The sequence below is a fragment of the Anopheles nili genome, chromosome 2 (genome assembly GCF_943737925.1).
Source record: "Anopheles nili chromosome 2, idAnoNiliSN_F5_01, whole genome shotgun sequence".
In the NCBI taxonomy this organism is placed as follows: domain Eukaryota; kingdom Metazoa; phylum Arthropoda; class Insecta; order Diptera; family Culicidae; genus Anopheles; species Anopheles nili.
The window spans coordinates 37,234,263-37,376,416 of record NC_071291.1 but is presented as its reverse complement, the minus strand read 5'-3'; the positions used below and the strand labels follow the sequence as shown (position 1 = coordinate 37,376,416).

The following is a 142,154-nucleotide window of genomic DNA, read 5'->3' as shown; positions in this document are numbered from 1 at the left end:
AATGAAACCCATTTCCCCAGCAAGCATTTGCGGCTCTTCGATTTTTTTCCCTCCTCCAGTGGGAGCGATTTCCGAACGCAATCTAATTAAAAAGTAAAAGAAAACCCCCGCAAAAAGCTCGCCTCGGCCGGCCTACGGTAGGCCAAGCAATTTTTCTCCGGAGTGAGATAAAATATTCATGCATTCATCATCGCTAACGATACAGATCGACTGTTGACATTTAATGAGATACGAGATATGAACGCGATGCGGGATTCCGTTGCGAGACAAAAAAAAACCTGAGACGATTCAATTGAGCACCAAACAATCAAGGGAACAAGCTTGTCGCCGTTCTCGGGCGGTGTACGATTAGCAATCGACGTGTACAGCCGCAAGCAGTACACGTGTCCCAGGGAGTGACGAGATTGTTAAACGAAAGAAATCCGTTTCATCTTCGCGGTTGCGTAACGTTTGCAAAGCAGAACCGTTAGCATTCTGAGACATCCGATCAAATCAGCGACATGCAGACATAACGAGGCAAAGTGCGGCTTTTTTATCATCAAGAGTCGCATCTCGGGGCACGTGCCTTCGAATAATCATTTGTAAAATCAATCACCGTTCGTCGTTCAGATAGCAAACTAGTGGAAAAGTATAATTAATCACACAGCAGAGGCAGCATGAGAAGGTCAACGCTGCTCACTGCGAAATTAACACATTCTTGCTAAGGATTAACCGAGCTGCGTACGTTTGTGGCCTCGTTAGCCAGCTTAAGCTTTTAACGAACTACTTTTAATGGACATGACGCTGTTACCCGAAAGCCGTTCAGAGTGACGAGCTATTGTTGCTTCATGCAGATGCAGCTAATGGATGATATTTTACATCAAATACGTTTTTTTTTAAATTTTTCAGCTTGTTCAACGGATCAACTTTTCGGATTAACGGATTTACTACGCACAAACACCCGAACAGACCCCCGCAAATGGTAAATGGTAGGAAAATGTAGCTTCCCGAATGTCCGCACCCACGGAACGCACCAGCCGGAAAAACCCCACTCCAGAATCCAGATGGGCAACGACTCATACAAAGGTAGCCAAACGATGTAAATTCCCGTTCACTTGTAATGCCATATGTCGATTTGACAAAGTTAGCCCGTCCCGAGTGTCGTAAACTTCCGGATGCGAACCGGTCGGTGGTCATGCGATGGATAGCTATCACTCCACAAAAATTACCATAATTAACAAACCGGTAAACGGTGCCGATTCCCCTCTGGAAAGTGTAAACTTTGTTCAGAAATTAAAAAAAAAAACAAACCACATACAAACACGCTCAAAAAGGGTGCCCTTCGTTTATACACGCGACAGTTTTAGCTTCATCATTTTCATTTCTCGAATGTCTCACAAAATGGCGCCTTAATAGCCGCGATGCCGTCAATGATCATCGTGCTGTTTTTAATCGCAAGAAACACATCTTTTACCGATGTTTCGCCGGATCGGTAAACGTTTAATGGCGCACAGCACGCGCGGTTTAACATTACGGCTGCGGCAACGGCATTGGCGAGAAATAAATTCTGCGCCCACGAACGTTTAGCTCACTTATCAGCACGTTGCGCGACACGCAGGATGAGGGCCACTGGGCGGTGGGAAATAATCTTTGGAATGCGTTTAATGCCATCTTAAATAAAAAAAGGGCAACAAAATCCACCGAATCCCCATCAGACCAGTTCGGTGTCCTCGAGCGGGCTCGCTACAAAGTGCTCGAAAAGATGTCAACCCAAACGGGTGTATAGAGACAACTGCCATCCAGAGCCGAATGGATATTTGATGGTGTATCGCGCGAAAGATGGATAGATATTTATTTTCCCACCCACACCCCTGCAAGAGGTGGATGTCAGCGCGGCGATGGTTGAAGTTTGAAATGATTTTGTAAATTTCATTTCCATCTCCGAAACCGAAAACGATTACTACTATGTCAGAGTGCCCGCAGCCGGGATTGGCCGTGTCATCGGGTGCGGAGACATAAAACGGACAACACCGGGACTCTGCCATCCCTTCGCCATTTCTGCCCTTCGGTGCACTTGCACTCCCACCTTCAACCTCGCGCTTTTGGTTCGAGTTCAAGCCCCAGGTTGCCCTTCGGCCCTGACGGCCGACACAACGCGCTCGCCGTTATTGCCTTTATTTTATTATCATTTTTTATGCGTTTTTGCTGTGTCGCCCTAATGCCGCTACAATGCTGCGGCAACGGTCTGCGTTGGGCCATTCCACCCGTGCTTGTAAACGAAGCCGCGAGTGGCGCGTTCGAGACAACGGTGGGTTTTACAAAACTGCTGGTGCAACCAGCAACGGCAAAACCCCAGGCTAGCCGGTTTTTGGAACTTTTCGCTTTACAGCCAAAAAACCTACCCCTGCGGGTGGCAGCATCGAAGTGATAAAATTTAAACGCGCTTCGCTTTCGAACGATTTGCGTTTTACGCGCGCTGCCCGCGAGCCGAGAGGGTGCTGTTTGTGTTTCGCTTGTGCGGGGTTTTATTTTGTTCTATTCCGTTGGTTTTCAAAAAAACAAACCACCGTCTTGAGAAAGCCAAACCGTGCGACAAAGATTGCACAAGCACTTCGGGCGTCGTAACGTTTCCGCAACCATGGCATGATGGTTCTTTGGTGGGCCGGCTGGGCGATTCAAAGCAATTTGGACGGATACGAAGATCGCATCACGCTCGCGATCCTTTGAAAGGAAACTTTCCTCGATGGGAAATGACACCAGAGGGAAAAAATCAAACAAAAACAGACCAAAATGAGTAAACGATTTTCTTATGAGCTGAAGTATTGAGTCCAAAACTAACGGATGGTGTAATATTCTGTAATTTCTATGATCCGTAATGATGATCTTCATTTCTCTAATGATGAGCGGGGTTATTCAATACAGAAATTATTTTCGCATGATCCGGGTTTATATGACATTAATGCACAAATAAATGGACATAAATGGACAAATGTAATATAAGAATAAAAAATTAATTCAATACCAAAGAGCTCCAACAGTGGGTTTTTTTAAGGAAACTGTTTTCGTCCCAACTATTGCTTGTCACTCAAGGTTTCTTCTTCTTCTTCTTCTTAACTGGCCCGACAACCGGTGTACGGTCAAGGCCTACCTTGCTATGCTCAGCCAAGACTTTCATAACTTGAAATTACTCGCAGCTCGTAGATAGTCAGTCTTGCGTTTCTACTCGTCACTATCACGGTGGACTTTTTGACCAGTGCTAACTTATTCGGTTGACAAATCCAACAGTTATACTTTTTACTATTCACAGATGGAGAGTGCGCTACTAATTACTAGCACATACCATTTACGATCCGGAAAAGGACGAGAGCTTTCACGTGAAAGTGAAGAACATCAAAACCAACCAGCTCGCGAACAAGACGATCATTGGTAACAGACAGAGCTAAGTCTCTTCGAACTATCGATCCTTGAGCATCGAGAAAAGTGGACGAAATTTGCCCGCACGTAAAATACACCCTGCTGCTAACAATTCTACTTTTCTTTCACTTTAAAAATCTATACAAGGTTTCTCTTTTTGGACAAGGAAGCAGCTTTTGTAAAAATTTACATTACACAACCAGAAAATCTTTTCCCATCATTTTCGTACATTAGCTGCTCATCGCTTAAATTAGCGAATCTAATATTAATTGTAACCAATCAACACTAGTTGGTAAAAAAAAATTCGAAAGGAACCCTCACCTAACGGCTTGCACCGCATCAAACGTCATCAATCGTGGCTACATGACAGTTTCATTTCGAGTCATTTATTGCACTCAGCGTTTGGATTCCGCCCACGGTGTGTTGATTTCTTAGCCCGATAAAGAAGAACGCGCCATCTCGCGGAACCCCCAAGCCACGCAGCAAAAACCCACCGAGCCCGAGTGGCATTTAATTAAAAAGTCATTTCACCAGCTGTTTCCGGAGCTCGCGCAACCAGCGGAAGCGCACCACCGAGCAAAACGCTCGGGATAAATGAGATTTTGCGCCTGCACCGCACCCTAACCTTCACCCCCTTGCGCCCCCGTTCTAATGGCCACGGACCGTTCCATTCCATTCCGTTCCTTTTCCACCACCTCAGGCACCATCTCAGGCTTTTTCCCGAGTCCGCCCCGGCATTAGATAGCGATCGTCAGGCGAAGCTCGGTGGCGCTCAGCTAAACCGAAGCTGAAGCTTCATATTTCCATCGCACGAGTTAGCCCCCGTCACGCGGGGCAAGTCCGCCGCACCCATTACACCGGTTCCGGTGGTTACGGAAATGCTGTTTCAACACCCTCCCCTTCAAGCCTTCGAAATGCTTCTGCCTCTTCTCGGGTCTGCCCGACGTCATCAGGCAGTGTTTGGCACGATTTTGCGCCCGAACCGAAATTGTAAATCAGATGCGAGATTAAGTCCACGCTCGGTTGGTGAAACTCAACGGCGCAACCAAAACCGGACACCGGCACCCGACCGGTGGCACTGGCGATGACGCGCGCGGCGGGTAATTAATAAATTCATTTCGCACAACTCGCAACTAAACAAATTTCCAACCATTTTCCATCCCACCGAACGCGCCGCACTCACCGTCCGCACGTTCGCCCAGCTGTCCCACGCTTGTCGATTCTAACCAGCCTCCCGCGTCCCATCCCTTCTGTACGCTTTCACTCAACCCACACACACACACACACACACAACCTCGCACCCACGGGGAAACGGCGCGGAAAGTTTTTCCTCGCCAATCGGCCGAAAGTTGCGCCGCGTTTCGGTGCGTTTTCCGGTGTGCAATGCAAGTTTATTTCGCCCGCCCGCTGAAAGGAAGCACGGAGTGGTGCCAACAAAAAAAACAGAGGAAAAAAAAATATATATACACCATTTCCACGAAACTCGCCTCGCCAGCTGGCAGCTGGCTCAGTTTGGGGCAGTTTTTCCGGCCGGTGACGCTAAAAAGTGTACCGCTTTTGGAGAGGATCGCGCGGGTGGGAAAAGCGCCAGGTTAGGGGAGAGAAGGGGCATAAATACGGTCCGGTAAATACGCCGACGATCGCCGCCCGTTCCGGCCGGACTGAGTTAGATTAAAGTGTTCAAGAAATATTAATTGCCTCCATCTCCGGACGCCTGCACGGCCCCCTGTGTGTGTGTGTGTGGCAAAGCAAGGCGCAGCGGGAGTTTTCTCCCAATTCTGGGAGGGCTGATGAGAGGGGGTTGCCACCCAACATGGCCGAATGCCGAGGCGAACGTGAAACAAATGATGTGACGGTGGAAGATACTTCGTTTCGTTTGCAGCCGTGGTGGGCGAGTTTGACTCGTCGTCGCAGTCGCGCATTTGTCCGCGCGATGCGCACATTTTTGCACGCTTTTGTCGCTGGATTAATTTGGCCACTTTTTTTGGGTGCGGTGGAAAACGCCCGTTCGAGTCCTTTTTCGGTGACACCGGCTGACGCCTTTCGAAACCGACGTGCTCGAGACCGATTAATTGATTAAACTGATGCTGAGTGAAGTGAGCTGTACGTGCCATCGGTTGCCAGTTGTTAGCTGGGTGTAGAGTAAGGAGTAAGCAATGGAAAAAAAAAACCTGACAGCGGATAGGCATTGCAGAATTGAATGCTGAAACTGAAAAAAATCGAGTGGTTCGTGGCTGGTATATTGGTCAAACGTTCCTTGGCAAAACCACCCAAAACGCCATGGTTGTAATCGTTTACGTGCCAGTTTGTTGTAATGCATTTGAGAAATGAATTTTATTTACATTTTTCCTGTCATTGATTGTTTTAATTGCTTATTAAGAAGCCTTACATTTCATAAACCCACGTATTGGAAAAAGGAGCTTCCATGAAACAACCTTCCTTCACTCAAAAAACAGTATTATTTGGTCAAACCATGTTCCAAAGCAATATGTTTGCATATTAATGGCTAAACATGATTCACATGACAACCGTTTTGGCTGAATGTGTGTGTTTTTTTTTTCAAATTTACCACCTTGTGAACCTTGTTTTTTTTTACATAATGAACAAAATCGATCAAAATTCAAATGGCATCTCTTTGAGCGAAAAAATGCGTCCTCGCTTGTTACCACTCTCTGTACTACATGTGGTGAAGTGTAGCCTTCTCATTTTGGTGCTAATTTCAGAGGAAATCTCAATTCCCTTCAATTGAAACAAAAAACTTATATTTTCATAAGAAAGGCTAATGATAAAGAAAACAAAATGATGGTTTAAATGGGAATAGAAATACAAGTGTAAAAAAAGGAGAGGAGTAAATAGTTACAAGGCGTCAAAAGTGATGAAATAAGCGCAAGTAAGCGCAAGAGACAAATCGAAAGCGCAAATAAAAAAAAAGAGAGAGAGAGAGAGAGAGAGAGAGAGAAGTACAAATTATGATGATGTATGATAAAAAACTAACGAAATAATTCGTTGGTAGAAAAGATATTTAAATAAAACATTTGCAGCTTTTTCGAAAAAAAGGGATAAAATGTACTAAAATTTTCCAGTTTTGTAACAGAATTGCATGACATAAAGAGGCTACCATTCATGGTTGTTCTCGGTTTGGGGGATGCATTAGTAATTTCATTAGTACTGAATGTTTGCCCATTATCTGTTGACATAAAACAACCTTTGGCTTCCACATGTGAGAGCGGAACAACTCCATCGTCGATAAGGTCGAACGCGTGCAGCCTCCTTAACTCATGCTTTCCTGTTACCACTTGTCTTTTTTGGTAGCAAATTCCAACGTCAAAAATGGTGAAAACGTGATTTTGATTTTTAGGAACCTGCGGATGAACAGAGAGGCCGGTGGCGGTTGAATGGCTTAGTTGGTTTTAGGTAACGTTAATGTTGCAGGGTAGCTTAAGTCAGGTTTGTTTTTTTTTTCAAACCAAAACCTAAAATTTGCTTTTGAAAGAGAGTCCCGATCAAAGGGAAAATCAAAAGAAGAAAAATTTCATGGAGCTAAGGACGGTTTTCTTGGAAATGTGTGCTGGAAAAGCGAGGCAATTTCCAAGACTTGGTCGGCAGAAATACTCTCTCCAAACAGATATGAGATGAAGAGAAATTTCATGGAATCATAAGCGATGTTTTTCGTTATTGTCTCAGGAAAACGAGCTGATTTTTCATGACTTGATTGCCTGAATTAAATCGGATAATCTATCTAGTTAGTTCAACGTAACCTAAACATTAAAGCAATTTTTTTGTAAAAATGCAATTAATATATTCATCAGCAGCATATCATTTGTAATTCTTTCCAGAGGTAATCCATTTCAAAAATCACGAAAAGCACATCAAAACTACTTATCTCAAGCTCAGCGACTCTCTCGACGGAAGTGTGTACTTCCGGAACACAAGCTTCAATTATGCACACCAATAATACAACAACGCAGTATGGCCCTTGACGCCCTGCACAAAAACAGCACACGCAGCTACGTACAATGACCCCAGTAACATTGACCGCACTAACGGTCGATCGGTTTATTTCACAATCAAATTAAAACACACCAAACCCGGTCTCCCTTAACCCTCGCTGCGACTAGATAGAAGAAATCCCAAGGACTCCCAAGGCACACATTCTCACCGACTAAAGCTTCGCTTTGGTACTCTTGACCTGATCCCGCAGCTCCCGGCGAAGGATTTTCCCACTCGCCGTCTTCGGGATTTCCGTTACAAACCGGACACCTCCGCGAAGCCGCTTCTGTTCCGATACCTTCCCAGCGACAAAGTCCTGCACCTCCCGTTCGGTCATCCGCTCACCGTCCTCCGTCACCACGAACGCCATCGGTAACTCGCCCGCTCGCTCATCCGGCACTCCAATCACGGCCGCATCACTAATGCGCGGATGCTCGAGCAGAATCGCTTCCAGCTCAGCCGGTGGCACCTGGAAGCCTTTGTACTTGATCAGCTCCTTGATGCGATCGACGATAAAGAACTCGTGATCCTCGTCGTAGTACGCAACGTCACCGGTGTGTAGCCAACCGTCGGCATCGATGGCTCGTTCACGACCCACGTAGCCCTTCATGATGAGAGACCCACGGAAGCACAACTCCCCACGCTGGTTCGGACCAAGGGCTCGACCCGTCTCGGGGTCAATCACCTTCACCCATTGGCCCATCCGCACACGGCCAACACTGCCCGGTTTGTTGTCGTACCCGTCCTGCATCAGCACACCGAGCGTGGTCTCGCTCATGCCATATCCTTGCCGGATGAAGGCCACACCGAGCCGTTCACGCACTTGATCCTCAACCTCACGGCTGAGTGGTGCCGCACCACATATCAGCGTCATGAGCGAGGACAGATCGAAGTCATCCACCATCGGGTGTTTGGCCAGGAACACCATCAGCGGTGGCACGAGCGTCATCAGGTTCACGCGGTACTTCTCGATACAGCTGAGAAACAGATGCGGATCGAATCGGGGCATCACCACACACCGGCAGTTGTTCGTCACCATGTTAAGCAATCCGACGCCAGCCACCACGTGGAACAGTGGTGTCACGGCCAACGCCACAAGCTGATCCGGTAGCTCGATCACCTTTGCGGCTTCCTTCGAGTGTGCGATCGTCGAGATGATGCTGTGGTGTGTCAGCTCAACACCCTTAGGTAACCCGGTTGTGCCGGATGATAACACCACTAGCGCGACATGCCGTGTCTTATCGACCGGAGCCGGTTTATAGTGGGTCGGGTTGAATGCGGCACCATCACGAAGCAGCTGTTCGAAGGGTATTACACCCGGGTATTTTCCGACGGCCGGATGCTCTCCACAGAGCACTACCCGGGGAGTCGTACCTCCCGGTAACGCGGCAAGAGCTCGCATTAGCTTCTCCAGTACATCCGGCGATATGAAGATAAGCCGCGGTCGAGCAAGCCCTATCGCGTGCGATAGCTCCCCTGCGAGAAAGCGCACGGTTAGCGTTGATTATGCATTTTAATTTTATCTATCTATCAACCACTGACCCGATAAGGGCACACGGTGGTGATAAGGGCGTACCTTCGACGTAGCCCGGGTTGAGCAGTGCTAATGGAGCCCCCACGAAGATGCTGCCAAACAGCGTGATGCAGTAGTCTAAGCTGTTTTGGCTCACGATCGCCACGTTGTCTGTCGGGCCGATGCCTAACTTGGCCAGACCCAGTGCCAGCCGTCCGGAGCGTTCCAGAATTTGCGCATAGCTGAGCTCTTCAAGCGTCACTGGATCGATCTACGGTGAAAAAGAACACACTGTAATGAAGGTTCACAACGGAGCTAGCAACCCCAGCAGTACCAGGCCAATGTTCGCAGGTCGTAACTTCAGTTCCTCCACGATCACCTCACCAAGCGAGCCATAGTGGTCCAGGTCGGTCGGGTCAGGTCCACCGTACAGCACGTACCGTTCGTCCTCCTGTGTGTGCATGTTCGCTTTTCACCAAAAAATCACTGACCCACCAGCTCGAACGTCAAACACCGGGTTGACCCGCGAGTACAAAGGTGGTGTAGAACTCGCGCAAGATAGCCGCAAAGGGCGGACACAAATAATCACACTCGAGCTGTCAGTGGCACACCGGCTTAGGGAACCGGTTTTGGACGCGTTGAGCGTTGCGTGACGAATGGCTGCGTCGGTGCTTAGGTGCGTCGTGTTAGAAGCCCATCGGGCAGCTTGACAGTGGTGGTGATAATGTCAGCCACCGCACTATGGATCCGGCGAATCGGTGCTTGTGTCCAGTTTTTAATTGCAACAACTTTTCATTGATTTATTTCCCAAAACGCTACATCGATGCTCGGGGGCGATTGTGTAGATCAGTTGCGTTACCTTGTATTCTGAAAAGAAAGGCGCATAACCATAACGATAAGCTTATCTGCAACAACGTGTAATTAAAGCATTGGTAGGTGTTTTTATCACGCTTGAAAATGCACACTCTTAGCATGAATCGACGAAATCTGCGATTATACCGTAAATGCGATCTAAGAACTCTAAGTGTAGTGGCTGTTAATAACGTATAACCGAATTGGATTGGATACAAATTAAAAACACTCAAAAGGAAGCCTTATTATTTTGTGAAACAATGTCGGAATACCGGATTAAGCGATAATTCACCACTTTCTGTTGAAAGCTCTTATTAGCAACCTATAAATAATTTCTTCGCGTTCTAGAAATGTACTTTAAAAAATTAGACAAATGGATTACTTCTGCATAGCCTGCCATTAAACCATCTCTATATATTGGCTTCGATATCCGAGCATTGCATACAGTGCAACATTATAGATAAAACCTCAGTGAGGCGCAGCATGGCTCTACATTTGAAGCTGTTATTGTTTGCCATACTTTCCACATCACATCCAGCTGCAGGAACTGAGCGGGAAACAGAAGTAGTTCAGTATGTGAAAAACGTGTCGCTATTCCTAAGTCAACGTTACTTCGGCACATTCATTTGCTGGCTGCTGCAATTCAACGAAGAACAAGCGACGGCCGATCTTCGCAATTCGGTAGCGCAGCAGCTTTCTTCGCGGGAAAATCTGTCTCTACTGCAGGCCGATATTAGCACGCCTCATCACCCATCACTTGAGGAACCGAAAATGATCGTTATTTGCTTGAGTCATTTAGACGCAAACGTAAGTGTCGAAAATATACGCACTTGGCTTGAGATGATTCCAGCCAGTAGTGTTACGATTCTACTTTTCCACGCAACTAGCTCCCATCTGGTGGCAGAAACAGCTAATGTATTAGCATCATTTTCAATCGTGTACCTAATCATGATCGCTACCAACGTTGATTCGATCTACACGTTCAATTATGCCCCATTGCGAGTTGTCCGTCACTCCGGGTTTCCCTCTCCTGAAGCTTTACTTTACGATCGGGTGAGTGAACTAAGTATTAAAAGTATTCCAGCTGCGTATGTAGCAGATCCTTTTATTTACGCTTTGAATGAATCGATAGAAGGAGAGGATATACAGCTGTTTAAGCTATTCTACGGTCGGCTTGGTATCAAGCTTAACATCGAGCTGATAAATTGTAACCAATCTGAAACGACTGTAATGCAATGCATAAGTGATCAAAACAACTCCATCATTTTAAATCGCCTTGGATTTGATTCTTATCAGCAACAATGTTTGGTAGACACGATCGAAATCCACAAAAACGCCATATTTGTTCCCCGAGGACGACTCTTGACGATCGTGGAAATCCTCATGATTCCGTTCGACACTAGCGTGTGGATATTGTTTGCAATATTGTTCGTTATCTTCGCACTGCTGCACCGATACGCTGCGAGAATGTTTCAAAACAATCTTTTCCTACTAGCGCTGTTCGGTTGGGAGAAGCGCACGCTTCACAAAACCGGACGGTGTGAAAAACTTGTTGCTATTGGCTTGATTGTGCTGTGCTTTCAGCTCATGTGCGCATACGAAACGCTACTGATCTCGGGGATGATAAATTGGCCTTCCAAACCAGACCCTCAAACTCTTGAAGATCTACGTAAAGCTAACATCCCGGTTTTTGTCGATGCAAGACATTACGACATTGATCGTACGTACTTTAATTTGGAAGGCATTAAGCTGATTTCCACATACAAATTCGTAGAATTGAAAAAAGAAGCTTTCATAAACAATTTATTTGTATTGCAACTGCTTCAAAATGATATTTTTAACATTGATCCCAATAGCGGGGGATATCTGTATGTCATCCTGGAGCAAACGATTTGGCATGATGTATATTTCTATTACTTTCGGAAGAATTCAATATTTAGAGAGCCCTTCGCTCGGTTCCGTCGGCAAGCGTTCGAGGCTGGATTGCATCAACATTGGAGACAACAGATGATACTCCAGTACGGACGAAGAAGGCATGTGTCCTATCAGAAAATACACCACAACACAATCGAGCAAAACACCATTCGTTTGGACAATTTGAGGGCATTATTTATCATTTTAGCCCTTCTATGGTGCGCTTCTGGTATAGTGTTTCTCTGCGAACTTGCGATCTGCAGACTTAAGAAACAATCAAACTAATTTCAATCACTCATTTTCTCATTGACTATATGAACTGGATAATTGATGTTAAACCCGATACATAATATAAACTTGCACTCACGTACATTTGAGACATAACGCCTAAAACATAAACACTATACATGTACAGTTATGCCTTATTTATTCCCGTAAGACAACTCTTGATAATTGTGGAAATATTCGCAACTCCGTATGATACCAGAATGTAAAGCTTGCTAACGTTTGTATGTGCAATAAATAAAGACACAAACTTTGAACGCACTTCAACAGCAAAACAAAAACTAGATAAACTTTAAATTTACAAACAATTTCGACACGTTTGCTTAATGTATGCTGATGATTGTTTACTGAATAAAATTGTTCTTAAACTATTCCAAGTTTTTCCTTGACCGTTCGTTTTCTTTTTTAATCCGCTGCTTGTCCTTCTTCTCTGCTGTGACATCTTTGATATGCATGCTCACAAAAAAACACTCCAAGCGCAACCAACCATAAAAATGAGAAGCATATTAGCACCGGTCCAAGCGTGTGAATGTGAATATCCTGATCCGCAATTTTGTCGATGATCGCCTTACGCCTGTGATCGAGAAACGCCACCAACGTCGCTCTCCAGTGCTGCTGCAGACCAGCTTCAAACACGGCACGCCGAAATTTGGCGAACCCTCGTTTCAGCACGCTCTTCTTGGGGAAATAATAAAATGCCAGCCGTTGGCCCAGCGTTTCCTCGAGCATAATGTACCGAGGCTTGCCGTTGCTGGGATCGATATTAATAGCGTCCAAAAATGCCAACTGTAACCCGTACATGTTTGCCACAAATGCCTTATCCTTCAGCTCAAACGGCTGATTGTCGGATTCCAGCATTATACCGGCAAGTGGCCCACGGAGCTCGTCCGGATCCATGACTTTTCGGTTGACCACCACCTGTAGGTTGCTCTGGCGAAGGTCCTCGATCGTACGCGGATTGGGCTCCGTTGGCCTTTCGATCATGTACGAAATGAGCTTCGTTTCGTAGGCACACTGCAGTTGGAACACCAGCATGATCAGCGCAGTGGCAAGCACTTTTTCACAGCTTCCGGTCAAGCGCAGGTTACGCCTCTCGTAGCCCACCAGTGCAAGAAGAAAGAGGTTGTTCTGGATCAGTGTCGGAGCACAGTGGTGCAGCAGAGTGAAAATCAGCCAGATGGATGCTAGCAGCACCCAAACACCTTGCTCGAACGGGCGAAGCAGAAGTTTTCCGACAGCTATCGTTGCCCCACGGGGCACAAAAATAACGTCCTTGTCCAACTCGATCACGTCAACCAACTGCGAAGAGTATCTGGTCGATGTAAACCGATTAATATGAACGCCACCGTTGCTGTGTGCAAGACAATCCACATATGTTTGCAAGTCGTCGCATGTAGGCTCTTCGAGCAGCAGCGTTATTTGGAGCTTTTCAAAGTACAGCTTGAACAGATTCATATCCTCACCACCGAGCTCTCCTTGAATGGGAGTCACATAAATATCCTTCACATAGCTTGCAGACAGCTCCTTGATCTCGAGGGTACTCAACCGATCGTACAACAGCGCGTCCAGGGAAGGTTTCCCAACGTGCAGAACTGGTCTTAATGGAGCGTACCGAAAGGTGTAAAACGAATCTTGATTAGTTGGCAACATGATCAAATTCATCACACCGTAGGAGGCAAAATTTGCGGCCACGGCTGTGATCGCTGGAAACATTGTCGTTTTAAACAAAACAAACACAACCGCTTCGTTTGGAATCGCTTCCATCCACGTTTTAACGATAGCGACATCGAGAGCCTCGTTGAATGTATCGCTAAAAATTGCGACCACGTTGGGCACTGGATACGATGAATCGTAAGCTGCTTCCATATCTGCTTGCAGTAGAGTAATCTTCCTCTCAGTAGATAACTTACGCGCCAATAAGTTGCGCATGGTCTTTGGATCGGCCTCTACGCTGAACTGCAACAACCAACAGATAAATGTTCCGGCGTAGCGCTGTTCCAAAGCATGCGTTATGTCGGCCACATAGTCGACCACTTCGTTGGCGCGTTTCATGCACAGAACGTGGCTAAACATCAGCGCCACTGCGATCCACTGCATGATGCCTTTGTCGTCCAGTGTTGTACTGAAGGGTGACAAATTTTCCGAGTTTTCCCGAGAACTGAGTTCCCATACAAAATCACATATTGCATTAATTACTCGATGTAATAGTTCTCCGAATAATTAAACATCATTGAGTGGCATTTAATTCAATGCATCGATGTGAAACAGCGTGTTGCAACGAGAATGGAATAAAAGATACACTACCTAGCTAGACGGCCTCGATGCAGCCTACTTGGATGTAAGTGCATTATTTGAAACATAATTATTTGTTTAATATATTTGATTGAAACTTTCTTAAAATATGGTTCATTAATTACAGAAACGTGGGTATGGGCATGTTTTGTTGTTTGTGTTTTATAGCAAATGAATTATTACGCTCTAGAATGCATTTTGCCCACTATGCACCGTGTGATCATAAAGAACTATGGGCAAAATATGTTGCAAATTACATAAACATAAAAACAAATTTGTACAATATTTTACAACATTCACCCACAGACACGGGTTTCATTTTACTGTTGCTTCGGTACGAAAAGAAAAAATTAAACATCGTTTCGAGAACCATTTTCCTACCGTTACCCCATCTATGGTCGCCATCCACGGGTCGATCGCGACATAGGGGTGCGTTAAAAATACTCACCACCACGCACCACGTTCGCTCACGCACACACGGGGTGCGCTGTTTATTATCAGCAACGGCGAGACAAGAAAACATCACGACGCAACACCACCACTGAAGGGTGTGCAGTGTTTAATTGACCGTGGCTGCGGGCATCAGCATAAGGCAGCAAGAGAAACATGGGCACCAACGACGAAAAGTACGTCTTCTACGGCGGATCACTCGAAGAACCCATCGAGGCCGGTTGTCGATCGCTCGGAGAGCTGATCATCAAGCGCCTGAAGGAAAACGGCGATGGGGTGGCATTCGTGAGTATAGCGATCGAAGATGAACTGCACCCGTTCAGTTAACTGAGCTACAAAACCCTCCTTCCAGATCGATGGCGTTTCGGACGAACGATTCACGTACGCTGACGTGCTGGAGCGATCGGTACGCCTTGCGAACCGGTTCCATCGACTTGGCATCAAGAAAAACACCGTCGTAGCGGTGATGTGCGAGAACCGCATCGAAATGCCGATCGTGACGTTCGCAGCGACGTACCTACGCGCAATCCCGATCCTTCTGAATCCAGGTTACACCGCGACCGAGCTGGCTCATATCCTAAAGCAGACACAACCACGTGCCATTTTCGCGTCACCATTGGCTATGGCCACACTGCAACCGCTTCTACGAACGGTTCCATCCGTGAAGCTGGCGGTGCAATTTGGTGACCAAAAGCCCCATCCTCGGGTGACGCTGTTCCGCGAGCTGTTTGATCGAAACCGCGTCCAGTTCGTCACCTTTACGCCACAACCGGTCGAGCTGGGTGATCAGGTTGGCCTGATGGTGCTGTCCTCGGGCACTACGGGTCTACCGAAGGCGGTTCAGCTGACGCACCATAACGTGATGTGTGTGTTGGCGTATATGCGCGAAAACGCGCGCCTTTTCCCGTTCGAACAGATCGCTCTCGGGTTGCTGCCGTTTTTCCACGTGTACGGTTACATGGTGCTGATGCACTCGCTGTTAAACGGTCGCCAGCTGGTGGCGTTGCCACGCTTCGAACCGACGTTGTTCCTTGCGACAGTGCAGAAGTACCGCGTGACGGTGGCCTCACTAGCTCCACCGTTGATGGTGTTTCTCGCGAAACACCCGCTCGTGGAAAAGTACGATCTAAGCTCGCTCGTGGTGCTCGGTTGTGGTGCGGCTCCACTCAGCAAGGAGCTTGAACTGGCCGTCCTTCGGAGGCTCCCGAGCGTGCAGATGATCCTCGTCGGGTATGGGCTCAGCGAAACCTCGCTGGGTGTGATGACGCGCGCGTCCGATCTTCACGGAAGCGTCGGTAAGGTGAACAAGCTCAGCTGGGTAAAGGTGGTCGACGTCGAGACCGGCCGCACACTGGGTCCTGGCCAGACAGGCGAGATCTGCGTAAAAGGCCCACTGATCATGAAGGGCTACCTTGGCAACGAACGTGCGACTCGTGAGATGATCAGCCGGGACGGTTGGTTGCGTACCGGTGACACGGGATACTTCGATGAGGACGCCAACTTCTACATCGTCGATCGGCTTAAGGACCTCATCAAGTACAAAGGCTTCCAGGTGCCACCGGCTGAGCTAGAGGCGGTTCTCCTCGAGCATCCGGCCATCAAGGATTGTGCGGTGGTTGGACGACCGGATCAGGCCGCTGGTCAGCTTCCAGCGGCGTTCGTTGTCCTGCAACCAGGTGCCAGCCTCACGGAGAGTGAAGTGCAGCAGTACGTGGCCGAACGGTTGTCAAAGCAGAAGCACCTGCGAGGAGGTGTTCGCTTTCTCCACGAAATCCCCAAGACACCGAGCGGTAAGATACTACGCCGCGAGCTGGTCGCCTTATTCCCTCGGGCGAAGCTTTAAATCAGACGGTGGAAAAAACGGGCTACGTCATGCTGATAAACGCGCACCCGCAAACAAGGCGCGATTGTTGGGGCCGGTTGTATCTGGCACCGATCGCGATAAGGCAGCATCAGCAGGGTCCGCTAAAGCGATAGTGCCGGGTCATCGTTTTGTGAGGTGCGGAATTCTGCAAACGCGACTCAGTGAAACGAGCTACAGACGTGAGGGTTGCCCGTAGAGAAGATTAGAAACCACGAAGGCTGATTCGGTATTCTTTCATAGCACACGCATGTATTAAGTGAAACATTTGTGGAGGTTGAATAAATTAAATTCTGTTGTTAAAATCTGCTCAAATCTGAGTCTATTTTTACGCTTGAGTATTGGACATTTATTAACATCGAACTTTTGGCGTCTTTGCCCATCTCTACGCTTGGTCCGTTTGCTCACCGACGAAGGTTTGTTCTGTTTCAGACGTGATCTTCGTGCGAGATGGACAAGACATCTTCCGACCGGTTCGTGTTGTACGGTGGCGACCTACGCAACAGCATTGAAGACGGATGCCGTTCGCTAGGTGAACTCATCCTAAAGCGCTTGCACCGCAATGGCGACGAAGTGGCCCTGATCGATGGAGTATCCGGTGAAACGCTCACGTACCACCAGATCCTTGCTCGTGTCCTTAAACTCGCCAACCGCTTCCATCGGCTCGGTATCAAGCGTGGTTCCGTGGTGGGTATCTGCAGCGAGAACACCGTCAACTATCCGGTCATCACGTTCGCTACGATCCTGCTCGGTGGAACGGTCCTTCCGATTAACTCCGGCTATAGCGCTTCCGAGCTAACGCACGTGCTTCGTCTGACCCAACCACGGGCTTTATTCGTGTCCGAACCGGCACTTCAACGCGTACTCGCCCTACGCAATCAATTACCTTCCATTAAGCTGCTTGTGGCCCTCGGTAACTCGGTATCTCGCCAGCGTGGAGTCGCCCTATGGAAGGACTTCTTCGATAGTGGACCCGTACCGGGGCTGACTGGCTTCACGCCGCAACCGGTTCAACTCCAGCAGCAAGTCGCCGTCCTTGTGATGTCCTCAGGTACCACGGGTTTACCAAAGGCAGTCCAGCTGACACACCACAACCTGATGACCGTAATAGCGTACCAGGCTGAAGATCCACGCTACACCCAGCTGCCCGTACCGGTACGCCTTCTTGGACTGCTTCCATTCTACCACGTGTTCGGGTTCATGCTGTCGCTCAACAGCTGCCTGAACCGAGCACCGATGGTGGTCCTGCCACGGTTCGAACCGCATCTGTTTCTGCGCACGATCCAAGATCATCGGGTGACCATGATGAGCCTGGTGCCACCGTTGGTGCTGTTCCTAGCGAAGAGTCCGCTTGTGGCTGAGTACGATCTGAGTTCGCTGCATGCCGTCTTGTGTGGAGCTGCTCCGTTGAGTCGTGAGGTGGAGGAACTAGCTCTAACCCGACTGCCAAATGTGCGTGGCATCCGCAACGGGTACGGCATGAGTGAGACTTCGTTGGGCGTGATTTCACGCACGGACGACAAGGTAGGCTCCTGTGGGAAAGTGCACCAAACCACATTCGCGAAGGTGGTTGATCTCGAGACCGGAGACGCACTCGGACCGAACCAAACAGGCGAGATCTGTGTGAAAGGTCCGCTCGTGATGAAGGGCTATCTCGGGAATGATCAAGCGACGCGTGACATTATCGACAGCGATGGCTGGCTGCACACCGGAGATGTCGGGTATTACGACGAAGATCGGGACTTTTTCATCGTAGATCGCATCAAGGATCTGATCAAGTACAAGGGCTTTCAGGTGCCACCGGCCGAACTGGAGGACGTTCTGTTGGCGCATCCGGCCGTACGGGATTGTGCCGTAATTGGACTGCCGGATGATGAAGCCGGTGAACTGCCGGCGGCGTTCGTCGTGACGCAACCGAATGTTCCGGTCGTTGGGGAGACGGAACTGGCACAGTTTGTCGCCGCAAGGCTTTCGCCCCAGAAGCGATTGCGTGGGGGTGTGTATTTTGTGGACGAAATTCCGAAAACGGGTAGCGGCAAGATCCTGCGGCGAGAGTTGAGAGCCACGCTGCAACGAAAGGCGAAGCTATAGTTGCGGCAGAGACACGACAGACATTCGCCGTGGTAGTACGATTTTAACGATAGTCCAATAAAGCAAAAGCTCGAACGCACTCTGCTGGATTGAGTTAATGTAACACGCGTTGAGAACTGTGCACACGAAAGATGCCAAGGGAAATGGGCCAGATAGAAGACGGTTTGTAGCTGATTGTCTTCTATTTCTTATCAAAACGATGATCACAGCACCATACTGATGCATCAGTTCGTGCGACGCTTGATTTATTGTCGAAAGTTTGCCATCCAGTGCTTGAATTTTTATACGCTCCGCTTGCGTTTAAATACCTTCTTTAAATGTGTTTTCACTGAAATATTCACCCAAAAGACGTTGCGCTCCAAATGGCATCGAATAACGCTTTACTATGGTGTCATTATAACCATCTTATCACCCGATATCACCGAAACCACTCGATTGCTCGATTTAAGTTTAATTTCGAACGCGAGATTGATCTGCAAGGCGATGGTGCGCGACAAGCACGACCTGGGGGTTTCTTTTCAGAAAAGCCGGGAGAAAAAATCCCTAAATAACCCAAAAAAAGGGCTAATACAAAAAAAAGGAGAAAATTAATTCAACGTCGCTCGCTTAAATAAGCTGCACGCACGCAAACAGCCGCCACCGGAATGGCGGAACCGTTGGTGTCCTTTTTCAATCCGAATCCGTGCTGAGGGCCACGTGCGCGTTTCTTTCGAAGCATTCGTCCGATTACTTCCACCCACGTTCCTGAGGGTTTACCAGCACCACCCTGCCTCCCAAGAGAAAGGAATTTTAATTTTGAAGGATAATGAATCCCCACTGCAATAATCCTTCCAGCTCGAGGACCTCGATGGAGCGGTATCGCGATGTCGAACGAAAAAGCGACATTTGCGGTGCTCCATTTCGCTCCGTTAGTTGATCCGTTTTTTTTCTCTACTTTCTTCTTCTTCTTTTTGCAACCCCATAATGGCCCATTCAACCGAAAGCCAGACCGGACCTGACCGCCGTGGTTTTGGTGGTTTTCTTTCAGCTCGGACCACTTCCTGGGGCTAGGGCACGTCAATGCCGCACGCCCATCACTGCCAAGGAATCAATTTCACTAATTAACTGCAAAAGCGTCCAACCACGGTGTCACGGTGGCGTTCACCGATCCGGAACGGGAAAGCACCCGCCGGAAATCGAATCGAAAGCAACCGAGCAGCATAATTTTAAACACGAAAGTCGAGGTCCGGCTGCAGTTCACACTCCCAACCGATCGGTGACCACGTGCCGGGTTTGTGCCCTGGTTTTGCCGGCACTTCCGGTGGCTATTGCTTAGAAAATAATTACCACATCCACAGAATCCCTCGCAAAGGGCCGGGGAACCTTTCAGCTAAATTAGCCTCGCTCTGGGTGTTTGTAAAGCACTTGTGCTCGTTTCTGAGGTTAGCCGAGACTCTCATCTCGTGATGTAGTTCCGCTGCCGGTTGAGAGAGCTGATCAAATGTAGCTTAAAAAGTAATCGTATTAAGCGCGCTATTAATATAAATCTGGGGAACCGGCTCTTCAGTGCTTCGAGAGCGGTTATGATGGCATTAAGTAGAGGCGTCGTGAGGGTTTCGAAGAAACATAAAAAAAGACGCATGCTGAACTTGATGTCTACGGGCGCCTCCGGTTGCATTTATCTGAGGTTTAACCGATAAGAGCGTGTTTATCAACGCCAAGAACCTAATCTATAGGACAATACAGTGCACAAACACTCGCACACACACGCACACACATACTCACAGCAACTTTGATAAGAAAGTTATTTATTTGGATGCCTCTTCGTGTCAAGTCTCTAATAAAGACTAATGAACGCCTTTGTACTTATCCGATGCTTTTAACAAATGTTTTTCAAAGTATGCTCCCAACATCCAACACCAGTGAACCCGTGATAAAAAGGAAAAGCAGTCGTGTTCGTCGAAAAAGTAAACTCGAAAATGCGCCACAATAACGCGCGAATGAGTTCGCTTTCTCATTCCTTGGAAGCCACGGGAAGCATCTTCGAGCCTTATCACTCAGACCTGGAGATAACGATTCAGACCAAGCACTGAGAACCATCCAACAAGTCATCCCACTCGAACAGTATCAACTTAAACGGGCCACCAAGATGAAGCAACCCGACGAAGAGCACATCGTTTGTGGTGATCCGGCACCACCGGACCAGGCACTGGGAACGCATTCCCTTGGCGAGCTGTTCCTGACGGTGTTACAGCGTGCCGGTCCGGGTACAGTAGCTCTGGTAGATGGCACTTCCGGTACCGAGCACACGTACGCCGAACTGCTCGACCGATCGATTCGATTGGCGGGTTATCTGCAGGATCACGGCGTTCGTCGAGGTGATGTGGTCGCGATTGTGGCCGAGAATCGCAGCGAGTATCCGGTTACGATCGTGGCTTTGCAGCTGATTGGTGCCACCGCGGCGCTTCTTAACCCCAGCTATACTGCACGTAAGTCTTGGAGATCGATAAGGAGCCAGAATGGGATATTCGCAAGAAGAAAAAACCATCGCCAGAGAGTTACTTTGACCCTTGTGTTGAAAGCCTTGTCGAAGAAATCAGATCAATCGGTCACGCGATCGCTCGATAGTATAGGTAGCTATGAACCTTTAGTCATTTTCCTCGTTTAGGACTTCTACTTGTCTACCTTGTCACTCTTGAAGACACCATGGTCAAGGGACTTTTGACAACTCTTTCGTTTAATTCCCATAGCTTCATGGTCCAACCAAGAGAACTCGTCAGGATATTCGCGTTTAAAAGCAACATTCTTTAAAGACACGCGACCTCCGCAGATCCCTCCAGACACAATAATGCGATCATCGATCCTCCACAGGTGAACTTGCCCACGCCCTGAATGTCACCCGCCCGAAGCTGGTGTTTGTTTCGTCAGTTGCCAGACCGGCTTTAGTTCGAGCAAATCGTTCCACCAAACAACCCATGAGCGTCATCTCGTACGACCCACTCGATCCGGCCATCGGCACTACCTTCAACACCTGCTTGACCCGCTCGAACACGAGACCCACACGACCTGCTCCAGTAGACGTAACCCACGAAGTGGCCATCGTTGTGATGTCCTCCGGAACGACTGGCCTTCCCAAAGGTGTACAGATAACGCATCGCAACGTTATGGCAACGATGGCGAACGTCCGAGGTGCGATCGAACGTGGACTCCCATTAGGCTGTAGTCTGGACGTTCTGCCCTGGTTCCATGTAGCCGGAGGCATCGCGATGTTAAGCTGGCTTGGTGCCAACCTACAGGTAGTGTATCTGCCCCGGTTCGAGCCGCACATCTATCTGCGCTGTATAGAGCGGTATCGGCCCACTTTCCTGAATATAGTGCCTCCGATTGCGGTGTTCCTGGCCAAGCATCCTGCCGTACCTTCGTACGATCTGTCCTCAGTGCAAACGATCGCATGTGGAGCTGCTCCACTCAGCCGCGAGGTAGAGGAGTTGATCTACGCCCGGTTGCCAGTGTCGGGACTTCGCATCCGCCAGGGATACGGCATGAGTGAGACGACGCAGGCGATCACGTTCTACGACGGTGAACAGGTGAAACCGGGCAGTATCGGAAAAGTTCGCGCCGGTCAGCAAGCGAAGGTCATTGATCCTGAGACGGGGCGAGTCCTTGGACCAAACCAGCACGGGGAGTTGTGCTTCCGAGGATCGCTCATTATGAAGGGTTACCTCGGAGGACCCGAAGACGCCATCGATGCTGACGGTTGGCTGCATACCGGAGATGTCGGGTATTACGACGAAGATCGAGACTTCTTCATCGTGGATCGGCTGAAGGAGCTGATCAAGTACAACGGCTTTCAGGTGCCACCGGCTGAGCTAGAAGCCCTTTTGTTGGCTCATCCTGCTGTGAAGGATTGCGCGGTGGTTGGTCTGAAGGATGAGCGTGTGGGTGAGTTGCCGGCCGCATTTGTCGTCCTGGCGGAGGATCAGACCAACGTCCGGCCTGGTTTCGAGCAACAGCTGATCCAGCACGTTGCCGAACGGGTTTCGAACGAAAAGCGACTGCGTGGTGGTGTGCGATTTGTGGCGGAAATTCCCAAAACAGCCAGCGGTAAGATCCTGCGACGATCGTTGCGCGAGCTGGCAAACGAGGGCCCAAAGTCAAAATTGTAATTTAAGTCATGGCTGACTCGATAAAGGGAAACCTTAAACTGATATTTTGTTTTGTTTACGCGCCTAGCGCTTAGTGTCTATACCCTAATGTCGAAGTGCTATTGGAAGGGGTTAATTTCAACGCGCATTCGGCAGCACTAATTCGCTGTTGGTTTAACAGATTATAGAAGCAAACTTACACAGTGCATACGTGCGAAAGTAATGGATATTTTGATATAGTTTTTAAGAAGCAAATATGTTTAAACAGGGTCTGCAGGAGCAGATGAACACTTGCAACACTAGGTTACCGGGTCACTACTACGTATCTATGCGCATCATTTAGCAGCGTTCGCTTGAGTTTTACTCATCCTATAAATTGCATCTGTAATTAAATTGCATACAAAATAAATAAACACACGAGCTAAAGAAAAATGAACTCTCTGTTCGGAACGCACGCTGCCCTCGTTCAATCTTCGAAGTGGCCAAAAAGAGCAAAACCATTCGCTTCCAGCGATACAGTCCGGTTGGTTGATGAAAAGTGAATCGTACCCACATTGACCCAATTGCAGCGTGGATGGCACGTTACGTGCCACCAATCAAAAGATGCATTACACTAATACTGGCCCACGTACGGACACCGGTGTACTCGGCGTGGGTATGCAACCAGGGAAGCCCACAACACCGACCGACCGAGAAGACCGGCAGCGAGCCAGCAAATATCTCATCCACCGGTCGTGGCCCAACCAACCGTAGCCGAAGGGCTGTGTACAAATAATCATTCAATTAGTCTGATTGGGTTTCAGGCGATCGATCGATCGATCAGCTCCAGCTGTGGAAGCTTTTCTTGGGGATGCTGTTAGTACGCCGGAGGATGTCCTAGCCCAAAGAAAAAGAGGCCATTTCACATCGTTATGCCGAACAGAAGGACGTTCTAGTCAAATGCTGGGGTACTCCTTCACGACACCGATGGTGTTTGAAAAATAAGGTTAGCCAACAGCTTAGCTGCCCTGTCTGTACTGCTTTCTTCTCACTCTCACTCTCTCTCTCTCTCTCCTGCTCTCTCGCTTTTGCAAATGCACGGATTCGGTACTATCATAAAGTGAAACGAAAAATTACCTTATCCTATAAATGCATCAAACACTTCGTCCTGCGTCCTATCCGTCTTCGACATCACCGAGTGTATACCGAGTGTATCGGGCAGCATAAAGGTCACGAGCGTTGCAAAAAAGGGTAGCCAATAGTTTCCGCATCGATGCGGCAGGGATAAGGCGCCTCCATTGCTGTACGTCCCAAAGCCTGCGAGTAAGGATATCGGAGATTCGGTTCGATACTCACCGAAAGGCCGCTTCCACCCACCGACGGAAGGTGCCAAGATTGACGGACCCCCTTTCTCTCCCAGTTGCCTCTCAGCCCCAGGCCGTGTCCCTGCGTTTAATGAACAGATCGACCGCCATTGAGGGTGCCCTTCTGAAGCGAACGAAACGCCGGTGGTAAGGCGGCGCGCGGTAATACATCTATAATCCTGCTCATAAATATTCAAAACATTTGTAGCAAAACCACCACCACGGACGATGATGGGTGTTGGGGGGTTGGGGTGCATAGTAGGGGTGGCGTAAGCGTACTACCTGCCGAACACCTGGTCACCAACCGACGACCGTGAGAGAACGAGAACGAATCCGCCACCAGTGGGAGCTTTCCTGGTGCGGAAAACCGAACCCGAACGAGACCGGCAATCGGACAGAGTTTGTTTCGCCGGCCGAAAAACCCGACCGAAAGCTTTCGTCGACGAACGAACGCCATCAGCTGGAGCACCGAGAGTGTGGAGCTTTTCCGCAGGTACCACGCGCATGAGCACACGGCGCCTGGTTGGGGTTTTTAGAACAACGACGACGAAAGTTAGGATGATGGTGAGTCCTTTCTCGCAAACAGTCCGTGTGAGTGGGGGCCAGGAAATCAGCCATCGTTTCAGCCACGTGCGAATGACGTTGTGTGGGGTGGTTTGTGACGTCCTTGTTCGGTGCCGTTCCTGACCTAGCGGAAGGCTTCTCGCCGGTTACCGCGACAGCGACAGCGCAACCCCATATCCATATTCGTCTCGTAACGCCTGCATATGGCTTGGGGAGCGGAGAGAGAGAGAAAAAAAAGAAGAAACTACAAACGACCACCGGCAGCGTGACCCCCTCGCCCTTTCCACCTCATCCTTTGCAGAATGGGGTGCTTTTGATCTTCCAACCGGAAGGCATCCGTGTTTACCCATGATGCCCTTTTTCATGCGACTGTTTTTCCTTTCCATCACCCGGTTTTTTTGTTGTCCTTTTTTTTTAGCAGCACTTTTCCGCCGAGCAGACCGAGGGTGGAACCGAGCCGCTTTGGTCAGGCGTTCAATCTTTCCCTCGGTCCGTTCCGGAAGTCAGCGGCCACGTACGAAAAGTGATGTCATTTTTCACACCCATCTCACAACCATCGTAGTAGCCATTGCGTTCGTCGTCAACGTAACGTCTACTGGCCACGCTGCCACTAGTAGCATGGGAAACGAGTGAAAGAGATAGAGCGAGAAAGCGAGAGAGAGAGAGAGCAATCGTCGAGAAAAGCAATGGAAACTACGAGGAGGGAAAATAAAACACCAAACGCCTCGAGTCGTCGCCTATTTATTTTCCGTTGGTCGTGCGTCTCCTTCCATGAGCGAGTTTTCGTTGGAACCAGGTAAACCTCGACGGTTTCAAGGACCTCGAATGCGTGCGGAATCGTTACGCCACTGCGGCCTACTCCAACGACTATCCGAAGCGCCAGTATACGGTCTTATCCCTCAGCTGGTTTGCGGTTTTTGTCTCCTCGTCGCAGCGTACCTAAGTACTCAACTCATCGTCATAGACGGCTGCCCATCCGTGTGCCAACTGGTGCCTCGTAACCGAGCGCAATAATTGTGTTGCCGAAAACTCGGCAGCAAACAAAGTTTGGTTCCGATTTGCGTTTGAATTGTTAGCTTTCGGTCGGGGACATGTGGCACCGCCCGCGGGGTTCGCTTCCGGATGTGCCTCGGTCCGGACCGGAAGCTGGGTCAAAAGATGAAAGAATGGACGTGCAGCGCGTGGGAAGGAACAAACACGTGTCTCTCGGACGATGTTTGCGCCTCACATGCACAGTGGTACGGATGCTTCTCAGGACCTGGCTTACTGAAGCGGAGGGTCACATTTAAGAAGCGCACGGTTAAAGCTTCGAGATGAGTTTCAATTCTGTTCGCTTGGTTTTAAAATGAGCTTTTCTCTGCAGCACTGTTTACATGGCATCAGCCAACGACATATTTTGAAGTCTTCGTTTATATCGCTTTGTATGCATCCTATTTGGATTCTATTGCTACGTTATACGTCATCCTAGAGCTCAGGGCATTTTGTGAAATAAGAACTTTCTTTCATACTTTCCTGCAATATTCCTAAAATACATTATGCTATGAGCAAATTAGCATGTTGTTATTATGGTTTAAACACGTGTTTAAACTTTATTTTTTGGGTGTGAAAGTAAGGATATGTTTTTAAAGCGATGGAGTAATGAACTAAAGCGTAAGTGTCTAACCATCTTCAGGCAAACATTGGTTTTAGTAAGAAAACAAATATTTCGCCTGGAAGTGGAAGGATATGTCCAGTACAAGGATGTCTTGCAATCGAAAAGCGGGAAATTACATCAAAAAAATCAATTCATCGAATCGGTTTCATCTCTTACTAAGTCAACTACATTCGTCTTTGATTCTCTCTATCTTAGCAACTTATAATATATACAATTTTTATTCAATTTTAGTTCGAATTTTTATTTTGCCTGCACATATCCCGCGGGAACTTTATTAGCTTTAGCTTGTCTATGCTGCGTTCAGAAATACCACATCAAAATTGACAAACCACGAATATCTGGCGACAAGGTGACACTGTCAACTATTCACACCTCCACACGAAGCAACGCACCCAGCATCACCCCATCAATCATTCACCGGAAACGCTTCAACCCTTCCAAAGGGAGCATATCCTTCCGATGGCTGCCGCATAAAATCACCACCGGCTTGACACATTTTCGGTGGCTTAAATCAATTTACCCGCGGCGTAACTGGCTGCGTTGCCATGACGCCGAAATATCCCGGCTTTTCCAAGCAAGCCTTGATGACTTTAATTCGCAACGCAAGCGACAACTTAGGACGGAGGCGTGATAGTTTCAGCGTGCCGCAGACCACAAGGATGTCACTTGTGACTCATCCGCGTTGAAGCTTGTCAGTGGGCTTTTGAGCCCATTCACTCCTGCGACTGACTCATAGTACAACCGTTTGGTGGTATCTTTTTTAAGCTCGTCTTTCCCAGAATTATCCCTTCAGCTTGATTCAAAATCAAATAAGTAAAATTACAACAGAAAAATTCTTCGTACTCTGTTTTAAGTGTTTTTATTTTAGAGTATTCAACTATAAATTGTTGTTATTAAAATGTTTCAAACATTGAACCTGTTATGTTATCCTTCATAGATATTCGTTAGCTTCAACAGCAAAACCAAGCATTTAAATTTACAAAATTAATCCAAATTATCTGCAATGTAGTATTTGAAACCCCAGAAAAGCCTACTTGTGATATTTTCCAAAAACAGCTCCTTTTCAATCGCTTTTGAAATGAAAACATAGATCTCTAGGTACCCCTTTCATAAGCCCCCGAGAAACACTTCGCTCGATGCGCCAAATTGAATGGCTCGTTGTCGATTAAACTCCACTTTTGCTTTTCAATCCCAAAACCCAACATTGTTGCAATTTTCCCAAACCCACCCCTCGGTCATCCGCAACCATGGAACGAGGTGGCAACGGCAGCAACAGCGTCCTGTGGCTGAGCCTGAGCTTATAACCCGAGTTCTGCCTCACTGATCGTATCCGGCAAAGCCGAAAGTCTTTGATTGCACCACAGCCACCACTGGCCCAAAATCCGAGATTCATGGCATGTGATTTTTTTGTTCGCCCAATCGCATCCTTGCCGGTGGCGGTTGCATCGACAGCCCAAGCGCATCGCTTGACTTTCGAGTCCGTCATGCGGCCATGACGGTGGAGAAAATCCCGACAAAACCGGCAGCAAGCGAGAGCAAAAGAAACTCGTTGACCGGAATAAGCTCGTCTTACTCGGTAAAGCGGCTTCCGACGCGCACAACCCACCACGTGTCCGGCCAATTAACAGAGAAAGCAGCTAATTTTCCAGCTTTCACCAATCCCGGACTCGCCTGCGGCTTCAAACAATCACTGCACATCACCACCAGCGGTCTCGTCTTTTCGTGAGCTCTGGCACTTTGTGGCTTCTTTAAGGCACTGCCACAAAGCATGAGTTCGCCCACTGTTTGCTCGCGAAGCGGAAAACAAACAGATCATCACCTTGTCCGAGCAGAGCCTGGTTTCCGGGGTGTACCAGGCAGCAGGCAGTCTGGAGTACCCTAAACTGGCGCTTCACACGTCAGTTGAAACGAATCCCGATCAGCGCTAGATACGGCGGTTAAACGCTCGAAAGGATAGCATGTAGGGCGGTCTCAGCCTCGTTAAAACAACTTTCCACACTCCTTTCACAAGTCCTTTTCTAGTGGCGCGGCTTTGTTTTTAATTCCCGCTGGTAAAAGAAAGCAGCAGAAAAAAATGCGACGAACTATCCGGGTTAGCTCAGGCGGTAGTAGCATGCAGTGAGTGTGTTTATAACCCTGACTGACTTATCGACCGCACCGAGCAACCACTTCATGGTCCCCCAGTCAGGATCGTGTTCCCGGGGCTTCCGAGACCCGGATAATCGCCCCGTGAAGCTCATGGACACCGAAACTTGCGCAAGTAATGGTGTTTTGAATAAATGATACCCTGACAGCGACGAGCGTGCATTTGTCAGTTGGATTGAAATAATTATCCCGGATTGTAAGGATTGTCGTTTTTCAGCCTCTCGGTATGTCCCGCGTTGGGTATAAGGGACAACAGTATAAAGGACACCAGCATCCGCCCGTTTTACTTATGACATGCTTATTGCATAAGCTGACTCCAACACATTGCCTTTTTGACTTTGGTTTTTAAACAAAAATCAACCCAATCCTTTCAAGATGCGTTATGGTATGGAAATAGTTTGCAAAAACAATTGTTGAACATAATAAACCAAACGATAGCAAACAAGAACAAATCATTCTATTTTGCACTCAGAAAAAACCGCAGTTAACAATTTGAATGAGCTACATTCAATTTACATCATGGTCCAATTAAAACATTGATAAGAATGAACGGACGATCCGGTTTGGCTCCATTAAATTCCAACGCATGGATGACTAGTTGATCGTGAATTTTTTTCTTTAGCAATAAATGTATAATAATAATAATGGGAATCAAAGAATTCATATCTCCGAAAACACGATCAAATTTCGCGCTACTCAGCACAAGCAAAACAAATAGAAGAATATAAATGCCAGCAAATCACTGCAAGCGTGTGGCTACGGTAAAACCAATTGGCACACATCGATCAAGCGTTGCACATTCCTTGGGCTTAACCAATCAGCGAACATAATAGCCACTTCATATTCGTGCACACCTGTCCACCAGACAATGGCGCTAACTGCACGAACACCGTTAAACGTTGGCCTCTCTGGTGGCCAATAAATTTCGGTCCAGCCCAGTGCCATCGATCTGTGCCCAATTATTCGGCGAGGCAGTAAATTTTCATAGCGCCTTCGATGGAGGCGCCCGATCGTTACGCGTACCATCTCATCGCGTGCCAATCGCCACGAAAAGCTCCTTTTCGATGTGATGAAAGCCTTCTTGGGCGGTGAAACCGGTGAAGGCTATCACTCAAACGCGCCGCCATCAGACGCTCGCGAGCGCTTTGTCACTCGGTCAGCAAAAGCCCGATTTTCCACGGGCCATCGTTGACCATTTGTCACACCAAAACCGGTCGCTTTGCCAGCCGATCGAAGGCAACCGTACGTGTTCCGGTTGGTATCGTGCTTTATTGCCGCTTCGTAACGTGAGAGCCGCATGAGGAGCGAAAAAAAAATGGCAATCTAGACGCAAAATCTTCATTCTCTTCACTGTCTGTCGTTGATTTCCCCCACCAAATGGGTGGCTGATGGGCTGAGGTTCGTGTTAAAAATTCTACTCTCGCGAATTCCCAGCACATCGTGGGCGGGAAATGGGGAAAGAGCGACTCCATCACTCGAACACGGGTCATGGAACGGGTCCTCCTTAGGAGACGAAAAGCTAGCAAAAGACGCGAGACGGTCGAGTAAGAGGCAGAAAAATTAACATCCCACCGACGGTCGAGGTCTCGCCTATCCAGGAAAATCGTTCGTTATTACCGCCACTGATTGGGGAGGGAAATATTCGCGCGTCCCGACCGGGCGAATGGAAAAGCGAACGAGCGTTGATGAAATGCCAAACGCCGCGAACCGGGAAACCTCCGTGATTCGCGGTGGAAGCCACGAGCGGCACATGGTACGCATGTTATAAATTACCTCATCAATTCTTCATTGTAAATATTCGCAACGTGAGAAGTTTGATCAATCTCTCGGCTCGTGGAAACTCTGTGCCACTTTGGGCATTTTGTTTTTGCTGTACTCAGCCCCCCTAAGGAAGCTTGACAAGTGCCACGTGTTTCTGGGAAAATCGCCAATTTTCCAGCCAATTTGTGCAAATTCTCTTTTTCAAATGAACTGGTGGGATTTTTCCTGTGCACATTTGTAAATATTAATCTAACATAAGAAATGTGATCAATACTATAGAATATTAAGCTAAAAAAAGCTCGCTTATGATAAAGGATATCTGCATTCTTTTTTTGTTTGTTCCTGGCTGCATCGGCAAACTACAACGCAGAGGTTGTTCCAGGAAGCTTTTGTTAAACGACCGTATGTGATCGCACCAACAGGAACAATTAAATAACTTTTATTTCGAGAAAAAAACAGCGGAATACTAGATTACAAGCGTCCGATCGGTTGGATCACCGACCGTTGATTAAGCTTCGATACAAGGCCGGAAAACAACGGAAGATAGAAAAAGAAAAAAAGAACAATTGCGCTCAATGCACGATGCACCCGAGAACGAACCCAACCGTACCGGGAATCCCAGGAGCAGTCTTTTGTCTGCGTAGACGTATGGAAACACGTTTAATTCCGTCGTTACCACCGCACAACACAGACCCCCGAGCCTGCCAGACTAAATGGAACAAGGCCAACCAATTCACTCACCCGATGGAAACCCTGGGTTCCATGGAAACCACCGCCATTGCCAACAGGAACGGATCGGATTTGGGGCCGGGATCGGATCGGTCATGAAAAGAGTTTTAGTTGACGGGTTTTAGAAATTGTGCAAATTCCCGTCCAGCTGCCGTGCAATCGACGCTTGGTCGGTTTGATTGTTTTTTTTTTTTTTTTTTTTTCATTTCACCATGCCATTTTAGTAGGTCCTTTTCGCTGGACACAGTTTTCGCGCTCACATTTGCTCCGAAAAGAGCAACAAAAAGGCTGCAGTACCGTGGACTGACGTTTCTGGGAAAATGTCAGCTTCAGCCATGACAATAAGGCGGGAAATGGGACAGAGAGAGAGAGAGAGAGAGAGAGAGAGAGAGAAAGAAGGGACAGCAAATCCTGGTGCCAATTGTGTTCAACTGATGGAAATGAAGCTCCGTTTTGTTCATTTATCTACCTTAATTTTATTTCCCATTTCCCTTCACTTTTCCAAAGCTTTTTTTTCTGATCCACATACACCCAGAGAGCTGATTCCACATTGTTCACGTGGCACGGGCGGGAAAAGGAGCTTGTTTGTCCGATTGCATGAGATTAAAAACACGAAACCAACGATAGGTACGTGCGGAAACAAATTCCAATCACCAATTGCGACGCCGTTCGACTTTCCCGCAACCGTCCACGGATGGGTCCACATATTATTCAGCTCAGCATAAGCCCAACCAAACCCGAACCGGTACTAATTAGGATTGGCAGAAAATGGGCACATTCGTTTAGTTCGCTCGAGGTTCACTTATTGGACTCCAACAGTATAGGAAAGCTAACCATTCCAAGTATTTGAATTCGCAAAACTCGCCAGTGCTCGCCGTAGGAAACTAATCAAAACCTAGGCACCAATCGTTCCCTACATAATTGGTACTCATTCGAAGACATAATGCATACATTCGGTATTTGACATTGATCGTTTGGCAAAAAAGAACGACCCCACTTGGGTGGACTTTTGCCATTGACACAGCCTCTCTGGGTGGTAAGTAATGAAGTGAAATAACGCCATACAATACGCCAGCAATACGTGCTCGTTATGGTCATTCAAAAGACCAGAAATGCCCCTCATAAGCTAAGAGGCTTCCATTCGGGTATGGGAATCGTTTTCACGCGAAACAAAGCTTACTGCCGCCGAGAATGGTGAGGAATTTGTTGATTGAATTCAAATTTTCCTCCCATCGGGCCAGGGTTTCATGAGAACGTTGGAGCAAAATCCGTAAACCAAGAGTAAAAAAAACCCACTACCACACGAGGCTGCAAAAAATCGAATAAATCAACCACCGATAGGTTCAGCAAACGCGGAAAATCGGATTGACCATCTCGCGCGCTGTTCGCGGTTCTGCCCGTTCGCGTGTCGTTAACATCCCGATTGTGGCAGGGATTACGGAAAACCACCCGAAAGTAGGCCCCCCCACCCGAAGATGATGGCCCGGTTAATGAGATTACAACGCGTGACAAAAATGATACGAGGCCGCCATAAAATGGCGGGCACACGGCACATGACAGGACGGTTTCGTCGTCCCTTTTGGATTTTATGTGATTTTAACGAGACCGTCGTCCCCGCGCGAAGTACCACACGTGTGCGCTTGGCATCCGCACCACGCTAAGGATACTCTCGCAAGGAACCGCGACGGTCGTCCTGGAGCCCATCGATCGGCCATCGCAATTCGTCGCACGGGATGGCAATGGCAGGGTTTATGGCGTTTCGCGGAAGTGGTCTAATCTTTCGCTCAATCGCTTTAGTGGTGTGTTGCTAGGAGGGTTCCAAGGATCGCTGATCGCTAGACGAGTGAACATCCTTTACTTGCCTGCATAGGATACCTGCTCGGAGAGATGCTTCGATGACAAGTAGCGTAATTTTCGCAGTATTTTGTGGGAAAATCATTTTTAACTTCTTTATTAAAACGCATGGGAGAATGATAAATTCGGATCACACTTTTCCCAAAGATGATCCACAGCCTACTGCGCAGTAATTAGCTTTCACGCTTAAATTGATTAGACGATTCGCTTATTGCTTATTTGATTCGGAAACTACCACCATTAATGCGTTGTGGGGCATTTGTTACTCACTTACCGTCACACGTTAAGCAAACCACTGTTGATGGCGTTTTCTTGTTGGCAAATCTTCTTTAAACCTTCCCAATCGCCCTCTCAAAACCATAACCCACTTCTGAGTTGCCAGGGAAGCAGATGATTGCGATTACGATAACACTTGCCATCGCAGTGTGAAGAGAGGGATGAAATGGGGCGTCATTTTAGCCGCCCAAATGTCTGGCGGCATGAATATTAAACTCCCAATACGCCCCGCCGTGGGTTGTTGTTTTCTTTTTTTTTTATTTATTTTATTGGCCACTCGGTCGGTTGCTCGGTGCTGGCTGCATAGCCCAGGCACGGTTTCACTGGTGCTTTAAATGCAGCCATTACTCATTTAATAGTTTCGATGATTAATGGCATTCCAGCGGCCGAAATTCGAACGACCGCCTCGCGACGACGTGCCCGAACCTGAGGCCGCTTAATCCGAATCCGCTTTCTCGCCGCCCAGGATCCGTGACCGTGGCAGCGAGCGCATAAAAGCTTCCACCATCCTGGTGGTTTGGAAGCGATCTCGCAGGTCCACCGGCCGGCTCACCGGGGAGAAATATTCCACCATCATTAGGCGGAACGTGCTCAGAAAAGGATATTAGTGTCGGGTGGGGGAATAACGACTTAATTTACGCCGTACGCCCGCGACCCACAGCCCAAGTGTGCATCCTTGGCGGTGCGTCATGTTTCGCTCTTTAAGCATCCTGTACCGGTTGGGCGTGAATCGTCGTCTTTGAGATGTTCAAACCCACAAGATTCTTGGAAAAGTTGGCATGACGGTGGTGGTGAAAGTACCCACGCACGTGAATGCACTGGCGTTGTGGGCTGGCCAGTTGAAACGGCTCATTCCTTGAATGGTCACCGAACGCAGGCACATAATTAACGACATCTTGTCCTGTAATTATCTCAGGCTGTGGACGCCAATGATGTGGAGCGGAAAAATATCGCCAAATAATTAGCTGTTTCGATCTTAACGCTCAATGAACTGCATTTGCTAAAAATGGTGGTATATTCGCGGTTTCTGAGTAGGCCATGTAAGAAGAAAAGCTCCCTCTGACGCTTTCGAGCAACCGTTGGAAGAAAACACTTTCGATGCACTTGTATAAACGCTAAAAGACTGAGTCTGAATATTGACATAAATTAAAGACACAAGGACATTAAATAAGTTCCAATTTTATGATGCTTTTTATGAAATACTTGCGGATATTTATTATTAAAAAAACGTTCAGTCCAATTTTTTGAAAATAAAAAACAACCTCCTAAGTGTCTCAACTTTTGCCACCAAAACCAGTCGATTAAAAATGCAATTTGCAGCGATGATGGTGAGGTTAACAAAAAAACAAATTGTCAACAACGGATATAAAACGTTCGTTTTTCCCTATCTTCAACGCTGTTAAAGCACGGCTTAAAACGGCACCACAAGCGCCATTTGCAAGCCGAAATCAATTTATCGTCCGATCGCGAACATCTAACCACCCATTGCCACATTCCTACACCCTTATCGAACCGAAACGGGACATTAGGCCCTCCAGCCTCACCCCACGCATCAGTCTTATCGGCGGCACTGCACGCTCGTAAATCGATGGCCATTCGATTAAGATATTAACCTATGAGGCTGCTCCATCCAACTGCCGGCCCACTCCGCCTGATGGCAAGTCCTTTTTTTCTCTTGATTGCGATATTCAGCGCGCCAACGAACATGCGGGAACGACCCGCGAGCTGACGAAGCACATTGCGAAGGGTTTTCTGGTTGGGCCAGATTCCTCTCGCGTACGTCAAACTTTTCGATAATTTTTGCTGATTACTTTTTAATAATGTCGTAAAAATTCATATCTGTTTTTCACGCCCACTTTCCCCCGCTCTCTCCCCACCGACCGCCATCAGACGTCAATCCATCTTGGCCGCTCGTAATGGCGACCCACGTTTCGCAGTCAGGACATCAGGCGTTCTCGATGTTCCGCGCTGCTATCGGCACGAAAGCTGTGGCAGAAGGACATCGCCGAACATGTGCTACCCACCCGTTCACGGTATGCGAAGGTTGCTGGTGCTTCTTTTATTATTCCACGTGTTTTTCTTCGTGTTCAACCCCGGTGCGACGGTTTATGTGTGCGGTGTAGTGCCGTGTGGATTTTGCCAGCGACCGCAATTGAGTTCGTGGGTTGAGTTATAAGTTCTAAGGGTGCGCACTTTTGGTGCACGTTTATGGGTTTTTTATCCTAGAGGTCAGAAAACAGCAATAACAATGCAAAATCATGATTTTCATTCACAGTTTAAAAGTACATGAAACTTATCGATAAATAAATGTATTTTTCACGCAAATTGTCATCATTCAAACAAAATCAGATCAAATAATTCAAACAAATCTGAACAAGCGTTAGTTTTAACGCTGGAATAAAAGAGAATTTTTAACATTAAATACGTAAACAAAACAATCCAGTAAAAAACATAATCTACTTGAATGCCTCAACGACCGGTGTTAGGTCAAGGACTGTCTTGATGAGGCTTTATTAAGACTATTACATTAAATTTTTACATAGAAGCATTACTTAGACTTGCGCACGGGGGAGGCTCAGTCTAGGCTTAAACCCAATACTATCGTGTGTTTGTGCCGCACGCTAGTGCTTCGGTTATCCAGCCCTCAAGTAAAAAAACATTTAGAAAACTCATACGAAAATGGAAACCAGATGTAGAAAAACGAGAGTTATTGTACTCTTTATAACAATCTTGTACAAGCAAATTGCTTCCTTATTTTTCACACATCTACTGCCCTCGTAGAACGTTGACGGGAGAAGGATGGCGAATGCGACACGGACGCCTTTTTCGACCTCAAAACCGACCAGCCGCAGCTTGTCAATCTCCAGTTTCGCCAGTTGACTGAACCATTAATTAGCAACCGTCGGAAAACTCGATCCGATCCGCTCAGCCGCGGCACCGTGCGGTTCCAAGCCGATCCGCGTACACCGCGAATAAATCAAAATTCGCCAATCCGTCCCAATTCCCACTACGAGCAGACCATGCCCACGCAGGAAGCGTCCCGGCAGCATGGGAATGAGAATAAAGCAAGGGACAAGGGAAACGGCGAGTGGAGGAGAAAAAAAATATATGGGGAAATCGTGGAAATGCAGCCGCGATCAATCGTGGAACTCGTAAAGCGAATCGTATTGAGGTGCATTAAATTATTCAATTATCGATTTGAAACACTCGCCGGTTCAGTTCACCGGATCGAATCAATTGGCTGATTTCGTGGTCCGGTGATAAAATTAAGTTGTCTACATTTGTAATGATTGATTGTGCTTCAAACGCAACAGTGGCGGGAGTTGCATAAAGAAGAAAAAAACGCCGTGTGTATGCGAAAAAAAGTGCAACAAAAAAAAACACACACACGATATATCCTGGAAACAGTGCGTCCAACTAGTTTACCGCGTGGCTGGGCTGTGTTCATGGGCGGTTTATGAAACTGCACAAAAGGCACACGAGACTGAATACGAAATGAACTGTGCATATTTATGACCCTTTCATGACCCTTCTCGGGGTTTGCTGAAGGCACGATACAACATAATGGGGAGATGTATTTTTTTTTAATTTTATTTTCAATTGCATGAACCATGTTGTACCGATTAACTCTCACCAACTTTACTTTTCTTCCCAATTTTTGGGGTTATGAGAAAATACCGCTCAGTTTCATTTATCTTTCCTAGTAACTTTTTTGTGGGCAGCACCTTCAAAAAAAACAATCATCGATAAAACAATAGAATGGTGGGGATTCATGAAAATATTATTCATGCTCTACCCTTTCTTTAAAATCTATTTATCATCGCATCGAACCCCGCGCTAACCGGAGCTTCGTTCGCGTCTGATCGAATTTGGTCCACACTAAAAAAGAGATGATCGGGCAATGAGATGTAAAATACACGTTGTCACTGTATCGATAAAATGTTTGCCCCCTGCCAATATCGCAACCGGGAGAAGTTTTTATTTCAATCCCGATGGCGTAGGGAAATTTGTAGGCGTAATTATCAGCGATGACCGCGTATACCGGATGAACAAAGAGTAGGATCTATCCCGGCTGATTTCTATGCATAGCGATTGGCGTACGTGACCACGGGCCGTATCCCGATAAACGTTGACATACATTGACCTATGAGGCTCGTGGAATTTAACCAGCACCCGTCGGCCGAATGGAGGCGCCTGGTCATGCACTAATAATTTCGAGGCCACCAAAGGAAAGCTCTTTTAAATAGGTTGATCGGCACCGGTGAAAACGTGTTGGTGCGTAATTTACGCGCAGGAAAGTCTCGCATGCACGTCCTAATCTGGGACATTGTTGGCCATTTCATAATGACAAGACAACTTTGTACTGTTGAATTGAATGTGCCTCCCATTTAATGGACGCTGTTGGTACTCCGCTTTCACGTGTATAAGTACATTATATCATGGAGCGATGATGATTGAAATGATTGGCGCAGAAAACGGATGTTTAAAGTAGCATAACCCCACACTTAAAGCAGATAATTTTAAAGAAATATAATTTGATTGTTTCTTTCATTCAAAAATCAACGAACGAAATTAGTAAGAACGCCGTAGTTAATATCAGAGATTACCGCTCATCAAAGTTTATTTCAATTTGCAACAGGCTCGATTATGCCGGCGATGGTTCAATAACTAGAATTCCCAACCGTGCAGCTGCTGCTGCCGGTACACCGTCACATTATTATCTAATACCATTTCGTACGTTATTGCAATTGTAACACCATTAATCCTATAGGCAACTGATTAGTGTACGTGTCATTGTCACTGCGCCCTGCTGACACAAAGCGCGGCTTTGGCGGAGAGGAGAGCCGAAACAATGCTATCAAAATGGAGGTATCATATGTTGTGGCCAAAGCGAAATTGGAAAGGATATATTTAACAATATCGTCCAGAGCCTGTTCGGGCGCTAAACCGCCAAACACACGAACTCAACGTCAACTCACGACAACTAACTGTATTAGTATACCGCACTGAGATTACAACATTCAAGAAACCATTTGATTTTTTTTTTTTGCTTTTTTTGTTTTGCTTTTGCTTTTTGTTCTCATTAACCGTGTTAAGCTCTTAATGCTCCGTCACCAAACCGATAACGATATTCACTGGTAGTTTGTTTCGTAGCACGCTTTAATTCGTCCTTCCTGAGGCTGGTAGAATTGTGCACGATATGCATTCGAAATAGTTTCGAAACGTCGCTTGCACGAAAGATCCACCCCTAAGCGAAAATGGAAGGAAATCTAAAACGTTTGTCTACACGCGGCGCACAAGGATAAATAGCTTGGGCTGTTGCTGACTCTTACCACCAGATGGCTCTGGCGGTTGGTTCAACAAGGACTGTGTCTTCGCTTACCGGCGGCGGCTGCGGCGGCAAACGAAAGCGTAATGGAATGTTACCGTCAGCCGAGTAACCATGCTACAATGGAAAGCTATGGAAAGCGGGGGTCGTGCTGCCGAGCCTACGCCGGAAGCACAGGCTAACTAATATTCTAGCACAACTGGCGATTCCAATTGCTACCGGGAGGGACAATCGCCAACAAACAAAAAACCTCCCCATGTTTTACAGCCTAATGCAGTATATAAGCTGAAGTCTGCTCTAAAATATAACGAGTAATTTAAGTAGTTTTCGATAATGCACCAGCCAATGGAGGTGCCTGATTGATAGTTTAGAACGATAGATACTGTCGCGCGGAAAGCTTGTCAGGCCGGTTTTTAAGCTACCGGCTTGCTGATAGGTGTATATAAAAGTGTATCAAATAGCGTACCCTACCGAGGAAACTGTTCGTATATGATTGCTGTGAAGCCACCTATGCTTCTCTCTTATCATTGATAGTGCCACCTCCGCCACCACCTGCACCACTGTCAGCGTTCCCATTCTCGGCCGCAGACGCTGGAGAAAGCGAACGTTTTATCAGAAACCACGAAACGAACAGCTGAACCAACAGTCCGATCACCGCAAACACGACCGTCTTGACACGAAGCGAGGAAAACGCCGCCAGTGGACCACCCATTCCAATTTCCTGTCTCCGGGGCGGCGCCCAGTGTATCTTGTCCATGTCGAGCTGCAACTTGATGAGCTTCTTCGAGTGTTCCTCCAACTTTTTGTTGATGTCGTCCAACGTTTGCATGATTCTGCGGATAGAGAGCAAACTATGAAAACAAACCCGACCAACGTACGAGATGTGCGCGGACGAACCTTGAGCCAGAAAGAACGGTATCGTGATCATTCGAGTGACTAGAGTCTGAGTTGGGATCGTTCAGATCCGGAGTGGAAGTATTGGAGGATATCTTTCTTGGTTTGATCACGCCCGAGCGGTTCTTGCGCAACGAGCCACGCGAATCCACCTGCAGTATGTTAAGCGGATCCGTGCTCACGACCGATGCAGTCCGCACCATCGGCGCTTGGTGGCGCGTCTTCGTCTGGATCCGGTAGTTGCTTTCGTACTGCCGCAAATCGTTACGCGGATCCCAGGGTCGCAGATCGGCGAACTTGTAGTGCCACTGGCCAGTAACAAAGTCCTGCTGGAACAGCAGCGGTACCCACTCGGTGCACGTCGCCTTCCGCTCTTTGGCCGAGATTCGCTGCGCTTCCTCTAAGGCCGTTTTCTCTTCCGTCGCGCCCACCTGATCGTCCCGGTGGATCGCGGCCGAAACGTGCTGCCAGAGCCGCTCCGACTCATTCGTACCCTGCGACTCCATCGGCACGGTGAACCGCTTCAGCCGTCTACCCCGCACGTCCTGTGTCGGATTGAACAGCAGCGATTCCTCGTTGGTACGCGAGTCCTTTATCCGGATCTCGCCATCCCAGTGCCCATTGATGGAGGCAAGCGTTTCCTTACCGAGCTTCAGCTTACCCACCACCAGATTCGTGTACTCGTTGCCGCCCAGGAACGGCTTCAGCTTAAATTCCAGCTCCGTCTTGTAGCCGGTGTTTTCGCACTCAATCGAAACTTTGCCGCCCAGCTCCATCGACAGCGTCCCCATCAGGATGCCCTTGCAGTGCGCGTATGGCACCGTCAGTGTGTAGCATTCGCCACGCGGTAGCAGCGTCAGCGTAGCGACACCCTCCAGGATGGCCGACGTGCTGTTTCCGTAAAATTTCGACTTCGCCAAGATGCTGCAGCTGATGCAAAAGCCGTCCTGACGGTTCGTCACGTAAAACACGGACACCGGCGGGTGATGGGACACCTGCTCGGCAATGTAGAATGTCCTACTGCCGTTCTCGTGCTGCCAGTAGCATCGGAACGTCTCACCCAGGATCGGATTGTACGGTTTCTTCAGCCCCTTCGGCTTTTTGTAGAACCCAGACAGGTACCACTGGACCACGGTTTTCATGCGCGTGAAAGGATCATCCTCCAGCACGGCCTTGGACAGGATGTCGGCGTGGTAGTACGAATCGGCCAGCTTGTCAAGGAACGAGCGGGGTTCCAGTATGAACGTGGGCAGTACCACCTTGCTCAGATCCATACCAGGGCGCACCTGCTTCACTAGGAACCAAATCAGGCTCTTGTGTTCCTCGGGCAATTCCTCCACCTGTTCGCCAGCCTATAAAGGGAAGGAAGCAATCGTTATGCATCAGAAACAACAATACATGAGGGAAAAAACACACTAAATCCGTGGTACTTACCGCACCAAATTCCTCCTCGGACGAATGTACGTACGGCGTCTCAGGGAACTCCTCAACATCCATTCCTTCACCCAGATCCGACTCGGAGTCGGACTCTCCCGCCGACACCATCGTGCCCTGATCGGGTTGGCTGTCGATGTCCAAATCTACATTAGTGGAAAAGCCAAATAAACAAACACAAACCCCATTAAGGTTGGTCTTTCAAACAACCCATCGGTACTTCTACAATGCTAAGCATTTTGGAATGAATTGTAACCAAAAACCGATTCCCACATTGATCATCTGAGATGCGTATCGTGATGCCGTGGTTGCCGCCCTTGGAAAAGTCCGCTGGCGAGCTACGCCGCCGCATCTTCTCCGATCCGCTGCCCACTGCCGCCAGCCTGCCAGCATCCGTTGACTCCGCCACACCGCCAACCTGGTACGAATTGCGGCGCTTTCCACCCGCCATCAGCATCGCACCGTCATCCTGCTGCTGGCCATCTTGGAACACCTCCTCGTCGTCTTCCTCGTCGGCGCCGGCCGGTGACATCGTGCCGGTCGATGACGCCAGCCGCCTGCAAAGTGACGCACCAATGTCAACCGAGCGGCAGCGGAAAAACTCTGGCGAATCGCGCAGATACCGTTCCCAGTGGGCCACCGCTAGGTAGAGCTGCTGAAAGATCGGTGTCGGCGAGGGACAAGCGCTACGGGGCACGGATTTTTCGATCGGTTCTACGCGCAAATTTTTCTTCTCCGGTGGCGACGGTGGCAGATACTTGAGCAGATAATTCAAATGCTCCTTCAGGCGGGGTGCTAAAGGACGCAAGGATATGGCACATTTTTTGTTTGTTTGTTTGTTCGTTCGTTCGTTTGTTTGATTCCAAGCGTCAGCGAAATGGTACGAATTTGCATTGAAGGTGACTCGGGGTGAAGGGCATCAAAAATACAAGGAAGGTTCAACAATTCATACGACAACAAGGGACACGATACAACGACGACAACGAAAAGGTAGGACAAGTACAAGCCAATATGTATAAATCGCATGAAAGCCACCAGACACGAAGCGTCAATTGTGATGGCGAATGGATGGGGACGCAAACGTACGGGAAATTCGAGAGGGATACAGCAAAGAGAAAAGAACCATCCATTAGTCATCGGCTGTGAGTCGGCGCTCGAACGCAATTGATCAAAAACAAAAAAAAGGGAAAAAAAGGGCCATTAACGCCGCTGGCCGCTGGCGCCTTACCGTGCTCATCGAAGTGCTTTTCGTAGTCCGCCTCGGACCATTGCGTTTCGTGCGTGGTACTGGTGGCCCCTTCACTCAGGTTCATGTCGATGTTGGGCACCGAACGCACCAGCAGGGCCGAACAGCGCAAGGACAGCTCCAAGGCGTCCATCCAGCATTTGCCAGCCGCCTGACTAGGTGCGCGGAAGATCAGATACGAGGTCGGAAGTGGCTGCACGACGGCACCCATCGTTTCCTTGTCCGGACCACGAGGCGCCCAGATCGTCTGGTCGAGCGGGTGAAACAGCTTGAAGCAGAATCCATCCTTCTTGCTCGGTCGCTCGATCACTTGGCAGGATGTCAGCAGCACGGTACCGACCCAGTGGCTGCTCTTCGTTTTGGGGCTCTTGTAGATGAACAGTAGGCCCGGTTTCAGTACGCACCACAGCTTCGTCCAGGATTTCAGCGTCCCTCGAATCTGCAACATAAAACATTCAACATAACGAACGACCTTGAACCCGCGCACTCATAGTCGGAGGAGAAAGCTACCAAAATCGACTCCGCAACAACGCGGTGCAGAGCTAAAATTTTGGTAGGCTCCGGCCATTAACCTTTGCTTACCTTTAGCCAGTCGGCGAGCACAATAACCGCCGGGTCCTGCAGGGAGTTCAGCAGCTCCGATGCCACCCGTTTCTTCTCACGTCGGTAGTTCTTGCGTTGTGCTTTGTACGACTCCTTTCGATTGAGCTTGGCAGAATCGTTCTGGAATGGAGCGAATGGAGGGCAATTAAATATACAATCAATACCCCTGCGAGTACTTAATATCCCAGCAACGTCCCATTCGTCCTGTCTCGGCCTATTATTATTTCTACCAGGAATCCGAAAAAGCTTCCCTCCCAAATCGTTTGTTTTTATTTCATCGTATCTCGTCTCGCAATCAAATAATGCTTATCACCAGAATAAGCCCTTCTGTTCTTCAACGGGGCCTTTACGCATTCGGTACACAAGTTGTTAATGTGTATGCTGCTGATCAACCAATAAACAAACCCCGTTCAAAACACCGGTTCGTTACATTGCGGATGACTCAATTGCTGTCGAGTGCGGCAGATGATTTTCAAGCAAGCCTTTCTGCTCGGGAAATTACGACACCCCACACTAATCCCGGCATGCGGAGAAGGTTAAGCAAATTATGCATGCGAATCTGTTGTTTGATTGGAGATTCTTGTTTCTTTATTTTTTTTTCTTCCATATCACCTTCTCTCAGCGTCAACGCAAAGACCCACTTTGTTGAATCTTTTACAAAGCCGCACAACAACGCACACCGAGGTGTCGCAAGCACGGCACACAAACGAGCCACACCACTGACTGACTTCATCCTTCCGGCAAATGTTATTCAAACAACTCACCGTGTCCTTTCATCGCTCTCATGCCTCACAAGCTCCTTCCGCAAAAGGTTCTTTGCGTTCTGTCCAGCTCACAATGGCGCTGGAAGCGACAGGAACACCGTGGTGTAACGCACGGAAACGGGAACCATTACTTCCAATTACACCGCCCGTTTTCTTCATGCTGTCTCCCCCAGGCAAAAGCTCCAGGACGCACGCCGTCGTGTGGTGACAATCGACGGGTTGCCCTCCAAGGTATGCACACACTCGCTTTTCCAGAGGTGTAAGAGTGTTATCGATTTTCCGGCTGCTACCTACCAGGATGAAGTCTATGTCTGAGGCGTGCTTATCAGCCAGTGCGTCTGGCAGTAGCCTACTCCCTTGACGGTGACGGTGGTGTCCGCTCGGAACGGAGGAAGGATACTTTAATTTCATTACTCCACGAAACCCACCGGGGCGGGCAATCGAGCGTCTTCAACGCCAACCAGTGGCGGTTAAAGTAGGCGAGCTAAACAGGAAATTCCCACCAAGCATATAAACGATGAACATTTCTAATAACTTTAAGGCATACTCGGGCTTGGCGGCGGTCGGGCAGGATTACGCCATTCTTTGGCCGTACAAACAGGCCACAAAAAGCATCCGTTCCGGCTTTGGCAGTCTGCAAGCAGTGGAAGTTGTGGCGGGTACCAAGCAAGCAAGCAAGCAAGGAAAAAATAACAAACATAACTTCCAGCAGTAGCGACCGGCGGCAATCAAATCATTTCAGCAACCATTCCGGTAACCGTCGTTTACCCGCCGGAACACGAACGCCACCCAGGAGGGTTGGCAAGACACCGGTGTGCGTGCCGTTGGTCCATAAATTACCCCGCTACGACAACGATTATACCGAAGGAGTTTCGCTCGGTTTATTAGAGCTTTCATTTTTGCGCAAGAATGATACTACCTCTCGCCGGACAAAGCGCGAGCGCTCGACAATGCGAACGAAGGATGATTCATCCTGTCAGCATTCGCAACCCTCCCGAAACCGGCCGGGGAGAAGGCAAAATCCGCGGAAAAGCACCTCAGCTGACGGTATATGAAGGGATTACGACTTCACGTGCGGCATTGCATAAGTTCAGGCGAAACGGGAAGAGAAAAGTAATTTAAACGAGAAATATATACCGGTGGCGTTAGCACTCATATCAGCACACGCAAATCAAACTGCTGCAAGCTGCGGGAGAAAATGTTAATTGCCATTGCTTCATTAGCAAATGCGGTGCCAGTGTTCGTGCTGTTGTTGCAACACGCCCGGTTGAATTTCGTTGCTGTTGCCTGTACTTAGGTTTTGGGAAGTGCGCATGATGAACAACACGTGATTACGCGCGCCAAAAACTAACATCGTTTTAATGCGGCTTACATCATTCTTCTTTTTCTCTGGTTTTCGCGCGAGTTCACTTTGCCAAACATGGTTGTATCTCCGGTGGTCTAATGACATGTGCATATCTGTTTTCGGAGTTTCGCTTTTTTTCTGACTTTAAATGTCCCGTATTTGAACGCCCATCGCAAATGAAACATGCGCATATTGAGGATACCAGCAATCGATTCCCATTTGGTTCGTTCAATTTCGAATCCAATTATTTATTCATGCAGGCTTTTAGACCGGTACAAGATTTGTTCACCACACCAGGAAAAGGATATCCACCAATTCAATTACAGGCATGCGTAACTAATGGATCCAACATCAGCTCCATTTTCCCATGCGTTGTACATGATTAATTCCACCCAAGGGAGGCCTACAAACCACGACGAACATGCACCAAAACTGTTTCGAACGTTTTTTGTTCAATTTATGAACGTTGCACAAACAAGCGTTCGTTGCGTTCAGAGTTCAACAAAAAAGGCATAAGCAGCTTTTGGTAATGCTATAACTTAAAGGACAATCATATTACATTCAATGAACGTATGGGGGCAATACTATTCCAAATCTCTTGGACAAAAGAACTATCGGCAATCGGTTGTCGCGTTTGTACAACAGCTAAAGTCAAATCCGTTCGGTCATTAAGCATTCCCACCGCATAGTAACGATATTTAAGTAGCGATAACCTTCCCTCCCATTCTCTGTAGCACACTTACCTTGTCGGGGAAGCCGGACTCGATCTTGGGGCTGTTGTCGTTCCATCCCGAGATTCCTAGAAAGAATTTCATAATTCATACAGTCTGGCTTTGGCTGCGGTAGCAACGTCAAAATGGTTGTTGTTATGACGCGCACAAATCGCGCAAATGTTGCTGCTGCTGCTGCTGCTGCTGCTACAGAAGTTGATATTCTAGGGCAGCTGCCTGCGCGAGGTATCGCGGGCAATATCCCCTCGGTCAGTTTATTTATTTTAGTTGATGATTTTTTTTTTGCTCTTCTCTTTTTCTCTCTCCCTTCGAGCGGTTCTATCTACTTCTACAAAGGAACACACGAACACGAAAACTCTCACAAACGGCAAACGAGAACCCAAACAGTTGCCAAAAAAATAACAAACACGACCCGCCACAACCCACCCCCGGCTGCTTCTTGGTCTTCTAAGACGAAAAACAACTAATCTGACATCATCTACGTCCCGATCGTGCCCGGTCGTCTTGGGGTGTGATCTATAAAGTATGTCCACGCCGGGCTCTGAGTCGCACGGAAAGCCAGGCACGTCTGCTCGAGAAGCTGTTAAACGGTGGTGACAACGACGACAGCACTAACGAACTTTTTGCCGGTTGGTGTTTGCTGTTCGCAGAATCGAACGTGAAAATCCGGACCACCACCCTACGCACTACCATTAATTAGAGCTGGGGCAGCTCTAGTATATCCTTGCACCCTTCTACTAGCACTACTGTTGGAGAGGGTGGTTTGGGATGCAGGTGACGGTACGATGAGGAAAAACCAAAAAAAAAATCACTACACATACTCAAGCAAAGGCACAAACAAACGTACGCACGGCACACAGAATTAAATACGCATCATACTAGCAACACATCAAAATCTACGCCTAACTACGCGCTTTATCACGCTCCGGTTGGTTTTCAGCGCGATTCCTACAAGGTTCCTCCCCATCTGGAGGGTGGTGTATGGCGTGATCGCTTATCAACAGAACGAGCTGCAGTACCATCCATGTTTATCCCAATCGTCGAGCGATGATGCGACTAGGCGTTGGAACGATTTCATTCACTTCACAGCAGAGATCGAGATGCTCGCGTTGTCGGTGCTTTTTTTCGGGGGTTGGTGGGCCGTTAAATGGTTAATTGGCTTATTTACGGGCACAACCGATCCAGGGCGTAACAAGGGACAGTTTAGCACCAATTTGAGCCCTCCCAACAATAACAACAAAAAACCCACTCGTACTACTGCAGCGTAACGGGGCGAATGTTTCTCTTTGTTTCACTGCTTTGTAACGGATCTCCCAATCACCGGGTGGGTTAGTTTGCTGACGCAGAATCGTACTGCAATCTTGTGCGCGCGATCGATCACACGATGGGAAAAAGGCCCTTTACACGTTCCTTGTGCTATGCTCACGCAAAGTGAAAGCGACAACGATCGCGTTAGTGGCGATCACACACTGCAAAACGAAACGAAGAAGGCTTCACTTCACGCCACAGTGGGTCCAAAATTAAGCGCCACCTCCATGTCACTGGTGCATGCGTGTGTTGAAAATTCTTCACAAACCCACTCGACGTCGATAGAGTTCTTCACCCGCGGATGCCGCGCACGATATGACGCAAGGGTTTATTTACACCACGGCACCAAAAACCGAAACCCCCATTCCGTGGCGGTTGCGATAAGTCTGTCCGTGTGGCGTGCGCGTGTGAGAGAAATCAACCATACTTGTGTTCGGTGTTGTTGTCACTTGATCGCACGACCGATCTCACTCTCGCTGGGGGATGTTTTTCCCAAGATCACGGCCACAGACGCCACGCTAAGTGACACGGGGACACCGAAAGATCACCACCGGGCCGAGTAGAAGTGTTGGTAAATTTAGTCCTTCCGAATAGAGAAAAAAAAATACGGCCCATCCGGCACACCGGTTGCGAGTGGACTGAGCAGAGGCAACGAACCGATCCAACCGAACGCCGTACTGTGGACACTGCACACACCTACCAAAACCGGTCGAGCGATGGACGTGCTTCGGAACGCTAGGAAGCGACGATGGCGTGATATCGATGCGCCTCGACACATGGCCACGGCTGGCGCGACAACACGAACGCAAAAGCCGAGGCGCCCATTGCAACGGGACGAGGTTCGGTTTCGAGAGAAAAAAACCAAACCTAAGTGACCGCGACTCAGGTTAGTAGACCGTGCGCCGTGCTCGAGTTGCCTACTAATCGAGTACTAATTACCATATGACCCTCATCCACGTGGCGCGTCACTTTCCCGGTCGGCTTCGTCGGCTTTTTCCAGCTGATACACTGCAATAGCCTGCCATCGCTCTGTGGCGCGGTCGGGCAGGCAGTCAAGCAAAATAGTCATGAATATTGAAGCGCAATGTTAACGGCCCTGTAAGTGTGGGGCGTGCGTGCGAGTGGTTGGTTTTCCTTTTCGACGAGGTGCTACATTTCCGCGGTTCCGCGCCACATACGTGTGGACATGGAAAGCGAGCGAGCTTCGCGAGTTTTTATCGCGTTCGATCGATCGATTTTCGATCGTCCATGCTGGTGGCGTAAAGTGGCCAGACGCATGTACAAATGCCGCAATCAGTCATCTGCGGTTTCCGTGCGGTTCCATGCACACCCTTACAGAACCGGATGCAGCAAACGAGCGAATGGGCGAATCGATCTTGCGTCACAAATCTATCATTAGGGTGAACAATAACTAATTAAACGACACAAATAATTCCATCAGGCAGTTCTAGAAAGGCTTCGAACATTGAATATTATGCATGTATTTTTCTTAAACAAATCAGAACAAACACTTTTAAACGAATGAATAAATTTTCCATGTCATTCGAAAAATTCGATAAAAACAAATCTTAGACCAATGAATGGAAGCATGAAAATCAATGAAATGAATTCCACCATACCGCCCAAATTTTAATTTCAAATATCACAATTCAACGGAGCGCACATTGCTTCGCTAACGCATACCAATGTGGGTCCGTTAGTTCTATGCACTTTTCCACCAGTGCTGCACGTGGGCAGCTCACGAAAAAAAGTATAAATAAACATGTAAACAAACATTCGCTGCAGAAGAGAAACAGGGTTGTGCGACCAAAGCGAGGTCGGCGAAATGAATGATTTTCTGATGTGATGTTTATAAATTTCATGAAAAGAAAGGAAAAAAACGTTCAAACAAAAAAAATGCATTCATCAACTCTTCCCGTGGAACAATATTACGTGCTCTCCTAACTCGCGTATGGTTGATGCCCACAAGGGAGAAAACCGAAACGACTTTTGACCGCGATACGGTTCTCGTCGACCCACCGTCACGGTCATGATCACCACCGGTTGGTCATGTATTTGTGTGCAGCGTTGATCAACTCGTGGGCGGTGGGCGGTGTGGTATGATGACACTAATTATTTCTGGTGAACTTACGTCTAAAAATACCAACGCCTTCTTACAAAGCGACAGCGTTACAATAATTAAACAGTATTTAGCCACTATGCAGCGCAACACAGTAGTTACTTAGTTTAAGCTCACAAGTTACCTAGCGTGACAAGATTCACATTTCATTTGCTTCCATTGAGTTAAAAAAAATTAACTAAATCATATTACATATATTTTGTTTTTTTTTTATATCAAGTAACATTTTATTAAAAAATGGAACAAAATATCAACATTTTTGAGAGCCAATACATGGATAAACACCTTCCGACTATTGGGTTTGAATCCGATGAAGAAAAAAATCATCCTCCCCTAACAATTAGTTTCCGTAGTAGATATGGCCGTGAAAAAAGCTCAACCCTTCCGTAGCACAATATACACATGACGACGAGATGAATGTTGAACATTTTGCTTTCAATTAAATCGTGTGTTAGGCTTAATTATAATGCCAGCTATACTTCAACTCCAACTATCAATCCATATAATATAATGAAACGTCTAGCAAAAACTCCTATATAGGAGCTTACACGTGGAATTACCAAAAAAAAAATACAAAAAGCTCATCTTCTATAATCATATCGTCAATGATAAACCTTGAGGATCCGAACCGCCATCCTAGACCTCTATCGTCGTACTTTTATGGGCGGTACCCACTGTGACAGAGAACGTGCACTGCACTATCACTATCTAATTGCACAATCATACATAGGTAACCTATCTGCCACTAAGCACCAGCACAAGGACATCTAGAAGGTGGCGACACAAAACCTCACACCGACCATTCTAACCCCACCCGGTGCAAGCCTTCCAAATCCGCCCACACCATCGGCAAGGTCACCATCATCATCATCATCATCGACGTCATACAATTACGTATTTGAAGGTGCACAACTGACTGCCACTAATGATGGTGAATAGGTGTGAATTGTCATACCGTGCGAGCAACAGTAGATCCCGATTGCCGGTCTACGATCGAGTGAGACAGAAAGAGAGAGATAAACGACACAGGAACAGAAAATTCAAGAACAGGGGCCACGTGAAAAACGTCGATAGAGCGATGGGCTCCCTTGGTGAAGGTACCTATTTTACCATGCAACCGTACCGTATCATTATTCGAGGAAGTGCCGGTTCAAGCTCCATCAGCACACCAGTTGCAGTTGCAGTTGCAGCTACACACTTGCCGGGCGTGAATGCACATATGGTGCATTAGCGAGCGACCCACACCCCCGCTAAACACCACCCTGCGACGTTTGTCCTTCGGGCCAGCCTTGCGATGGTGGTGCCAGTTGCATATGTCAGCTGCACATGATTTGTTCCAGAGACCGGATAAGCCCGTGCGAGATGTCGAAAAAACTGGTACACGTGCCTGCTTCTGCTGTGCTGTGAGAAGCAACACAAGCAGCTCGAGAAAAGGATTGGCACTTAATGGAATCGATAAATATGTTCGAATGAAAAATTAATTTTACCAGACACAGAGTAATTGCACAGTGTTGAGGTATTACTAGAGTGTCTAGCGATAGAGTATCATTTTTGAAATTCAACACGAAATCACAGCCAAGGACATACATTACACACGTCTCGTGCTCATTGACAATCTTCTCCTGCCGCAGGCTGACTCGCGATATCGCCTCCCGTAACGATATAGATATCGAAGAACAGGAACCTCTTCAACTAGAAAATCACTACCCATTTCCATCACCATCGAGACGGGATCGATATAATCGCTTAACGGACCGATCGATAAGCACGTAATCCGTCTTCCGATGCGACCTGAAGGGTAGCTAGGCTCGTTAAGCCTTTGGCCATCTAAATCGTTGGTGTGGATTTTGAGGAACGAAGCAAACAAAAAACAGCTGCAAATTTATTCGACCGTGCCTGGTGCGTTTAACCGCTGCTAATCGAACTCGCCACACGTCCGTGCACGTCAGAGAGGGCTGATCCAGGTGTGTCTTAAAATAGCGCCTGTGGCGCTTATCGATGCGGGCCGGTTCCGTATCAATGCGCTCAACTGTCTGGAAAACGGGGTCGTTTCTAGGCAAGGTATTACATTTTTGCCACAAGATAAGTACTGCTGGCGCATTATAAAACCCGCTTCCTATAGGACGAGTTTTAACAAACTTCGATGAGTTCATCGTTTGCATGCGTTTCATCCAAGCCAAAGTTGGTTTCTGGACGTTCCGTTCCTAGGCGATACATTTGGCTTTACTTATTCAACGCCTACCACCAGTATAGCTAAACACTCCATCGAGTGTGACCCTTGCTTTAGGTCCATTACAGCATCATCAGCTTCGTCGACGTCCTCGTAAACATCAAACCGTTCCTGCTATTTATAACCATTTTGCTTGCGGTCCATCAGTGACCTTCAAACACACACCAGATGAAATGTTGATGGCGTGGTTAAGAAAACAGTTCTACGCCTAGCAAAACCGTCCAGGAAAAAGCAAATCCAGGACACTAAGGACGCTATAGATGCCCTCTAGCACAACGATTACAACCATGAATGGACTCTTCGAGATTTTCAAGACGCAATTGGAAGGACACGTTTCACCGTAGACGGATGAATGCAGCTGATTACGGATTTTTAACGACTGGAGATTTCAGAGAAAGGGCAACCTGTTCATAGGACCTGCAGAAGATGACGTTAATGATGACGGCGTCGATGAAAGAGTCACGGGGCTACTAAATACGTCAGGAGGCTGATGGAAAATGATCATAAAAAAGGGAATAACATGCCATACATTTTGTTTATCACATTTTATAAGCAAGGTTGCGCAATTCTACCACCTGTAGGTCCTACGGCCTCTATGGTGATTACATCATAGATATAAACCCTGATATGCAATAACATTTATACTATACAACAGATGGGACGGTCAAGCAAAAGGGTCCATTCATTCGGCGCGTCGGAGGGCTCAGGGTGCGAAGAAAAGTAATTTCCTTAATGGGCACCGTTGCGAAAGCCGCACCAAAGGGCAGTTTAGTGATGGCCATCGGTTGGTATTCAATCAAAATTTAACCTTCCAGCCCACTGTGCTGTCTAGCGATTGCCGGGCCCCTCTTTCGCCCTGATGGGAATGGTATAAATTTTTGAATACGTATAAACTATTCAGCCACGCTTCAATCACGCTATCCTGTAGTGTGTCAGGATAGTGGTTGTCTCCTTACATCGTCAACGTGACAAAATGGACCTTGATATCGGCTACCCTCATTAGTCAGCCGTTCGTTCTCCAATGCCCAGGGAGGTTCCCACTGCAGCGGATGGAAAACTAAGTTTAAGGAGTCACTTCCACGTTCACATTCCATCGTACCGGACCGTAGCGTGTGACATGTGACAGTTGCATTTACTTAGTTACTTAACCGGCTGTACAGTCGTTTGCCGACTTTGGCCAATTCCAGGAAAACCCGTTACCAATTGCGGTTGAGTATCGTCGTCGAGAAATTACTAATCCAGGCCATTTTGGTGGGCTAATCAACACTCCATTTCAATTAGGGAGTATCACGCCTTGCGCATTCTAATGGCGGGAATGGTTCACCGAAGCCTGACGAGTTTGATTCACTTCCAAACGTTGAGACCATTGTCCTTCTACACGTACGGAATTTTCAGCTTTTGCAAAAGTCCCTATCTCAGAGGCGTATTGCAATACCGATACTCTATTAATCTGTTATATAGATCCAACATCGACCAGCATGACATGAGTCAACGTAAAGTTGGCAATTTTTTGAGTACAAAAATTTTTTTCAGGCTATGGTATGTAGATTCACATTTCCATTTGATAGCAACGTCGTAGGTAAGCCCCCTATCATTTTGATTTTTCCTAGCTTATCTCTAACCGGCCCTTTTTTCGATTCCGTTTTATACTTCAGCTACGTAGTCCGCAAATCAATGGCATCTATTGTCATCGGCGTATGCCAGGATGTGAACTGACTTGTACAAAGTGGTTCACAATGGTACTATTCCTGAGTCTCGAATAGTCCTTTCTAGCGCGAGATGAAAAACGAGACAAGATAGCTCATGCCTCTGAGGCAGACCGTGGGTGGGACAGAGGTTTCTCCATTTTCTTTTATTCGAATCAATGATCTGTCTGAGTCAGCTGGCACTTAGCAATGCACAGATTATTCTACACAGGCACCCAGCAAAAACCCCCCAGGAGAATGGAAAGAGACAAGCATTTGCAGTTATTAAAACAGCGTGGTTGATTTCTAGCCGCTCCAGGCTCGGACGGTAAAGTTTGCACAATAATCATACTTATACAAACCTCAGCTAATGCCGCGATAGGCCAAACTGAATCATAACTTCTACGGAACAAAGCAAAAAGTTCATTCAAAATCGAAACATTTTTATCACCCATTGCCAAGCTGGATGATTTTGCAGTCGCTTTGCGTTCACGCTTGCCGCAAACTTTCAGCAACACCATGCACACCATGGTCGAAGAAGTTTAGTGTTTCTTCTGCGTTCGCGTCGATGGCGCACGGTAAATATTAGCCAAGTCTGCCGAACAACTTAAACAACAATTCCCGACAACAGCGGGCAAACTATTTCCCCACCCACATCTGCGTTTTTCCGCAGTCAAGAAGTTTTCACTCGCAAAATGCACACAAATGCGCCACTGAAGAATTAAAACGGTCTTGAGCGGCAGTCGTGGAAGGAATCTCTTCACGTCTCAAAATGTTGCTCATAACGATGAGAGAGTAGCGATATATTTTTCATGTTTTTTTTATTTGCTGTATTTACACAGAACATTTAAAAATAGCCCCCCAACGGGCGAAGGGTGAAAAATGAAAGACAGCAAAAGTCACTTCAAACCACTCGCAACTGGTGTGATTGCGATACCGTATCTCATCAGATGCCCGGGACCACCTGGTCCACTGTTTTATCGATCGTGACCAGGCCTTCCTATTTTACGTCAAAACCTTTTCAATCCTCCTTCCGTCTGGTCGCAAGCGTCCCGCCCTTTCAATGATGAGCCAACCAATCGGTAGGCTCCATCCGTGCCATCCTTTACTGACCGAGATTTGTACACCGAACGCGAACCCATTCATATCAAGTGGTCGTAGATATGCCGACACAACCGAACAGCAAACACCTCGAATCGAATGAATCAACGCTAGAACGGTCCATGGGGCGGGAAATCTTTTGGGGATAAAAAGAGAAAGACAAACCAGTTCCAACTCGAGTGCGTAAAACGCCGAACGGTGGGGGGTAGATGGTTGACTGATTGCCCTTATCAAATGAATTGATTGCACAGGCACGCGTTAAGGACGTTATCGCGACGAAGGCGACTGACAAAACGGCCGCGATGAATTAACTTCACCTCGGAAGCGCCCGGCGCCCGGTGTTGGACGTAATGGTTCGTGGCACTGACAGGAGCTTGACGCTTGCCGAAACTTTTCCCAATGGCCACAATCTAGCGCCGAGCGTCGGTGAGCTTGCGAAACGGTGGAGAAAGAGCCGAGCTCGACACAAATAAACGAGGGAAAAAAAGGGAACCGATGATGGTGATCCCACCAAACGCCGTCGAAAGCGAAAAGCTATCTGAAAGCTACCTGCTATCTGGCGAGTGGAGTCGTTTGGTGAACTCTTGTGGCTCCAGTTGACCAATCAACGACAGCAAACGTCGGAAAAGCATCATTATTGCACCTCTCATTTTTTTTGCCAGTTGTTTTTTCTATCTTTTCCTCGCCGAACGAAACGGGTTAGATCCACGCGACTGATCACCGCAAATTGCAGCGGGTCGAAGGTTCATAAAAGTGGAACAGTTAGCAAACGGTATACACGTGCAAGCCACATAAAGATGTCTTGTCTGTTTATTTCTCAATTACGGTCGATACGCCTCCCCGCCATCAAACGGTATGGACGGAAAATGCGCCGGATATATGATCCCTTTTGCTCTATTTTCGCTCTCTCTTGTTGCCAGAGTAAACAATGTTGGTGTCGGAATGTACCACAACGTGTTTCGTGTATCCCCAATAACCCCCAAAACCAACGTACGTTCATTACAGTTAGGAGTTCTCGAATTTAATCGCTCTCAAGAGAGCTTCCGAAATGGGCCACGACTAGTTGTGGTTTTTATAGCATGCCTTCAGTATAGCATGATTTATGCATCATCTCCCCTGAACACTCATAGACTCCTTTACTAACGAGCGACTTTGATGTCCTGTCGACGTCCCGGACGTGTGTGGTTCAAAACAAACAAAAAACCCCCAAAAAACGAACCGAAACAAACGCCTTCATTTCGTCACACTGTCGCAATGCTTCCTCGATCGATCGTCCAGCCAGGAGGTGCAATCACGCGGCTTTGATGGAAAACGGCCATTACTCAACGGGAGGTGGCATTAAGTAACGCGACCCGGAGCCTTGTCTTTGAGGCTCACTAGGGGTGTAAAAGCCAACCCTCAGCCATACGCCGGACGGGAGGACACGCGGGTAATGACGAACGTATGCTGTCAACCGACGGCCATGACATCACGTACGGCGGCATCGACCGCACCAAGCAGCACCCATTCCAGGACGGTCGAAGAAACGCTAAATAGCATTCGTTCTATTTTGTGTGTTCCCATTCAGTGCCACTCATTGCGCCCTTACGCAACGGCTGCTTAAACGCACGCCCTTATTGCGGGGGTGGAGAATGAGTTTTCCGCTGCATTATCATTGCTGCTATTATTCGTTCCCATAAAGCGCAACCTCCCGGACTGGGCTAGAAGCACTGCTACCGTTGAGGTTCTTAGTTCGCTTCCATTGCGGTGAAGTTACGCGTTGCCTCTGGCCGTGTGACGCAATCGTATCCGTGTGGGGTTTTTTATTTCTCTCTTTTACGTTTTTTGTTTTTTCATTCTCTTTTTGCGCTTTTGGCTTTTAAGTTAACCATCGTGCCACCGACAATACCGAAAAGCACGGCAAGAGGGACTTCAAAGCCAGGACACCCAAAGGACGACGAGTCGGTGGTATTGTGGACAAATGTTTATTTCTTTGCAGTCGTAGGGCATGAAAAAAGGACCATTTCCACCCCAAACCCAACTCATAAACAACTACTGTGAATGTATTTGCTTTTTTCCTTCGCTTTTACCTTTTCGCTTTGTCTTTAACGACATGCACGGAGGGCTTGGAGAGATTTTGAGTCAGGGGAGTCTAAATCGAAGCTTTAAGAATGGCTAGCTTTCCGTAAAGCAAAAAAGGTCAAAAAATGGCTAAAACAACGGGAAATAGAGTACCGATGATTGTGATCAATCGATATGAAGAAAACCCAGCCAGATAATGCACACCAAATGAAGCAATGGAAAACAAACCAAATAAAGCAATTTGCAGTATTACGCAACACCCAATGGTCTTGGGTTTTGCTGGTCAACTCAAGTGCAAAACGCTGTCCCGACGACTGTAGCGATCATTTCCAGTGCTAAAGGCAGCAGCTTTAATTAAACCATGGAGCGTCTTTTCACGCCTCGTGTTTCGCGATCTTATCGCGGGTTCTTCCCGCGTGGAAACGCGTGTCCGGGAAAGCGCCGTGTCTCTCCTGGACACGCCGTAAATCGCGATAAAAGCATCATTTAGCAGAGCGGAAGAAACCCACCGGACGCCCGTTTAGCATAATCGCTCGTTAGCCACACCGAGGGAGATGTGTTTTTCTTTGTGTGTCTTCTTTCGCCCTTTACACGGCGGCGAATGTTTTGGTTCGTTTAACTTTGCCCTCCCGTTCCGTGAGGTGGTAAGCCATTGAAACAATTTACACTTTCTTCGTATCGTGAAAAGTGTTCAAATATTCCCTCAACTGCACCGAAACACCAGGAAAACAGACGCCGAGAATTGTTCCCTGCTGCAATTCCTTCCGGCACGAACATCCATACTTGAAAGTGACGAATAAGTGCAAAGGTTTGATCAAGCGTATCGCAACAGACCGTCCAGCATTGCGTACCTACTGCTAATTGAAAAAGCAGAGAAAGAGGGCGAGCCTTTTTTTTTGTTGGACAAGTATTCAGGTGTCGTGGTATTGCCATGCTGTAAATTATCCTCTGGAACATTATTGCACTTCTCTCTGCTAGCCTAACGAGCGAAACACGAACATAAACGTCAAACTGAGCCCAAGAAACGGGAAGAAAACTTTGCGGCAAAATAAACCACACCAAAAGAAATGCGCCACAAACGGAAAGAACAACCGAACGTAACATGACATCATCGCATGGCGTCTGGTGGAATTTAATGGCAACACTTTGCCCAGAGTCCAGCTTTCTGCCGGCGCGTGTAGCCATGGCGTGCATTATGGCGCCTGGGTTTTATTGTCACAGCCGTGATAAAATGAAAAGCGTCATCTACTCGTTCAACGAACTAAACCCAAGCGCACCGACGACTCATCGATCATATTTTAGCTCCCCACGGAATATAGTGCGCTCGAAGAGAAAAACCAACAGCTGGGGAAAACCCGAGCTTTGCCAATTGATCTCGCGCGAGTTGGAAACGCGTTTTTCACAGCCACAATTCCATCAACGCTCCACTTATCCCATTTGTCGCAGGATGCGCACACGTTGACGGTGTTCGCACGACTTGCATGCCGTACCCGAAATAGAATTTTCGCAATTGAATCATCCAAAATAGCACCACGGCGTCCGCTTGGCATGCAATATGGATGGGGCATAAATTTGGATGTTGTCCAAATTTAGCCCGCAATCGATCCAGCTAGTGGTGATTATTGTCAGGGGTTTTCCCATGACACACCATCGAAGCAGAATGAAACGTACAATCGCCTCTATGCCATGGTTTCGACTTTTCAACTAGCTGAACGTTGTTACGGAACATTACGGTACTTAACTCCTTGTCTTACACGTGATTATTTTTGGAGTACTTTTTGGAGAGCATTTTTTTCTGTCCCGCATAATGCAGCACGACAAATAGACTAAACAGATAAGCACAATCAGATATTTTGTAATGTTTTTACATCAAGAAATTTACAACAGTATGAAATATTTTATGCAAAAATATTTTTAAAAAAACATATAAATAATACATTAATTAAATGTAAAAGAAAATATTTTCTTTTAAATAGACCAAAACAACAATCACCTTCTTTTACAGCGTCATTATAACACACAAGCAAATGGGAAACTCATTCCAGTACACGAAAAGCGTAATAATAAAATAAAAATAACAGTAAAAAGGATCGAAAAGGAAAAAACGGGTTGTTGCTGCAACATATTATCGCATGAGAGAAGCATACCGTTGGACACACAGAAACTGGCGCTAAACTGGAAAACATAAGGAAGCAGCGAGCATACACCCATAAACCACAAATCACACACGGAAAATGACTGAATCACACACACACACACAAACACGAAAAACAACCAACATGGATGCAGTAAGTGCTGTGCCACCGACCCCTCCGATAGGCACCAGCAAAGGAGAGAGAGAGAGAGAAAGAGAGACAATAAAGGGCGAGGAGACTGCAAAAGAAAAGCCAACCCCCGCGCTCCAGGCTGAGGAGGCTGGGCAGCGGTTCTGGTGGTGGAAAATCGTTCAATTCACCTGGCGAAGATGGGCCCGGGCTGGGACCGGCACTGTCGTGCGACGGAAGCTTGGGCAGAAGCATCTGCAGCGACGTTCGGCGGTTTTTCTTCTCCTCGGTCTTGACGTCTGGGGCAGATGCGTGGTTGTGGCAGAATGGACCGGAACAAGCCCGGATGTGGATGTGGTGAGGTGAGCGTAGCGTGTTCGAGAAAGCGGAAAGAAAGTGAAAAGAAAAAAGAAGAACAAAATAAATGAAATCAAACATAACGAGCGAAAACCATATAACGCAGATGATTCGCGGCGGATGCGGAAGAATCCGAATTAGGTGAATTACAAGGACGAAAAAGCGCACATTTCACGACCACTAGAGTGTGAATAGAATGCAGCAACCGGGAATGAATGCTGCCCCTTTCGAAGAGACAAATAAACACCTCAAAATCGCGTGGGATTCGTGGAATTAGTTAGGCAACGCAACGACGCCATCGTTAAAAATTAACGACAATACCTGAGCCCGTGTGCAGGAGGTGGATTAGACACGGCATCCCCAACACCCACTCGTGCGTCAGAGCGTTGACTGTCACCGGCAGATGATGGGGGTGAACTTAGGGGCCACCAGCAACACAGCGAGCGAATTCTCCTTCCGGCACTAATTAGCGAGCCCGGTGTCACCTAACAGCCAACGCAAATCGCAACATCCCTGAGCACGTACGGGACAAAACACACGACTGAAAACCAACCACAATCACACGCCTATCTGTGCAGCACGTCGACAGTCGACTTCCTTCAAAAGCCCTCCGGCTAGACCCAGCACAATAGCAGCATGCCATCGGCCGCCATTATGACGAATGGTACTGGGGTACCATTTTGGCGTGGCACGGAGATGACGGATGAGGCCCGCTCCCGGAGACAGCGCAAAAAACAATTTAAATTCATGAATAATAAATCCCGCCAGTAACGAAACACACGTCACGGACTAAGGCGCGCTGCGGTTGGAGCTGCTGGCGCGAATGTCAGCCAAAGGCACGTTCGTGGTTGCGATAAGTGGTGCGGGGTCGAGGTCGCTGGCTGGGCCGATTTATTTGGTTGCAAAAATTGAGCATCTTAAAATCTGAGCAGTAGAACATTTCTCATAGCGCCAATCGGCTCCAGAAGAACGATTCCGCGGTTTCCGGATGGAAAATTTATCACCCAATCGTGGTCGAGGTGTTCAATATTTTGTGGGTATTTTGGGTGGGTAATTCAAGTTGTTTAATTAATCATGTTTAAATACAGGCCAATAAACACGATCAATGTACAAAAAAAGGCCAACGCCAGCATGGTAAAATGGCATAAAGATGAAATCACTCTATCGCCAATCAATATTTGAATGCTTTTGAGAAAATTTGCCAACAAACTACACAAAGTGAATTTAACACCAGAGTTGTTATCATTTAAATCTACACTATGTGCCAATGGTATGACTGTATATTTTAACGTGTATAAATTAAAATGAATATATCAAATTACACCGAATATGACTGCATCATGCTATAGAATTGCAGAGATTATTCATAATGTTTATTTAAAAAATATCTTAAATTATTTCAAAAACTTATTCACGTGGCTTTCGATTTAGTAAAGCAACAATTAACCTTCATTATTTAGTAAAATATAGCGAACTGAAACGTTCCAAAGTAGCATACATAACCATTTCAGAGATTATCAAAAACAAAAAAGTATGATGCTTAACGATGATTTGCGTAAGGCAAGGAACATTTTCTTTTCATCTTTTTCTTTCCCCTATTACTTTGTTGGAACCTCGCGCCACCGTACTCCGGTTGGGTGAGCATTTGCGAGCGATTTGCAATTTTCCCGCCATCGCTACCACACAAAGCGAAATCGATCAAACTCACAATCCCGTCTCCGGTGTCGGTGTATGTTTCCTTCGGCACGAGCCCCTGAAACACCCACCCAAAGGACTGCCCGGGAGCGAAAGGCACGACCAACCGGATGGTAACTCGCCGGCTTACGTCCGTCGTCTAGGCTCGATGTAAAAAATCGCTCCACCCGCCAGGGAAACCGCAGGGTCCAGGAGCATAGAACAAAGATAAACAAGCACACCAATCTGAATGCTGGCACAACCGTAGCGTGGCGCCAAAGTGCCACAACGGTGGTAGGCCAATGCAAAATTGTCACTTGTCACGCGATTCGTCCAGCCCACTCATCCACAAGCGCACCCCCAGGCACGAAGGGATTGCGCCCATGCAAATGTGGGCTAAAGCTTCCAGAGGTCGACTGAGCCGCAGTCAGTGAAGCGTTTGAAATTTGTAAACTACTAGCGGCCTTCCGTTGTCGCAGTGCCGGAATGAACGGTGGCTGGAAAACCCGTGGGTGACAGTGGGCTCAAGGAAATAGAGCGATTTCACGCGAGCTTATTGGCAAGGAAATTGCCCCATGGGAAAGCCTGGACGCGGGGCTGAGTGGCGTCATGAGGGTGGCTGTGATTATTCCACGTGCGGTAAAAATTGAGCTAATTAGCTTATGCAAGAGCTGGTGACAAATCTGCGCTGAATGTAGCGCAAAAAAAAGAAGCAACAAAAATTTCAATTGGCATTTACCAAACTGTGCAAAACATTTTCCCGCAAGTACAATACTTTACCGACTGCCATACAATAGCGGATGTGGAATACAGATTGAAGGCCGCATTGAGCAGCTTTGTTTGTGAAAATGAATTTAGTCCTTTACTTACAGGGATATCGACAAAGCGAATCGGCTCGATGGCAAGTAAGCATGCCTACAGTTAGTTGGAAGCATGCCATGGCCAAGATGGAACCATTTTAGCACCGCTTACACGAGCGGCAACCAACCGGAAATACGAGCCAAAAGAATCGTTGTAATGCACAGTAAGCAACAAGAGTATAAATATAAATATAAGAAAATTCCATTTTTTTTTTGGTCATTTGGTCACACATAATTCTATGAAAACTTTTATAACGTTTGATCTATAGCACAGTAAAAGCATTGTGCAGCCAAGAAATGTTTGCTGACCAAAGAACTGTTGATCAAAGAACTGCGTTTTATGATTAAACTCCGGCGAAGCGTTTACTTGGTTGTGCATACAAATGTGTGCAGCCCTCGGAAACAAGATAAGATGATAACGACACGTCATGCAACGCAGTGCTTAATTTTATCTTGAAAATCGAGCCAAACTAAAAATACGTTTCTCAGAAACGCAAAGTTAGGCAACTGAAAAGCGTATCGTTTCAATTCAATTTTACTGATATCAAAACAAACCAATTCCAGCTAAAATGTCTACCAGACGCCGTCTGCCAGTGGCGTGAACGTGTTACGCTAACACCGATTCGTTCGATTCTGGTGGCCGCAACATCAGAAAAAAAACGGTCTTCCCGGGACTGAGCAGAAAGCAAATGAAAAACCCTCCACAAAGCAGACTACGCCGCCCGGAATTGAACGTCGGAAACTTCGAGCTACGCTTTTCCGCTGTGAGAGAGAGCAAAGCCTAAACGAAAGGGAAAACGGGCGAGAAAAACGAACGAAAAACAAAACCGCAAGCTGTGTGGGCTAGGACAAACCGGAAGAAGAAACGATCGGAAAATCGTGCACCGCAGCACGCAAATCAATAGCAGAAGCAAAGAGAGAGTGAAAGAAGGAAAACCCAGCGGTGCGATTTTCCTACGGCCCGATTTTCCTTCCAGACACTTACCGAGAAACTTTCCGCCCGAATTCGGTGGCGTCGACGCCTGATGGGAGCTGCCAAAGGCCGGAGCCGATTCCGGCCGGTTACCGGCATTGATCGGCGTCGAGACGGCACTTACGGAAGCGGACGGCCCGTGGCTGCTGCTGGCACTCATCGTTTCTGTGGAGCGTCCTTAGTGGTACGGGTACGAGCGCAAACAAACCCGGGGGTTGGCCGGAAAATGTGAACAACCACCGACCGGGGGATGCTGAGACGACACCGAAGAATCGTTCGTGTACGTGCGCGTGTTGTGCGTACTTTCGATTCGATAACGATACCAATCAGACCGGACGATTTCGTGTACGTTGCTATGTTCCCTCTATCGACCTGCGACAAACGCGATAAATTCGAGCCGGACGCGTGTCAGCTTCCGCGGCCTACTTTTCCGTACGAAAAACCGCTCCACACGCGGGTGCCTACCGTGAGGGTGGAAAACAAAACACTCAGCGCCTGCTGGGACGAGGAAAACGCGTCCACCGAACAGCACTTCTCTATCGTACGGGCGATATTTGCACAATGGATAAAATATGCTCTCCACGGTATGGTGCGCACTCCGGGAGGCTTTTCGCGAATCCCGAACGCGCACAGACTCCGACGCCGACGACGGTTAGCGGATGAAAACGCGCGAGCGTGAGCACAAGCGCGCCTGTGTGCGAGAAGAGATGATGTAATCTCTCTCAATCGTCGTGGTCCCCCACTTTTTTACACTACGCACAGCCACTCCAGGGGAGGGTTTTTGTTGCAATCCTGCCTGCCACCCTGCACACCCTGCTAATGCGCCTACTGCGTGCGCCACTGCATCCTGTGATTTCACAGCACACAAACACACGGCTCTTCTTGCAATCTGTTGTTCTTAGGTCTTAGTGGGGTGGCTGACGAAGGTCCTAAGGGTTTCGCAAACTCGACCGCACCGGGTTATAACAGACGTTCGCGGAAAACACTACGGAACTGTGCTGCACATGACGCGAGAGTCACTTCCGGATGGTAGGATCTTTCGTTTTTTTTTCGCACCGACGTCACCACAACACTCGAACACACCGTTCGCAGATGGCGGCGATTTTCATCGTGGTCAGACGAGATTCGTACGGGGAGATCTGCGTCTGAACCGGTCACTGTCTGAAAGTGAAATAAGAAAGAAGAAAAAACAAATGGTCAGTCGTGTGACATGGCGCAAAAGTGAGATGAGCGAAATTAGCCTCGTTTATCTCGCGCCTCGCGAACCAGTCCCTTTCGTCCCTTTCGACCCGAGGGGGTGTTTGATTCGCGCGTGAATAGATCACGAAAACCAGCTACAACCCCCTGCCCTCGTGGGGCTAATCTTGCGACACCATGCAGACAAATGCGGTGCCGTGGTGTGCGCTTTCGTGGTGCCACTCGTATTTACGTACATCCTGTCCCAACTCACCCCCTGGTGGCCTTCCTTTCCCGTCGCAACCCGGCTAGCCACCCCCTGGCGCGTGAAAGCCGTACGGCATCCGCGAATAGGTGGTAATTGGATTATCGTTCGACGGGGTTTTCCTTTTCCATTTCTTCTTTTACCAGCGCGCGCTGCTCGAAACGGAACAGTGCGTCACGTCCACATTCGAGGCTGCTGGTTCGCTTCCGCAGATGGATTCAGTTCCGGCCGTTTCTGGTAAATTTTAGGATGACGATTACGTACCAATCCACGGACCGTGCTTCCTATCGCTTTTCCTCGTGAGCACTGAAAACTTCCACTGGCACTGGCCGAGTGGCCACGAGTTCGGGAAAATTCGCCACCTTTCGGAGTACGTCAAAAAAGGTTCCACTCTCTGTGGTTGCAGGTTTCATCTCTCGAATTCTCTGGCCCCAAAAAACCAGAAGCCTGCTAAGATCAGAAACGATGTAGAAGCTTTGAGAGGTTCTTAGCCTTCTCGAACCGCTTCTTCCCCACCCGGCGAAAAATTCCCATGAGGTGGCCACGATTTACAAGCAAACACAACGGCAACGCACAACGGCGTTTAAAACTTTGACGCATTCGACCTAATGAATAAATTTGCTAGCTTTCGGAATGATAAAGGAAACGGTAACCAACACTCGGTAGAAACTTGCCAGCAAAACTGCACAACCGACAGGAACGCAAGAGAACGCACGGTTAGCTAACGATTCTACAGTAATATTGCTCCAATTACCCTTAATTATCTGCGGAATCCGTACACCCGCACGTACCCGGAATTTTCGGTGGCCAACAGTCCGCTCGTGTTCTTCTTCTTCCAGCACTGTTTACGAAAGAATGCCTTCGTGTTGACGCGATCATCGGTTTTTGGGGTGGCCCGGTGGGTTGCGGAACAGGCCGCAGTTCGGTGTTTGACAACAATCAGGCGTGCGTTTATAGTACCCGCTTCAGAGGCTCGCTGCTGCGAAGGGTGATAGTTTATTACACGTTTTTGGTTCACCTATGTAACTACCCGCAATATTTGAAACAATGCGCTTTGTAATTCAAACAACAAACTTTATCGCACCCACAGGTTCGTATTCTTACAACTAAATCTGCCATCAAAGCCTCCATGACCCTCGTTTCATTGGCGATTTACACCAAGCACGTCACATGTCTCTGCAAGCAGTTGATACGGTGTAATGCAATATCGAAAATAGATTTAGTAGACACTATTCGTAATTCAAGCGCAATATTTTCATTCCGCTGATAGCGCACAGAAATAAATCAAACACTAATGCGTTGTACAAATCTTAGAACTAGGAGAACACTTTCTCGGGTGATTTATTTTGAATTTATGATGAGTACATCATTACGTTAGTTTAAGCATAAGAAATGCATCCTTGCAATGAACCGAATTCAAATCAACGCCATTGCGGTGCAATAGTTTGTGTTGTGTTAAACCGAACAAAAACGAAACATTTCTTCCATCTTGTGTGATGCAAACGCATGTTGCGATTCTTACAGCACACCGTCGGTTAGATAAACGAATATTGATGGAACCAAACTTTAAATACGTGCGTTATACCGCTTACGCCAAATACTGTATAATTTTTGTATATCTCATAACGGAAAGAAACCTAAAATAATTCATCTTGCACGATTGCTTCGAAAGTTTGCCAAATGTTCTACGCTCCTTGATAAAGATTGTTCATCTCACTTCGTGAGTAAAGACGCTTTCCTCACACTGAGGGATCGAGTTCTATTAGCGACATTATCCTAAGAGTAGTAGTTATAGTAATTTCAAGCAATGGTTAACGGCGGCACCGGAGCGTTTGTGCGGCAGAGGAGGTGTGTATGTGTGTTTTAACATTTAAAAAACTATTCCATTTGGCAGTGATGCCATGGAAGCGAGCGACTTTCGGTGCTCGTTGATCTAACTTTATCGTTTTGTGTAAGAGACACACGCTCCGATGAAGGAGCGACAACGCTTTTCGCCTAACGATTGCCCTATGTCTTTCGCTTCCCACCAACCGAAGCGCAGGTCACGCGTCCCGATGGCTTCTAATCGTCAAAATCGATATCCGAGTCATCAGAATCATAGCCGCCGCGAATTGTTCCCATGTTGGTCGGTTTTTTCTGCTTTTTCACGTCCGGAGGAGTCAGAAGGTCGCCCTAGAATAGATAACCAGTGGTATAGAGCAACGTGCTAAGCCAAATACACACCGTTAAAGCCTCCACTTACGTTATATTCAATTGCTCCCGACTGTGCGATGCGCCACTCCAACATTTCGGTGCTGAAATCGTCACAGTTCCCCAGATCGGTGAATCCTACTATGTAGTCCTTCGTTTTGCTGTCCTTTATCAGCGCGATGCTCGGTATCACCTTGATGCGGAGGCGCTCTGTTAGGAAAGGACACCGTTCGGCATTCACCTTGCAGAACTTGGCCTCGAGATGTTTGGCGGCCAGAATTTTCAGATGCATATCGACGATCCGGCAACGGGGCGTGGAATCGCGATAGAAATGGCACACGATGTTGGGTGACTTTTTCGATATCGCAAAAAACTCCTTCTCATCAGCCAGCTCGGAGTACTCGCCGTGGCCGTTGCTCTTCCACTCCTGTCGCTGTTGGGCCTGTTTCTTAAGCTGCTGAATGCGCTGTTCCCGCAGTTTGTCCAAATCATCCGTGTTCAGGTTCTCCAGCCGATCAAGTTCATTGTCGAGATGCTTTTCCAGCTGCACCGCGGCCGAGATCACCTGGTTCTGTATCAGTTGCTCCATGCTGCTGTTCTGCTTCACGACTGCAATCAAGAAGGTAAACTTATTTTAGTGCAATATTTAACGTTTTAGGCGTGCTAATAGGTGTGCTTTGGCATGAAAAAAAATCTGGAACGCCTCCGCTATGCCGGTGTCGAATTCGATCGGTGCACATTGCATAGATGAACGCATTCGTGACGGGGGGCATCTGATCGTCGATTCTACTTAATTCCGCCAACGCCCATCGAATATTCCACTAACAACTATACCAAAGGGTGCCGAGTGTGCAAAAATTCCAATTAAGACGCGTAATTACTTACAATTTTCAACGTTTCTCTATAATAATTCCAATATTTCTAGCTTGCTACGTCCCGTTAGCTTTTCTTCTGGCTATTGGCGATGTGTGTGATTCATTCCGTTTCATTCGCTATAGCACACCTTCTCCCTCTTTATGCTTTGACATTTCACTGACGTATGTTTGAATTTCGGCTAAATTTGAACCCAGGTAACATAAGGTGCATATCTCTCAATAAGCATGCACTAACTCTAACTTTCATATACATCTAACATATTACCTGATGTCTTTTTGCATTGACTTATTAGAAAAATAAAACTATTCTCAATAAACTGACGATTTACGGCAAAAGGCTGAAGCTAGAAACCTGATTTCCACATCTATTTGTACCAAAGAAAGTTTCTTTCTTATTTTTATAATAGAATTCACTCCTTTTTCGAAGGATTTTATGCTGTCATAATCACTCGCTCAGTGTAACCTTAAAATTGTTACCAATCATAGTCTTTTCAAATTTGAAAATTTATCATGCTTTTTTGTGACTTTGTGAAATAAAACTGATAATTTTGAGAAAGCTTCTCTTTCTTATATGCACTTTTATTACATTTTATAACCTTCTTCTTTCTTGTAACGTTTTTTTGCAAATTAAACCTATTTTTCTGCACCAAACAGTACCATGGAATGAAAAACAGAGAATTGCATGTTGGGTTGAAAAGCATAACATTTTATGCTGGTTATGTTGCATACATACATATTGCGCTGTTAAGCTACCCTGAGACGACTTCAAGCTAGGCAGCATCGCATCAACTAAAACAGCAAAAATAATAGAGCTATCTTAATTTTCAAAACGCTCTTGCTGACCTCTTGCACAATTGTTTTGCCACGATTTTCTTCAAAATGAGCAAATGCTGCAAATAAGCTTTTTCCTTCAATACCACACTCCGAAGCTTCGGCAACTCGAACAGAAAATCCTCAGAAATATTTTGCAACATAAGCATATTTTGAATTTCAAATTTTATGCGAAAGATCAGCCCGTTGACAGGCTCCCGAGAAAGCATCGTAAAATGAGCATGGATTATGCTCCCTTACGAGAGCCACCGATCGATGTGGCTTGCCGTCGTCGACGGGCCTCTTGAGGCTCGCGTTGTTTGTGCATTTTATGGGCCTGCTCTCAGTAGCAATCGAGAGTTGCACGGTTTGAGTTTGCAAGTGGCCGCGGATGGGTCCCGTCGTCGGTTCCGGTCGGTAAAGTTCCACCCTCTAGCCCGCACCAGTTCCCCGCGAAACCGTGCTAGATTTAGGACGGGTCAGGCCTTTGGCAGTGTGCCACGGCATAGTAGGCGCATCCCGACGTTGGGTTGAGCTTGCGTTTGGGAGTGCTGTATGTAACCTGCGAGAAGTGCGTGCCGTGTGTGAGCAGTCGATTCCTCATCGAGCCTCCGGGCTTGCGTGCGTGCGTGCGTGCGTCGCGTGCAAGGTGGGTAGAATTCCTGTGCTTTTCGCATTTTGTATCTCGTGCGACGTGAGCGCACGGTCGTGTGGGCTTTCACCGAAAGCACAAGGATATATATATACACAGGGAGCAGGCGATGTTTGAAGCGAATAGTCAGCATCTAAAAACGCACTAAACACCCCAAAAAAAACCAGTGCGCGTGTGCGTGAAACAGCAGTGCCTGCTCCCGTCGGGTCGGGTGATAAGATAAAAAAGTGTGTTCGCGAGTAAAGAAGTGTGCCGCCGACCCGTGCCGTGGCCCCGTGTCTAGCGGGCTGAGCGGAATCGGTCAACCATTCCGACGCACTGTGTGTTGGTGTGTGGAAACCTACATGTCAGACGCTGGACCACCTCTCGTTCGTTTCCGTGTGAATGAAGCTAATTCATTGCTGCGTGTAGCATAATCAAAACACGGTCTCTTATGCGTGCGCGTTTGTCCCTGTGTTCCCGTGCGGTGTGCCATCGTGCAAAGTGAAAAAGCCCACCATTGATGGCGCCATAAACCATAAACCATGCTTACGGACCGAGCCACGCCACAGATAGGTGTTTTTATGCTATTTTATGCTTCCCCCAAAATCGAACAGCATCACACACATCCGTCCGCGAGGGGTTGCGCTCGAAGCATGCCGTGAGTGAGTGAGCTTTCGCGTTTCTCACTTCTCACCGCTCGCACTCACCGGCGTCGATCTCACGCTCGGGCGATGGTGAGAAGAGAAAATCGGAGGCTCGCCGTGTGTGAAAACACCTCACGGGATCCGCGCACCTGCGTACTCGCTCGCGGCTCGGTGTTGTGAAGGCTCGAGTGTTGTTCGGGGTTTTCGTGTTTATGCCACACTTGCTACCTTTCTTTTCAGGGCATTTTAGCGTGAGATGGGGGGGAAAAGGGTGAAAAGATACGCACACGACCACACACACACACACACACACACAAAACATCCGAGTGCAATTTACAGCCACCCAGAAATATTCGCACGAAAAGGCTCGCCTGTTTCACCGAAATGCCTGCTCCGGTGGTATCTCGCGGGACGGGAGGTGGTGCTTTGGATGCAGGAACCAGTTTTCCCGCCCGCTACACCTCCCCCCAGTGGGACACCCACCGGCATGCCATTCTACGCCCTCGCACCTACGTTGGACACAGAGACGACCTACGTTGGCAAAGCGCAGAGGGACTGCTAGCGAGCGGGTTCGAAACCTGACGCCCTGCGAACCCATCGATTCGGTCTGCCCATGGTCAGCGCGATCAGGTTGGCCCTTAGGCGGCCGAGGGCCATAAGATGGTGGAAGAAATAAATATAAACCCGACGCGAAGCCTCGACGATGAAATGGGAGCCCGTTAGCAGGGCTGGGGACACCGTTTCCTTACGGCGTGTTTTATTTTTGCCTACTCCAGCTGGCCAGTCCCCTGTTGTGGGGGTGGGCCCTCGAGTGGGTGCCCTTAGCGTGGCAGAACGGGTGCTTGAACGAACGTCGAGAGCCACATGCGACACGTTCTGCTGCCAGAAACAGCAGATCGAGACCCTCCACCATGGCTGGAGTGCACATAAGCCTTTTTTGTTCGTTTCCGTGCGGCATTATTTCATAACCGAGTGGTGTTTCTGGCACACGGGAGGATGTATCGAACAGTTCACTGCCATGCCACACGTGCCGTCTCGGTGTTTATTTATTTCAAAAGGCCCCTTCTCCGCACAAATCGCTCCTCCAGTTAGGCCTGATAGCGTCCCCAGGAGCTGCGAAGCTAGGCACTTCTGTGCCAAACAAACACCACAAATCAGAGCCCAGCGTTTGTTACCAAACGCCAACGCACCACTGATATTGGCAAATAAATTTGCCATAAAATTCTGCCCAGGCCTGAGAATTTTGGTGAAAGCATGGCTGTATATTGGAAAAGTTTTCCGTTTGTGGAATGTGAGCGCTCGGTTCAGGATAAACATTATGCTGCGCTGCCGTTCGATCGGTTCGATTTGTTTTCAATCACCGTAGAAGTAAAAAAAAATCGTATAAAACTACCCTGACCTTGCAACCCCAAGCATCTCATTATAGCGTCCGAGCAAAGAAGAAGAAGAAAAAAATGAAGCTCAAACTTGAAACCACCCCGAACGCTGCTCCGAAATCGAGAACTAGTTTTGGGCTGGGGCCGTTTTATGTCGCTCGATTTGAAAAAAAAATCCAGTTTGGATTGAAAAATTGAAACCGCTCATCCATCCCTTCGGTGGGTGGACACAACGAAACGAGCGCTAAAACGACCTTCAAACTGGCCGGGCACCGTGCACACACCAAAAAGGAATGTCAAATATTTAACTAAACCTCGCGAGGTTGAAGAGGACGCGACCGGAAGATGGGTTGGAATCCCGGGGTCGACATTGGCAGTCAAATAGCAGACAAGCTGTCTTTAATCCACCGATTCCAATTCGCTTAATTAATGTCCTTCCTCCAAGGTGATGGATCAGGAGCACAACTAACATAACAACGGCGTCTGAAAATGGTGGACAAATTCTTAATTCCACACTTCCGGGTGTTATCCGTGGAAAGTTTCTTAATTAAACCAACGTTTTCTACGCCACGCAAAAGCGGGAAAATGAAACGAAACCTTATTCCTGTCGGCTTCGCTAATTACTCAAGCGCGAAAGTGTGTTGCTTGTGTTCTTGAAGAGAGAGCATTTTCTTGTATTTTGTTTCAGCTACCCCCGGGGTTGAGGTAGCTTTTGAAATGTTGTTGCCAAAATGTGTTCCCCATCTGCCGAATTTCTGGCCGCAAAAGGATCAGCGATGTACCTGCGGTCTTTTATCCACCCAGTATCCACGGTCTTTTATCCACCCGTAAATACCTGTTGCAAACAGGCGTTCGAAAGGGTTCGTATAACCAGCATCCTCGCTAGAAGGGTGGAAAATTCGCATCCCAGAGTACGTGGAATTTCCACACGTCCGCTCATCACTTTCCACCTTTGGGTGCGTTCGATCGAGTCCATCACTTGCCCGTAGAGCAAAGAGCAAGAGTTTATTTCAAACTAGCTGACTTTCCCGGTTTCATCCAGTAGTTTACGTCTGTCCAGTAGTAGACTCTGGATTAATAAGTCATGGTTTTCCAAAAATAATGCCTAAACATTCGGATGAAGATATATTTTTATTAGACAGACGCTGCGTTATCACATGCGCTAACGTTCCAAAATCATGTTATTTTACTACGATAATAATTTAAACAATCATCACTTAACCAAAAAACACTATATATTTGACTCAATTCATTTAAATAAATTTGAACTTGAGGTGGCACGTTAATCTCCCATTGATCACCTCAAAAAATCTACATGATTCTCTTAAAAACTTTAGCTACAATGCAACATAAATTGTTCTTATACCCAATCGAGTAGTTCATCACAATCAGATTGATCCTTTACCATCACAATCTACACGCTCGTCATGGCTATTTCCAGCACTCACATGCATACAAACATTCCGTTTCATGTAAAAGAGATCAACATCCAAAAACCCCCGCAGGGCGACTGTAGGAATTATCGATTTTCGAAGAAAATTCCCACAGCCAAACCCCCGAAAAAGCAACCCAACAATAACACGACTCCGATAAGCTTCCGTCGCTGGTTTGGAAGCACCCTTTTCTGCCTTTTGCGGCAGAATCCCTTCGCCCGTAATCAAAAGGAAAGCAGATCCACGCTTTACCACGAACGGCTCATCCTTTCGGACAGCCCGCGGCATGGAACGAGAAACGGTTCGCTAAATATTTAAACTCTTCCCGGAACCGCCCTCTGAGGCATCCAGGCCGGAAGGGATGAAAGCTTTGAAAAAAAAAACGAAAGCACCGGTCTTCGACGACGGGTTTGATTAGCTGACCTAACCTTCACCCGGTCCAGTGTCCCTCGGGCCAAAAACGGGATCTCCACGTCAAGGCCACGAGCTACTTTGCTGAGGTAGCACGGTTTTCCGTTGGATGGTGTTGACGTTACGCCATCCTTACCGGTGTCCATTTTCATGGGTCCATCAGCGATGGGACAAGCAATATGTAGCACACCCCAGGATGCCCGGGTTCTGGTGACAAATGCACGTGCCCTCGCCGAGAGCCATGGGGGATGTTTCTTCCATCCCTTGATGGCTCAACTTTTTTGATGAGTTTCTCCACTGCTGTGCCCCAGTGCCGCTGGGAACACATCCGATCTTTATCGCGCTTCATCACGCCTCTGGAACGTCCCCTGGTTTGGAAGCGCTCAAGGGTGGAGAAAGGACAACGACCTACTTCTGGTGCACACGGGATGCGGATGCAATCCGCGTAATGTTCGCACTCGAGCGCGTTGGGTGTGCAATTGCACCAGCGGGTTCGAGCATGCCTGCGGGTGCAGTTTTGTGGGACGAGCAGGATGATGGCTTTGTTTCCGAAGATGACGCGCCTGCTTTGTCCCGTTGGTGGCCTCGTTTTTCGTCGCAACAAGGCGTCCTAGCAAACACACACACGGGGGTGGAAATTTCAGCACCCAACCCAGAACCCAACGCCACGGTTTAAACGCAGCTTAAGCAGCAGCCGCTAGCTGCTAACTCGGCCGGGCGTAAGATCCTCGCAACCATAGCAAACGAGGGAATTGTCAGGATCTTCACGCCCTAAAAGATCTGGAAACAGGGGGTTTGGGGAGAATAATCCTTCACGCAAGACCCGAACACGCGCACTCGGAGCATCAGGAGGTGGGTTTAAAAAAGCAAACAGCACGCTCTGTTCGAGAAGATTTTGCTGCGTTCGCAACAAGCAAACGAGCGGGTGGCTCTTTTCGTTTTGTTTTTCATTCATTGTTTCCAACAAAACAGGACATCTGTGCCAGTATCGGTGGATGGATACAAAAAAGTGCCCTCTCAGTCCGTAATACCGGCTTCGATTCGAGCACGACGTTAAGCACGCGCCGTAGCATCGTAACCAAAGCGACAAACCATGATGTGTACGCCTCATCCAAACCCACCCCGGGATGGATGGGTCTGGTTTTCCAGCATTGTTCGCTTCGGTAAATCATGAGAAAAAAAAGAAGTTCAACGGTTCAAGTCCGTTGTGCCGCTATCGGATGCGTCGTGTGAAGCAGATCTTCCATCCAACACCAGCTCTGGATAGCCATCGGGTGTCGATGGGTTGTGCCCTCGGGGGTTGTGTCCGCCCTTTGGGGCACGATTTTGCAACTTTTGCCCTGTGTCGTCGCTATCCGATCGAAGTGCGATAATCGAGCGTGTCGCTGGCGATGGAATGCCGGGCATCGCATTCTTCCAGGCGTCGTGCACGCGTGAGGCATGAGCATGAAAAAGGGAACAAAAAAAGCGCGCCAAGGAAAACGATGCACACTGCAATAATCATAAAACAACACACATCAGTCAGCGGGCAAACATTGTTGGCGATGTTCGCATCTGACTCACGTCCACAAGCGCACGCCTTGAAACGCCACGCTGTGACACTTGGATGCGTTCCAGGCGCGATTCTCCGACCACCACGTTTGATGACTCATCGGGCCATCGGGTTTTGCTCCGTAGATCTCTGACGCAGGCTAGACAAAAGGCTGTCTCTTCGATGCTTGGCGATTCCTCTTTTTTTTCGCCCAAATAAGACAATCAAATCAAGACGCACAACTGTCCACGTGACATTTTCCCACCGGAAAAGAACCGCCCAACCGGCGATGGAGCTGGAAAATGGCATGGCATTTCGTTTGTCAGTCTCCCAGCCGGGGTTGCGTTCTTGCCGTTTCGTAAATGCGTCGCGCATAAACTTTCTATTTGCAGCAACAACAACAAAAAAAGAAGGAAAGGAACAGAAGTTACTTTAGCAAACTTCAGCCACCTCCCAGGGGGCCGGCTTTACGGATGTGGAAAAGCTTTTTTTTTGTTTGTGCGCGAGTGAAATTTAATGGTTTTTCCTTCGCTCTACCTAGTGGTGGAAGGATGTTTTTCTTGCTTTCAACGTTGGAGGCGCCGCGCGAAGGTCCTAGGAAAGCGTTGCTTTTTTTTTTAGTTTGTTTTATTTATTTCTCGTTTGAGGTGGGAATTACGCAGCGTGGCAATCGTTCGCCGAATGACGAAGCCGCCATTGCGCGATGTGTAACACGCTGTGGTTTCGGGCAAATGGAAATTGAAATGTCACCACAGTTCCAGCCACCGATGACGCATGGTGGTATTTAAAAGACATCGTTGCTCCATCCTGCAAGCGAAAGACTGTTGCTAAACTGTTACCTAAACGGAGAGAAAGGTTGAGCGGATGTTTGGCGAAAAGCGTCGCATCCTTTTATTAACAAAAAAATAGTGGTTTATGATGTCGAATTGATTGCTTCGCGCAATGAATACAAAACGAGCAGTACGCATTATGAGTGCATTAAATATGAAAATTGAAACACTTTCATTCGGCCACATCACGAATCAAATGCTATCCGGGGCACGGGAAATATGCAAACGAGCTGTGCTATTTAACTTACCAATCGTGTACAATATTCTTTTTTGTTGTTGTTGTTGAAAATAGCATTTCCGATAAAATGCAGTGCATTTTGCATGGCATTATTCCTCGGTGGCTAAGCGTGTGCTACCATCAGATGGTGGCTAAACCAGAATTCTTTCCAACACGCCTCCATTCGGTGCTTATGGAAATGCGTCCCAATTCATTGCCATAATCGCAGGCATTGTACGAGAGGCCGGCACTCGTCAGCCACTCCCGAAACCTGCTCCGGACGTATTTTATTCCGCACTAAACAGATTTTCCTCGCCCGTTCCTTTTTTTTCATGCGCCCTGCTCCGGTGTGTGTGTCCTTCTCTGCTACTCGTACCGTTCGTCCAGCCACTTGAACCCTTCGAAGGCCCGGTCCTCATTTCCGTTGGGCCCTCGTCCCAGGCCCAGCAGATGATTCCGGATGTTTGGAAGAGGTCGTCACGCATAATGGATAGATAAAAATTAATGTTATACTCGGCGGCACTTCAGGTCCATCCGCCTGCGCCCAGGGCTGGTGCTGTTTTCTGCGAGGCGTACCGTTTGCGTGGGATGGGTGCTTTATTTTCGTTCGACGGTTGCCGGATTGGGGCAACCGAAGCTCGCCAGAACTCGAACCGGGCGTACGTAAATGTGCCCCTCGAGTGATCGGAAGAATTGAATTTTCCACATGAACGGACGAAGCTGCGAGAATTGTGTGGCCGGCGGGCTGGAAACGGTAGCAAAACCCTCATTAACCGATGGAACGTTCCGTGGTGGGCTGTTTCGTGACGAACGGGAGATAAAGAGCCCTGTAGTGCAAGAAATAATGCGACCGGTGGTTATTTTTGGCCGTAAATCGGCCGGCTAGTGGAGCCGATTCGGCAGCATCCATGAAAGAGAAAATAATCCGCCAGTACCGGTGGTAGAAGTAAGCTTTGAGTGCTCATTTTTGCAACCAAACGTTACTTTTACAGTTGCTAGTGCTTGCACAAAGTATCGCTGCATTAAGGACATTTTAGAGAGAACATTGTTTCGATTGGCTGCGTGAAGAAGCGGAGATGGTCATCTGCCGTGCAATGAATTGGACGATCGATGAAGCGACACAACCTCCAGTCCAGACTCAGGTCCAGACAGACAAACAGTAGTCCATCACATTTGGCAAAGTACCATCATCATAATTTATCATCGCCGCGGCGCCAACGACCTGGCCCTGTTTCGGGTTTCGCTTTCCCCCTGGGAGCCATCCGATTCAGCTTTTACAATCGGTGCCGGAAAAGCGTCGGAGCGTCGTGACACATCGTCGCCGGGCGCCGGTGGCTCGTGAATATTTCATCAAATTGGCTGCGGCTGGGCGGTTGATTGCTGCTCATTTGCACCCCACCGATTGTGCGTAGCGTCCCGGCGTAGTTCTACCGGCGAGTGAGGATGGTCTGGGGCCTGAAAAACCTCCCGCCCACCCAATGCCTGGAACGGGTGCGATTTCCCGAGGGAATGAATTGGCTGGCCAAGGGCCAAAACAACCAGACAACCGTGCCGCATGGAACAATCAAGATGAGCTTTTTGAAAGGCCTTTTTTATTTTTTGAAATATACAGCGAAGAAGGAGTGTGTGTGTGTGTGTGAGAGAGAGAGAGAGAGACATACATGCTCCTTTTTATCGTTTTGGCTCACTTCACGCATGTTGAGCATTGTTTTATCGCACGCTTATTTGCGCTTCAAACTTCGTCCTTTATTTTCAAAGCGTCCCGATTGGTGACGGAACAGGAGAAGCTGGTCGAACTTGACACTCGATCAAAGTCATCCGGTCACGTGGAAATGGCAGCTCTTTCGAATAGAATAGCCCAAAATGGGGGCTTTCTAGACCGAAGGCAGCGGTCCCCGACTATCCGTTGAAATAACCCATGACGGTTTTCGTGGATGCCCTTCCTCGTGTCGTGGTCGTTTTTTAAACCTTCGCTGCATTAGCAACCCTTAAAGAGGAGTACAGAAACGAAACTCGACGTATTCCTGCGTGGCATATTTTGCTTGCCACCGTCGGCGAGCCATTACAATACCATCCATATGCACACACTGGAACACTTTCCCTTTCGGCAACAAGTACCACCAAGGCGTGTCGAGATGTCGTTAAAAGGACATCCTACGGGAGGGATCTTTGGGGTGTTATGGTTTCGTTCAAAATTTCAAGCAAATTATGAACGATATACGAGCGGCAAGAAAGAAAATATGATTTCTTGTTCCACCTCAGCGCGCGAGATGAAAGGGCTGTTTGTCTGCGCGCTTGCACACACTCACACTCACACACACAAAAAGCAGGTCCTTTTTGCCACGTACGACCGCTTACAGGTCTCCTGTCTGTGAAGTAATGTTTTCGCAAATATTTGCCAATATCCGGCCAAGCAAATCCGGCTCATTACTCACTGCAGCTTTCGCGTAGGAAAAAAGCAATGCGATCTTTTATTCGCTTCTTATTCCGAATCCTGGTTGCGCTCCTCATTTTGGGTTTTCTCCAGCCCCATCGTGGTTCCTCGGCGACGATCCTATCCGACGATTAGCATAAAAAGTTCCTCCCCCTTTCGCTGTGCTGCTTCGTGCATTCGGCAAGCACGGAAAGTAATCCTCATTTCCATGAATTATTCGCTCCCCAGCCGCTGGGGTGACAAAGTGAAAAATCTCAATACACGCGCACCAACACACCAACCGAGCGCCCACGTGCAGTACACGCGCACCACCACGGGTCTCAGCATCCCGCTCAGTATGTGAGTGGGTGGGAAAAGCACCGGCCAACCGTTATCCTTTCCACGGTGGCCACGTTCGGTAAGTGGGATGAATAATGGACGGTTTTTCCAACTGGGTTTGCTCTTTTTTTTTTTTGTTCGTGCCCTTTTTTTGTGCTGCGTGTGGAGCTTCCATGCTTTTTTTCCGCTTTAGCGATTCATTCTTTGCGTCCCACAAAGAAACGCTCCACTCCGCTCGCTGGCTGGATGGTTTTCGTCCTGTCTGAGTGTGTGAGAGAGCGAGAAAGCGAGCGATTTTCGCATCACACCGAAGGTTGCAGACAATGGCACGATGAAGAGAGAGGGCACAAACGTACCAAGCACTATCCTTGAGAACGGTGGTGGGACCGCTTTCATTATCGTTCGGGGCTCGTACCATTGCGCAATACGCCATTACGGTCGTATGTGCCGAGAATGGATCCCTTGGCGGCAAGTATGCAAACGAGCCGGCCAAATTCCGAACGTGCGAAAGGGCGGTAGGATCCTTGCTGGCGGCTTCGGGAGACGCAACGCCGCCCGGGCCCGAGAGGTGTCCGCCGGTAAACAACGATGATCGTTTGATGGAGTTGAAAACTCAATTTAAACCCCTCAGCCTCACGGGAGGCATAAGGAGGCCTGCTGTTTGGATGCGTTCGGCAACCGGTATGATGGGAAACGCTAGTGGAGCTTTTCCCGAGCCGCTGAATCGCTGCCGGAGACGGCCGGAATTCCGTTCGTAATAATTTCCACCCGCTTTTGCGACACATTCCTGCCACGGAGCGGAACACGTACCGTGCCATCAGGCCTAATGGGTTTCTTTCTGCCGTAGCACTTGGCACCAAGAAAGTAGAGCTCACGCGTTGGAACACTTTTGTTCGTGAAAAACAAACAAACAAACAAAAAAAAACTAGCACCCCAAGTTGTCACAGTGCATCGCGAAGTTTCTGCTTCTGCGGGATCCTTTGCTAGGACACGCATTCCGTGTGACTAGCCAGTGCCGTCCGCTTGACCTCGACCTAAATGCAAGGAGTAAAGAACGGTGGTGCAGGTGGAGAAGAAAGTAGCAGCGAAAAAAAAAAAGCTTGCACCCATAAATGCAAATGACTGCACGTGCCCATTCTCTGCGGAGGAAAATGATGCCAGGCAGAGAGAGAGCGAAAGATATATTTAAAATTTATGCATCATAATACGTTTTTCCTTCTTGTGTGTGTGTGTTTTTTTTTGTTCAACAAAACTGCAACTCAGCAGCAGCTACAACGACAACGTAAAAAAAAACATTCCGACAATTATTTGAGCTTTACGTTTAAATTTATCGTCTCTCTTCACGAAACGCTCTGGAAGGGCTGAGGACGCCTTCTTCGAAGGGTGCGCATTCATGCGCAGGTCACTCGAGAGAAGCGTTTTGATGCTCGGAACGACAAACTAAACTACTCTGCAAAAGTTTCTCTATTATGTTAAGTTCGTGGGCACCAGCACCAAACCAGGGGTTCAGCTAGAAAGTGCTGTTTGTGAGCTTTTGAAGAAATGAATTATAATCACTGCCTTTGGGGAGCATGCTCGAGCCAAAGCGGTCGTTGGTCGCTGCTACTAGCGAGTCGTCTGGTCGTTGGCAATGGTCAAAACGACCTGGTGCAAATTTAGAAATTACGAGCCGGACAGAACGCCAACCTCCTCAGGTTAATTGGGTACGTTCGTGCCAGTCGATGGTCGGTCACATGGCGTCTCGGTGCATTATGTGCTTGATTGCATGGTTTGCACTATCCCTTCGCACTAGCGCCCGATTTGGTAAGGCAAATAAAACTCTCCAGTTCGTCGCTAGCAATCCCCCCACCCTTGCTGATTGTGGGCTATTGATTATGCTTTATGACACGAACGGGCACATACACCGACCGTACGTACACCGCACAGTTCCCGGGAAAAAAGGGAAAACTTCCCGAGAGCGGAAACTCCCGATTCCGGTGAACTCGCTGCATAATTGATGGCAAACTATGAAATACCAACCAAACTGACCGGTTCGGTTCCCATCCGATACACAACGGTGGTCAACTCGCTTGAGCACGGAACGCGAAAGGATGTGCTCGCGAAAGAGGGGACGTGTATGTGTGTTAGGCTTTGGGCTAAGAAAAGGGGGCACCAAGCAGAGGAGAGATGGCCCGAAAACCCCCCAAGGAGCAAGTTTGGGCCGTTATCAGTGGTTAGCTTCATTTTCGGATTCCTTCGCCTCGAACTTCCGGTGAAAGAGTCCGTCAGATACACACCCTCATACACCCAAACACAGCCACACAAAACCACATCACGGCCACGCACGGTCGTTCGATATTTCTCTCAAACACCCATCAGGTGGGGTTTGACGGAGCGGACGGAATCGATTAGCCCTTAAACGAGTTAGTGTGTGACCGTTGCGAATATGCTGCTCGAAGGATGAAAGTGTAGTTCGTTTTAATTTGCTTCCAATTCACTTAACATGGCTAAAGTCTGGCTCGAGTTCAACGTGTCGGTGCAGCGATACCGAAACAAAAAAAAAAAAAACGGGCGGTCAAGCAAATGCTCTTTTCACACAAATTCCACCCGGTTAAAGCTTCATCTCAAAACGTGTCAAACACAAACTCGTGCTAAAAAAACAGGACCCATTTTCCACCATATCCACCTGGACCGGGTAAATCACCGTCCCTCCGCGAGAGGTGTTGATCGTCGGCGCAATAAAACTAAACGATCCGTTCCCAGTACGCTCCAGCAAGTGGACCGCGCGAGGCTAATTTGTTCCGCCAAATTTTTATGACATTTATCATGCGTGCCCACCATGGTAAGGTTGGACCGAATGCGCGGCTCACTTTTATCGTCATTAATCTCTCCGGGGGGAAAAGCTCGCTCGACCCAGTGAAGGTGGCGTCTTTTACCCGGCCTGGGTTTTGGCCCGTTTGCAGCATTCATATTCTAACCAGAACGCGGTGAAAAAATGCTCACCTCACCGGCCGGCAACTGTATCGCCTATTTTTTTTTTGTTCGTCTGGTATTCCGTTCACTCCCCCTCATAGAAGCGACAATCCCCCCAGTGCCAGTGTAGATGGCAGATTGTCCCGGAATGGGCCGCAGAATATTGACCGGCATTCAAGCGTTTGCGTTTGGGCGAGAAATCGAGCCGGGTTTTGCGTGTGTAGGGCCGCAATGATTTATGTCACGTTTTATCCGAAATGAATTACGCATGCCCTTACGCCGGCGATGGAGGCGCCCTAGGCTCTTGGGGGGAGAGAACCATCAGGCTCCATTATGGACACGGAAACGAAAACGCAATTGGGTCTCGGTCTGGCAGTAACAAACCGCGTGAACCGCATCGTACGCTTTCCCAGAATTCATGGCATCCCCAAGTGGAACATGATCGATGGCATGCGATGGTTTGGGTGGGGAAAATTCAGTTACTGATAAAACTTCTTCGCTTCTGCCACAGCTCGATCGTTCCATCGAGACGGTCGTATTCGGGAAGCGGGCGAATCGAATTTTGATCCTTATCAAAACGGATGCCCGTTTCGAGGCGGCAATAAGCGCTGGGAACGCTGTCAAAACCCAACCAAAAAAGTGAAAGAGCATGTAGATATCGCACTGCGAGGGTGGTCTCCCGCAACGCCCGGGAACAGGACTTTTCCATTTTTACATGCACGAACGAATTCCGATGTAAGTTTGGGAAGGAGACGTACGGGCCCGGCTTTTCTGATCGAACGGAAAATGCCCGAAAACGCACGCATATAAAGCGGGTCCTTTTTACTTCTGGCCATCCGAACGAATGGGACAACCGAAAGGAAAACGCTGGATTCGCTGGATGCTCAAAACAAGAGAAAAAGAGATGAAAGTGAAATTTATTCGATTGGAAAAAAGCACACACACATGTGCATCGAGCTTTTCCAACTGCTGCCGGCGATAATTCAACGCAAATGGACGAGTGTTGCTTACGTTTGTCCTATAGCAGGAACTTTAAGAGGTAGCAGAAGAACGTCAACATAAATTTCGAAGGTTTACCGAAACGAAACCCCGAAAAACCGAACCCACACAGCGCCCATTATCCTTTCGGATTTGGTGTGCGTTACAGACGTACACTAATTGAAACTGGTCGGCCCTCAAACCAAACGCTAGCTCCCAAACGGAAGGAGTAGCCATCTCTTTACGTAGGAGTAAACACACACCCACACGCACACACACGATCGAGGCTTCTCAGACGGAAACGTGAGCATGTCCGGGCGCATCCGCCAGGCATGGTGCGTGTGCCGTGCGTTGCCTTGCGTATGCAAGCAGCCGCATCGCCGACAGCGGCTTATTTCTTATGCGTGTCGAATTTCTAACGAGCCAGCACCCTGCTGAGACCTTGAGCTAAAGGCGTGAAAAGAAAAGCCAACCGGCGGAGGGCCCTTTCCGTCGAGAGGAACAACAGCGCTGGTGCTCCGGGAGATGGGTAATGAGAAGCAAAACGTACCCAAGCTCCCAAGTTGCGGTTTGGCAGACGACAACGACGACGACGACGACGTCGACGGCAAAAGCCCCAATGCTTCGGGAAGGCTTCAGGTTTCACCGACAGCCGTTGGCGTCAGCCTTTTGGATGGGAGGAAGAGCCGTGTGGCACCCACGGACTGGTTGGGGGGCGAAGCAGCGCAAATTATTCCCCAAATGGTGGTCGAATCGCCGTCTGTGTGCGTCTCGGTTGGATGGGTTTTTATTGACGGGACCGCGCGTTTTCCGGCAGACCATCGATCGGATCGAGAAGGGTGGAGATTGTTTTTCTTTTTATCATTAAATCAATTACCAGCGCCCAGTGAGTTCATGAAACGTTAATTAGTGCCCCGTGAAGAACGCCATCGTTGGGGTCGTTAACGTGGGGTGGTGCTGGTTTTTTTTTCTCGAGATGGAAACAAACCGGAAAAGAAGGGAACCATTTTCCATCACGCGCGTCTCACGGTGCGTCTCATAAACGAGCTAATGTAAACGGTGTCTAATGTTTGTTTTTGCATTCTCACGCTATCATTAATACGCATTCTTTTTACGTTCAGCCGTTGGTGAGCGATCTAATGTCTTTAAATTCCATGGCCTGCTGGCGTTCATAGCCAAGTCACCTGTCGTCAGTGGAGCTTCAATTTGCTTACAAACAAACGGGTGAAGAAAAAAAACCTTCACGAAAGTGAGAGTGTTTTTGCAAACGAGCTTAAATCCCGGCGCATGGTGGCCAACCTTCACCATGCTAATCGACGATTTGCGAATCGCTCGAGTGCTGATTTGAGAACACACCGTACTCGAACAGGACCGTCAACATGACAAGTGCACTCGCGCCAATCCTCATCCGTGTCGCATCGCGTCAACGACTTCGATGGCGTCCATTTCCCACGCGGGAAATGCTCCACCATCCAGCGTGGGCCGATGTTTGCCCAACGGAGCATAAAATGCATCGGCGTGAAATCGCACCATCGAGCGCTCACAATCGCTCCCCCCTGTTAAGGCGCCACGTGCCATTGATGGACTCTGCAGGATGGATTTATCGCGTTCGATGTGCCAGTGTGCACTTAATCGACAAGTGCATGTTCAGTTGCGGCATGATTATCGCGTGTTTGGTGGCCACCCTTGGCAAAGGGCAACGTAAATCGCCCACATTCCAATTTCGATAGCGGTCTTTGGCTGGCGTTTTCGCTTGTCGAAGCTCGAGAGAGAGAGAGAGAGAGTGAAAGTTGTGGTGAAAATTAAACCTGCCGGCATCGAGCACGGCGGGTGAAGTGAACCGAATCGGTTGTACGCCCAATCGAGCTCAATCATTTACGGGCTGAGCACTTTCTTTCTCGTCATCATTCTACCGATGCGAGGCTACGTAAAGAAACGTGCCATACGCGGAATGTCTTATCGCGTTATCGGTGGCACGTTATCAGACCACGAGGCCATGCTGGATAACGGTGATGATGCACATCTCACACGCGGCCACATCTGGGGTGGTAATTTAATCCCTTCGACGCGCCGACAACTACGACCCGGGCCTCATTCCCAGCCGAGACCCCTCGCACGGGTGTATCATAATTCATTAGCTACCGTCGGGGTGGATTCAATTGACGGGCAGGCTTGGATATGGTCGGATTGAAATAGCTGCCACTCCCGGGCTTGTCGCGCGTAACACGATATATGGCTTGCCCGTCGCAAAACGCCTCTTTAGGGAGCTTCAGGGAGGTTGGAATTGCAGGCGGCACAATCAACTGCAGCCTTATCGTGCAGCATCCGCGTGTTCCTTCGACGATTCGGCTGCCTTTGCATCGACCACAGAAGCCGCAAAGCATGTGCAGATACCCTGGAATCTCACCACCCGAGGGGTTGGGTTGACGCAAGGACACGCAATGGTCATGCATCTTGCGAAACCGCAACCCTTAATTAGCCGCAGTGCTCGTACAAGCTTCTGGCTGTACGCCTTGTCACCCTTCCAGGCGCGCAGGATTGGAAAAGGTATTTTGTAACACTGGCTTCACGTTGCTCGTGTGTGGCACCTTTCGTGCCTTAGAAAGCTGCTGAGCTTGATAATAGCGGTTCTGATCCAAATTGATACAAGAAAGCTTGTGTAGTATCTCACCCTCCAAAACAAGCGTATAAATCCTTCCACAAACTCGCTTACACAACTCATAAACCCACGGTTAATCCTCGCAATCGGTGGAACCGTTGTAGGACGGATAAAAAGCACTCTCAAAAACGATAAAGAAATGACACCCTAAAAAAGAAGATCAACAAAGACCGATCGAAAACACGTTACGCCCGGCGTAAAGAAGACAATCTGCGTTGGAAAAGGGTTCGGTGCTCGTCCCTTGGCGCAACTTTCAACTCCAATTACGTACACGCAGCCTCGGCTCGTCAAGATTACATTTTTCCTGAAGATGAAGGTCCTGCGGGGTTGGTGAACATGTACCCCTTCTGCCTCCGGACTTTCGTCCGATTTTGTAATCGAATCGCCGTCGACCGTTCGTGTTCCCTTTGCTGCCGGGCGGTTTTGTTCGGAAGGGAAATTGCGTCAACCAAACGAATGATGGGGATGAGTCAACGCTGCAGTTCACTTTTCTTTATTTTATTTTTTTTTTGTTCGCCACCCCCGGGTCCCGGTTTTGCTTGGAAAGGATCAGTTGACCTCTGCCCGCTCCATTCAAGCCTATCATGGTGTAAAATTAGGTGCCCATGGCAAACAAAAAGGACATGGGACTCACGTAACGAGGCGGTCATGGAGGGAGCAAAAAAAAAACCACACCGATGGGGAGCTTTTGCATGGAAAACCCAACCCACCGGCCGTACCGATCTCCGTTTTCCGGTATTGCGGTTAGCTGATGTGTTTTTTTTTGTTCACTAAAGCTATCGAGTTGTTTTTTTTTTCCTTTTCGGTTCAATTTGAGGGATTATCCTTAGAAAGCGAAAGCATCAATCAATGTCGGACATCGTCGCTAGCGGCATCGGTATGCAAATGAATCGATGAGTAGAGGGTTTTGATTGTGAGAGAGAGAGAAAAAACAGGCCGAAACAAGGAAGAATGAGCCATGAAATCACCCTTTCAAAGCATCCATTATCCAACCGGATTGGATGGGATTATTTTAATTCGTGACTTAACGATATGGCGCCTTCGATTCGTCCCGATTTCGTCTAAACGGTGTCCCGCTGGATGCTGTTTCAGATTGATATTGATCGGGCGGTATTTATTGCTAGCAAAATTTATTCCATGAAATTTTCTCTTCTTCCCGCTCGTCTAATTTCCATTTTTCCACGAAGAAGAACAAAAAGCGCCAACAATCGTCGGACTCGGTCCGCATTCGTTTAAGTGAAAATAGAAATAATTGTGAATTCCCGCCTGCCTGCGCGGAAAACTCGACAGCCAAGCGATGGCCCATCAATCATTGGCAATTAATTTGGCTTGTCATCGTAAAAAACCGGGCCTCCATCGCGCTCGCTGCAGCTTTTCCTGCTCACTGGGGGAGACCGTCGCCAGTGCTATTCTCTTTGCGAAATGAAAATTTATGATCTATTGCGTAAGTAATTGTGTTGCCCTGTGTCGCCCTGCAGCTTGTCGCCGAAATCGAAAAGCGTTTTTCCTAGCGAAGCATCTCTCGCGCCAGGATAATTGATGGTGCGTCATTACGACCTCCTCACAGGACCCCCTGTCGGGAGGGCTGCGGGGGGCAGAGGGGGGAGGCAAATGTAATCATTCGATGGGTAAATTTCAACCGCAGCTCGTTAAATTTCATCACATCTGGTCGGTGGTGTGACGATGTAAAGCAACGACAAAACCAGACGATCCTCTCTAAAAGGCCCCTTTCTTTTTTGGCCAAAAGCGATGTGTAAGTTGGCGTTGAGATGAGATTGTTTCGTCGGTTGCCAGGACACCGCCGAATGTGCACGTCCCGGTGGAAAACCACACGTGGCAGCTCATTTCTCAGCTCGTGTACACTCGCCTGCCGTAAACCTGGATTGATGTAGAAACGGTTAACACCGTCACCCAATCGACGGCTGGGTAAGGTCCATTTGGCAGTTCTTTTATCATTGGCCCACGAGGAAGCTGCCATTCAGGTGGCAGACAAGACAAACGCGAACGCATTGAAATGCCGACTCTGGTGCGTTTGCTTTTTTGTCAGCACCGCCACCCAGCAGGCTGTGGATTAATCTGACGTTTAATTACAAACCCCATCCCCGGTGACAGCCGCCAAAGAACAGTCGGCAGCCTGTTTCGTTGTTTTAACAAGCGAAAAGAAACAAAAGCCCGCTCGTGGGTGGGAGAAAAGCGGGAAAATCGTGAGGGAAAACGCACCCGCTCGTTTACATTACTTTACAACCATCCTGTGTGTTTTTCCTTTCGTTGCAGTATTGCCGTGGAGACGGTTTTATGCCCCATCGGTATGTCGGTATGTTTGCTAGCCGTATGCAAAGGGACTGCATGTTTTTTTGTTGCGTGTATGTGTGCGACGAACAACATAAAAAAATCAACTCCCACCACCTGGCTGTCACTGGAGCGAGCGGGTTTTGTGGTCGCTCGCGATGGCAGATCCGATCCATGGTTGTCGGTGAAACGATAAACCATTCGTCAGGCGGCTCATTGGGTATTAGTTACAGTTTTCCCACCCCATTCCGTACATAACGGGTAACAAAAGGAAGAGAAAAAAAAACAGTCTCTATTCAATCGGTGACCCAGAAGGAGATAAACAAACACAGACGCCGAAAAGCGCACAAACGGGGCGTCCCGTTCGTCGCGTTTTCGATCATGCATATGTTGTGAGGACCGTTTTTTCCCGATCACACCAACGTCCTGTTTATCTTTCCCTTGACCTCCGTTGCGCCCCCTTTTCGCTTATCGTTTTGCGAGGGCTCGTTAGGTGTACCTGTAGCCTGTCGGGTGGAGGATGGCGTACAATGCCGGGCAAAGATCAGGTCCGTGTTTTATTTGCACACTCCGGTACACAAATTCGTACCGGTTGCTGCGGTTCGATCTGGCTGTGCTCTCCCTATCCCACCGTTATCCGCTTGGGTGGCCAATCGCCATTTCGAGCATTCGAGATCCCGGCGGCAGGAACACCATTGTTCCATTATCGGAACCCCGGGCTAAGCGTTGCGTGTCGAGGGGATCCTTTGGCAAAAGGGGCAGATATTTGTGTTATCTCCGATAGATTTCCACCCAATCGATGTGGCTAAAGCGCCCCGCATCCCATTCGTCCTTAATAGTGCGCTTCGTGGGCCCCGGGAAAGGAAGCAAAATGCATGACTCACCACCGGCGAACGGCGTTTGAGAAAAGCTCAATTTATCAACCTGACGATGGCACCATTACGTTACAATATGGCATCCAGCACAGGACACTGCTTACGTGCCCACCGGTCTCCGTGGAACCGTTGCTCCTGGATGCTGCTCCTTCATCCGTGTTGTATTTTTATCACGCGCATTCGATCGATTCCACCCGGGCGAGACGGATCCGTGGTAGAGTCCTTAAGACAACGAACACACAGAAAAAAAAACTCTCTCCCTGTTCCACACCAACGAACCGGGAATGTGCAATGAGAAGCGGACAGACCGGTAGGATACAATGTAAATTTGCCCCATCGAATGCAAAACTGATGGCGCGAGTGGATGTGCGCCCCCATGAAGCACTAGTTGACCTCATTCTCAGGAATGCCCTGTCGTAGGTTTTGTGGTGGACGCGCTTCTACTCACACTCACACCAGTGCGCGGCCGTGTCCTTTTTCGTGCCGGCCCGATGATGGAAAGATTAATTGAGCGCTTGTTACAAATTGATGATGGCCAATTCCCGGAGCCCGAACCAAACGGTGTGATCGTAAGCTAAAATTCATCGGATGGAAAAGACAGGCTTTCATTTCCGGACCGCTCGTCCCGGGGACGATTTATGAAGGCGGTCCCTTATGTGAGCGGTTGAGCGTAAAAGTGAGATAGCGAAGGATAGTGAGAGAGCGAGATAGTGAGAAAAATACAAGGCTAAAGACGGAAGAAACAAAAAAACACCTAACACGAGTGCTGGACGAGCTGGTGTGACTGTGTGGTGTATCTTTTAATAACTCTATGCCCACGGCGTCGATGCTAACGGTGGGCCATAAGCTGACGAGAATGGGCAAAATTCCCATAAAAGATTAACCAGTGAAAATTTCGCTCTTTTCGTGCATTTAAACTCCCCCACCAATGTTGTGTGGATTGCCATCTGTTGCGTTGGGTTTGGTGTTGGTGTTTTATACTCTTTTTTCTTCTTCAATATTACTTTGTTCCCTTCGAGGAAACGTTTCGAAAATCACATCCAAAACGACGCCCTTTTGCCACGGGTGCCGCTGGCCAATGGCAGTGTGTAATGCCGAACCGTGAATCCCTGCGGAGCCAAACCACGTTACCGATGAGCCGTAACATTCTGTACACCGATTGAACCCTCCACGACCCCCTGTAGGGGGGCGTGGAAAAAAGAACTGCTTTGGAGTGGGGTTTTTTTTTTCAAAAAAAAAAAACCAAAAAAAATGCGAGTGTAATCACCACTCTGGCTTTCCAGGAAGGCAGACACCGTTTGCCCGCAGATCGCCCCGAAACGAACGGCACGATAATCTAAACAAACGTCTGAAACGTGAGAAAGCTGTCGCCGCCGTGGTTTTCCGTTTTTAAGGCATGATATCGCAAAGCGAAACCACAGCCCCGGGTGATCTTCGCGAGCCGCACGTGGAGGAGGTTTTTATTTAACAAAAATAAAACACCAACCAACTTTCCACCCGCCACGGCCACTTATTATGAGCCTTCTTTTCTCCCTAATTGACCTTATCGTCGCCGACGGGGGACACCAGTAGCACGGAATTCCCAAACGTGACCGAAGCGTGAAGGCTGGCAGTACACGGGAAAGGACGCGCCAGGACTATCCCAACGAATATGCTTCCATTTAACGCCCCGCGCGTGGTTGCGAGAAGTCGCGTTTAGACACGATCCTCCGAGCGGTTGGGGGGTTAGAATGAACGACGAGCCCGATGAAAAGTAAACTGACAACCATTTTCCCGTACTCATCGCGTACAAGTGTGCTGGGAACCGTACACCAACAGCTCGGTCGGTGTGTGTGGGTGTGCGTGTGATTGCCGAGAGGGTGGCCATCGTTCTTTTCGTCCCACCCATCGCGATCTACTCCTAATTCGAATATTGCGTGACAGTTTCCGGCAACGGTTTGGACTGTTTTTTATTTTGGCATTTTTGTTATTGTTGTCATTCCATCGTCCTGTTGGAACCCTCCAGCTTTCCCTCTGTCCGTTTCTAAGCGACAAAAGCTTATTCTATTACGCCTTCAATTGTTGTAATTGGTTGGGTATATTTTTTTCTTATTTCTCTCTCTCTCTCTCTTGATTTTCCCGCTCTCTTTCTTCTGCCAGTGGCACATTTATTAACAACACTCCCGCGGCTTGTGGCCGCGTTCGGTGCAAATGGGATGGTAAACAAAAATATTTGGGCATCGGGCGAGGCAACGTGGCTCCATTCGACTCACCCTCGTTTAGTCTAACGCTCCGAAGGGGGAAGATGCGATAATGGAGATGGCGATGCAAATATCGGCCCGAATGGCGGGTGTACTGGCGGGAAAGTGTAAAAGCAACGGAAAACCTTTTGATAATACACGTTGCCGAGGCTTTTCGCGTGGGAAAATGGACAGGAACGGTGGAAAATCGTTGGCAGCACACAAACCGGCAGGCATCCGTAATCATCGGTTCGCGCCGACAAAATGGGCCCTCTTTCGAGTGAACAATAAAAGCGAGTGGTTGTTCGATGGTTATGGTGGTGGAACGCGTTAAACTAGAATTGTGTACAGCTTTAGGCAATTCATTCCACGTAACTCGCCTCTTCAATTATGCAATATAGATTCGATTTTTTGTTTATTTATGTGCTTTGTAAGCGCCACCATGCGCCTCCATCGCGACGTTGAAAAGAAATAAGTTAATGTGGACAAGCAATCGTTTGAATCGGATGATTTTTACCAATGGCACTTTCTTCCGGCTGGTGCTTTTTCAAACATATCGTAAGAATACAACAGTACCCAAATTACGTAAAACTCGTCTTTCCAATTATGCAGCAGATGTACACATTTGCAATGTAGTAAGTTTTTCTTGCGCGTGCAAAGCATCCGCAAATGCTGTTCGTTATAAAGTTCGTTGAAAACATGAGGAGTTAAAAAAAGTTTAGCCAAAGTTATGTCTTCCAAAGTACGGCATTCAGCGATTATATTCGTTAAAGTGAAACAGGTACATGTGCTCATAAAAAACGACGGAAAATTTCGCAGGAATCAATGACGGAAAATCGAACAATATCAGTGTTATTAAAGCTAAGCTACTTGAAGTTCTTTAACGAAGCTGTTTAAACTAATTTGTGCATGGCCACCTAGCAATTTGTAACGATTTTCTATCATTTAGCTTAGTGTAATAAAGGAAATTCCTCTTACCGTCTCTTTGCAGATCTCCGTCAGTGACGAAGACTAACACTTTCCACAGGCTACTAGATTGAGCTACGACGCCAATCGACAGAAAAACCGACAAACACACTCCTTGAAAATGGAATCCATGGAAGCGCGAGTCGCCATGCTGCAGGACCTAAAGATCCAGTCCTTCGACACGATCCGCTTCGCTTCCTATCGCACGGCATGCAAGCTGCGCTACGTACAGAAGTCCACCAACCGTAAGTGTGCCAATGGTGTAGATTCCGTCGTACCGGTGTCCTAATTACGCTCCACTGTCTCATTTCCGGTCACCACCACCAGTTCATCTGGTCGACATCTGGAACGTGATTGAGGCGTTCCGCGAAAATGGCCTCAACACGCTCGAACCCCAGAACGAGGTCAGTGTGAGCCGGCTCGAAACGCTCGTGTCGTCGCTGTACCATAACCTCAACAAGCGGCTTCCGCCGAACCAGCAGGTGCACGTTGACTCGAAGGCGAGTCTGCTGTTAAACTGGCTGCTTGCGGCCTACTCCGGTGACAATTCTGGCAAAATTCGAGTCTTCTCCATCAAGGTGGCACTCGCGATCATGTGCGCTGGCAAGATGGTGGATAAATTGCGATGTAAGTGTGTGCTGTTGAGATCACCGAAATTGCTGCAAGCCTGATTATATGTGATGTTTCCCTCCTTTTGCAGACATCTTCTCACAAATATCCGACGGAGCCGGTCAGCTGATCCACTGGAAGTTGGGTGATTTCCTGCGCGAAGTGTTGGCACTCCCAGCGGCCGTCTTTGAATCGCCCACGTTCTTCTACAAGGAGGGCCTCGAATCGGAGATCTTCCCAGTGGAGAACAAGATCACAGTGAACGACTTCATGGCAGGCTTCATGACCGAACCCGGACCCGGTTGTCTCGTGTGGATGCCGCTACTGCACCGACTGGCCACCGTCGAGTCCGTCGTCCACCCAACCGTCTGTTCCGTGTGCATGCGGGAAAACTTTACCGGTTTCCGCTACCGATGCCAGCGCTGCCACGGGTACCAGCTGTGTCAGGACTGCTTCTGGCAGGGACGCGTATCCCTCAACCACCAGAACGACCACGAGGTGAAGGAGTACTCGAGCTACAAGAGCCCCAGCAAGCAGATCGGTCACTCGCTGCGCAAGAGCTTCCGCTGCGTGCCGGACAAACCGATGCAGGCGCTACCCCGGTTCCCGGAGCAGCCCGAGAAAACGCTCAACCTCTCGCACATCGTGCCACCGTCGCCACTTCCGTCACACAACGGTTTCCCCGACGGTGGCATACCGGGTCTGTACGATCGGAGCAGCACGTTGGACTCACGGTAAGCGATACCGACCTCCAAGACCGTACGATTGTGACGCTGGCGAATCCTTTCCATTCGTCCCATTTCAGAGCCACCGGTTTATCGCTGGACAGTAACGGAACCTCGGGAACGCGTGGGGCAGTTAATTCTAACGACGAAGAGCACAGACTGATTGCGCGATACGCGGCGCGGCTGGCACAGGAATCACGAACGGTGAGTTTAGGACCCGGAAAGACCAACTATTAAAGACCTATGTGGCTTATCAAACGACACTTTTACCCTTTTGCAGCCAGGCGGATCGGCTCCCGATCCGGTGCAGATAGGACTGGACAGCTCTCGGGCGCAGCGCGAGCTAATTCTGCAGCTCGAATCGAAGAACAAAGAAATCATGCGCGAAATACAGAAGCTTCGCCGGCAGCAGGAAGCAGAACAGGTCGCTCCGGAAAGTCCCGCCCTGATGAACGAACTGCGCGCTTTGCGACAGCGTAAGGGTGAACTTGAGGGCCATCTTGGTGCGCTGCAGGACTCACGCCGGCAGCTGATGGGACAGCTCGAAGGGTTGATGCGGATGCTGAAGAACCACCAAACGCAGAGCCCTCGTTCGACGCCCAACTCTAGTCCACGGTCGGGTAAAAGCCCCCCGATACCACAAGGTACGCGCTTTGGAAATTCTATCGAGCTATCCGCTTTAAACGCTTTCATTCCCGTTGTAGGACCACCGATGCCGAATACGGGCCCCCGGCAAGGACCCATCAATCCCGGTGGTTCTGGAATGCCACCGGGAGTGCCACAGGGCATGCTGCCACCCGGAGTCGGGATGCACGACCCACACATGGGACTAGTCGGCATGGACATGCGAGGATACGTACCGAACGGCAACAACAGTGAGTAGCGCGTTGATGTGGATGTTCCTGTTAAAATCCTCGCTGTTGCAAGCAACCACAAAAAGAAAAGAATCCTTCCTCTAGTCCCACTGTCCTAACGTTCCGCGCCGGCTCGGGTCCTCTGGATCCGCTCCCCGAACCGAGCAGGAAGCAAGAGCACGTCCAACGGCTGGGCGACCCTGCGCAGGCGTAGAAACGTGCAGGATCCGCTCAGGATCAACGCAAAGCTCGAACTGCTCGCCTCAACTGCTTCATCCTATCGCCATTTCCTGTTTACTTTCTTTTTAATCGGCTACTCGTTGTGCGTTTGTAATCGTTCTGTAATGCCACATCACATGCAGTGTATCCATCCCGCTCTTTCCATCATCTTCCGGGCATTTGTTTCCGGTACAGAGCTCACTCTTAAGCCATTGCTTTCACGTTTTTAATCGGTGTCGGAGGTTTGGTTAATACGTTCTTTAGGCAATTTTCCGGTTTTCTGTTGGTTTTTTGTTTTTTGTTTCTCACCTTTGGCGTGTTCACATTATTTAGCGATTCATTTTTCATTAACTCGCGATAGGGAGCGATTAGTTTTTCACTCACTCATTCCATCATTGCGCCTTTGGCCACAGCATCCGAGGGTGTCTTTTCGTCCTTTCTGTTTCAATTACTCATCCATTATTCAGCCGCTTCATGTCACATGCGTGTGTCTCATCATTCATAACTCAGCTCCTTCGTCCTTTCATACGCCACGAAGAACATTCTCGATCTGCTTCTTGTTTGTTTTCTTTTCTTTCTACGATTCTCGCTTCCAACCCGTTCGCAGATGGTAGCATTAACGGTGTTGGGTCGCTTGGCCAACGATCGAGCGCCACCACCGGAACGTGCCCACCGGTGGCCGGTGGCCGGTCGGATCTGCATTACGCGGCCGATTCCGTCTCCACCGCGATGTCCTCGCTGGTGCGAGAGCTCAACTCAGGTACCCGCGCCCGCACGGCTCCGTCCGGCTCGCTTCCATTCTTACACCCGTGCTCCTTCTGCTCGTTTTACTCTCTTTCTCTCTTTCTCTCTCTCTCTCTCTCTCTCGCACCGACATGTGTGTTCCTCTTTTTCTGTCTCGTACTCGTACTCGCACCAACATCATCACCAACGGCACCAGTCGCACAACCCTTCTCTACCTTCCTTATCGTTTGCGTATCGATCGTCCTGTCCCACCCCATGTGCATCTGGGGTGGGTGTTTTCACTCGTTATCCTTGCGTTTTTCTTCGCTCTCACGCCACGCTGATGCGCTGCTGCTGGGAACGTGGGCAAATGGGGGGGTATTTTTTTGTTTTGTTTCCTTTTGCGCTATGCATCCTTTTTTTCTCGATGTCGACTGCTAACCGTTGCCAAAACCGGGCACTTTTTGTCACTTTCATTCGCTATCGTCTTGGCTATGTGTGGCTGTGTGTGTAGTTGCGCATTTCGTATCATTATTGCCAAGCTCGTGTGCCGTATTTGCAATCAGAAAAGCTCTTCATGTTTCCTTCGAATCGTTTTGCTTTTGCGTCTCGGTTTGCATTTACTCTGTTTGGTTCTTTGACACGTGTGACTCGTGTGTGTTTCTTTTTTTTTTCACTCCACCGCTCTCCATCTCTTTGTTTGCTGTGTGTTTTGTATGTGCACGTGTCCGTGTGTGTGTGCGTATATGAGCCCTCAGTTTCGGTGGGATCCGAAGGAAACTGTACGCTTGAAAGAGAAATATGAATTAGGACCCTCATAGCCTTAGGTGCTGATTTCTGCAGGGACGTATCGAACCACGTCTTCCCGATCATGTAGTGGCTCCTATAAGCCTCAAAGGGACTCCGAAAACACCGCATAGAGATACGATCGCGCTCTGTTAGATCCTCTTACTAGCAGTCGATAGCGCCCGCTTGAGCTAATACTATCATCATCGCTATTTTACCATTTCGCCGTTTTGTTGTTTTACCATCTCGATGTTATGGCTCTTAATGTAGTCGCTGGTCCATAGGCCGGGTGAAGCGAAGGAACCTGCTCGCGTCGCATACATCCTTCCCATTTGTGCTGCATTGTTTTTCTTTTATTCGATGTGTGTACGTTGAATGTTTTGCGCTGTTTCCGTTTCCGTTCACCTTCAAAGTAGTCTTTGTATGCGCGCCTTTAACTGTCGTATCGCGAGACAAGCTATGTGCACTTCTGCTGCGCCGCTGTACGTGTTTCTTGACTAAAATCGTGTTTCTTGATATGTAAAAAAAAGAAGAAGCTTCAATTAACGATCCCTGTTCAACGCCCAGAACAACCTGAAACCTGCTTTACCCGTGCGTGCGACGGCACGTGGGTGAAAATTCGTGAGAGTACTCCCAATGCGTCCCCTCCTTGATTTCTAGGTTCATCCCCGCCGGAAACGACGTTCCTGAAGGAGCGCAGAGTTTAAAGGGCGGTTCTTCGGCTTCCACCCGTCCGGCCCGATCCGACCACCCTTCCCACCGAATAGGCGCGAACGCCACTCTCATCCCTTCGAACGGTGGGGCCAGACGAGTATCCTGTGCGCCAGAGCCTCACCCGATCGAGCCCAATTTGGGGCAGCACGCGTTCGTGCACTTTTGTGATTCGCCACACGCAACACGTGAAAGCCTGGCATCGTTTGCGGAGAACTAATCATCACTATAGTGAGACTCGAATACGAACCCGGACACACCGCGGAACGGGGGTTTGCTCACACTAAAACACACGCTCCCCTCTCTCATGTACTCTCGAACAACTGGTACACACGTTCACCGTTCCGTTTACCATTCCGTCGAACTCTTCATTAGGTGACCCTTTTTCCATCCAACGCCCCTTTTTTTTGCAAAGTGCTCTATCGAATCCTTTCGCTCGGGCTGCGGGAAGGATGCTGTGAAGAAACAAAAAAACAACAGGATTTCGATATTTTGTTTTTACCATTGCTTTTTGAGTTGCCCATTTTGTTTTTGATACCAATGGGAGGGTGGGGCTGATTTTTTGTGGGGCTGAGGGCTTGACCTTTTTTTTGTTTTCAACATATTACCAACACTCGTCCCCGACGCCCGGTTACATGAAGCAAAACAGCCTCACACCCGATCACTTCCCACACACGATGCAGTCGATTAAACGTGGTTTTTTTTTTTGATTTTATATTTGCTGTGGCAACTCCATTTTGCATAGCTTCCGGTTCCTTTGCTCCCACCCGTTCAACACACTCACCAAACAGAACATTCACCACTGAGACACCCGTGAGTCTGTTTTCACCAAAGCAAACGTTCTAAACACCTACTAGATACTCATGGCACGATCGTTCGAGGATCGTTTACACTCTATACATATATAAATATTACTTCTCTCTCTCTCTCTCTCTCTCTCTCTCTTCGTTTCTACTCGCATGCCGAATACAACACGCTCAACAACGATCACAAAAAAAAACACCAACGGCAACGATTTTGCTGTTGCTACATACGCTTCCAAATCACGCCATCCTTTCGCCGCGGCTCGTATATTTCGTACGATCAAACTACCAAACAAAATGTACACCTTCTCTACACACGCCACCGGCTTATCTAAACACGCCTCCAAAAAAAAAACCCCCTTTACAAATTATGCTAACCCAAACGCTGACTAACCACTAACCGGAACTCGTCCAAACGATTCATTCCAACCTAAACCATCTTGTCCCTTACTTTACACCTTCTCACTCTCATCGAAACACGATCCGCGATCGGGCCTCCCCCCCCCCCCCCCCTTCCGGAAAACGTGCCCGCCGGTTTTTGGGTGGGAGCGTAGTTTTCTATGCACAGTACGAAGGACATCTTCCGCCCGGTGTCGTGCATAAGCCGCCGATGCGCTACTTCTCGGAAGGATCCGACGACGACAGTATCGCGTCGTCGCAGCACACAATGCGCCACTCGCTAGGTAAGCATAAACCGTAACATTCGCCCACATTTTCGTTCATAACCCACACATGCGACGCGCGCGTGCGGCACACAAACGCAGGACGAGCAGGATCAAGAAGGGTGCGTTTTGGGAGGAGGCGCACAAACGTGAATCCGCTAGTAATGCAAGAGAGCGAGAGAAAGAGAAAACAATCGATCACTCGATCGTGTCGGATCTTCTCGCCCGACGTCCGAGTCCTTTGGGTGTGCTCAGTCGGTGGCCAATCGATCATCCTGCAGGCGAATTGGGGGAGGTTGTTGGCCCCATTTCTCAAATTCCAGGCAGTGTTTTTCAATGTCCCAGAGCTCTTACTACGGCATTGAGCAGTTCGATGTCCCATGGTCGATGACAGTATTTTTTGCGTGTTTTTTCATCACTCTACATATTCGGGATTTTTTTTGTCTGTTTTTCGTTCGATTCTGTATCCTTGCTGTATGTAGTTTTTTTTTCTTAAACGGAATGAACAAACCATCGCACCATCTGCACCGCATACGCATACAAAGTTCACCATTCGTTAGAGCAAGCCCCCCACAAAGTTAGTCGTGATGTATGTGCCTCACCGTAAAGAATATGCTCTCCAGCAAATTTATGTGTTTTGCGATGCGAAACGATCGACCTTTTTCCAACAAAAACAAACAAAAATGCACGACAAAATCAATCGATTCAATAACATTCGGAACAACCTAATTCTCCCCCCCTTCCGTAACTAACGCTGGCGTGGTTTTTGTGTGTGTGTTTTTGCACAAAGAAAACTTCCAACTAGCATAAGACGATCAGCCGATCTATGATCTAGGACCTTTCGAACCAATGCAATAACGGATCGGTGTGTGTGTGTGTGTGTGTTGATCATTATCTGTCTCTTTTGTTTTTTTGTTCACAACTCAACGTGTTACATTTTTCATGTTTCGCACCTCTTTTTTGTGTTGTTTTTGTTTTCTTTCTCTCGCATCCCTACAGGACAAAAGAGGGGTTTCCTTTTCAAAATATTCATTGTTTTTCCGTTTTTTCCCCTTTCTTTTTCTCTCGCTCTCTCTCTCTCTCTCTTTTTCTCTGTGGGATTTTTGTTTGCAGATTTCGACGAAATGCACATGACCACGCACGAGTGGAGCGAAAAGGTACGTACACAGCGTATGAACTTGTTGCAGCTAGCTGGCTAAACGATTCCTTCGTTCCCTTTTCAGGATAACACACAGTGGCAGGAGCAGTTCGCGGCCTGGAGCCTGAATTCTCAAAACCAGTAAACGATCTGCACCATAACCGCGCACCAAGAAGGATCCGAAACGGACGATCAGATGATCAAAAAGAAAAGAACGATGATCGTCCTTTGATCAGTCTCTGATTGCGCGTGGTTGATTGCATTACATTGGGCTCAGTTTTTAGTGTATCACTAAAGGACACATGATCCGGGCATGGAATCGCGACGCGCATTCCTATCGTGTCGCTAAGTTATCGCTACCATAATATGGCACGTTTCCACTTTGTTTCCTTCGTCCATATTTTATCCGTGCTTTGCCTAATTCCGCTCGATCGATCGTCATCGTTTCCAACCAAAACGGCCCGCGTCGTCATCGGGCAAAAGCGTACAAAGAGAACAAGAAGGATTTGTTGGTAGCAGTAAGACTCATCACAATAGATTCATTCCACTGGTAGTCATTTATAGGTAGTGTAGCGGTACAGGCCCAACCGGTTGCGGTGTTTGCAAGGAAGGAGCCGTTCTTACGAGCGTTAGAAGTTACGATTGACACACGGCTACGTTGTTAAAAGATTATACAGTAAGGTTTAACTTATGAGCGCGCACTTGCCAGAGCAACGGAACGTGAATGGATTTCATTTGGTCTAATCAATGGTACCAGTTTTTATTTGAGCATTATCTTATCCATTAGCTTCCATCTTGATTGTCGTCTTCCAAAACGATTGGCTCAAGTTTGTTTTTTACGTTTTCGCTTATTAGCCCTTAAGTTTTAGTATTATCAAACCCGAAACACTCCAACCGAGTCGAGATTTCATGTATCGCGCTGCTTTATGTTTGTTTCTTGTTGGATTGGAAGCGTTCGATTTCCGCTGTCTCAAGCAACCAGTTTTAATAAAAGCTTTTTTTTTGTTGTTATTGAATCATCTTATGTTTTGCCTTTTTGTTCGTTGTTGTTTGTTGATTCAATTTAGTTTCATTTTTATCGCGCATGTTAGCCGAAGGCATCTATATCCCATTTGATCAGTATTCTTCAGCTAGCAGACGTAGGGCAGACTGTTATCGTTATTATAGGAACCACGTGTTTTCATGGGCGAAAAGGGCGTCAGGGTTTTCTCCTCATCCGAGCAGCAAACATCCCCCCCTCCCTGTATTGCGATTGAACTTTTGATGGAGCATATCCTAAACAATACAGTTAAAGATATCATTACAAGGACATAAAACGTCACTAGAACATTACACCGCACCCGCTACTAGCTACTTTGCCATCTAACTGGAGGATCGGTATTTAAAGCATCTATGGCATGCTCGGTGGAAAATGTAGTGCAAAATCATCGTTCGTGTAGACAAAACGCTTCAGCGCGGAACATCATTCACACTCACTCAAAACGAAACATCGCTATTGTACAATTGGCGAAAAGTCGGCGAAATTGGTAAACAAAAAAAGAGATACCGATCGCAGTTCTTTATTGGACCGGTGTAATTTAAAATGTAATAGCAAATTTACGAGAGAACTACGAAAAGTGTTATAATCCTTTTACATACATTGTCGCTACTCAAACGCAAGTAATTAGAAAATCGATAACAATAAGAACAACAACAAAAACTCACGCAATATCGCAGTGCATTGGTGACGGCCAATTAAAAATTGGAAAGCGTAGGAAAACTTAATCATTACCAAAAAAAAAAGCATAGCACACTAGTTGGTCAACGGCAGCATGCATGCATGGTGTGCTGATAAATTTGACCGCTTCACGTTCACCCTCTGTCCTTTTTGGATCATTCATTATCATCTCGTATCAAACGGAAAGAAGGGGTTTACATTTCAAATCGCGAAGCAAACGAAAGCGAGGTGTAAAGATTTAGAATCCTGTATACCTGTAGCTAGCGAACGATAAAATAACACCCAGCTCAACACGTGAGCGGTGGCTTTCTTGAGGATCGTTTCGAAAGGCTAACCCCCCAGAAGGATAGTTTCGTCGATATAGCTTACCGATGCTTGCATCGATCCAATCTACTAACTCTTTTTATCACTTTCTCTCACTCCAATTCACGAGGCTCGGATCGTTAGAAGCGTAGGGACGTTAGCTTAGTATTCCGGGTGTTCCGGGATGTAGGTACGGATTAGAAACATCGGACACATAGGGCACTCTTCTATGGAGTCCGCTCGATGGATCTCCCGGTGAATGTGAGACAAGAACGAGTTGCAAATATCACTCTAGTCCTATCGTTTCGGTTCCATCGTATTAAAAAAACGCATTATCATGTTATAAGCAAACGTGCGGTCCGTTTGGGAGGCACACAGCGATCATGTAGATAGATAAACGTTTTAACCGTTTTTTCCGAAACCGCAACACTGTAGTCAAATATATCGGGATTTTTCCGGAGCAGGAAAATGGCAAGTGCGCCAAATAAAAGCACCCGACCAGTTCGCTCGTGCGGTGCAGGGTTCACTAATCGAGTGAGAAACGCGAAATGGAAGATCAATCGCAAACATAATACGCTGTAACACGTGTACCGTACTTTATCGCAGTTATACCTTCTTAGTATTACTACAATGGCATACTTATGACTTCGTACCGTATCTTACCGGCAGAAGGTGGGCTTGCCCCCGAAGGGCGTTTGATTGCAGTTAGATCGGAACCACAAGACTCAGACCGTGAGCAATTTGGTAGCTCTCGAGCAATGGTTGCGAGGCAAAAAAAGGGAGGCTGCCATTATTGGATCGAAGGGAATGGAAACCTCTCGGTGGGCAAATCAGCTGTTGTGGATCAGCAAATAAAGACTAAAGGACAACAATATTACCTACCATAAGACACGGCTTTCGAATTTATTCCTTACAACGCAACGGTGTGTTAATGTGATATATGTGTATACAAATCTCTATTAAACGATACTCCGGCCTTATATTCCGTGACCGTCCGAGGTAGTGGCCACGCATGCGGATTTATTCACTGAAGGTAATCGGGCTGGTTCAGTCTGGGCAGTGGCAGCGGTAATTGTACCGCTCCGCTGCTTTGTTCAAGGGGATCGGCAGCCAAAGGTACGTAACGGCTCCAACTGACCCGTTGAAGCGCTTTATAAGGGCGGCAGATGTATAACATGTGGCCCTCGCTGCTGCCTTGCCAGTGACGAGTAGATTTCTTCTGTTTGTTGTATGAATGAAGTTCGACCGGTTGATGAGCTCGGATGGAAATGTACGCTAACACACGGTAGAACCGGTAGCTGGTTCGACCGCAAACACAACACAAAAGCAAAAAACAAACGATCCTAGCGAGTTAGCTTACGACATGAGCTTTGACCGTGTCGTGAATGCAACGTAGGCCACAAATCCGACCAAACCGGTGGCAAGGATTTCCGAATTCACCCACGGGCCCTTGTACGCGCCGGGGAAGCTAACCGTAACGGTGGTGAGCGGCTTCACCGACTGAATGTCCTCTCCAGCACGCTGTGCCTTACGAACGGCGGCGTAGGATTCCTCGTCGAACAGGCGGACCGTGTACGAGCCACTGCTAACCTTCTTGATTTCTTCGTTCCAGCTGACCTGTGGGCAACAAATATTGTACACCAGGTCAGAGAGGATGAAAGTACGTATGCGAGCATGTTGTGGGTCTTGCGGGATGCGCTTTCTTACCTGGTACTTGTTGTCACCGACGCGCACAGCCGGAGCTAATTTGCCGAGAACCTCCGCGAACAGGGGCTGCTTCTCGGCACCGGCGTTGGAGCACTTGAGCGTGAACTCCGTCACAAACCCGATTTGGCTGACGATCGTGGCATCGGTGGTAGAATAGAAGTTCGTTTTCACATCTGGGTTCGCGCAAGAGTTCGCTACGGCAAAGCTCAGCGCACAACACAGCACAGCCGATGCAAGGACAAACTTGACCATTTCGCTAGCTTGTTTATCTGCTACGTACAATTCCACAATCTGAAATACAACTGGAACACGACGATGGTTCCCGGCGATCGAGGAGAAATGCAGTTTGTTGTTCGTAACGAAATAATCCACGTCGGTTCGCTCTCAGCCACGTCTGTCGGAGTTGTCATAAACAAGCGCACCGGCAGTGCTGCCAGTCAACGTGCGAAATGGCATGTAAACAGAGAACTACAATTTGAAATTTATCAATGAAAATGTTCTCAGAGGAAATTAAGAATTACTTTATAACTTCTTTTAGCTTCCAAAGGTTACAATAATCAAGCTAAGTAGCTGCAAGTTATTTGTTTTGGTGTAAAATTGAAGATTATATCCAATAGATTATTATGAAACTTAGAACGGTCGCATGCATCAAATATGTCATCCATCTATTTCAAATATTCAAAACTTAGTTCAGTTCATAGATATATTAGGACAACATATTGGAGTAGAATTGAAATAAAATTTTGCTTGTATTATAATTTGTTTGAGCATTCACAGAAATGTTTCATGTATATCACGCGTTCAACGTATTTCATCAATACATGATGTTAAGAAAGTGGATTTTAAAATCTCAAACTAAACCATAAAATAAAAAAAACCCATAAAATACTCAAGCACTATTACGTATTATCTAATTTTATCAAATATAACACCGCAACGCAACGTTTCGAACCATCAACAAAATCAGTTCTCCAATTTGTCAGCCATTTTCTTCTGCTCTTTATTGATCACAAATGGTTTGCAAGAATGATTTTAAACAGTTAGCGGGTACGAATAATGAAAAAAAATCAACAAACTGGAAACTTTTCTGAACTGGCTAGTACACATCCATTCCCGCACAGAGGCACAAGCAATTGAGATTCACTGTCCTTCTATCACGGGCACGCAACTCCAGCCAGCGCTTTTGGTTCGGAACAAACATTTCCGGTGGCAGTGGTGCTTTTTCATCGGCAGTATCTGAAATAGCAAACAAAAAACATATGTAAGACAACTTTCTATCGGACCAACGGCCTAAACTCTCACCATCACTCTTTTTGCCCGCTTTCGAGGGGCTTGGCAGGATGGAAATCGTCTCCTCGGGTTTCCGAAGCAACAGTTTGCCTACGCCCTCGCACATGCGGAGTACCTCGTGATGGGACAAAGTTTCCCGTAACCGCTCGCCTAGTGGTTCGCAAGCGATTATCCACTCGGCGACACCGTCAAAATCCTTCAGCAAATTTAGGGCACCCGCACTGCTGAACCTGGTCTTTTTCATGTAGATATGATCCAGCCATGCCTCGCAGATGATCTTTAGCGTCAGCTTTAGTATTTCGATGTCCTTCGTCGCCTGGATGACGGGCAGATAGATTTGGTTGAAGAAGTACGCCACGTACTCATTAGCGCGCTCCTGCAACACCTCCGTTTGCCAATGCTTAAAGTATGGGAAGCAGAGCGTCAGGGACGCGAGACTCGTCGTACGGCAGACTGCAGCTAACACATCGATGCACTCCGTGCAGGTCGCTTTCAGCTTGATGATGTTTTCCTTGATCTCCGATACGAGCTTGGCGCGCAAGGCAACACAAACTTGCACCTGCACCTCTAGCGGATCGTCGGCGGACAGCTCGGGCACGCGGATGTACTGCAGCTGTTCCAAACACAGGCCGATGTCGTTGTGAACCACCTTGAAGAACATCATCATGTTCCAATCGGTGCACAAGGATCGTGCCCGATTCGCTGCCCAGATGCGCATCGAATGGATGGAATGATCCAGCCGATGAAGCACCGGAATCTGCTCAACCAGCGGCAGTTCGTTGGCGATCGTTCCGATGTCACAGGTGTTCGATAGCTGCACCAACTGATAGAGCAACTCACTCCAAACCTTACCACAAACCGTCCCTTCAACCTATGGAGCCCATGCAGGGACAAAGGAAAGATCACAGCGTTAGGTTATTCCCTCAAACCTCCCTGACACGGCCACTTACGTTAACATTCTTGCCACAGAACTCGCCCTCCTCGAAGGGAAAATCCACAGGCAGACTGGATGAAACGACGGCAAGGCGAAACTGCTTGTCCCAAATCGTGCTCGTCACGTGCACCGTCAACGTTTCGCCCAACCCCTTCAACGTGGACAGTATCGGTTCCGGGGCTTCGTCCGGTTGCAGCAACGAAAGCCATTCACGCAGATACTTTGCGCACGTCGCCGGCCGGCAAGCCAACGGAGATGAGCTCCACCACAGCACCACGTGCTCCAGAGAACCTCCGATTTGCGTCCAGAGTCCTCGCGTGCCTCGGTTAACCCACTTGACAAGCTCCGGCTTCGTGAGCTCTCGCTCGAACGCCGACGGGCAGTACTTGATCACCTTCATGATTACGTTGGCGACGAAGATCTCCTCGTCGGCGATCAGGTTCTCCAGCAGATCCATACCGTCCGGTTCGTTGACGAGATAGTTGATGGAATTGTACGCCACCGCCTCGGCGGCCATATCATCGAAAAAGCTTATCGCAGGATCCTAAAACATGGCATGGAACGGAACGGTTTCATTAAAATCCTTTCTCACATTCGTCCTGCACAGGTCCTCCAGTCCCGGAACTTACATTATGCTCCGATTCGTCTGGTTCCCGTGATTCCGGCTTCACGACCGGCGTCACGACAACCTTCCGTCCTGGGGTCGCTTTTCCGCGGGCGTGAATGTCCCCGCTCGATATCATGTTAACGCTCGTCTTGCGCCTGTTGTTCATCTCCTCCTGGATCGGGTCGACGTGCTTCCCACCCTCCGGACCCTGCAGGTTCGTCGTCAGGGCGCGCAAAATTTCCACACTCGACGTGTCCGAGACGTCCTCTTCGTTCGTCACCGTCAGCGCACCCTTGCAGGTCGTCAGCAGGCAGTTGATCAGTGTGCTGCAGCACTCCTCAGCGCGCTGCTTGGTGATGAGTTGCAGGATCAGCCCTGCGTCGATCTTCTTCGGTGTGGACATAAGTGGTGGAAACGAATTGCTGCAAATCTGCGCGTTGGTCTGCGTGCGAGCCTGAGTCGTCTTTTGAGCCAGCAGGACACTCTCGTTGTGCAGCGTACACAGTAGCAGCGCACCATCGACTACAATCTCGGACGTGTATGTGGCGGCAAGCATCAGCTTGATCTGCAACCGATCGAGATCGTTACAATCGTGTTATCCGAGGTGCGGAGACGTCGCGCTACTCACCATTTTGTTGATGATGAACACTAGCTGCAAGTTGCGCTTCCGCAAGTTCTGCCGTATCAGGTGAGCCTTCCGGTTTAGCAGGATCTTGAAGAAGCTTCGCTCCACATTCTTGTCCGCTGACGACGCCGACATCCGTATGAGCCGCGTCTGCACGTGGGCCGACCGTTCGAAGCATTCGCGACTTTGTTGTAGCAACCGTTCGAATTCCTGGCCGCGTGGCGTGGCGTGTGGAGGACGATAGAAGCAAAACGCGAGCACACACATTTTGAATGAATCGCAAGGACACGAGCTCCGCGGGGCGCCTACCACGTGCTGTCATTTGCCGATCGTAAACCGCTACGTTACGCGGGGTCTATGGAATGGTTTTAGGGACGACCGATTTTGCGCACTGACAACGTTTGGCACGCCCGATGGAATGCCAGGTGGCATGCCATCGGTCGATTCAATCGTCCATTCCGGGTGGGTGGGCTTTTTATTTCATTGAACTTTGCGAAATTGAGGCATTCAAGCCTTGATGTCACCCGGAATGATCGCCGACCTTATGAACGATGTAACGGCCCTTTTTGGCAGTGGTTTTTTTTTTCGTTTTACCCTCAACAATCCCTCCCTCTCCCGCTGAACTTACTGCATGCGGCAAACCACCAAATGAGCTTTAGCAATAAAAGTTTGCATTGGGTCAAGGATGTTTGATGAAAGTTTGACCACGAGCCATTGCAGAGCAGAGGCATGCATTATGGCGATACTTTCATCAGCAATCAGGTCAACCATATTCCCAATGGACACGTTCGTTCGCTCATCATCATAAAAATGTATATTTATGTTCCCATTGAACGCGCTGAATCGCTTATCGGCATAGCATCTACTTTATGGCAGGCATTCCAAGACCAACCGTGATATGATTTTTGTTTGACACGGTATGCCATCTATTTCCTCGCTTCCGATCGTATGCTCGGCTGCGAAGGCCAACGAAATAGTTTATACGCTGCTCGTTTAAACGAAATGTGATTCATTTCCCTAACTTTGCCTTTTCACAAAAACGACTCCCCTCCAGAGTTCATTCCCCGCCAGGAGAGTCAACAGCGAAGTTTTCTTTGTCCGCTTAATGGCTGTTGGTTTATGTCTGTTTTTCATTTTCACCTCAGGTTGCACGCGAACGCGTGCCATTTTCTCCACCACCGCTTCGCCTCTACCGGCCGGGTCGTGCCCGGGTACCGACTATTCCGAGGTTCCTTTACAGACAGTTCCTGTTTCGCACGGTACCGTCATTGGCCGCTTTGCACCTGCTAATAACGCAATATCAAGGTTCCGCTGCAGGATTTCGGAAGAAACGCCAACCGACGATGATTTTCAATGTCGTTTGAATACGGTAGCTTCCCCTTTTTTTTCGTACGTTCGCGGGTGGCGTAACAACTGCCATAATTCGGTTCGCCAGCCCGCTTTTGGAGGGACAAGGTTTTAACGAGTGAACTGAAGATCGATAGCGGCAGGGTCTCAAGTGCGCGCACCATACAGCTGACTTTTCCATCACCCTGCGATATCGAACATCGGCATCGTACTCACGTAGTAATCCGGTAGGTCGATGTTGATATCCGTGGCGAACTTCTTGCCGAGTATCCGCAGTTCGCGCTCCAGCTGGCGCGATTGCTCGAACAACTTGATGACCTCCTGGTGCTGCTTCGGAAGCCACTTTGAGGTGTTCATTGCGAAAGCGGAAGCACGTAATGGTTGCAAACTCGAGAAGCAAAGAGCGAATTAACTTATCCTACCGCAGAATCACTCCATCACTCAGGCACACACGCACACACAAAGGATAACGCATTATGCAAGATCACCAGACCATCCTGAAGTATCAGGTTGCGCATAACCAGTACTGCGGCACCAGAAACTAGGTCAACATTTCGTGCTGGCACTTCCACGACGGGCTGTAAAACTACCGGTTCGTTTGGAACGATGTAAAAAGCGAATCACCACGGGATGTTGCCGGAACGAGCACGGCGTGTGGCCACAACCGATCGGAAACTGAAACTGAAAGTAGGAAAATCACGGTGCGCTTCCGACCGTGATATTGGCAACCTTGAATTTCCCGATCACACAGTCACACCCGCGGAACCCACCGTCGTCGAAATGCAACCGCGACTACCGATACCGAATGGTTTTTCTGATTCTTTATCGATTAAGCACCGACGGAGTGAGCTGATCCGAGTGACTCCGACCGAACCGAACCCGAGGACGCCCAAGGCGAGAATCTTGAAAGAGGTCGAGGTGTGCTTGCCTCCGGAAAAGTCAAGTTTATTCCCAGCACAGGTCTACTCTGCTGCACAGTGAGCCAGCACCGTTGGTTGGTTCGTTTTATTTATTTTTCTCCGTTTCCTAGGCGATGGTACACCACCGAGGACGCGCCACCTGATATGCACGAAGTTGGCCGGATTTACTGTCGGCCTAGACATTCGCAACTGTGCCTTTTCTCATTATTTCATTGCATGCCCTATGCACAACAAAACGCAACAACGCGAAGGATATTTCTTTTATACAGTTTTTAATCAACTTATCGATCAATTTTACACCAACCGCGTGTGTGTGTGGTGTCGTGTTTTCGCGTCTGTTATCGCTCCTGTTTACAGTTAATATTTCCCTCATGTTGGAGGCTCTTCTTTGTTTTACTCTATTCTCGAAGATTCATGCAATTCGCATTTGCTTGACCGTGTACATCTAATTAACATTTAAGTAAAAAGAGGAAGGAAGTGGGGTTGTGAGGGATTGCTGGTAGTTTTGGAACTGTTATAAATAGGCTGGAACAACTAAACTAACAACTGAAAAACAAACAATCGCAATTATTATTTTTTAAATAAAACCAAAACAATGTAAAACTGGTTAATCCACTCGCGCGCAGATGTCGATCCATACACTCAGACTTTTGAGTTTCTTCACTCGATTTCCCAGTTCCGCAGATGTGCTTTTGATTGCTCATACATATCTTACTACTACTTCCGCTACTGTTACGTTAAGCACATGCACATGTACTGACTGCGTTTCAATCTTTCCCGTGTACTGTACTGTGCTTATCGCAAAATCATTGTTCTTTAAAATAAAATAATTCAATATCATTCTCCTGCACATGCTTGTGGATGATGGCAAACAGCATCTTGCTTTGAGGGAAGATCCGTTTGGAGATTATTTTATGCGTTATACTATCTAGACATCTGCCACGACCCTGCCCAGTATTTGTCCGGCAATGGTTCAGTAAATTATACCGTTTATTTCACTGGAGTTGCCCTTGTTCACCAAATTTCGACACGCAGCTCGCGCTCCATCTAGATAAATTCAGTTCTCTCTAATCCACGTGCAAGTTATACGCATTACACACGATTTGGCATAATATGCTTTACAAATCCATTGTCAGATTGAATACATTTAAATTTTGGTTCACCTTATCTCATCAAATGTATTACTTTCGGTTAATGTGTTTTTTTTGTATGACTTTGCCTTTTATACACACATCATCTCAAATCCGTCCATGCCAGTTTACAGGAGTTGTAAATTATGGTGTCATGTTTAGCCGCAGCCACTTAAAACTAATTATCGTTAACGCTACATTTGAAACGCTGCTTCGTCTTACGAACCGTTGCTCTACCACATTCGAAAGAGATTAGTAATGGTTGGATAATCGTAACGAAGCGTTCAAATATTATCGAAGGTCGAACAATAATATGCCTCTAATCGCCAGCAATTATTTAAAATATTTAAAACGACATTCGTCACCCTAGTATTCAGCGGTTTAGAGAACGTTATGGTCGCATCTTGTTTGCGTGCATTTGTTTGGAAACTAGCGATTAACTACCGACAACAACTGGTGTGAAGTATGCACTACTAAGTAAAGATCGATTATAGAGTAAGCTCTTGATATGATCCACAGGAAAATGATAAACTCAGAGCATCAAAAAACGATCTGGATATCAGTGGGCAAACAAAACTTAACAATGAAACAAACGAGAGCCAGAAAATGGAGGCTTCTCAAGATCCCCAAGTCCTAGCGATGGCAACATTAAGAGAAACTGCTGCCTACGCTCCTCGCTTTTAATGCACGTATTATCGATCTAGCGAGTACTTTGCAAAAGAAATTTGCTCTCAACTTGTTTGGAACACATCGATGCTCGACGCCACTCGGTCTTGGTGGCGCAAGTATGTAATTTATTTTTATGCTTTTATATCCTGTATATCAAAGAGAATCTGTACTCGAGATTAGCACTTAGAAATGTAGCACAAGTATAGCTGGACTAGATAAGAGTTACACAAGTAAATTAGATTTTAGATATGCGCAATTTCCAACGTATCATCATCAAAAGACGGTCTCGTACATTCTGTTGCTAAACACCCCGATGAATGTCGCACAAATGAACGCACTGCATGGATCGACGCACGGTAGCCTTTCTGTTTCCTCAACTAAATTTCATATTGTTGCGAAACGTTTTACAATGCATATCCTTGTTCAATTCACTCTCTATTTACACACAATTCCCCTTGCCAGCGTTTTCGTACGGATACCGCGGCTAGCGAGAGGGCGTACAACTGTGCTACTTACATCTTACAAAATCTAGTTTGATTCCCTAAAACAGTATCATATGGTTTGCTTATATTGTTTTTCTCTGCATCCGTCCTTCCTCACATTTGCTCTCAGTCACATTCCTCTATTATTATCAAGAAAGGGTCGAATCATCATACTACGCCACTTTACTATTTTTTTTATTCATGTTTATGTTTGCACGCTTCCATTCTGCATCTTGTGTCTATGGTAATACAACTATCAATATCAATCGTTGACTGACCGGTAAAAAGTCAATCTCAAAATATTCACCCATTTATTTACGCGCTCAATTCTTGATCATTTCCATTTCAGATTTAGTTGGTTTTTGTCGTTTGATTATAAAACTAATCCTTGCATCCAGCAGCATTTCGTTTGCTCTCCAAAAGCGTGATGTTCTGATAAATAGTTAATCCGTTACACACTATTTGCAAGTTAATCTAATTGTATATCGTCGGTTATCAACACACAAGGGGACATCACACTAGGGATACTGACGAAAGATAAAAATTGGATCAGAACTAACTGAAAGAGGAGCAGCTGAAGCGCCCTCCAAAAAGACGCGAACCGCGAAGGATGATTGGACCACGGATGGTGCGGACGATGGAGGCGCCTAGCATCTATCGGCGCTTCTTCTTATTACGCCGCTTGCGCAAGTATCGCTCGCGCCAGCTAATCCTGAGGCTGATCTTTTCGCTGTCACTGTCGTCACTGTCATCGCTGTTTTTCCTACGGGGTAATTTAAACAGTCATCTTTAGTGTCCGGTCGAACTGCGACAACGGAGCGAATCAAATGTACGGAAACGTAACAGCACAAACAAACGTAGAACAACACAGGGTTGAAATACTGTACATTCGAATGTTGGAAAATTTTAATTTGCGTTATCGTTTCCATCTGATTCAAACCACTCGATTTTTCCTCTGTTAGTTGTACGCTCGCTAGTTATGATTACGCTTCTTAAAAGAGCTAGCTCAATTATCTCTATCTCTCTTTCTCTCCCTCTATTTCATGACTGCTGTTGAACAAAGCTAGTTTAATGGTACACGAATGATGCAACTGACCTATGGCGCCCGGCGTGGCGACCCAAAGATGCCCAAGATGATGAAGATGACTGAGGTATGTGACACGATGAGCAGTCGTGATGCCGTTTAGCTAGAACGTGTTGCTGTTCGATCATGGCAGAGTATGGCGATATTAAATCATGAGAAGCATAAAGCTTACGTTGAGAAATAAGCCGTACGATTTTCGCAGCCCCGTAACAATGATTGAAGTTTGTTTCATGTGAACATCATGTCAAGGACGGATTTAGTGTCTAAAGCCACAGTGTCTATTTTCCGTCGCGTTTTTTCGTGGTTACCTAGCTTTCTGGAAAAATGGAAGATAAACTCTAGCACACCCAATTTGCATGTACTTTTGTGGAAACACCAACTAACTAACGCTAAAAAATAACAAAACAATTATTTTGGCACCATTGTAAAGCTTACACAAAACTACTACACGACCCCTGCCAAAGAGTGTGCTGGGATTCGTTTCATTGGTTACAAATAGCCGGAACTGTTTTTTAACTGTCATGAAACGTAATGCTTTCCTTCTCACTCTCTCTCTCTCCAGTACACTCTCTGCTATAGTGCGTTGTTCCTAAATTACAGAAAAAATGTAATGTCTTACTTGAATAACTTAATAACGATTGACCCCCTCGTCGAATGCGACCATCTTGCTAAAAAACACTTCCAAACGCATGAAAACCTAATTTGGTGCCATCCTAGCTATTCCTAAACGCGCAGGAATATTTCTAACATCTTATTTAACATCGACCGATAATAAGCAAAGAAAAATCCCTCGTTTTGAAGTGCGCTAAAATCAGAAGAAGGAAACAACGTTGCAAAAGCTTCTAAGCTAGCTACTTAAAAACTAACACCTCATGAGCACATAATCTGTGTATCGTCCCAAGTAGGATGTTGTGGATAAAAAATAAAATTTGTAAGCTTTTTTCGTTTATCTAAACCTTTTTTTCTGTTAGCGTTCCAGTTACACAATCTTTTCGGGCCCTAGCGTATGAAGAAAATGTCTGTGCATGCCGGTACGATACGCTCGCTGCTCGTGAAACCTATAAAATGATCCAAAATGTATAGAAGAGAAAAAATGATAATAATGCTGCGCTGCGACAGTAATTCAGAAGGTGAAGGTTTAATTTTGCTCGAAAAGAAAAACAAACGGCAACGAGCGTATGAGAAAAGCACACAATGCATATGGGCGCATCGTTAAAGAGCTAGTATTGCGCTAGTGCATCGCGATTGGTGTGACTACCACAACGCTTGTTTTACTGCAGAGCAAACGCATGGTAACTATTTGATTGACTGACACAAAAATGGATGGTTCGGTGTGCTCCTGCAATGATGACGGCGATGTACAATGGGTTTGTAGCTTCGCTTGCAGCTAGGATTTTCGATTTCACTTGCTTACACATCTAAGCTAGACTAAAGCTTTCGCGGAAAGAAAGCGACAAGTGTATATACCTATATATTTTTTTGTAGCACACATACTGACACATTGACATTTGTTATAGCGCCGTTGAGTAGTATTTAAAAAATGGTGGCTTGCCATGCCTTCACTATGTTGCTGGTAATATCCGAAGGCATTTGCTGATCTAATAAACAGTTGCAACAATGATAGTGTGTGTAGTAGTAGCGGTAGTAGTAGTAATAGTAGTAGCAGTAGTAGCGGTAGTAGCATTGGTATCATGACATTAGCACTGACTGGTGTTACTTTCATCAAGATGATCGCCATTTGCTAGTAGTAGCGGTAACAGTATTGAGTGTTATCCTTGTAGTGTTATCTATCCCCTTCGATATTCATTTTCTCTCTTTCTCTCTCTCTCTTTATCTCCTCATATCGCACTTTGTGTTTCCGTGCTTTGTCATGAGCTTTGGGGTTTTCCACTTCTGGCATCCATTTCCGATTATTATATCAGCGTCATGACATTTCGTAAACTTGTACAGGAAAGGTCGTTGCGTATATGGAGCCACGCAGCAGCTCACGAGAGCTAGCTTTATTTCACAACGGCAACCACGGTTTCTCAGTTTCTATTCCGTACTTGCTGCCGTGCCTTCTTGGTTTCTATTCCGTATTTACGTCTCTAGAGTCGATTCAATTGCTCCTGAATAGCCTGCTCGGCTCGTTCGAAGTCTTCTGCCGACTCTATCTTCACTGTTTCTCACCATTCGTTCAGTATGCAATCGTCTAGTTGTGACTCGAGGATATCAATATTTGGCTCGTAGTCCTCATCCTCATCATAAGAACTGTACCGGTGAAACAGGACGAAGCAGCGTAGCAGATGGAGCCACACGATCGGTGGGTATAACGGCGAAGGGTTTTGAATTGTTCGGTACATGTTGGTGTTCATTTATGGTGTATGATGATATGTGCACGGTACAAGATTCAATTGTTAATATAGAGGCACGTTTTTGTGTATATTTGTTTTCCATTTTCACCATTTCCATGAAATAATACCATCAACACAACAGACACGTGTGAAATAGTGCAACACATACAACGCGGAATCCAATCAAAACGATTGACCATTTCAAGAGATGTGTCGAGAGAAGGAGAGAAAAAGAAAAAGAAAAAAGAGATGAGATTAATTAGTACATCGACGGCAGGGCGATTTTAGAAGCGTATGGTAATGGCAGAATAGCTTTTTTTTATTTGCGTATAAGCAGTTTTTCTTTATAAAAGCAACTATTGCTTCAAAGTATGTATATGAATTGTTACAAACGGAAGCAAAAACATTGCTCAATTTTTATGGTATATAGGCTGTAATGATGGTGCAATATGGGGAAAAGATTAAGTGGCATAATTATTTCTATGCTACGCTCGAGAGGTGATGTTTGGAAATGCGTAATTTGTAATAATTTTGAAACAGAAATAAAATAGCAAACGATTTAAAAAAAATTTAAGTTAAGTGAGATATATTGCATAACACACACACACAAATATTGAAAAGCAATGCAAGCAAAAGACATTAACAAATGATTTTAGTGATGCACCAAGCAGTGGCTGGCAAAAACAATAAACGGACCAAAGCAGTATAAAAAATAATAACTTGAATTAACCGACTGCAACCGTTCGGTTGCAACGTTATCTATGCCATTTTTATACAAAAATAAATTTAGATCACCCAAAAGACAAACATAAGTAGATAAATACGTATGCGAGAGATGCACGATATAGAAGGATAGAGACAACAGAATCATTGTGAACGATTAATACGGCAAGATATAGCTTATGATTTTTCTTACATTAACACGGTACATCCTCTAGGTATTGCCTAGCACATATGATTTAGAGCACATTTTTAGCACAATATTGCATGAAGCCCTTACTCATGTACAAAGAACCTTCCCGGGTCAGATTTATCCACACGTCCCAATGGATGATGCGAGCAAAATTTTGAAAAACACATATACACACTCTCGACACCTAGAAGCCAATTTGAAAGTACACAGAAACAGTATGATAAAATTCGAGCCCTATATACGTAGGCAGACCGCATTTAAGCAAGCAACGCTTTATCTCCGCAGTGTTCTTCGCATTATATCCAATTATGCCCAACTGCCAAATATATACACGAAAATTTAAAACAAAATCACTGAATCTTCTTTGCGATACGCGCCCTACGTGTAGGTCACAAACACGATAATTCATTTTAAATTAAACAAAACTCGTAATTGTTAAGTAACAAACAATAGGAAAGAGACTAATACCAATTACGTCAGTTGATTGCATCGAGTGGAAATCAGCTTTCCGAATATCAGCAGAGCACTCGAGATAATTAAAGGATCTTGAAAGTGTCGGAAACACTAATACAAGAAATACTAAAAAAATATGATAGGCAAACGAAACCTAATAGGAATAAGTGTTTGAAACAGAGATTAACATTAAGACAGAAAAAGTGAGATAAAAATAAATCACGTTAAGATGGTTAGCAATATAGAGCCTGGTCGGGAACCATTTTTGTTTTCTTTAAGGACAACATCAAACTCTGGAGCAGTCAAAATATCAATGAATTTTCGTATTTTCCGCATTATCAATTACCATGGATGATCCGAATTACATAGGTACAAATTTTGGTATATAATTTACAAGCTTTGACTATCTGCTGCCCAGTATCGCATGATTATCCTGTAGCGTTAGCAATCGATTTCACACATACGACGCATTCGAAAGCGCACAGACACGCAACATAGAGAAGAACAGTAGATTTATTGGATAGGATTATTAGCAAAAATTGACAAACAGATAACAAAATTAAAGACAGTCGTCAACCAAAAGAAATTTATGATCATATATTACACAACCATCGAGAGAGCTTTCATAATATTTTGTTGGTACTGAATGGTACAAAACACAAGAATAGAAAACACGAAAATGGTTCAAGTTTACAGTAGAATATGCACGGAAGCTGTACACGGGAGAACCTCCAACTAATTTGAAACAAAATCTGCAGTAAATTGTATCTAAATCAATCAAAAATCGTATTGTACAAACGAATAATGCTAGTACTGTCCGGAAAAGTAAAAAACGGAAACAAAAAACTAAATCAATCAATGCGTCAGATCTAAATCTTAGAAGTGGAGTTAGGGAAGTGCAGGGATTCGAACACAAAACGTCAACTGTCAACTTGTCAATACAAACGTGTAACTAGTTTAAACTCGTCCTAGGTGACTAATCAACTAAAAGTAAAGGATTCCTTAAACGGCAATTCTGAACCAGGGCAACGTATTAAAGGAAGAGGAATAGTTGTATATAGTAAAACGAATAAAAGTGGAAGAAAGACAACAAAATGGAAGAGAAAAAGAGCCAGGAAAAGGAAAAGGATAAGTGCTGGACGTATTAGTTACTTACACCAGAAATGCGCTATAAAAGGTATTAATGTCACTGTCGAGTGCCATCATTTTGCGGCTCGAATGCATCGATGTTTCTGGCGCTGCAGTAGCAGCAGCAGTAGCGGCATTTTCCAGTGCAGCATGCTCTTTGCGACCGTTGTTGTTAGCCTGAGATGTGCCGCTGCTCGTGCTGCCGCCTCCGCCTGGAGATTTTGAAGCGGTGCTGGTGGCGACCTTAGTCCGAGTTCCGGCCCGTTGTGCCGCCGAGCGCGAATGGTGCACGGTCGTAGCCGACACACACGTGCTGTGTACGGTAGTACTGCCGGATGTGCCCACAGTACTGCACCCGACCACAGAACCGGAGGAACCGGATTGCAACAAAGATGGCACGGGCAGCCGCGTTCTGGCTGTACCCGTCACGGTCGATAGCAAGGGCTGGCCAAAGATGTAGCAATGACTGCCGCATCCAAACGATTGGACCAGAGTTGCAGCGCAACAAGCCGTTTTTATTGTTTCAACATTTTCATATGCATGCCAAAGCCCAAAAAATACATTCCCATGTTTCGTTTTTTTTTTATTTGAGCAGCATCATTGATGACGAGGTTAGCAGAACGTATGGTACGGTCGCAGTTGAAAGGTGGTGTTGGAGATATTGATTAGTAAGTTTACACAGTGCGGCCGGGCCGAGTTAGCGAGACACGGGTATTGCATTTGGTTAGTAGGTGAATTTTGAGGGATGTAATGTAATTTAGAGAAAAAGAAAAAACAAGAAATCACTTATTCACTCAGTGAGCTTGTAGGAAATGCATTCGTACCACAGGTACACATCATTCGTCAGGCACGCACAACATAACATTGAAATCTGTACACTTCATTCGGAGCATTGCGACGAGGACAACAATGCAGGATCATACACGCTTTGCGAACATTAGATCACGCATCCAGCTATACTAGTCAGTGGTTCAAGCAAGTAAACTTGGGGCTAGTAAATTTAAGATAGCTAATAAGCATGTAAACGAGGAGCAATACGAACACTTTTTCGTTAAAACAATGGGAAAAAATATCTTTGGTCTATACATTCCACAATTCGCGAACGAATTGAATCCTTTTTTTGCGAACATTCACAATGAGCTCAACGCATGAGCGTATGGTGCATGAAGAAATATGAATCGACTATTACTAGCTACCCAAGCACTCGTATATGTAACAGATAATTCGTTTCCATTTTTCAGGGCAAACTCTTTCAAACCGGGTTTTCATCCGAAAAAGTTATTGCCACTAACAAGCATTGAGCAAACGCGGACAAAGCTAATAAGAATATATCGACACGGCCAAATTATGATGCGCAATGAAGCATTGCTTGCCGGCAAGTGAAATTGATAGCGCTTACGAACATCATTATCAAGGTGAAATTTTATCATTATGGATGAGTTGTCGAGCTGGTTTGTTTAACTGTATCGAAGCATTTTATGATTTGTACGGTTAGACTATGATTTATTATTGAGCACAAATGTAATCTTGCAACCGAATAGTATTACTTGCTGATTAATGCTTTTCGGTGAGATTGTGTTTATATGCAACAATATACTTGACAGTGAGCTGCCAACATTGATTCTTACCCCTAGGTAGTGCGCTACGATACTAACATATTGCTCTTCAAAATCATCTTCACCTATCTCTATCGGCTCTCTTCCTCCCTTCATCGCAAACAGAAAAGTGTACACAAACGGAATAAAAATCATACCATCGATGTATTTTTCACGAAACATAGTTTGTGTAGTTTTTAGGTGTTTGGTATGTGTTTTTGTACATTAGTGTAGTTGCAGGAGTGTAGATTGTAAACAGTGTAAAAGAAAAAAAAAATACAAAGAAAGAGAGAGGAGAAAATATAAAGGAAAAACACATAACAGCAAACGAATGTTGGGAAAGAAATATAAGTTGAAGAATATTAACAATGCTAACTACTAGTAGTAGGGAAAAAGAAGAAAAGGCTTGGAGACAGCGGCGGATCAACAAATGACTAACCCTATCCCGCGGTACGCTGTTCTATTGGTATTTCTGGGATCCCCTAAATGTTTCACGATCCTTGAAAATCGGAGATCCTTACAAGTCGATTCTAAGTTGATCCGCCCTTGCTCGGAGAAGAGTGTAGCAAGTAATATAAACAGACGACGGCAGAAACAGCGGCAGTGTGAAGAATAGAAGTATAGCATAGTAATTAAGAGCTCAGAGCTATAGAATCGACACATTTAACCGTTTTCTATTATATGCTGGCAAATTTTACTTTAGTTTTTTTTCAGTATTATAAGTTCAGTATTATAGAATGTTTGTATGTTCAAAATCCATAACGAAAATTTTGTTAATATTGTAAAACAAACTGATTGTTTTCATTGTTCCTCAATTTCTTTTGCGCTACGTTATGCATATATATTACGCCTTCAGAAAGCATAGAAATCTGAGGTTGAGTATTGTAATTCTGTCCCTCCAAGATGCGGTCTGCGCCGGGTGAAAGCAAAACGGCATACGATAAATAATTTACTAGTTCATAGTATGTTGCAAAATTGAACCGATCATTGCTTTTCTAACGAACATTTGATTCTATATAACGTTGATGCTCGGAAGATAGAATCGAAGGTGGATAGATAGAGTAGTAGTAGTAACAAGAGCACATAGAAAAAAGTAGCTAGAAATGGAAGCAAAGAACAGGATACACAGTAGATGGCCCGTTTACGAAAAGTAAACAGAGCGAAAGAAGTATTCAAGAGGAAAACGACAGAAGTGGTACAGAAACAAAGCTTCAGAAAGAGAGAAAAAGAGCGAAATCAAAATTGCGAACAAAAGTTTCAATTACCCTTGCGTATCTCCGCCTTCTTCCGCCACCAACAATTCGTACTCCTGTGCTGCATACCGATCCCAGTCGGAGAGCTAAAAGATCGAGAAAGAAAAAAAACACACACGCACATTTCAATAAAATTCATCTCTCGATTCTACATTCTAATAATCTTACATCATCGTTTTCACGCTGTGCAAACGGATCACGCTGTTCGTGTTCCATGTATTTCTCCAGATTGAAGAACGTATCGAAGAAGATGGGCGTCATCTTACATCGCTTTAGATCGGCTAACGTAACACAACCAGGAGTTGCTGGTTTGATCATATCGAGCATCTATAAGAAAAATCAATATGGTTACCAGACCAGAAAGCAACTGCACAGAAAGTGCAAAGATTGCTACCACGAACCTGGCACAAGCAGTCTTCAAAAGGAAGCGTTTCGATGCCGAGCGATTCCATGCGATGCTGTTGCTCCTCATAGAAGTACTCTAGCTCGTACATCGAAAGGACACCGTCACCATCGACGTCCATGCAGCGGAACCAGTACTCGATGGCGGTCGGGTGTGATTTATCTTCTTCCGCCAATAAAAACCACACGAAATCCGTGTACGACATCTTTGGCCCATTTGGTCCCTGAATCATCGGGTTATTATTGCCACGACGGGGACTTCGTGTCACGCAACCGGAAAAGATCCTCTCGATCATGCGCGACGACAGAGCTACAATGGTAGGTGAAAGGTTAAAAATATACGCCAAAAACAAAGCCTAAGTACATCTCGGGATGCGGATCTATCGCTTACCGTGATCATTATGCCTGGCCAGATCCTGCTGGTCAATGTAGAGATCGTGATCGCGGTCCAGCTCCCAGAACTTGCAGTAGATGACGTAGAAGTGCTCGTAACTGAAGTACGCCATAATCTGGTTGATGTCTTCTTCCTCCTCCAGCAGTTGGATCACGTCCAGCAGGTTCGACTTGCGCAGTTCCGCCGTCGTGATCTTGCCCGTCCAGCTGCGGTTGACGTTGTAGAAGATGCGGGCTATGACGGTGTGCACGTAGCGGGAGTGAAATTCGGTCGCCTCTTTCAGGAATGCCAGCCCCGGGTGCGTATCGACGACGTCCTGTATCAAAGGTGCGAAGTCCTCCGGCAGGATATACGGGCGCGTTCGGTCTCCCCGAGACATTATGAAGACGAACCGTGACGCGGCATCATGGCAGAAGGACGTCATCCTATAAGAACAAGCAGCAAATGGGTGAGCATGCCATTATTTTCCGAAATATTTGAGAATAATTCTAAGAAAAAGGTACTTACTGTCGCCAAAAGTGAAGGAATTTATCGCCATCGACGGCTCCGCTCGGTGTCAGCTGAGTGCACATGAACAACGGCAGGCGCCAGTACTGTGGCACTTGGCACATCTGTACGATCACCTGGAAGCTATCGCGGTTGCACTCGTAATTTGGCATTTTGTCGAAGACCTGCTCCAACCGCTGCATCGTCGTTTCCGTCGTGATCGTTGGCGGTGGTTTGCCATTGGGGAAGTGGAATCTAGAGTGGGCGAAAAATGAAGAATAAAGAACATGTAAATCTACATGGTATCTCGAACAAATGGTATGTAACGCAAAGACAAATTGCAGCAGTGTGCCCATACAAAACCGGCATCATTGGCAAAGCGACCATCGCTCGTCAGAAGGTGCGGGCATTCATTTGCCCGCCAGCAGTTAAGCTAGAAAACGTGCCAACAATTCGACCACTTTCGGCGGCAAATTTTCATTCACAAAAATAGCCGTACCTCTCCGCGGTCAGCCCCAGCGTGAGAGTAATGGCGGTCTTTAATGAAAGAAATTTCACATTTCATCTCACCGTCTCGCGGTTCATCCCGGGAGGGTGAATCGTCGCGTCCGGCGACCGAACTTGGACCCCGCGCGTACGTTAAAAGCAAATAAATTAGCCGCGAGCGAAAAGTAGGCGGACGGCAAACAGCGAAGGCAAAAAAAGCAACACCCCAAAACCTGCGATCGTATCGCGTTTGGTGTGAATGTACATTGCAAACGAACACACGCCGCGCACAGTCTCTTATTAAGCATCCACACGGCATCCGTACGACGGATCGCCGTTGATCTTTCCCTACCAGTTCCGGTCAAATCGGTCGGCGACAGTAACCGGGACCGTCGTCGTGTACGGATTCGACGCTACATCAACCAGTGACCAGCAGAGCTAGCAGTGCTTTAATGAGCCTTAATTTGCGACCAAAAGGGCCATTGTTGGGTCATAAAGATTTCCCGCACATCTGGTGTCGCTTCAGTCGCACACTCGCGGGAAGTTGACCGAACGAATCATCATCAAGGTGGCTGAAATGGAAAGTTTCGATTCAATAGAGCTCTCGAGCTCACAAAACCTTGTCAAATACTGACTTCATTTTCAAACCAATGGGTCAAACTTAGCTTGCCTGTCACCAATTTGTGGGACATCAAAATTTTGTTGGTGTACAACAACAAAAAAGAGACGTTGAGAAACCGTACAGATTTCCTTCGGCACGGTTGAGGAATCCTTCCAACTGTATCCAAGCAACGATCACACACCGTAACCGTTACTCTACGAGCCTTTGTAGCACATGAGTTCTTGTCCTACAGCGGGAATAAAATCAAATTTATCTGTCGTATCAAATTTCCAACATCGACCCCAGAGGGGTACAAGTGTACCCATCGACAGTTTGAAACCCATTTCAAACGCCCGTGCAAACATTACAAAACCCCAAACACACAAGACGATCGTGCATTGCTCCTGTGGGGAGAAAAAAAAACGCGTCTAACGTTCATCAAATAACTGTGACACGCATCGCATTACTGCCAAGGTAAGGGGTCCGAAAAGTGTCGATGCAAGACATTTTTTAAATCCCACCACGTACGTTCTCTGTTTGCTCAGCTCAATTCTTATCTCGCCGGCGGTAGTGGGTTGGAAACGACTTTGTACCGCGTACGTCTTTCCGGCACCACCGTACCCCCGGGAAAGCCTTTTGAGACCAATTAAAAGAAGCAAGCAAACAACAACCACCTCGCGGGTCTTGTGGCGCCACGGGGTGGCAGAAAAAAACCTACAAGGAGGCCAAAACACGTTGACCCGAACCGGTCTTTTGAATGCCACCACCAGCTACCGTTTTTCTCTCTGAACTTTCTTCAATTTTTCGCGAAATTAACAGCGTTTTATCATCAGAGCGAGTTACTCCTAAACGAAAGTCGTCGTCACTGCCGGTGTGCGTGGTATGTGTTCGCAGATTTGCGTCGGCGGTGTCTGAGGTTGACAGTTTCTTGTTTTGCGAATATACGTGTTTTTTTGCACTACAAAACAGTACAAAAAAAAAAGAAATTTCCACGGCCCACAAGAGAACGGCAGCCGGTTGCTTTCATAGGGTTCAAGTGCGGTTGTTTGGTGCCGAGGATGCGTACTCGCGAGATCTGAGATATCCGACCGACATTTTATGCGTTATGCGTGATATTCTCTCTATCTCTCTCTCCAAAGCTACCGTGTTTTTTTTTTCGATTTCGTTTTCGTGCCTCGGTACGCTCGAGATTTTATGCAAATGAACCACGATGTATGTAGGAGTATCTTGACGCCGAGGACTCGTCTCACTGGCCAACTAAAACCAGTGAAGCTAACGTTCAAGACGGCACACGAAGCGGCGATACTTACTGCGGTATGTAGGGGGCCTTGGTTGAGTTCTTCAGATGTCGCTGCAGCGTCGTGTGAATGTTGGGAGGTATCAGCCGGTTGACAGGTTTTGACTGTGAAGTGGACGATAGGAGGAAAATAAAAAATAAATAAGAATGCTATCAGCGAAGGCGATCAGGAAGTCGGTGGCAGTGGCGTGTAAAGGCAGAACGAGTGTTTGGCGGAATCAATTAGTCGGCTCTGCGGTTGGCTTGAGCGACAGTGATGAGTTTTGTCACCTCAAACCCACCCCGACCGAGAGGCGCCGGAAGAAGGATTTAAAAAACAAAACCCCAAAACCAAACAAACATCGGCGTCAGTAGCACGGACGGAGCGACGAACCGAGAAGGACGAAGGACTATTGACAGTGAATATGACGCCGGTTGCACGCTGTGACGTGCACGCGGTGGCGCAGCTTTAAATAAGGCGCGTTTTGGTCGAAACACACACGCAAATCATCGCGGGTGGCAATCAGGGCTTCGTTTGAAATGCTCTTAGCAAAGATTTAATTAATTTGTCAGCCACCAACCGCCTGCCGATGTTGCTTGGTTAACTGTGCATGTGGACCAGTACCGCACCCCTGATGCATCAGATGTGTTTTAAAACCAACACATATGGTCGTCCTAAATACCCAAAAATACGTTTCACCGCTTCAACGGTCCCACGCCCGTCACACACGTAATTGCGAAAGACGAAAAATTCAATTTCCTGCCGATTTGGCATCGAGAAAGCCGCTCATGTGGCGTGAGCGGCGATTTGGAGTACTCAAACAAAATACACATTTTCTCGAACCCGATTCTCTACGCCCCATACGTTGCAGGGTAACGTATTTTTTTGTACATTTCTTTCATCACTACGTTCACCACCTCGTGGCGCGCCTCATACGAAATGTGACGAAAGGGCATTACGCAGGAGGCGAGAAAACTCGCAAACGTATCGCAAGAGATGCATATGGGTGACCTCAAAAAAAAATACCCCAAAGAAGAAAATCAGAACAACCACCAACACGCGCGCGGGTGTCCGGAAAACGTCAGCCGAAACCGTACCATTCGAAGTTTTCAGGCCGGGTTGCTGTTAGAAACGACGACAAGATGCGTACGAGTAGCATGTTTACAGATGATGGCACACCAACACCGAGATGTGAGTTGAGGCGTGTTGTGAAAAAGAAAACCTTCAATCCTCAAACCTCACTGCAAGTCCTGCCATCTAATGTGACGCTTTCGGCGGTAGTACGCTGATGTGGACCCAATAAAAACAAACACACACGTGGCGTGGTAGTGTAGGGCTTATCAGAAAGAAAAAGAAAATCTGAACCAACCCAACTCGGATGCGTAAAACCGCAGGAACGCAAATCCGCCTTGGTGAACCCCGTGATACTCTCGTTTATGCTTCTCTATTCTAAACTCTTTCACACGTCACCTGGCTCGACCGTTCGCTTTCAACGTTCTCGCTTCAACCATTTTCCACCTCACACCCAAGACGAGAGAGCTCGACGGCACGTTCTGACCATAGCGATAATTAATTCTGCATTTTTATGGCCCATATGGAGAAAAGTTTTATTAGACATTTCTTCTTAACCTTGGCTGATTCGTATCTCGTTCCCACTCTATGTCAACGAAGCTGAGAAGCTGTTCGTTCCGGGCAGTTGGTCGTATACTTTGGGGAATCTGCCCAAGTTAATAATAATAATTTCTCACATGCTGCGAATTGAGCCGGCAGCCATTAGTTGCGTAACGCTAAGGGGGTAGAGTTTTCGAAAATCCAATTAAATCGGTTTATTGACGCCAGCTTATAGTTCTGCTTTATTTATCCCAAAGCCCGGGTCTTCATGGCACAGCTGGGAGGAACGCACGTGTCATTCTTCGTAACCGGAAAACATCCACACATAAATCCATTTCAAGTATAAAGGTGAAAAATTTTTGCAATCAAGAATCTACTCATTTCGATCGGGTCTACAAGGCAGACACATTTCATACTAATATGTAAGGCTATTTTCGATTCATTTGTTCAAAAAATGCTTGATTTATAAAGGTCGCCAATAAAACATTAAATTTGTGTAAAGCATATTGAAATCAACCCTCAAATCAAATCGAGCTGTATTTGTTTGTACTGACGACGAAAACGGCACCATGTCCAGCAGAACCTTACCAGAGGTCCATAAAAGCCACCGTTGAACGGAGTGACGATCCAAAAAACGATTTCACCAGAGAAGAGCAAGCAGCTCACCAGACGCTGCACTTCACCGATCATGCGTATCGGAGCATAGAAGCATAGGCGCATAAGCGCGGATCGCACGTTTCACTGACTGATTTTGGCAAGGGACGGCAGCGGAAGAACATTCACGTTTGCCAGCACGTTCGGAAGCCCCGTCGAATGGCCACTCTGGGTTCATTTGCATACAACGTTTCAAAATTCCACCCGCGATCCAAATTAACGGTACGAGCGTACGATGGGAGAGTTTTTCCACACGACGGCAGGCACGGCTTAGTGAACGGTTGTTGTTTTTCTTTTTCGTTTCATTTATCGAATTCGATACGGCTCCCTAATCCGCGGGTTTATGGCTGGATAGGTGGCTGATTATGGTGTTTGGTGTGACGTACCGGTGAACACTACTGGAAGAAGCGATTTGAGCCTAAGTGGCCACTTCAGTGGACAACTACCAGGGACACTCACTCATAATCCGCTGCAACAAATGCGAGATTGCCGTTGGTATTCTTATTTATATTTTTACACTGCTTCTTGCTTTCCTGACCTCGTGAACCCCACGAGGAAGCCAGCCAAACACAACGAACTAACGCAAGCGTAACCTACAACAGTTCATCCCCAAGTCAGGCGAACATGGCCGAACGATTCAAATAAATCACAACTAAAAGGCACAACATCGCACAAAACGTCCACCGCTGGCAGGAACACGGTTAAATGCATCCATAATTGACGGACGGACGGAAACATCCTTCGAGGGTGGTTAGGCAAAGACATATCGGCTTTTGTGAGTGTTCAAATAATGAAAAAAAAAACGCGCACACACGCTTACACCGAAAAACCCATCCGTGCATTCGTGCAGAACGCTCACTTCCTTCGCCGATGACGCAGAGCGCGTGTGGCGTGGCGTAAGGTGGAAAACATACCGAGCATTAAAACTGAAGGGTGGCAAGGTTTAGGGGCAGCCCATTCACTCGATCGCGCTTGTGATGGATCGGCTTTTTACGCATAATAAGCCAGTGCAAAACCCTCCCCCGGTGGCGCATCTGAGCTGGATAGTAATATGTTCCGCTTTCATTAAGCGTTTGAAGAAACAACACCCCGGCCGTTTCAGGGGTTTGTTTTCTCACATTTAATCTACCACGACGCGTTTCCGACTTTTAACACACATATGGGGCTTAATTTTCTTAAAGCAATGCAACATTATGGAGTTTAACGTCTGAGTGAGTTCTTCCGGTGGCGGCGACATTACACACCCCTGCAAAAACCGATTTCGGAAACCAGTTTTCAACCAACCAATAAGACCTCACGCTTTGTCATGTTGCCAGTATATGATGACAGTATCTGCGCCAACGATCAGCGTCGGTGTAGCGGTCCTAATCGTTTAGAAGAAGAGAATTTTGTTTGGTGGTTGATATTTTTTTCATACCACATTCTTCAGTGCGTTTTTTGCCAGCAATTTGAAACACCAGCTCGATGCCACTCGATACAGAAGTTCTTAGCACGGTAGCGGCTGGTTCTTTGCTTTTTCTTGCGCCTTCCATAAAGGGAAGGGAAACGCCTCTGCTTTGGGCAAACATTTTAAAATCCCTCCAAAAAAAGACGCCGTAGTAGCAGATGATCGCAAAGCGCGAAACGGACTAAAGCCAAGAAAGTAAAAGACAGAAAAAAAACCAAACTTTGTTTGCCGATCAAGAACACCGAAACGAGCAACCGCGACAAAAAAAGACCCCCACCGACTACGACACTGTCGATATTCTGTTCTATGGGTTTCTTTTTGTTGGAATCAATGGTACAAATAAACAAACAAAACCGGCATCTCGTTTCAGGCTGCCCCGTGCAGCATCGTGATCAGCGGAGCTCATATTCATACACAAATAAATACAGCACAAAAAAGGTTCGTCCTAACAAAAAGAAAATGAACTCTTTCAGCTCGACTTAACGCAAGGTGAAATTTCTGGCTACACGTGCTTCGGTTCTTTTATTCGGTTTCTCTCAGTTTGTTTCAATCTTATCCTTCTTATCTTTGAGCCTTCGTTCTGCTGCCGAAATCGCAAAAAAAACACGACTTGAAGAGCAACGATTCCCAATGACTCCTCATGTTTTCCATCGACATTCCCATGCTTGTCACTGAGCCGAATAGGCCGAAAATTCAAGTGCTCTCAAGCGGACGGTATGGAAAGTGTTTTTTCCCAGCATCCCGTTAATATTCATTATGCATTTTGAGCTTTGCTTAGTTGAAATAACGATGCATACGCTCAACGAAGCATATAAAACCAGTCATATTGCTACCAAAATGTGATTTCGAGCACTGATAAATATGACGCACAACTCAAGGGCCAATTTAATAAGAGCAAGCTGCATCAGTATTTCATAATTTAATCGCTACCGTGCAGCACTACGAACAATCGTAAAGCTGAATTATTCCTTCTTAATTTATGTAGCCCAGCTACATCCTGCACCCTGTGAATTCACGACGCAACAGAATGATGGCGTTGAAAAGTGAAACATTCCCACCGTGAGCTGCTCAATTCACGGATGCAGTTGCTTGTAACGACGACGCTGGCTCATAAATGTCTACAATAAATTTCGACCTCCAGCAACAAGTATAAGGCGGTGTGAACTGGTCAGCAATTATAATTCAACTCGGTAGCCCCGCGAAACGCGCTTTGAGGGGTACGATTTATAGACCATTTTATCTCACGATCTCACTAGGCACACCCGGCAACCCGGCTAGCTAGGGGTGGCACAGGGTGAGAATGGGAGACTCATCATAAACACCTGCCTGGGTGGCCGAAACCACCCTCACCATCCGCTTATTGATTTCTCGATCCATCCCTGCCAAATGGCGCAGCGGCCTCGTGCCTCGTGTGGTAAGGCAATGTAACGATCACGGAGATGGGGTTGATCTTACAACAGCTGCTGCACCCCTGTAACCGTCACCAGTGTGGGCTATAAATACTATCGCTACTGATACTACCCTACTGTGGTTTCGGTGCACTTGCACTGGCTTGTAGCGGTATATTCGCCACAACGGAGCAGCATCCGCACATCGCTTTGAAGCACAACTCCCACGTAAGCTCAGCGATATCCCTTCAAAAGCCCACGTCAAAATTACACCTCTTCTTTTGCACAAGCCCTGGAGCTTTAAACCCCCAAAACAGGGTCGGTATGCTGCCAACTCGACCGGCAGCCGCAAGCCCTTCGTGAAGGTTGCCAAGTCCCGCGAGGACAACCGTCATCTAGGGTACACGCGGAACGTGCCTGGCAAATCCGACCCAACCGCATCGTGACGAACATGAGCGAAGGCGTCGTGTAATTGCACACTTTTCCGGTTCGTTTGGGGCCGCCAAGCCCGTCGAAGGGAGTGAATGTTTTCAATCAATGGCGGGTCATAGAATTGCACCCGACAGATCGCGTTTAGTCAGTCGCCAAACGGCGCGTTAAATGAGTGGCGATGCAGTAGAAAAAAATGCCTCCGAGTCTCACAGCCTTTGATCGTTAGTACGCAAAGTAAATCGGCCCTTGCGGTCGTGAGCAGACCGGGCCGCCCTATGTTGGCCCCTCAGAGATAGGTGTGTCGAGGCTGAACTGGTCGAAAGTTTACCACAAACTGGCTCACACTGAAACGGTTACGTCGAGTTACGAATCTCGCGTTTATTGCCGGGTGCGCGTGCGTTTTACTACACCTGTGAACCTCAATCTCACCTTGCCAGCATAATCTGCCCAACTCTGACCAATTCCCCTTCGGGGGACATTCTATCGCATCTCCAGTTGAGTATCGTGCAAAGGAAAAAAAACGAAATAAACTTTTATGACCCTTTTTGGCGGCTCCCAAAACGCCACACACCAGTGAGTGCGGGCGATGCTGGCCGCCGGGTTGATTAGCTCATATTTTCGAAAGCGTTTAAGACAGGCTCTTAGCTAAAGCTTAACTCGTCACAATGGAACAGATTGCTAGCGGATGTCGTTCACTTTCCAGGGTTTGCCAGAACGCCCCTTAGCCACTTGCAAACGCTGCACTCGGTGTCGTCGGATGGTAATAACCGTAATTGGTCTGTGGCTTCCTACGAGTGGGAGGTCTTTACGAAACATCTTTCCCCAGCATCATGCAACCCACACCACAGGGGTGAACTTCTCCGGGACGGCAATAAACAGCAGCACCCAACCGAAAGAGACTATTTTCAAAACTGTCGGAGAGTGTTTCGCCCCACCGTAGCTACCTCAAATTGGTGGAAATAAATAAACTCTCCATATTCATGGTCTTTTTTTTGCGTTTTCCAGAATCAGAATGCGTTGGCTTGGAGGCATCAAATATTCATCCGAAAACCCAGCTCCAGCTCCAAACTAATTCCAGATAATCCTCATCCAAAACCCAGTTGTCATCTTCACAGCAGAACGGTATTTTTAGAATAGCGTATTTTCTAAACATTCCCATTTTATTAACGCGGTCCACTTCAACCACATAAGGCACCGTGAAGTCAAACGAGTTGGGGAAAGTTAGAGAGAAACTAAATTCACCGCACCCTTTTTACGACAAGTTTTCTAGAGATATCTAGGATATCCGTCTCCAGCACCACTCGGACCTGCCGCCTGTCAATTAGTCATCTCCGCACGTGACATCACAACAGCATATTAGTCGAGGGAGAAGCAACGCATCAATGGCGCATAATTTCGGTGAAGCCTTCATCAATCACACTTCCAAAACATCCTGCAACCGCCTGGTGCCGTGGTTTTTCGGTATTTGCCGTCCCAAAACAGAATCAATCGACTTGTAAGGTTAGCTAGCTTTCTTTTCGCTTTGTCCCGCTGCCACGGTGTCGTCCTAACTTCAACGTGACAAGACGCAACCATGCGCAACCATTCTGCCTAATTTATGGACAGCACTACTTTAATGAACCGTCAGCCTATGATTTTTATGACGGAGCTTCTTCTTGCGCATGTTAATGCCAGGGACGTACGTAGACGATGTCAACTCCCAGTCTGGTGACATTGCCGCTTTTAAAACTGCAGTTCGTGCGTGGATAACACGCGTCTGCGTATAGCTCACTGCCTACACGTGGTGCTGCTCCACAATGCCCACGCAAGCCGATGCTGCCCGATGAGCTGTCTCGAAGCCCTGTTTGACTGCTTAATCTTTCTCCCGCTCTCGGGCTGGTCCCGAGTCGGAGTTGCTCGAGCAGTTAACAATCGTGGAATATCTTCCCAGCGTTGGCCACCTCCAGAACTGGTCCGTTCATCAATTACTCCTACGTGGGACGACGGTAATGGCTCATTGTTGGAGCGCGGAAGCGTGCAGTACACGTCCGTTTCGACCCGGCAGACTTTTTCAAGCTTTGGTCGAGAGACGCAGCCCTTATGCTGGCCTGAAAGCATGCAGCAGGTCGAAGAATCAAGGGCTAAACCGTCCTGTCTGCTTGGCTAGGTGGACGGCCTTCGACACTGGATGGGGCCTCCATTTTAGGGCGTGTGCACTATTTTCACCGCTCTTGCAGACATTCAGGGCCACCGCGAAGACCTGCAGGGGACTCTTCGGTGCACAGACGACACACCCTGGTATGGGAATGAATCAACTTTGAGCGATTTTTTGAAGCTACACCGTCTCGTTTACCTCGCATTGCTTGAAGCAACCTTATTACGATTCTTTAACGACTCGTTTTGACCAAAAATGAAACGCCGGTCCGGAGGTGATCGCCTGATAAAAAGAAATTCGTTTTCAAAAGCCATCCAGCGGGGCACGGAACCACGTTTATTGCAGCTCACGAAAATGGACACATATGTTTCCGTTGATGAGGAGCGCATAACCACCCTGGCAACTGACCAGAGGATCACCAAACGCTCACGCACTCATTTATGCGTGCGCACACACGTGCCTGCTTGCGCGACGCGCGCCCTAATCGCCACTTTTACGCCCAACCAAACAACAAACGCGGCGAAAGCATGCGCGTACGTTGGGAAACTCCATCGGACGAAGAGTCGAACGAGAGAAAGAGATTGGGCGAAAAGTGGTGCTCTCTTTCCCTTTTTTCCACCCCAATCAACTCCATAAACCCCTTCATCGTTCATCGGCCACAAACGTCCATTTGCATTGGTTTCGTTTCGATTGTTAAACATGACTCTTTCTCTCTCTCTCTCTCTCTCTCTCTCTCATGGTGGATGCGTGCGGTAGAACCGACGATCCAAAGGGCCCGATTTCTCTGCGGCATTTTTCACGCTCAATTGAGGGGAAATTATCATTTCCTGCGAGTCCGCACACCGGGTGGCACCCCCTAAAAGCGATGGGTGGAAAAGTCTCCGATCCACTGGGTCCGATCGTGCCACGAGCCGATACAACCGTGGACAGAAAGGGCGCACACTTTCGTAATGCAAATCGAATATGCCTTCCCTCGGTACCTTTCTGCTGGCACGTACGCAAATGCATCGAATCGCAGGGCATGAAAGGAAAGTTCCATCCCGGAGTGACGTTGCAAAATCGCACCCACTGTGGGGGGGGGAGGGGGGGTGAAGGGCAAGGTGGCGAAAGTAATCTGCCACGAGTCGCACCCTGCCCTGACCACGGTCCGGGGGAGGATCCATTTGGATTAAATTTTACCCCCACTGGACGCTAGAAAGTGCCCAGTTCCGGCAATCCTAACCTTTACGTGTGACGGTCTTTTCCCATGGGGGAGTTTTGTTTGAGTGGTTGGAACGTGACCCACGTGACTGAGGTAGGAGTGGTTTTGTAAGGGGAACAATTTTCACCACGCGTGGGGCGCCGAAATTAGGTACACGCGCTTTGGTCGCCTAAAAACAAGCAAAACCAGGTGAATGGTAGAAACGACAGTACACCAGGATCTGTTTACGCATGCAAAGCCTCACATGGGTAGAGAAACTATTGACGCACAAAAATGAGCTTCTGAGAGGCGAAAAAAGAACACCCTAAGCAATAGTGGGTCAAATTATGAGGGTGAATTTTCACGTGAAATATAACACCCCTAGAATCGGTTGGCGCTCATCGTCATTGGCGTCGCAAGAGCCAAGTTCGAAGCTGACACGTTTTCATGACAAAAACGCACAACCCCTAGCCACCAATTATCCGATTGCGCATACGCAACCCCAGCATCAATAAATATTAATACAATCATGCTAAATTTACACTTTTTCCACCCGCAAACACACACTCCCCGGCCCATGCGCGGTCAACCGAACTGAATTGTGTTTCTGTTGAAGGTCGCTCCACCATCGCAGCCCTTCTCATTAGCAGCATGAAAGAGCAGCACGCGTACGATGGTGCAAGAAAAGCAAAAAAAAAAAAGAGAAGCAGAATAATTTCAAAGGCATACCGCGAGCTCGCAACGCTGCCAAAAATCACCCCCCAACGAGTGGCCGTTGCGATGGGGTTTTCAAGGTCCACCCGACGCCATGACCGATCGCACGGTGTCGCACAATTAAACATGCCCAACGTGCCTTTTCTCGTGCTGCTGATGCTGCTACTGCTGCTGCTGGTGGTGTTGGTGGTTGTAATCGCACAATAGCCCGAAATTAAATTCCGAACCGAAAACGCAAACGCAGATTGTCCAACGGCTTTTGCGCCATCTTGTAATCGCTAGCCTTGAAATCGGCAAGGGGAGTAAATTACACACCCGTTGGGTGGCGCGAGAGGCGGACAAAAGGGCTATAGGAGCGTCCAACGCAACCGCATGCTGCCTGGAAATGTATATCTAGCTGGCCAGCGAAAAACCCCTCCATAAAAACTCCTCTAGCTTGCTCTCTCTCACGAGCTCGCGCGCGCTATTGGAAGCAATTTACATTTTGCTACAATTTGCGTTACCCACACAGACGGGGCGTTTAAATGCGAACAGTCGTACTTAAATAATGGGCCCTGCTGGTAGCAATCGAAGGCGATCTGCAGCGGTCCGGTTGGTGCACCGGTTGCACTTGACAGCAACTTCAACATCAGCTGATAGCGGGAGTGATGAACAAACCACGTGGAGGAGAGATGAAAAGAAACCTAGAAACACATGTAACATGCATCAAATACCGCACGGCGGCAACAGGCGTCTAATCTCACAGCTGTTATTTTTCCCGCTCCCTCTATTCTGCTTTTTTGGCCTACATTTCGCACACGGCACGTGCGTACTTGCCGAAGCGTGACGGGAAATGCGCACGAAAGTGGCTAATGGGCTGTCATGTTTATCATCGAAACTCGAACCACCCTGCCCAGAGGGCGTTTCGGAGAAGGAAGATCTCTTAGTCCAGCAAAGCGGCGAAGCTAATGCTTTTATCGTTGGACTTGTTCGCGTTCCGAAGAGCCCTGAAGAACAGAAGTGCAGTGACTGACGTGTACCAGCGGTGGAGTCAATGCATCAATCATCCTGCGATGAAACGAGAAGCCATTGTCGGTGGGACTAATCAAAACCCAAAGCGAGCCAACGTTCTGCGCATTTAGCGCCGACATGCTAATTACGGTGCGATAACATGCGTCCCAGTGGGAAGATGCCAGCGCTTCAAACGTACGATGATGTACGGCTGTGCTGGTAGCCTTATCACACACTAAACAGCCTACCGTCGGGTGAGTATCTCAGTCCACTGCTGCTGGAGTGCTCAAACAGAACGCCAAACAACGCATAGCTAATGGAACACACCCCGTGTGTGTGTGTCGAGGGTATATTGTTGTGGCAATTTTTGCTCAAACATGATGGAATTTTTATTCAGCGATCTTCCTAACATGGAGCTATCAAAATAGTAGATGATGCTCTTCAATCTTTGCTCGGGCTATTGGTAAGTACCAATCAAACGTTCCTATAAGTGCACAAAGAGCTTTTAAGAACATCAGCTGAGCATCCTTCCGCTTGTCAAGTTAACTTAAAAAGAACCTCTTCGGAGGGATTCTTCCCTACAATTAAAGCAACCTTGCCAAACCAATCATTACAAAGCCAAATTTGAAACAACCTCCGACTACACCGAGGTGTTGCTGTTGACGTTAGACCTTTTTTGGAGCTTAAAACACGTACCCCCTAAAGTTGATTGCTTCATTACACTCACAAGGGAGCATTGCGGAGAGTGCGCGAAAAAAACTCCCTTCGCGAAGTTATAAATCCATTTAACCTAGACCCGAACAATTCACTTCAGTAACGGGCGCACGCTTCGGTACGAGGAAGCGAGCCAAACGGACCCCAAACGGGTCAACTGGCCGTGTAATTCGATTGACACAATCTTCCGCACGGGCTCTAATTGGATCCACCTCGAAGAAAGGGCAAGAAAACGGGACACCACATCAACGCGCCGATAAGTGCGAGCGTCGACTAGATCGAGCCCTACCGGTTGCTTCACGCGCCTTGACAAACGACCGTTAATTGGTTTAATGTTTGATAACTTAATGTGTGTATATATAAATATATATTTATGGACCACATAAAAAGGGTCATCAAGTTGTTTGTGTGACTGTGGAATAACACCTAGTGGACTTTTCAATAGGTCCATGTTTCGTGTGATTGGATGTCAACTGAAGCGCTATTTCCACTTCGTTACGTGCATTAGTAGCAAGGTGATAACGGTGAAGATGATGGGTCAGCCCGACCGAGCTTGACAGTCTCCAAAGTCTTGCCAGCTTACTAAAGGGGGAATTTTAATAGAATAACGGTTTCCTACTTCGTTCCATGATTTCCCATTTGAGCTATCAGATGAATCAGTCGAAACAGTAAAAAAGGATTTAAACAAACTATCCAAATTACGTTGCATCTGAATTTTCCTCAAAAACCACGCGTTCCAAACAAGGATCTAAAGCAAAGAAAAACTCAATGAAACAGCAAAAACTTGACACTCACCTGTACCTTGACGGGTTCCTTCGCTCGCTCGCGCGGTGGCGCCTTCTCAGGACATTTCTCGAAGATCAACACCCGCTCGGCAACAGATCCGCGCGACAGGAACGGTCGAATCGGGCTCGGTATCGTCTTCGGTTGCAAACTGAGCTTCTTCTCATCATCAGCGGCCGTGCGGCCAAAGTCCTTCGGCAACCGCGTCGTCGCGACATTGCGCGTAAAGTTCATCGACAGCTTCTCCTGTTCGCGGATCTGGTGTATGTTCAGGATCGGTATGTGATTCGGCTTCATCGGCACCCCGTTCCAGTGTTTCACGTTCGGTGTGTCAGCACCATGCTGGATGCCGTTGCCATTCGTCGTCACCCCGTTACCATTCAACGCAGGTGATGACCCATTGGTGGCGGCCATCACTGGACCGCCACCGTTTGTTGCGGATGCTGCAGTCACCATCGTGGTTCCACTGCTACTGCTACTACTCTCACTACCTAATCCAGCTAGCTGCACCCGGTGGTCCACAACGGATCCGTAGTCGGGCACGTCCCGATCGGGCAGAGTAGAGGTGATCACCTCCGGTAGTATGCTGTCGCTGCTGTTCAGCACCGTACCGGTTTTGAGCGCGTTTATCAGACGTTCCTCCTCGCGGGACACCTCATCCATAAGATCCGCGGTGTTCTTGGAAAAGCCACTCGCGGTTGCGGTGGAACCTCCGACGATCACCTTCGAGCCGGCGCCTCCGGTTTTGACGACACGATTCTTTAGCGGCCAGCTCGGCACATGATTGAGCAGGTGCTCCGGTTTCACCGGGGTTTGTGGTTTTTCGCGCACACCCGCCGGTTTCGGTTCGACGATCGTGTCCTTTAGCACGTCCGGGACGTCGTTCTTGTTGAGCGTACTGAAGTTGTTGTTATTGTTATTACTGCCAGCGTTACCTAGGTGGTTCGAGGGTTTAGCAACTCCTCCACCAGTGCGCAGATAGGTTGGCCGGGTCTGACCATCCGATGACTGACCGTTCACGGGATCATCTGCTCCACTGATGGCACCACCGTTGCGTTCGAACTTCTGCAACACACTTTTGATCGCGGAACTGGTACCAGTCGAGGGTGACCGAACACCTCCGACCCGCTGCTGCTGGCGTTGAGCCGCTATGCGAGCCTTGTCCTCACTGACAAACGAGCTGACCAGCTGCTCAAGGCTGTTGTTGGACAGGTTCGGTGCTTTAGCGAGCAACTCCGCAACACCGGAGGCGTTCGCAGTTGGTGAAGATCCACCACCTGATAGGGCACCGCCAGGTGGGCCAGAAGGACTACCCAACTGCGGGCTACCGGTGGGTCCGGGTCCACTGAGGGTCGGCGAGTTGGCAGGGTTTAACGCCTGAGTGAAGGCGTGCTCCGCACCATCGCCCGTGTGGCAGTTGAGGATCTCGGTCGGGGCGAGACCACGCGCCTTCCACGTCTGGTAGATGGCTTCGGCGTGGTCCGAGATCTGCTTCGCGATCGCGTCTAGGTCCTCCTGGCCTTCGACGAACGACCGCACCGAGTTCGAGGGTGAGCTCGAGGACGACGACTGTTTCGCTGCCGTGGCCATGTTTACCGCCAGGCGTTGTTTTGGTGCGTTGTTGTTTTGCGGATGTGTGAGTGTTTTTCACGTGACGCGGGTTCGCGTTTTCCACAATGTCAACCGGTGTGGGAAAGATCCGTAATTTTACCGATGCATTTCCCCAAGCCAACCGCCCGGGGCCGGTGATTCCGATGGTGGTTGGTGATTTGTTTTGTTTTTTTTTTTTGTTTTATTTTCCGTGATTTATTTTCACGTTTCGCGACGAGTCAACGTTGACGGGCCAACATCAACGGCCGAGAATGGTGCATCGTTGTAGCGCCCGCACCACACCATGCGAGGGTGATTTTTGTATTGTTTTGCAGGCGCCAAAAACAAACAAAACCCCACGCGCATCAATCGAGGAAGTGTGCAGGAAGAGGATAAGAAAGAGATACAGAACGATAGTCAGTGAAAATTGTGCACGCTTTTCGTGTCCACTCTGCCCGGCGGTGGAGCGCTGGGCGATGTTTCGCGATGTATCTCACACTATCACTTGACACTAATGACATCGGCCGTTAGTACATCCACACGACATTATGGCGAATGATGCACAATGAACTCGTCGTTTTTCTTGGTGTTGTTTAGTAACAGGTAGGCGATGGCAGGCAGGTGGCTAGTCAACACACCAGCTGCCGATATGATTAGGATTCGGCAGACACACGCACGCACACACATACACGTACATAAACACATATACACACCACACGTATTAGAGCGGGCAACACGTCAGGCTGCCATTCGGTTTAGCCGCGTATCATTGGAAAGCTGCCACGTGACGCATTCTAAACATTCAAGGCACGATAAAGAGCACACACCCACGCGGGCTAACACGCAGCTACAAACAAACCAAAAGAGAGGAAATAAAATATGAACACTGGTGCGATTTCGCTTGATTTCCTGAATGATGTTTGAACTGCCGTACACTAGAAGACGCTACCGTTCGTCAACTACGCTGCTGTTCATTAGCCAGCTGTCTGAGAACCGCGCGTCCGAAGCACAGGCCGCAGGATGCGTTTGATTACATTTCTATCTCACCACCTTCCTCGATGATTGTGGCACACATAAACACGCACACACACACATATATATATATACACGCATCAATCAAAATGGTATTAGATGGATCGCACACTCGCGAGCAAAAGCTGGAAGGAGCAACTGTGCCGAGTTAGCTTCTTCCTTGCTGGGTCATGTTTGCGTTGAATGGAGCCGAGATATTTTCCTATGTGCTTATTTTTATATTTTTGCTTCGATTACGATTTTCTCAGAACACTCATAGCTCTCCACTATTGACGACACATACACACAGGCAGGCACTATTACAAAGTATGCACATTAATGCACGCCCGCTAGGGGGAGGTGATTTGCTGGTAGAATTTGCACACACTGGTATCACTGTGCCGATCGTGAAGAGCATGGTGAGACAGGAACGAAACGAGAAAAGGAAGAAGAAATGCAATCGATGAGATATGCACACGTGTGTGAGCTGGATTAGTAGCAACAATAAATGTCAGCGACGTTTTTCCAACGCCAACCGCATGCACTAAAAAGAAACGAGTTTTGTTTCCAAAAGCGCGTTGGATTTTCACACAAAAATATCCGTCATCCTTGTTTAATCTGCCGCACGTCAAACATCAATTCGGTGTCGTCACTGTAATCAAATGTGTCTAAAATTCACAGTTGCAGATTCGTTTTATGCATTTCCTCACAAAAAGCGTTAATATTATAACACCAGGACATTGAAACTGTTAGAAAATGGTGTCTTGGCGTACGAGAAACAAACGAGCAAAATATTACAAGCCACATAAAACAGAAGTTCAAAAATACACAAATTAATTTAAAAACAAACAACGTTGGAAATATGGCAAGGACTTGTTGCAAGGAACATGGAACGTACTGCGCTGCGAAGGAACGAGCTGATAAGACCGAATTATACAAACAAAATCATACAAAAAACAAACCAAAAATGATCCATCTCGTATGCGTCGCGGCAGGAATGAGTGACGCATTGTGGGATTGTGATTGAAAAAATATGCAAACGTGTTGAAACGCTCATGTTTTAATTACCCGTCCACCAAGAAGCGATCCCAGGGGCAGCGTTCAGGTACAGGGTCTCAAAAATTAAAATTCAAACAAACAATCAACCGAACTGTAATCCGATAGGAGCTGCGAAATGAAACACTGCACGTTTTCACAACCTGCACGAGGCAATCATCTAGTCTTGGAGATGCACATTCTCACCACGGCACGGGAGTGTGTACTGTTCGACTCTTCTCAAGCAACCTAATTGCACAATAATGGATTCACGTCAACACAGTCTTTTCTAGCTGGAGCTACAAATAACAGCTGCCGTCCAGCGCGTTCTAGTACGTCAGGCAGGGCCAATGAGAGAAGGAGAGACCGTTAGAAAGGATACTAGTGATTCTTTCGAAGGACGATCGATACGGGCATGTATGCGAATACTACCATACGTGGTAAGATCGCACGCACCACGCCATCACTTTGCCCGTCGAAAGGATCACAGAGAGCAAGCAAGGACGACGGGGAAATCCTACGATATCGGGAGGCGAATTAGTAGCCACGGCACAATGGGGGAGACGACGCCATTAAAAAAAGGACGCACGCACGCACGCAAACTCACTTAGCAGGAACAAGTGCTGGTAGTAGTAATCGAAAGCGTCATTCATTGAGGCTCGCGAATGTGGTGCCCGGTGGGTGCTGCGAAAAGAAAACTACACTTTACCCGTCACTGCGTAGCTAGCGACTAAGAGAGAGAGAGAGAGAGAAAGAGAAAGAGAGCGAGTTCGAGAGAGTGCAACAGAACACGGTCAATCGAAGGCGCGCGCACGCGAAGGGATGCCAAAAGGTGCTGACCGGGGTTGGGAAAACTCCCTCCCATAGAATGTGTGGCCTTTCCGGCCGGCACCTTAACAGCCCGGTTTGAATGAAGGCAAAACAAAACATCAAAAACCAAGACCAAAAGAAAAAAAATACACAGCACAAGACGGTCAACGGAAGCTGCTGCATTAATCGATAAGCGAGCCCGAAACGGAAGGATCTTCTCGGTGGTGAGGCAGAGCAATGGTGGCCATGGGCTGCTGTAGAATGCTAGCCCCGATTTTCCGACCAGGGCATGAGGTGATGATTTGTAGCCTGCCCCCGGCAGCCTTTCCGCCCGCGTTGAATAATGTTTTCCTTCTTGGGAACTATTTTTAGCCCACAAGCGGTGGACCTTCGACGCAGTTTCGATCGCGAGCAGCGAGAGCGCGCCAAGCCAACACGGATGCAACTACACGGTTCCCTCGTGCGCGTGAAAATCGCAATCGAAAAAACCGCACCACAAATCCAACCTCCGGTGGTGGTTCTGAGGCGCCCATTTCGCACCCCACTTAGGGGTGTGTTTTCCTTTGAGTGCCGGGAATTTCCTTATCAAAACACGCTCAATCTGTTCTGATGCGCAGCCAAGGCGAGAGCTGCGCGAGGTTACTTCGCAGGTGGAAAATACACCAACCAAACCACGTCAGCCTCTTCGCTGGGCGGAGCGGGAAAACCAATTTTTCATCTTTTCCCACTAGCCCCTGCCACCCGGTACCGATCCTTTTACTTGCTGCCTTTTCCCGCGATTCGAAGGTCGCCACCCAACGTCTAGCTTCTACGTTTGACTGTGATTCAACCAGATCCATGCAGCATGGGGCGAGATCTTTTTCTACAGCATTTTTTCCACCCTTAGCCTTGCCATCCCCTTCCACCAACTGCGCGGTTCTCGATCACTCGATTCACTTGCTTTCCTGCCTGCCGATCAGTACGATTTCGGGCACATGCACTCGAACACATTCCCTCGAATTTCAGGGAAATTCCCCGTCTCAGCCGCGGAAAACACTGCCACATACGTGTGTGTGTGTGTATGTGAGTGTGCGTATGGAAAGAATTTTTCCTCCTTCCATCACCACAAGAAAGAGAGAGAGAGAGAGAGAGAGAGAGAGAGAGAGAGAGAGATTTAACGGCAAGGAATGTCATGCCATCCCTTAGCGAAGAGTGGGAAATTTTCCGAAGCAGTCTGTTTTTATGAATTCCACAAACCCTCGCGAGGGGCAAATATTCACTGTGTGTACACACCGGACACTCCCTTCTCTCCTTGTTCCTCCCCCCCCCCCCCCCCCCCGCACTCTCCCCACCAATCGCAAAGGTGCATCGCAAATGGAAAACGTTACTTAGTCGAGACGCGCGAACTCGAAACTCGAAACACGACACGAAACGCAGCGTGCGACCTGCCAGCGGGGAAGTCTTGCTCGCAACTGCGGTTGTGCATGGGGCGCGATCGGGACGTGATGTTGAACACACCCCCTTCCACCCCACAACTCCCACCACCCGCACCAACGATTGTTCCGTCTCGCTCGCACACCTCGCTGGGTAGCCCAACCGCGGCAAGGCGCAATATCGATCGATTGCGCACGCGTATTCGAAGATCTCTGGGCCCCGGACGCTTGCGCGGTGTAAAGTATAGTGTGACCCACACCCCCCATACATACAGACACACACACACACCCACATGCAGAAGCACACGGCTGCCACGCACGCACGCACGTCGCGAAGGGGTCGCGGTTTCGCGTCTGCTACGCGCGACGGATAATTAATTAAACCTGACGTTCGACGGGCTTTCTGGCGGCCATCGATGTTCCGCACCTTCACCACCGTGTGGCAAGCGTGTTCTGGTGACACGGGTGTCATGGATTAGGAGTGGGCGGGTGCGGAATACGCATGGCGTCCACTTTCGGGAAGGGGACGAGATCGAACTGCACTTGGATTAGGCGGCTTTGGAGTCCGCGACACTCGCCGAGGGCGAGAAATGGGTGTTAGAGTGGGGTGTTTTGTTGCAGTCCCACAAAATCACTCTCACACACAAACACACACCCAGAGACACGGAGGCGAGCGCGTACGGGAAAGGGCGTATATTTAGAAAACGGTCCACACCACACCGCCCGGATTTGCCTGCAAGTAGACGGAGAAAGAAAGGGAGAAAGACACATTTTAATGGAATGCCTATTGGATGTCAGAGGAAAAATGGGTTTTCACCCAAACGGTGCTTATGCTAGTGGTTGAAGATTTTTGGAGTGAATTTTGGAGTTGTTCACTTCCATCGGAACACGCGATTCTTGAGAGATGTTCAACTCTAAGAAAAGTTAATTTGAAAATAACAAGCATCCTCAGCACAGCCTTTTGCTTTGTTACAAAAAACCATGAACAGTCTCCATCTAATACTCTTCACTTGCGTTCCTTATATTACACGACATAAAGAAAATCCCCATTAAACTATCAAATATGGTGCGAAATTGCACTTCAGCACGGGAATAGTATTTAAGACATTCCAAGGATGTGCTCCAGATGGACGTTGGCCTGGTTTTGGCGCCCGCCGAAAGAAGAACAATTATTTGGACATCAAAAGCGACACGGCACCAGCGTTGGCCGATTGTGTGAATGGAAAATGCTCTTCTTGGCACCGACAGCGTCAGTGGAAAAGGTTTTCCTATTGCCCATCGAAAACGATCCGGGAGCGAACCTAAGGACATCTGTTCCATACCTTTTCGCCAATCGAGAGCATGCAACCGAGTTGCCTTGTCCTTTTTTCTATTGAGTGCTTAAAAAACGCCCTGTGCGAGGGTTTAAAAAGTGCCCATTCTTGCAAATAGGTCAATGGCTCTCTTTTGTATACAATGTATCTATAAAAAAAGCATCCACTTCCGCGCTGGGAAACCGAGCCAACTTGCAAGAGTCCTTTTCTCGGCCCAACACCCTTTGATGGATGAGTTCGATTTTGTTGCACCATTAACATTTGATGCACTTCCGAATTCCGGCTTACCGAACGAAAAAGCAATGTTGCATCAAAAACTAACCCCTCGCGAGCCTTCAAGCGTTCGTTCGATGTGTGGTTTCAGTTTCCCGTCGACGAGCGTACGACACTTCACGGACACCGAGCGAGAGAAGGAAAAGCGCGTCGACCGAACATCGAAATGGCGCTATTTTTAATGCCACCCTGTCGCTTTCGTTCGACAGCCTCGATCAACTGCGCGATCGAAGACCGCTAGGGGAAGCCTACCGGTGATGAGTTTGCCGAAGGACGAAGGTGACAAGAGCGAACGTTCGGCGAAGAAACTGACAGCGGAAGTCTCGCGACACTACGATCTGCATTTCCGGTCGCGGGTGAAGATTGGGGAGTGAAACAAACACCAACAAGGTTTAACATCCCCCCGTGGTTTTCCTTGGGTTTTTATTAGACCATCGAGGCGTTTCGAGGAATCGATCCTACCAGTCGACCGAACAGCCTTGTCTTGACGGCGCAACGCCCGAAGAACACGCGCTATCGATCGCACGAGATGCGCCAAGGGCCGAAAATAATTCCCCTTCCAATGTCGAGGCCAACCTAACGACCGATGTGTCTCTTTTCTTGATCGTCATTTGCGATACCAATTTCGTTAGGGTGAATTACTTCCGTCTCCGCTCGGGGACATTTTCACCACCGGAACGTCTCTCCGACCGGTACCGGATGAATGCGCTCTTCCCGCTGCATGCCCTTTTTGGTTGATGCGCTTTATCAACTGGAAAACTCGCTCATTTCAACCACGTTTGGGCGTTTATCGCGACGACACAATAACAAAAACGCCAACCACCGATCCGGAAAACCCATCAGATCGCGATCGTTCGCGCGCCGTTTATTGGCGGAATTTTTACGCTCGATAAACTCCACTAAAGCGACACGCGGAAGCTGCGTACAAATGTCATCGGTTTACGCAGCGCCAGGGCACGTTAGCGGTTCCACATGGTTCGTTCCACAGATGCACCCGTGACTAATGCGGTGCAGTATGTCCGCACGGTGGTGTGGTATTTCAATGTCACGAGCACGGCAAACAGAAGACCTAAGACGAGGGCGCACCCGCAAGCGATAATTGTTGTATCAATAAATTTAAAATGACTCGCTTTATGATCACACAAA

At 47.6% G+C, this 142,154-nt stretch overlaps 11 protein-coding genes across 11 annotated transcripts; 5 read left to right on the top strand and 6 right to left on the bottom strand.

Annotated features, from left to right (window-relative positions):
* Positions 1–7,424: 7,424 nt before the first annotated feature.
* Positions 7,425–9,359, bottom strand: LOC128721591 (uncharacterized). The gene is made up of 3 exons (XM_053815397.1): positions 9,231–9,359; positions 8,960–9,167; positions 7,425–8,859 (listed from the first exon to the last, which is right to left on the bottom strand). Exons 1-3 carry the CDS (start codon positions 9,357–9,359, stop codon positions 7,556–7,558), a joined length of 1,641 nt encoding a protein of 546 aa, XP_053671372.1. The 3' UTR covers positions 7,425–7,555.
* An 872-nt stretch (positions 9,360–10,231) lies between these two features.
* On the top strand, positions 10,232–11,947 carry LOC128722473 (uncharacterized). Its single transcript, XM_053816142.1, has one exon. The coding sequence runs from the start codon at positions 10,232–10,234 to the stop codon at positions 11,945–11,947; it is 1,716 nt and encodes a 571-aa protein (XP_053672117.1).
* Positions 11,948–14,845: 2,898 nt separating this feature from the next.
* On the top strand, positions 14,846–16,855 carry LOC128721693 (uncharacterized). The gene is made up of 2 exons (XM_053815508.1): positions 14,846–14,974; positions 15,042–16,855. The coding sequence occupies exons 1-2, from the start codon at positions 14,846–14,848 to the stop codon at positions 16,530–16,532; spliced, it is 1,620 nt and encodes a 539-aa protein (XP_053671483.1). The 3' UTR covers positions 16,533–16,855.
* Positions 16,856–17,000: 145 nt separating this feature from the next.
* LOC128721490 (uncharacterized) lies at positions 17,001–18,641 on the top strand. Its single transcript, XM_053815284.1, has one exon. It carries the CDS (start codon positions 17,001–17,003, stop codon positions 18,639–18,641), a length of 1,641 nt encoding a protein of 546 aa, XP_053671259.1.
* A 2,128-nt stretch (positions 18,642–20,769) lies between these two features.
* On the top strand, positions 20,770–22,786 carry LOC128721794 (uncharacterized). The gene is made up of 2 exons (XM_053815624.1): positions 20,770–21,109; positions 21,492–22,786. Exons 1-2 carry the CDS (start codon positions 20,770–20,772, stop codon positions 22,784–22,786), a joined length of 1,635 nt encoding a protein of 544 aa, XP_053671599.1.
* A 14,917-nt stretch (positions 22,787–37,703) lies between these two features.
* On the bottom strand, positions 37,704–62,229 carry LOC128721385 (oxysterol-binding protein-related protein 8). Its single transcript, XM_053815171.1, has 9 exons — positions 62,082–62,229; positions 58,397–58,504; positions 45,450–45,505; positions 42,577–42,717; positions 41,977–42,433; positions 41,022–41,543; positions 40,749–40,894; positions 39,318–40,666; positions 37,704–39,253 (listed from the first exon to the last, which is right to left on the bottom strand). The coding sequence occupies exons 1-9, from the start codon at positions 62,227–62,229 to the stop codon at positions 38,929–38,931; spliced, it is 3,252 nt and encodes a 1,083-aa protein (XP_053671146.1). The 3' UTR covers positions 37,704–38,928.
* Positions 62,230–64,833: 2,604 nt separating this feature from the next.
* On the bottom strand, positions 64,834–66,657 carry LOC128722003 (thioredoxin domain-containing protein 9). The gene is made up of 3 exons (XM_053815849.1): positions 66,586–66,657; positions 65,753–66,309; positions 64,834–65,682 (listed from the first exon to the last, which is right to left on the bottom strand). The coding sequence occupies exons 2-3, from the start codon at positions 66,287–66,289 to the stop codon at positions 65,572–65,574; spliced, it is 648 nt and encodes a 215-aa protein (XP_053671824.1). The 5' UTR covers positions 66,290–66,309; positions 66,586–66,657; the 3' UTR covers positions 64,834–65,571.
* Positions 66,658–90,242: 23,585 nt separating this feature from the next.
* On the top strand, positions 90,243–97,802 carry LOC128721898 (dystrobrevin beta). Its single transcript, XM_053815737.1, has 10 exons — positions 90,243–90,396; positions 90,479–90,778; positions 90,852–91,494; positions 91,566–91,689; positions 91,766–92,129; positions 92,190–92,360; positions 93,166–93,318; positions 96,136–96,264; positions 97,357–97,400; positions 97,467–97,802. Exons 1-10 carry the CDS (start codon positions 90,273–90,275, stop codon positions 97,524–97,526), a joined length of 2,112 nt encoding a protein of 703 aa, XP_053671712.1. The 5' UTR covers positions 90,243–90,272; the 3' UTR covers positions 97,527–97,802.
* Positions 97,803–100,352: 2,550 nt separating this feature from the next.
* Positions 100,353–101,495, bottom strand: LOC128722098 (translocon-associated protein subunit delta). Its single transcript, XM_053815967.1, has 2 exons — positions 101,109–101,495; positions 100,353–101,018 (listed from the first exon to the last, which is right to left on the bottom strand). Exons 1-2 carry the CDS (start codon positions 101,358–101,360, stop codon positions 100,758–100,760), a joined length of 513 nt encoding a protein of 170 aa, XP_053671942.1. The 5' UTR covers positions 101,361–101,495; the 3' UTR covers positions 100,353–100,757.
* Positions 101,496–102,204: 709 nt separating this feature from the next.
* LOC128720132 (uncharacterized) lies at positions 102,205–106,268 on the bottom strand. The gene is made up of 6 exons (XM_053813778.1): positions 106,128–106,268; positions 104,568–104,774; positions 103,962–104,504; positions 103,349–103,876; positions 102,411–103,269; positions 102,205–102,344 (listed from the first exon to the last, which is right to left on the bottom strand). Exons 1-6 carry the CDS (start codon positions 106,266–106,268, stop codon positions 102,205–102,207), a joined length of 2,418 nt encoding a protein of 805 aa, XP_053669753.1.
* Positions 106,269–107,099: 831 nt separating this feature from the next.
* Positions 107,100–137,853, bottom strand: LOC128720956 (uncharacterized). Its single transcript, XM_053814658.1, has 9 exons — positions 137,808–137,853; positions 133,577–135,141; positions 121,551–121,642; positions 119,175–119,408; positions 118,665–119,092; positions 118,273–118,583; positions 118,040–118,198; positions 117,884–117,957; positions 107,100–109,875 (listed from the first exon to the last, which is right to left on the bottom strand). Exons 1-9 carry the CDS (start codon positions 137,851–137,853, stop codon positions 109,767–109,769), a joined length of 3,018 nt encoding a protein of 1,005 aa, XP_053670633.1. The 3' UTR covers positions 107,100–109,766.
* Positions 137,854–142,154: the final 4,301 nt, after the last annotated feature.

Coding starts and splice junctions, on each gene's coding strand:
- LOC128722003 (XM_053815849.1), bottom strand. CDS start 66,289: ATGGAGCAACTGATACAGAACCAGGTGATCTCGGCCGCGGTGCAGCTG. Junction 65,683..65,752: donor CGGGAGCAATTGAATATAAC/GTAAGTGGAGGC, acceptor TATCTATTCTAG/GGCGACCTTCTGACTCCTCC.
- LOC128721693 (XM_053815508.1), top strand. CDS start 14,846: ATGGGCACCAACGACGAAAAGTACGTCTTCTACGGCGGATCACTCGAA. Junction 14,975..15,041: donor ACGGCGATGGGGTGGCATTC/GTGAGTATAGCG, acceptor CCCTCCTTCCAG/ATCGATGGCGTTTCGGACGA.
- LOC128720956 (XM_053814658.1), bottom strand. CDS start 137,853: ATGAATGACGCTTTCGATTACTACTACCAGCACTTGTTCCTGCTAA. Junction 121,643..133,576: donor AGGAACCCGTCAAGGTACAG/GTGAGTGTCAAG, acceptor TCCACTTCACAG/TCAAAACCTGTCAACCGGCT. Junction 119,093..119,174: donor TTCCTTCACTTTTGGCGACA/GTAAGTACCTTT, acceptor TTGTTCTTATAG/GATGACGTCCTTCTGCCATG.
- LOC128720132 (XM_053813778.1), bottom strand. CDS start 106,268: ATGAACACCTCAAAGTGGCTTCCGAAGCAGCACCAGGAGGTCATCAAG. Junction 104,505..104,567: donor TGTTCATCATCAACAAAATG/GTGAGTAGCGCG, acceptor GATCGGTTGCAG/ATCAAGCTGATGCTTGCCGC. Junction 102,345..102,410: donor AGCGGGCAAAAAGAGTGATG/GTGAGAGTTTAG, acceptor TTGCTATTTCAG/ATACTGCCGATGAAAAAGCA.
- LOC128722098 (XM_053815967.1), bottom strand. CDS start 101,360: ATGGTCAAGTTTGTCCTTGCATCGGCTGTGCTGTGTTGTGCGCTGAGC. Junction 101,019..101,108: donor TCGGTGACAACAAGTACCAG/GTAAGAAAGCGC, acceptor TGTTGCCCACAG/GTCAGCTGGAACGAAGAAAT.
- LOC128721591 (XM_053815397.1), bottom strand. CDS start 9,359: ATGCACACACAGGAGGACGAACGGTACGTGCTGTACGGTGGACCTGAC. Junction 9,168..9,230: donor GACCTGCGAACATTGGCCTG/GTACTGCTGGGG, acceptor TTTTCACCGTAG/ATCGATCCAGTGACGCTTGA. Junction 8,860..8,959: donor CAACCCGGGCTACGTCGAAG/GTACGCCCTTAT, acceptor GCTTTCTCGCAG/GGGAGCTATCGCACGCGATA.
- LOC128721898 (XM_053815737.1), top strand. CDS start 90,273: ATGGAATCCATGGAAGCGCGAGTCGCCATGCTGCAGGACCTAAAGATC. Junction 93,319..96,135: donor GGTGCGAGAGCTCAACTCAG/GTACCCGCGCCC, acceptor GTGGGAGCGTAG/TTTTCTATGCACAGTACGAA. Junction 96,265..97,356: donor CACAATGCGCCACTCGCTAG/GTAAGCATAAAC, acceptor TTTTGTTTGCAG/ATTTCGACGAAATGCACATG.
- LOC128721490 (XM_053815284.1), top strand. CDS start 17,001: ATGGACAAGACATCTTCCGACCGGTTCGTGTTGTACGGTGGCGACCTA.
- LOC128721794 (XM_053815624.1), top strand. CDS start 20,770: ATGAAGCAACCCGACGAAGAGCACATCGTTTGTGGTGATCCGGCACCA. Junction 21,110..21,491: donor TAACCCCAGCTATACTGCAC/GTAAGTCTTGGA, acceptor GATCCTCCACAG/GTGAACTTGCCCACGCCCTG.
- LOC128722473 (XM_053816142.1), top strand. CDS start 10,232: ATGGCTCTACATTTGAAGCTGTTATTGTTTGCCATACTTTCCACATCA.
- LOC128721385 (XM_053815171.1), bottom strand. CDS start 62,229: ATGAGTGCCAGCAGCAGCCACGGGCCGTCCGCTTCCGTAAGTGCCGTC. Junction 42,718..45,449: donor AGTCCGGCTTCCCCGACAAG/GTAAGTGTGCTA, acceptor GCTCCATTCCAG/AACGATTCTGCCAAGCTCAA. Junction 41,544..41,976: donor AAAGCACTTCGATGAGCACG/GTAAGGCGCCAG, acceptor TGCGTCCTTTAG/CACCCCGCCTGAAGGAGCAT.